The sequence below is a fragment of the Mytilus trossulus genome, chromosome 4 (assembly GCF_036588685.1).
Source record: "Mytilus trossulus isolate FHL-02 chromosome 4, PNRI_Mtr1.1.1.hap1, whole genome shotgun sequence".
Lineage (NCBI taxonomy): Eukaryota > Metazoa > Mollusca > Bivalvia > Mytilida > Mytilidae > Mytilus > Mytilus trossulus.
In genome coordinates this window covers 57,650,052-57,794,230 of record NC_086376.1, presented here as the reverse complement: position 1 = coordinate 57,794,230, position 144,179 = coordinate 57,650,052, and the positions used below count along the sequence as shown (strand labels likewise).

The window sequence follows — 144,179 nt, the reverse complement described above, 5'->3', positions numbered from 1 at the left end:
AAGAAAAAGGCATCATTAGACATACACAAAGGTCTTAACAGAAAACATACCTGCGATTCCATCAGCGACGCGCCCTGCCAGAAAAAAAGAAAAAGGCATCATTAGACGTTCACAAAGGTCTTAACAGAAAACATACCTGCGATTCCATCAGCGACGCGCCCTGCCAGAAAAAAAGAAAAAGGCATCATTAGACATACACAAAGGTCTTAACAGAAAACATACCTGCGATTCCATCAGCGACGCGCCCTGCCAGAAAAAAAAAAAAAGGCATCATTAGACATACACAAAGGTCTTAACAGAAAACATACCTGCGATTCCATCAGCGACGCGCCCTGCCAGAAAAAAAGAAAACATGACATTAGACATACACAAAGGTCTTAACAGAAAACATACCCTCAAATGTCCTGTAGGCCACACGACCTAAAGGAAAAAAAAGAAAAAGGCATCATTAGACATACACAAAGGTCTTAACAGAAAACATACCTGCGATTCCATCAGCGACGCGCCCTGCCAGAAAAAAAGAAAAAGGCATCATTAGACGTACACAAAGGTCTTAACAGAAAACATACCTGCGATTCCATCAGCGACGCGCCCTGCCAGAAAAAAAGAAAAAGGCATCATTAGACATACACAAAGGTCTTAACAGAAAACATACCTGCGATTCCATCAGCGACGCGCCCTGCCAGAAAAAAAGAAAAAGGCATCATTAGACGTACACAAAGGTCTTAACAGAAAACATACCTGCGATTCCATCAGCGACGCGCCCTGCCAGAAAAAAAGAAAAAGGCATCATTAGACATACACAAAGGTCTTAACAGAAAACATACCTGCGATTCCATCAGCGACGCGCCCTGCCAGAAAAAAAGAAAAAGGCATCATTAGACATACACAAAGGTCTTAACAGAAAACATACCCTCAAATGTCCTGTAGGCCACACGACCTAATGGAAAAAAAAGAAAAAGGCATCATTAGACATACACAAAGGTCTTAACAGAAAACATACCTGCGATTCCATCAGCGACGCGCCCTGCCAGAAAAAAAATAAAAGGCATCATTAGACATACACAAAGGTCTTAACAGAAAACATACCTGCGATTCCATCAGCGACGCGCCCTGCCAGAAAAAAAGAAAAAGGCATCATTAGACGTACACAAAGGTCTTAACAGAAAACATACCTGCGATTCCATCAGCGACGCGCCCTGCCAGAAAAAAAGAAAAAGGCATCATTAGACGTACACAAAGGTCTTAACAGAAAACATACCTGCGATTCCATCAGCGACGCGCCCTGCCAGAAAAAAAGAAAAAGGCATCATTAGACATACACAAAGGTCTTAACAGAAAACATACCTGCGATTCCATCAGCGACGCGCCCTGCCAGAAAAAAAGAAAAAGGCATCATTAGACATACACAAAGGTCTTAACAGAAAACATACCTGCGATTCCATCAGCGACGCGCCCTGCCAGAAAAAAAGAAAAAGGCATCATTAGACATACACAAAGGTCTTAACAGAAAACATACCTGCGATTCCATCAGCGACGCGCCCTGCCAGAAAAAAAGAAAAAGGCATCATTAGACGTTCACAAAGGTCTTAACAGAAAACATACCTGCGATTCCATCAGCGACGCGCCCTGCCAGAAAAAAAGAAAAAGGCATCATTAGACATACACAAAGGTCTTAACAGAAAACATACCTGCGATTCCATCAGCGACGCGCCCTGCCAGAAAAAAAAAAAAAGGCATCATTAGACATACACAAAGGTCTTAACAGAAAACATACCTGCGATTCCATCAGCGACGCGCCCTGCCAGAAAAAAAGAAAACATGACATTAGACATACACAAAGGTCTTAACAGAAAACATACCCTCAAATGTCCTGTAGGCCACACGACCTAAAGGAAAAAAAAGAAAAAGGCATCATTAGACATACACAAAGGTCTTAACAGAAAACATACCTGCGATTCCATCAGCGACGCGCCCTGCCAGAAAAAAAGAAAAAGGCATCATTAGACATACACAAAGGTCTTAACAGAAAACATACCTGCGCGAAAACATACTTGCGATTCCATCAGCGACGCGCCCTGCCAGAAAAAAAGAAAAAGTCATCATTAGACATACACAAAGGTCTTAACAGAAAACATACCTGCGATTCCATCAGCGACGCGCCCTGCCAGAAAAAAAGAAAAAGGCATCATTAGACATACACAAAGGTCTTAACAGAAAACATACCTGCGATTCCATCAGCGACGCGCCCTGCCAGAAAAAAAGAAAAAGGCATCATTAGACATACACAAAGGTCTGAACAGAAAACATACCTGCGATTCCATCAGCGACGTGCCCTGCCAGAAAAAAAGAAAAAGGCATCATTAGACATACACAAAGGTCTTAACAGAAAACATACCTGCGATTCCATCAGCGACGCGCCCTGCCAGAAAAAAAGAAAAAGGCATCATTAGACATACACAAAGGTCTTAACAGAAAACATACCTGCGATTCCATCAGCGACGCGCCCTGCCAGAAAAAAAGAAAAAGGCATCATTAGACATACACAAAGGTCTTAACAGAAAACATACCTGCGATTCCATCAGCGACGCGCCCTGCCAGAAAAAAAGAAAAAGGCATCATTAGACATACACAAAGGTCTTAACAGAAAACATACCTGCGATTCCATCAGCGACGCGCCCTGCCAGAAAAAAAGAAAAAGGCATCATTAGACATACACAAAGGTCTTAACAGAAAACATACCTGCGATTCCATCAGCGACGCGCCCTGCCAGAAAAAAAGAAAAAGGCATCATTAGACATACACAAAGGTCTTAACAGAAAACATACCTGCGATTCCATCAGCGACGCGCCCTGCCAGAAAAAAAGAAAAAGGCATCATTAGACGTACACAAAGGTCTTAACAGAAAACATACCTGCGATTCCATCAGCGACGCGCCCTGCCAGAAAAAAAGAAAAAGGCATCATTAGACATACACAAAGGTCTTAACAGAAAACATACCTGCGATTCCATCAGCGACGCGCCCTGCCAGAAAAAAAGAAAAAGGCATCATTAGACATACACAAAGGTCTTAACAGAAAACATACCCTCAAATGTCCTGTAGGCCACACGACCTAATGGAAAAAAAAGAAAAAGGCATCATTAGACATACACAAAGGTCTTAACAGAAAACATACCTGCGATTCCATCAGCGACGCGCCCTGCCAGAAAAAAAATAAAAGGCATCATTAGACATACACAAAGGTCTTAACAGAAAACATACCTGCGATTCCATCAGCGACGCGCCCTGCCAGAAAAAAAGAAAAAGGCATCATTAGACATACACAAAGGTCTTAACAGAAAACATACCTGCGATTCCATCAGCGACGCGCCCTGCCAGAAAAAAAGAAAAAGGCATCATTAGACGTTCACAAAGGTCTTAACAGAAAACATACCTGCGATTCCATCAGCGACGCGCCCTGCCAGAAAAAAAGAAAAAGGCATCATTAGACATACACAAAGGTCTTAACAGAAAACATACCTGCGATTCCATCAGCGACGCGCCCTGCCAGAAAAAAAGAAAAAGGCATCATTAGACATACACAAAGGTCTTAACAGAAAACATACCTGCGATTCCATCAGCGACGCGCCCTGCCAGAAAAAAAGAAAAAGGCATCATTAGACATACACAAAGGTCTTAACAGAAAACATACCTGCGATTCCATCAGCGACGCGCCCTGCCAGAAAAAAAGAAAAAGGCATCATTAGACATACACAAAGGTCTTAACAGAAAACATACCTGCGATTCCATCAGCGACGCGCCCTGCCAGAAAAAAAGAAAAAGGCATCATTAGACATACACAAAGGTCTTAACAGAAAACATACCTGCGATTCCATCAGCGACGCGCCCTGCCAGAAAAAAAGAAAAAGGCATCATTAGACATACACAAAGGTCTTAACAGAAAACATACCTGCGATTCCATCAGCGACGCGCCCTGCCAGAAAAAAAGAAAAAGGCATCATTAGACATACACAAAGGTCTTAACAGAAAACATACCTGCGATTCCATCAGTGACGCGCCCTGCCAGAAAAAAAGAAAAAGGCATCATTAGACATACACAAAGGTCTTAACAGAAAACATACCTGCGATTCCATCAGCGACGCGCCCTGCCAGAAAAAAAGAAAAAGGCATCATTAGACATACACAAAGGTCTTAACAGAAAACATACCTGCGATTCCATCAGCGACGCGCCCTGCCAGAAAAAAAGAAAAAGGCATCATTAGACATACACAAAGGTCTTAACAGAAAACATACCTGCGATTCCATCAGCGACGCGCCCTGCCAGAAAAAAAGAAAAAGGCATCATTAGACATACACAAAGGTCTTAACAGAAAACATACCTGCGCGAAAACATACTTGCGATTCCATCAGCGACGCGCCCTGCCAGAAAAAAAGAAAAAGTCATCATTAGACATACACAAAGGTCTTAACAGAAAACATACCTGCGATTCCATCAGCGACGCGCCCTGCCAGAAAAAAAGAAAAAGGCATCATTAGACATACACAAAGGTCTTAACAGAAAACATACCTGCGATTCCATCAGCGACGCGCCCTGCCAGAAAAAAAGAAAAAGGCATCATTAGACATACACAAAGGTCTTAACAGAAAACATACCTGCGATTCCATCAGCGACGCGCCCTGCCAGAAAAAAAGAAAAAGGCATCATTAGACATACACAAAGGTCTTAACAGAAAACATACCTGCGATTCCATCAGCGACGCGCCCTGCCAGAAAAAAAGAAAAAGGCATCATTAGACATACACAAAGGTCTTAACAGAAAACATACCTGCGATTCCATCAGCGACGCGCCCTGCCAGAAAAAAAGAAAAAGGCATCATTAGACATACACAAAGGTCTTAACAGAAAACATACCTGCGATTCCATCAGTGACGCGCCCTGCCAGAAAAAAAGAAAAAGGCATCATTAGACATACACAAAGGTCTTAACAGAAAACATACCTGCGATTCCATCAGCGACGCGCCCTGCCAGAAAAAAAGAAAAAGGCATCATTAGACATACACAAAGGTCTTAACAGAAAACATACCTGCGATTCCATCAGCGACGCGCCCTGCCAGAAAAAAAGAAAAAGGCATCATTAGACATACACAAAGGTCTTAACAGAAAACATACCTGCGATTCCATCAGCGACGCGCCCTGCCAGAAAAAAAGAAAAAGGCATCATTAGACATACACAAAGGTCTTAACAGAAAACATACTTGCGATTCCATCAGCGACGCGCCCTGCCAGAAAAAAAGAAAAAGGCATCATTAGACATACACAAAGGTCTTAACAGAAAACATACCTGCGATTCCATCAGCGACGCGCCCTGCCAGAAAAAAAGAAAACATGACATTAGACATACACAAAGGTCTTAACAGAAAACATACCCTCAAATGTCCTGTAGGCCACACGACCTAAAGGAAAAAAAAGAAAAAGGCATCATTAGACATACACAAAGGTCTTAACAGAAAACATACCTGCGATTCCATCAGCGACGCGCCCTGCCAGAAAAAAAGAAAAAGGCATCATTAGACATACACAAAGGTCTTAACAGAAAACATACCTGCGATTCCATCAGTGACGCGCCCTGCCAGAAAAAAAGAAAAAGGCATCATTAGACATACACAAAGGTCTTAACAGAAAACATACCTGCGATTCCATCAGCGACGCGCCCTGCCAGAAAAAAAGAAAAAGGCATCATTAGACATACACAAAGGTCTTAACAGAAAACATACCTGCGATTCCATCAGCGACGCGCCCTGCCAGAAAAAAAGAAAAAGGCATCATTAGACATACACAAAGGTCTTAACAGAAAACATACCTGCGATTCCATCAGCGACGCGCCCTGCCAGAAAAAAAGAAAAAGGCATCATTAGACATACACAAAGGTCTTAACAGAAAACATACCCTCAAATGTCCTGTAGGCCACACGACCTAATGGAAAAAAAAGAAAAAGGCATCATTAGACATACACAAAGGTCTTAACAGAAAACATACCTGCGATTCCATCAGCGACGCGCCCTGCCAGAAAAAAAGAAAAAGGCATCATTAGACATACACAAAGGTCTTAACAGAAAACATACCTGCGATTCCATCAGCGACGCGCCCTGCCAGAAAAAAAGAAAAAGGCATCATTAGACATACACAAAGGTCTTAACAGAAAACATACCTGCGATTCCATCAGCGACGCGCCCTGCCAGAAAAAAAGAAAAAGGCATCATTAGACGTACACAAAGGTCTTAACAGAAAACATACCTGCGATTCCATCAGCGACGCGCCCTGCCAGAAAAAAAGAAAAAGGCATCATTAGACATACACAAAGGTCTTAACAGAAAACATACCTGCGATTCCATCAGCGACGCGCCCTGCCAGAAAAAAAAAAAAGGCATCATTAGACGTACACAAAGGTCTTAACAGAAAACATACCTGCGATTCCATCAGCGACGCGCCCTGCCAGAAAAAAAGAAAAAGGCATCATTAGACATACACAAAGGTCTTAACAGAAAACATACCTGCGATTCCATCAGCGACGCGCCCTGCCAGAAAAAAAGAAAAAGGCATCATTAGACGTACACAAAGGTCTTAACAGAAAACATACCTGTGATTCCATCAGCGACACGCCCTGCCAGAAAAAAAGAAAAAGGTATCATTAGACGTACACAAAGGTCTTAACAGAAAACATACCTGCGATTCCATCAGCGACGCGCCCTGCCAGAAAAAAAGAAAAAGGCATCATTAGACATACACAAAGGTCTTAACAGAAAACATACCTGCGATTCCATCAGCGACGCGCCCTGCCAGAAAAAAAGAAAAAGGCATCATTAGACATACACAAAGGTCTTAACAGAAAATATACCCTCAAATGCCCTGTAGGCCACACGACCTAAAGGAAAAAAAAGAAAAAGGCATCATTAGACATACACAAAGGTCTTAACAGAAAACATACCTGCGATTCCATCAGCGACGCGCCCTGCCAGAAAAAAAGAAAAAGGCATCATTAGACATACACAAAGGTCTTAACAGAAAATATACCCTCAAATGCCCTGTAGGCCACACGACCTAAAGGAAAAAAAAGAAAAAGGCATCATTAGACATACACAAAGGTCTTAACAGAAAACATACCTGCGATTCCATCAGCGACGCGCCCTGCCAGAAAAAAAGAAAAAGGCATCATTAGACATACACAAAGGTCTTAACAGAAAACATACCTGCGATTCCATCAGTGACGCGCCCTGCCAGAAAAAAAGAAAAAGGCATCATTAGACATACACAAAGGTCTTAACAGAAAACATACCTGCGATTCCATCAGCGACGCGCCCTGCCAGAAAAAAAGAAAAAGGCATCATTAGACATACACAAAGGTCTTAAGAGAAAACATACCTGCGATTCCATCAGCGACGCGCCCTGCAAGAAAAAAAGAAAAAGGCATCATTAGACATACACAAAGGTCTTAACAGAAAACATACCTGCGATTCCATCAGCGACGCGCCCTGCCAGAAAAAAAGAAAAAGGCATCATTAGACATACACAAAGGTCTTAACAGAAAACATACCTGCGATTCCATCAGCGACGCGCCCTGCCAGAAAAAAAGAAAAAGGCATCATTAGACATACACAAAGGTCTTAACAGAAAACATACCTGCGATTCCATCAGCGACGCGCCCTGCCAGAAAAAAAGAAAAAGGCATCATTAGACGTACACAAAGGTCTTAACAGAAAACATACCTGCGATTCCATCAGCGACGCGCCCTGCCAGAAAAAAAGAAAAAGGCATCATTAGACATACACAAAGGTCTTAACAGAAAACATACCTGCGATTCCATCAGCGACGCGCCCTGCCAGAAAAAAAGAAAAAGGCATCATTAGACATACACAAAGGTCTTAACAGAAAACATACCCTCAAATGTCCTGTAGGCCACACGACCTAATGGAAAAAAAAGAAAAAGGCATCATTAGACATACACAAAGGTCTTAACAGAAAACATACCTGCGATTCCATCAGCGACGCGCCCTGCCAGAAAAAAAGAAAAAGGCATCATTAGACATACACAAAGGTCTTAACAGAAAACATACCTGTGATTCCATCAGCGACGCGCCCTGCCAGAAAAAAAGAAAAAGGCATCATTAGACATACACAAAGGTCTTAACAGAAAACATACCTGCGATTCCATCAGCGACGCGCCCTGCCAGAAAAAAAGAAAAAGGCATCATTAGACGTACACAAAGGTCTTAACAGAAAACATACCTGCGATTCCATCAGCGACGCGCCCTGCCAGAAAAAAAGAAAAAGGCATCATTAGACATACACAAAGGTCTTAACAGAAAACATACCTGCGATTCCATCAGCGACGCGCCCTGCCAGAAAAAAAGAAAAAGGCATCATTAGACATACACAAAGGTCTTAACAGAAAACATACCTGCGATTCCATCAGCGACGCGCCCTGCCAGAAAAAAAAAAAAAGGCATCATTAGACGTACACAAAGGTCTTAACAGAAAACATACCTGCGATTCCATCAGCGACGCGCCCTTCCAGAAAAAAAGAAAAAGGCATCATTAGACATACACAAAGGTCTTAACAGAAAACATACCTGCGATTCCATCAGCGACGCGCCCTGCCAGAAAAAAAGAAAAAGGCATCATTAGACGTACACAAAGGTCTTAACAGAAAACATACCTGTGATTCCATCAGCGACGCGCCCTGCCAGAAAAAAAGAAAAAGGCATCATTAGACGTACACAAAGGTCTTAACAGAAAACATACCTGCGATTCCATCAGCGACGCGCCCTGCCAGAAAAAAAGAAAAAGGCATCATTAGACATACACAAAGGTCTTAACAGAAAACATACCTGCGATTCCATCAGCGACGCGCCCTGCCAGAAAAAAAGAAAAAGGCATCATTAGACATACACAAAGGTCTTAACAGAAAACATACCTGCGATTCCATCAGCGACGCGCCCTGCCAGAAAAAAAGAAAACATGACATTAGACATACACAAAGGTCTTAACAGAAAACATACCCTCAAATGCCCTGTAGGCCACACGACCTAAAGGAAAAAAAAGAAAAAGGCATCATTAGACATACACAAAGGTCTTAACAGAAAACATACCTGCGATTCCATCAGCGACGCGCCCTGCCAGAAAAAAAGAAAAAGGCATCATTAGACATACACAAAGGTCTTAACAGAAAACATACCTGCGATTCCATCAGCGACGCGCCCTGCCAGAAAAAAAGAAAAAGGCATCATTAGACATACACAAAGGTCTTAACAGAAAAAATACCTGCGATTCCATCAGCGACGCGCCCTGCCAGAAAAAAAAGAAAAAGGCATCATTAGACATACACAAAGGTCTTAACAGAAAACATACCTGCGATTCCATCAGCGACGCGCCCTGCCAGAAAAAAAGAAAAAGGCATCATTAGACATACACAAAGGTCTTAACAGAAAACATACCTGCGATTCCATCAGCGACACGCCCTGCCAGAAAAAAAGAAAAAGGCATCATTAGACGTACACAAAGGTCTTAACAGAAAACATACCTGCGATTCCATCAGCGACGCGCCCTGCCAGAAAAAAAGAAAAAGGCATCATTAGACGTACACAAAGGTCTTAACAGAAAACATACCTGCGATTCCATCAGCGACGCGCCCTGCCAGAAAAAAAGAAAAAGGCATCATTAGACATACACAAAGGTCTTAACAGAAAACATACCTGCGATTCCATCAGCGACGCGCCCTGCCAGAAAAAAAAAAAAGGCATCATTAGACGTACACAAAGGTCTTAACAGAAAACATACCTGCGATTCCATCAGCGACGCGCCCTGCCAGAAAAAAAGAAAAAGGCATCATTAGACATACACAAAGGTCTTAACAGAAAACATACCTGCGATTCCATCAGCGACGCGCCCTGCCAGAAAAAAAGAAAAAGGCATCATTAGACATACACAAAGGTCTTAACAGAAAACATACCTGCGATTCCATCAGCGACGCGCCCTGCCAGAAAAAATGAAAAAGGCATCATTAGACATACACAAAGGTCTTAACAGAAAACATACCTGCGATTCCATCAGCGACGCGCCCTGCCAGAAAAAAAGAAAAAGGCATCATTAGACATACACAAAGGTCTTAACAGAAAACATACCTGCGATTTCATCAGCGACGCGCCCTGCCAGAAAAAAAGAAAAAGGCATCATTAGACATACACAAAGGTCTTAACAGAAAACATACCTGCGATTCCATCAGCGACGCGCCCTGCCAGAAAAAAAGAAAAAGGCATCATTAGACATACACAAAGGTCTTAACAGAAAACATACTTGCGATTCCATCAGCGACGCGCCCTGCCAGAAAAAAAGAAAAAGGCATCATTAGACATACACAAAGGTCTTAACAGAAAACATACCTGCGATTCCATCAGCGACGCGCCCTGCCAGAAAAAAAGAAAACATGACATTAGACATACACAAAGGTCTTAACAGAAAACATACCCTCAAATGTCCTGTAGGCCACACGACCTAAAGGAAAAAAAAGAAAAAGGCATCATTAGACATACACAAAGGTCTTAACAGAAAACATACCTGCGATTCCATCAGCGACGCGCCCTGCCAGAAAAAAAGAAAAAGGCATCATTAGACATACACAAAGGTCTTAACAGAAAACATACCTGCGATTCCATCAGTGACGCGCCCTGCCAGAAAAAAAGAAAAAGGCATCATTAGACATACACAAAGGTCTTAACAGAAAACATACCTGCGATTCCATCAGCGACGCGCCCTGCCAGAAAAAAAGAAAAAGGCATCATTAGACATACACAAAGGTCTTAACAGAAAACATACCTGCGATTCCATCAGCGACGCGCCCTGCCAGAAAAAAAGAAAAAGGCATCATTAGACATACACAAAGGTCTTAACAGAAAACATACCTGCGATTCCATCAGCGACGCGCCCTGCCAGAAAAAAAGAAAAAGGCATCATTAGACATACACAAAGGTCTTAACAGAAAACATACCTGCGATTCCATCAGCGACGCGCCCTGCCAGAAAAAAAGAAAAAGGCATCATTAGACGTACACAAAGGTCTTAACAGAAAACATACCTGCGATTCCATCAGCGACGCGCCCTGCCAGAAAAAAAGAAAAAGGCATCATTAGACGTACACAAAGGTCTTAACAGAAAACATACCTGCGATTCCATCAGCGACGCGCCCTGCCAGAAAAAAAGAAAAAGGCATCATTAGACATACACAAAGGTCTTAACAGAAAACATACCTGCGATTCCATCAGCGACGCGCCCTGCCAGAAAAAAAGAAAAAGGCATCATTAGACGTTCACAAAGGTCTTAACAGAAAACATACCTGCGATTCCATCAGCGACGCGCCCTGCCAGAAAAAAAGAAAAAGGCATCATTAGACATACACAAAGGTCTTAACAGAAAACATACCTGCGATTCCATCAGCGACGCGCCCTGCCAGAAAAAAAGAAAAAGGCATCATTAGACATACACAAAGGTCTTAACAGAAAACATACCTGCGATTCCATCAGCGACGCGCCCTGCCAGAAAAAAAGAAAAAGGCATCATTAGACATACACAAAGGTCTTAACAGAAAACATACCTGCGATTCCATCAGCGACGCGCCCTGCCAGAAAAAAAGAAAAAGGCATCATTAGCCATACACAAAGGTCTTAACAGAAAACATACCTGCGATTCCATCAGCGACGCGCCCTGCCAGAAAAAAAGAAAAAGGCCTCATTAGACATACACAAAGGTCTTAACAGAAAACATACCTGCGATTCCATCAGCAACGCGCCCTGCCAGAAAAAAAGAAAAAGGCATCATTAGACATACACAAAGGTCTTAACAGAAAACATACCCTCAAATGTCCTGTAGGCCACATGACCTAAAGGAAAAAAAAGAAAAAGGCATCATTAGACATACACAAAGGTCTTAACAGAAAACATACCTGCGATTCCATCAGCGACGCGCCCTGCCAGAAAAAAAGAAAAAGGCATCATTAGACGTACACAAAGGTCTTAACAGAAAACATACCTGCGATTCCATCAGCGACGCGCCCTGCCAGAAAAAAAGAAAAAGGCATCATTAGACGTACACAAAGGTCTTAACAGAAAACATACCTGCGATTCCATCAGCGACGCGCCCTGCCAGAAAAAAAGAAAAAGGCATCATTAGACATACACAAAGGTCTTAACAGAAAACATACCTGCGATTCCATCAGCGACGCGCCCTGCCAGAAAAAAAGAAAAAGGCATCATTAGACATACACAAAGGTCTTAACAGAAAACATACCTGCGAATCCATCAGCGACGCACCCTGCCAGAAAAAAAGAAAAAGGCATCATTAGACATACACAAAGGTCTTAACAGAAAACATACCTGCGATGGAAAAAGGCATCATTAGACATACACAAAGGTCTTAACAGAAAACATACCTGCGATTCCATCAGCAACGCGCCCTGCCAGAAAAAAAGAAAAAGGCATCATTAGACATACACAAAGGTCTTAACAGAAAACATACCTGCGATTCCATCAGCGACGCGCCCTGCCAGAAAAAAAGAAAACATGACATTAGACATACACAAAGGTCTTAACAGAAAACATACCCTCAAATGTCCTGTAGGCCACACGACCTAAAGGAAAAAAAAGAAAAAGGCATCATTAGACATACACAAAGGTCTTAACAGAAAACATACCTGCGATTCCATCAGCGACGCGCCCTGCCAGAAAAAAAGAAAAAGGCATCATTAGACGTACACAAAGGTCTTAACAGAAAACATACCTGCGATTCCATCAGCGACGCGCCCTGCCAGAAAAAAAGAAAAAGGCATCATTAGACATACACAAAGGTCTTAACAGAAAACATACCTGCGATTCCGTCAGCGACGCGCCCTGCCAGAAAAAAAAAAAAAGGCATCATTAGACATACACAAAGGTCTTAACAGAAAACATACCTGCGATTCCATCAGCGACGCGCCCTGCCAGAAAAAAAGAAAACATGACATTAGACATACACAAAGGTCTTAACAGAAAACATACCCTCAAATGTCCTGTAGGCCACACGACCTAAAGGAAAAAAAAGAAAAAGGCATCATTAGACATACACAAAGGTCTTAACAGAAAACATACCTGCGATTCCATCAGCGACGCGCCCTGCCAGAAAAAAAGAAAAAGGCATCATTAGACATACACAAAGGTCTTAACAGAAAACATACCTGCGCGAAAACATACTTGCGATTCCATCAGCGACGCGCCCTGCCAGAAAAAAAGAAAAAGTCATCATTAGACATACACAAAGGTCTTAACAGAAAACATACCTGCGATTCCATCAGCGACGCGCCCTGCCAGAAAAAAAGAAAAAGGCATCATTAGACATACACAAAGGTCTTAACAGAAAACATACCTGCGATTCCATCAGCGACGCGCCCTGCCAGAAAAAAAGAAAAAGGCATCATTAGACATACACAAAGGTCTGAACAGAAAACATACCTGCGATTCCATCAGCGACGTGCCCTGCCAGAAAAAAAGAAAAAGGCATCATTAGACATACACAAAGGTCTTAACAGAAAACATACCTGCGATTCCATCAGCGACGCGCCCTGCCAGAAAAAAAGAAAAAGGCATCATTAGACATACACAAAGGTCTTAACAGAAAACATACCTGCGATTCCATCAGCGACGCGCCCTGCCAGAAAAAAAGAAAAAGGCATCATTAGACATACACAAAGGTCTTAACAGAAAACATACCTGCGATTCCATCAGCGACGCGCCCTGCCAGAAAAAAAGAAAAAGGCATCATTAGACATACACAAAGGTCTTAACAGAAAACATACCTGCGATTCCATCAGCGACGCGCCCTGCCAGAAAAAAAGAAAAAGGCATCATTAGACATACACAAAGGTCTTAACAGAAAACATACCTGCGATTCCATCAGCGACGCGCCCTGCCAGAAAAAAAGAAAAAGGCATCATTAGACATACACAAAGGTCTTAACAGAAAACATACCTGCGATTCCATCAGCGACGCGCCCTGCCAGAAAAAAAGAAAAAGGCATCATTAGACGTACACAAAGGTCTTAACAGAAAACATACCTGCGATTCCATCAGCGACGCGCCCTGCCAGAAAAAAAGAAAAAGGCATCATTAGACATACACAAAGGTCTTAACAGAAAACATACCTGCGATTCCATCAGCGACGCGCCCTGCCAGAAAAAAAGAAAAAGGCATCATTAGACATACACAAAGGTCTTAACAGAAAACATACCCTCAAATGTCCTGTAGGCCACACGACCTAATGGAAAAAAAAGAAAAAGGCATCATTAGACATACACAAAGGTCTTAACAGAAAACATACCTGCGATTCCATCAGCGACGCGCCCTGCCAGAAAAAAAATAAAAGGCATCATTAGACATACACAAAGGTCTTAACAGAAAACATACCTGCGATTCCATCAGCGACGCGCCCTGCCAGAAAAAAAGAAAAAGGCATCATTAGACATACACAAAGGTCTTAACAGAAAACATACCTGCGATTCCATCAGCGACGCGCCCTGCCAGAAAAAAAGAAAAAGGCATCATTAGACGTTCACAAAGGTCTTAACAGAAAACATACCTGCGATTCCATCAGCGACGCGCCCTGCCAGAAAAAAAGAAAAAGGCATCATTAGACATACACAAAGGTCTTAACAGAAAACATACCTGCGATTCCATCAGCGACGCGCCCTGCCAGAAAAAAAGAAAAAGGCATCATTAGACATACACAAAGGTCTTAACAGAAAACATACCTGCGATTCCATCAGCGACGCGCCCTGCCAGAAAAAAAGAAAAAGGCATCATTAGACATACACAAAGGTCTTAACAGAAAACATACCTGCGATTCCATCAGCGACGCGCCCTGCCAGAAAAAAAGAAAACATGACATTAGACATACACAAAGGTCTTAACAGAAAACATACCCTCAAATGTCCTGTAGGCCACACGACCTAAAGGAAAAAAAAGAAAAAGGCATCATTAGACATACACAAAGGTCTTAACAGAAAACATACCTGCGATTCCATCAGCGACGCGCCCTGCCAGAAAAAAAGAAAAAGGCATCATTAGACATACACAAAGGTCTTAACAGAAAACATACCTGCGCGAAAACATACTTGCGATTCCATCAGCGACGCGCCCTGCCAGAAAAAAAGAAAAAGTCATCATTAGACATACACAAAGGTCTTAACAGAAAACATACCTGCGATTCCATCAGCGACGCGCCCTGCCAGAAAAAAAGAAAAAGGCATCATTAGACATACACAAAGGTCTTAACAGAAAACATACCTGCGATTCCATCAGCGACGCGCCCTGCCAGAAAAAAAGAAAAAGGCATCATTAGACATACACAAAGGTCTTAACAGAAAACATACCTGCGATTCCATCAGCGACGCGCCCTGCCAGAAAAAAAGAAAAAGGCATCATTAGACATACACAAAGGTCTTAACAGAAAACATACCTGCGATTCCATCAGCGACGCGCCCTGCCAGAAAAAAAGAAAAAGGCATCATTAGACATACACAAAGGTCTTAACAGAAAACATACCTGCGATTCAATCAGCGACGCGCCCTGCCAGAAAAAAAGAAAAAGGCATCATTAGACATACACAAAGGTCTTAACAGAAAACATACCTGCGATTCCATCAGCGACGCGCCCTGCCAGAAAAAAAGAAAAAGGCATCATTAGACATACACAAAGGTCTTAACAGAAAACATACCTGCGATTCCATCAGCGACGCGCCCTGCCAGAAAAAAAGAAAACATGACATTAGACATACACAAAGGTCTTAACAGAAAACATACCTGCGATTCCATCAGCGACGCGCCCTGCCAGAAAAAAAGAAAAAGGCATCATTAGACATACACAAATGTCTTAACAGAAAACATACCTGCGATTCCATCAGCGACGCGCCCTGCCAGAAAAAAAGAAAAAGGCATCATTAGACATACACAAAGGTCTTAACAGAAAACATACCTGCGATTCCATCAGCGACGCGCCCTGCCAGAAAAAAAGAAAAAGGCATCATTAGACGTACACAAAGGTCTTAACAGAAAACATACCTGCGATTCCATCAGCGACGCGCCCTGCCAGAAAAAAAGAAAAAGGCATCATTAGACATACACAAAGGTCTTAACAGAAAACATACCTGCGATTCCATCAGCGACGCGCCCTGCCAGAAAAAAAGAAAAAGGCATCATTAGACATACACAAAGGTCTTAACAGAAAACATACCTGCGATTCCATCAGCGACGCGCCCTGCCAGAAAAAAAGAAAAAGGCATCATTAGACATACACAAAGGTCTTAACAGAAAACATACCTGCGATTCCATCAGCGACGCGCCCTGCCAGAAAAAAAGAAAAAGGCATCATTAGACATACACAAAGGTCTTAACAGAAAACATACCTGCGATTCCATCAGCGACGCGCCCTGCCAGAAAAAAAGAAAAAGGCATCATTAGACATACACAAAGGTCTTAACAGAAAACATACCTGCGATTCCATCAGCGACGCGCCCTGCCAGAAAAAAAAGAAAACATGACATTAGAAATACACAAAGGTCTTAACAGAAAACATACCTGCGATTCCATCAGCGACGCGCCCTGCCAGAAAAAAAGAAAACATGACATTAGACATACACAAAGGTCTTAACAGAAAACATACCTGCGATTCCTTCAGCGACGCGCCCTGCCAGAAAAAAAGAAAACATGACATTAGACATACACAAAGGTCTTAACAGAAAACATACCCTCAAATGTCCTGTAGGCCACACGACCTAAAGGAAAAAAAAGAAAACATGACATGCGAGATACACAAAGGTCTTAACAGAAACAAAAAAAGCCCGTAATGACACCATTTTCGGAAGAAATTAAAAATTGGTTAACATTTCCGTAATTACACAACGATCCATAATTTCTACCGCGGAAGGTACGTGACCGGACTATCGAGGGCTACCGTTGAAAGCCAGTCATTGGACATTTTTCTTATTCCAGCCTAATATGCAGCCACCGAGTCAAACAAAATTCGACAAAAGAACGGCTTTAATTTAACCAAGAACTGACACACTTCGTTGCTTCTGCCAAGTTTCGGGAAGATCAGAGAAAAAGAAATAGGATCACTATACATAAGAGATAAAACAGTTGTTAAAAAATGTAACGTTGGACATCCGTTTTTTTCACATAGCTTTGTTCTTTTAATCCTCAAATATACCAGATATTACTAAGCATATGACCAAGAGCTATAAGAACATAAAGGAAAACATATACAATGTTCATTATCATTGTCCTGCTTTAGTGGAACGTCCCTTTGAGCAGATCGCTATTTTATATATTAGCAACCTTTACGACGGATGTTCAGATCAATAGGTTTAAGTATAGTTTTGAATGCTTCTTAAGTAATTTCGTAAGGTTGTCCGCGCTTCATACAAGATGTATTTCGGTCAACCTTAAGAATTTACAGAAAGAAGTATTCAATTCTTAAATAAAATAATCCTTGAACTTTTGGCTAAGGCCGAAACACGAATAGATATGCCAGTGACAAAAAAGTACGCACATGCAGCAAGAGAATCTGATTTCAGCTTTTAAAGTAATTCAATAAAGCATTTTTTTTAAGTTTTAAAAATATTCACTGGCTATAGTTCTTACTATAAACAAGAAATATAGGAAAGAGTCTTAACGGGCTATTCCTTAATTCTAGAAAAATGGCATCCAGGAAACTTACTTTCTATTTTAAAATGATACCAAAATCTACGTTCTATCATACATAATTCTATAGTTTTTATAAATATTTAGAGCCTTCTGTAATATCCATAGACAAATAAAGAACACACTGTCACAAAAAAAACAGAACCGAATGGAATATTTATTTCCTTGAAAATCGGCACAAGCAATAATACAGAATTTCAGCTTTAAAGCGAGAACAAGAGGTCGTAATCCTATATTACATAATTTTGAAGTTTTTAGCCGAACAGAATCCAGAAACATGGGAAAAAATAATATATCTCATAAGTGAAAAAGTTCGTGTAGGTTTTGTTATAATAAAACATTCATGCAACCACGCATCCCAAATTGCATGATACCAACCCCTAGATCCCCCCTTTTTTTGGATCTGCGCCTGGCGTAAGATGTTTAATAAATATAAGAAACTTTGACTGCAGTCGCCCTATATCATGACACCATATATCGAAACGTAGCATCACACAAAATAAGTCTTTTGATAATAGCAAACAAAAACAAAAAAAACTTTAAAAAAAAACAAATGATATTGTCATATAAACTATTTGCATCATGTAAGATTCATCAGTCTCTAATCGACGGCTCCTTTTAGATTTTTGATTTATAAAAATTGGCGGGAAAAGGCTGACTCGGACTTTTACCTTAACTTTGCATTGGTAATATTTGGGTCTCAAATCAAAAGAAAGAAATTCAAAAATCTGCTTAAATTTTGTTAAATGACCTTTTATGAATTATAAAGTCTTATGTTGAAATATAAATAGGTGCTATGGGGCAAAATATTTTACACTATATCGTATGAAAACACCGAGGGGTCCGAACATTTGAGACTTATTCCAAAACCTCACCTTAGTACATCCTTAACAGGATACATATGTTTTCCTTAGGTTACTATGTAATTTGTTATAGAAGTACCATCAAATTCCTTTTCTTCCGAGTGAATGTTTTCATGTGCACTATTTGAAAGCAAAAATAGAAAGTCAAACAGTTTTTCGTCTGAAACTGTTGACCAGGTCATATTGTTCAATAAGAAACAGTGAACCCTACGCAACTGATTAGAGACATTTGAACGGTGGTTATACACGGATCAACACTTTCATGGATTTTTAAAATAATTTAATCATTACGATGTGTAAAACGTGCCTTTGTTCGTTAATCAAGACTTCTATATAAACGTGATTGGTATGAGATGTATATCTTAATTAATTTAATTACTCTGTGTAGAAAGGCGAACGTACGAAATCAACTTTAAAACCAAAAAGTCGAAAATAAACTGACAATGTCATGGCTTAAAAAAAAGGGAAATAAGACAAACGATAGTGAAAAAAACACACACACACACAGAGAAAAATTAAGACTGAGCGACACGAAAAATCACGATTAATTTAAAGTCCAATGCTGTTGTTGACAAATTAATGGAAAAGTCGTATTCTAAAAAATTCCGACTCCTCATGCAGGAACAGATGATCAAAATGTAGTCTTCTTTGTCGGACTTTTTAAGAAAATATTTTTAATTTTATTGGAATTTTGTTCATTCATATTATTATTTTATATGTCTCTGGGTTCATGAACACGTAAACAAACAATAATTGCTTTTTATGATAGGTTATTTGTAGAAAAAGCGGTCGATAATTCATTGTTTAATTGACACAAAGTAAAATAATAATTTGTAATAAATGTGTCTTAATATGTTTATGAAAAGTTATAACAAAAACACTGCATTCCACGTAAAATCTAAACTTTTCAATAGACGTTTAAGATTCATCCGAGTACTCGAGTATCATTACCGAGTATCCGAGTATTAAATTTCAGATATTTTGACATCCCTATATTTTTTTTGTCAATTTATTTTAACACATTTTTGTCTATACATGTTCATCATTCTGTCTATGTGTCAACGAGTTTGTCTTTATTTTCACAAGTCTTTTATAATAGTCTCTACATTCTCAAGTCTGGGTATGTTTCCGCAAGTCTGTCTTTGTTCACTAGTACGTCTACATTTTCATCGGTCTGTCTATGTGTCCAATAGTCTGTCTTCAAGCCCAACAGTCTGTTGACATGGCTATCAGTCGGTCGGTCTATATGTCTACCTAGCTGTGTATATATGTCCAACTGTCTGTCGACATGGCTATCAGTAGGTCTATATGTCCACCAAGCTGTGTCTACATGTCCAACATTCCGTAGACATGACTATCAGTCGGTCTTTATATCTAACAAGCTGTGTGTTCATGTCCAACAGTCTGTCGACACGGCTATCAGTCAATCTATATGTCTACCGAGCTGTGTCTACATGTTCAACAGTCCGTCGACATGGCTATCAGTCAATTTATATGTCTACCAAGCTGTGTCTACATGTCTAACAGTCCGTCGACATGACTATAAGTCGGTATATATGTCTACCAAGCTGTGTCCACATGTCAAACAGTCTGTCGACATTGCTATCAGTCGGTCTATATGTCTAACAAGCTGTGTCTTCATGTCCAACAGTCTGTCAAAAATTAACATGGCTATTAGTCGATCTATTTGTTTGCCAAGCTGTGTGACTGTCTACATGTTCATCAGTCTGTCAACATGTTCACAAGCCTGTCTACATGCTTAACCGTATGTAATTGTATTTTGTTGGGTTGATTTGTCTGATCGTCCAAATCACCAATTTACTAACAGCTTCATGCATTTTTTTAACTGAAAAATCACTGTGTGTATTCTCCATACCAATACCCTTCACCACACCACCCTTTGTTTGCACCGAACTCCAAACCCCAGGGAAAATGCGTCTTTTACTTTCATTTAATTAGCACGATTTTTCACAATGAAATGTATGCAACGCTTTTCTCGGCGGGTATTTTTTCAGGTACTGTAAAATGCACTACTAATTTGTTCTCAATTTTTTTTTATCATATATTTTTTGTTTTCACATCGTAGGTGTCCGTAAATGACAAAGTCAGTCTTCGTGCTCATTTATGTGTGTGCACCCATCTTTAGCTTTGCGTTGTGCAACACAGGTCTGAAAATTGCAAATTTAGGGCCAGATACAGCCCGACTCCGGGTACGGGATTTTCTCCTTGTTTTGAAGACTCATAACTATGTAAATGTTGTAATATGCCGAGTGTGTTGAAAACGAATACAACTTTTTATTAGTATGCCCTGCCTATAGATCAATCAGGCCTATACATTTGCCAGAATTCTATTGTTCTTGGCCAAACCTTACTAAATTACAGTATCTATTTAAATTAAAGTCTATTTTACATACTAAAGAAATGTGTAACTACATCAAATCTGCGTGGTCAAATAAAGTTGACTTATTGCTTATTATTTAAGAAAAACAGACCAAAACACAAACACTTAACACTTAGCGATGGACCGTGAAAATGAGGCCAAGGTCAAACAAAACCTCCGTAACAGACATATAGATCATAAAATATTTTCATACACCACATATAGTTGACCTTATGCATAAAGTATTAGAAAAATATACCAATACTCAAAAACTTAACTTTGACCACCGAACCATGAAAATGAGTTCAAGGTCAGATAACACCTGTCAGCTAGACATGTACACCTTACAATCAGTTCGTACACCAAATATAGTAGACCTATTGCATATTGTATAAGAAAAACAGACCAAAACACAAAAACTTAACTATAACCACAGAACCATGAAAATGAGGTTAAGATCATATGACACCTGCCAGTTGGACATGTACACCGTACAGTCCTTCCATACACCGAATATACTAGACCTATTGCTTATAGTATCTGAGATATGGACTTGACCATCAAAACTTAACCTTGTTCACTGATCCTTGAAATGAGGTCATGGTCAAGTGAAAACTGTCTGACGGGCATGAGGACCTTGCAAAGAACGCACAAACCAAATATAGTTATCCAATTACTTATAATAAGGGAGAATATTTTTAGCTCTAAATTAACACATACTGAAAATTTTTCGTAATGCTGTACTAAATACTGTTGATCATTTAAAAAAAATATTTGCCGCGCACAATTTAATGACATGTTAATTAGCTTGAAACATGGCACGTTATTTACATACCAGCGTGCGGTGCCTTACAATATTGTCATTCTCGGTTGCTTTCAGGATTACGGAAATAAACGAAGAAATCGAAAGTTGTGATAAATTCTTAGGAAACAGCAATCGGCAAACCTCGGCAGATTCCGTTACCTTACATTTGCATATGTGTGCCGATTGAGTAATTGATGGATTAACGCGAATCATCATTAATTCTATACGCAAAAACATTGAAATTGGAAATTTGTACCAAATTTAATGAATAAATGCCCCATTTTTATTGATTTATTTTTCGGTAGAAATTGCACTATATATATCGCGAGTTGTGATTATATTTTAACAACTGTTTACTCCACTGAGTGGCACACATTTCCTGCATATTTTAGACGTTTGTAAATTATCGTTCTGATAAAATCAAAAGATCAAAGAGATTTTAGATAAATGTAGGAATTATTATTTTAAAGCTTCGTTCTAAATCCAGGATAAGATCATTGGTTGGTATATACGAATGTTCAGCTGAACCCCGCCGAAGCGTTGATTTGTTTTTAGTACTGCGACTCAATGATTTGTATAGTGACATTAAACAAATTCTTGTGCGACTGTTCAATAATATTTACCAGTATTATTTGAACGGTTTCTTTTTATTGTCGGATAGTGATATATTTTAGGGGACAGAAATGTATTATATAAATAGCTATACAGCGTTGTTAGATTTCTATTTTCTTATAGTCCATCAGCTAGTTCTCAAAAGCGCGCTAGTTAAGGAGTTTGTGTTACACCCCAGGGTACCGCGATTTTTTTTGATAGAATTCAACTTCATTATCTAATTGATAAAATACAAGGTGTTAGACTAAAAAAAAAGTGTCCAAAAAAGGATTAAAAACGTCCCTCCCAATGGTCCCCTCATTTAGCAATCACGACTAAGCAATTTTTAATTAAATTTTTTAATATAAAGCGATTAAAAAAAAATAAAGTATAGGTTTAAACAACTAAAGAGATACAAAACTTATCATATTAAATGTAACTCGGAAGATTTTTTGTTTAAAATGAAAGGTTTTTTACATTACCAACAATCCGATTTTTAGGGTTCAAATTAAGGCCTATTTTCACCTTTCATAAAGAAATTCGTTATACAATTACCCGTTTTAGCTAATTAAACTTGAGAATTAATCATTATGCAATGTTTAAATCATTTGTAGTATTTATATATCGTCTAAAATATGAATTATTTAATAAAATATATGTACGTGCAAATACTCGTGAAATACCGGAAATCATCAAATTAACGTCTTTGATTCAGTATACAACATGTACAATGTATTCCCACATAAGCATTATCATTTTGCAACTGAAAACAAACATTTAATTGTCGGTTTATGATGTTTTTGTGAGACAAATTATTTTATAAAGTGAATGTGTAACGAAATATTTATTAAAGAAATACAAATTAAGGTGATTTTGTTTGCGTTCAGAAAAGGTGCACTCTATTGAACTCAATAAAGGTGTGCTTGATAACATTTTGTGTTGTAGCTATGAAGTAATTGACTTACGATTGTTAAGTCATTTTATCGACAAACAACGCTTTGAACGAACGTCAAATAGTCAGTTGTGGGGTTTGGCCATACTTTTTACTCTCTAAGGTTTCTTAGAGATACAAAAAAAATCATCATATTTTTGTATGGTATTGAAAAAAAGCAAAGCATTCGGCTTTCTGACACGTTATGTGGAGTTTTCAGAAGGTCTATTCCATCTTGGTGAAACCTTGGAAGAGGTTGGCGAAGAGTTTTCAAAACACTCGAGAGGTTTTCGTGTTCTATATATGGCTACGAAATTAAAAATATCGATAAATAAAGATCAGAACGTTTTGAAATGCAAAAGATGCAATGTTAAAGCACATCAAACAAGCCAACTTTCAGACGAAGATTTGGAAATCTGCTCTTAAACACAACACTGGTATGTTGCCAAACAACTATGATTGGATTGTTTAGAGCGCTATGATCAGTATCAATTTGCTAGACCAACCACCAGCGTTAGATGGTTTGGTAATTCTGATGTGCTGGTCATGTAAAGTTGGTTGTGCCAAAAAAGATGTTCATGTGTCCAACAAGGTTTATCCTGAACAGATAGCTGTATGTTAATGCTCGAAAGCTTGTAGATATAAGCATTATCAAATCGTTGATATTGCTAACAATGACGATGAAGATGATGGAAAAGATGATAATTCGGTAGATGCAGGTGACCAAACTGATGATGATTCTATGGATTGACTTTCTGCGTGACCTTAAAATGTGGTGATGCGGTTGTTAAATAAAAAAAAAAAGAAACTTAGAAACCCTGACAGTTTTGTGTGTTTTAATATGTGAGTTAATTCATGAATGTGATGTATAAATTTGTCACAAAATAGTGCATTTCTTGTTACTTATGTTTGTGTTTTGTCGTTGATTCTCGTTGTTTTTGTTTCTTATCTTTATTTTTTTTAACAGCCTTTATATACTTTATGCTGTATATTTCAATGTAAAACAATATACCATTTTATCAAGAAAATTAGTACGTATTCTTCTTTTCATTCAAAATCATGTCTTTTGAAAATTGACCCTCCCCCTTTTTTTCTTGGTCCTCTACGATTTAAAAAATAATTAAAAATTAGACTGCGTTTTAATAAGATATGATGTGTTCCATTTAATAAAAAGTAAAGTACTGAATACTTGGTTATTTCTAAATTTTTCTGAAATAGTGTGCAAAACAAAATTTTTGATATACATGTACCCTGAAATAAGTCCCCTTTTAACCCCTTTGGACACTTTTTCAAAAGTCTAACACCTTTTAAAATATTCTTCAGATATTACTCTTTAAATTTATACAAAAAAATTGCGGTACCCTGGGGTTTAACACAGAACTGAATGTTTGCCCTACCAGCTGATGGACTACAACGAAGTGTAAGCAAAACAAACAGAAATTGACCCTCCCCCTTTTTTCTTGGTCCTCTACGATTTAAAAAATAGTTAAAAACTAGCCTGCGTTTTAATAAGATACGATGTGTTCCATTTAATAAAAAGTAAAGTACTGAATGCTTGGTTATTTTTAAATTTTTCTGTAATAGTGTGCAAAACAAAATGTTTGATATACCCTGAAATAAGTCCCCTTTTAACCCCTTTTGGACACTTTTTCAAAAGTCTAACACCTCTTAAAATATTCTTCAGATGTTACTCTTTTAATTTATACAAAAAAATTGCGGTACCCTGGGGTGTAACACAGAACTGAATTTTTGCCCTACCAGCTGATGGACTATTATGCTGTATTTTGTTGATTGGTACTTACTATATTAATTTTCGTATTGTAAACTCGAAGTTTCTACTTTCCAGGATTATCCAGTAATTAAACCATATATATTACTCTCAACTTCACAGTTTTAATATTTATCAAATATATTTATTTTTAACCGGCGGTGACCGGAACACACCTTAATCGCGATTTAAACTTCACCCACAAACTAATAAAATAATGTCGCTCACTATTTGAAATCGTTGTTGAATAATTAATTCTGGGCCGATTTTCATTTTTTATGCATCAGTCGATTTGTTTGAATAAGTTGTTCACGAATAAAGGTCTACCGACGCGATTGAGATATGTAAAGGTGTTTTCCGATAGGTAATATTGTTAAGCTGTCTCGATTAAAACCACGTGATTGATAAGAAGTATCTCTGGTCAATTGATGACCGCGGCATCGCAGATAGTCACGCAAGAAATTAACGACAGCGTACTTATTAGACAGTTTCCATATCTTTTCTACAGGGCTACCCGGGTTATAAATAAATGCTAATTAATCGTTGTAGTTCCTGTCAATATAATACTTCCATGGTCAGAAGGAAATCCGATTTGTATTTTTTTTTAGCAAATTGTCTGTTTAACATATTGTACGAAATAATTTATGAAATAATGACTATGTGGTATGTGCTTTACTCAGTGTTGAAGGCCTGAAATATATTGCTCAAACGGGTCATATATGAACTAAGTGTGGTTGCATGTAGTAAAACTGCATTGTCTTATTGGTTTCGTTTTTTCCAGTAATACATTGCTTAAATGTCTTCATATATGAAAATAAATTTTAAAAAGTGTACCGCAAGAAACAAACGAACATGTTTCAGCTCCAGACCAGACTATTCAAACGCATGTCCGTCGTCGCCTGTTATCACATTAAAGCAGTCGCTTACAAGAAACAATAAACTAGAGACACGGTTACAAAACACATTATAGCTTATGTGTCCTTCCACCTGAAAAATAAAATTGGTTCCAACGACAAAGAACGCTATGAAATATTAAATTATTTTTTTTGGTTTTACCGGACTTATCACAGCCGTAGATTAAGATGAGTTCAAAAAAAGCAACAAACATCTCTGTTGGTTATCCAAACTTTAACACATACTTTCAAAAGATATACATTTATTTATATGAACATAAAATAAAAATCCTACATTAAATATATTGCTCTGGAGACAAATTTATTATTTACCAGAAAAAATATAGTAATACATGTTCAACAACAATTAATTTATTAGTATCCAACTCTACCGAACTTGTAGATTAAACACAACAGATAGCAGGATTCCCGTGTAATCAGTTATGTAATTCGACATGATTTATGATTATTTTTCTATAAAATTTGAAATTTATGCATTAAATATTAATTTCTACCATTATATGAAAAGAATTTACATGTAACAGCACCCCATCTAGTCCTTAGTGGCATGCTATTAGTCCTTAGTGGCATGCTATTAGTCCTTATAGTGCACTAAGGACTCCTTAGCAGTGTTTATACGCACCCATTTAAAACGAAAAGTTATGTAGAGAATAATTTGCAAACAAGAAATACGAGGTAGCACGCGTTGTCGTTGAAAAAGAACAACAGGAAGGCGGGGTACAATGACTTATCATAAGTCCAATAAATAAATTCAACACCATAACAATAAAATAACTCAAGATACATAATTTAGATCATAAAAGTGTTTGATAATTTTGTTAATCTTTATTATTGTTACTTACATGTACACTTACACAATTAAATAATTAAAATTGTCACATGGTGTCTTCTTATGTCATATGAATTACAATGTATGTTATTATTCACAGTTCTGTAATTTATATTAAAAGATTGCCTGAAATTGTTAACTTGGCATGCCATACTTGATAGAAATGCGGACGTGAAAGAAAGCACCTATCCCAAAACCACAAAAGTGCTAACGGAGATTAAAACATTCCGATGCGACGATTTTGTCAATTATGAAACAAAATGCGTATAGGCAGCGTTTGAGTATGAACCAGTTATTAGTCTAAATTCATTTATAATTACGTTCCCAAAATTTTGTCTGAGGTTTGTCCCAGTTCCGTCTAATTTTGGGTCAAAATTCGACGGTCTGCTATAATGTCATAAATAGAGGAATATCCTGTTTTCCTGTCTTAAATATGTTTAATGTTCGTCCAAAAGAAACGAGCTATTATCGAGTAGCATGAATATAAGTATATGTCGTCGGATCCAGTGAATACCGGAAATCATCTCCGGTCCGCAGTTCGTTTAAAAATTCGATGATACTATGAGCGTACCTACGGCCCACTAAAATATTTGAACTGCATCAACATTTATGTTCAAGAAATGTCTGGTCAGGTATAAATATGATCGTGGGCCGTAGGTACGCTCATAGTTTAAAATTCAGAAAAAGGTTTTGAAACTGCATTTTTTTTCTGCCCTTTTCGCGAATCTTAAGGTGTTTACAGCAACAGAGCATGAAAAATATAAGTGTAAGTTGGAAAATCTATTGATGTTTACAAAAATACAGGATTTTTTGAAAAATATAATAGTATTAATTAATGGCAAGTCACTTTTAATTTAAACGAAATACGGGGGTGGTTCTTTGATGCTTATCGTACCTTGTCCTTTAATTTATGAGAACTGCATGACCAGTATTTCTGATTACTAGTATTCTATTGTGCTTTCCAAATCGCAGTTTTAAGATTTATAGTCCAGTCAAACTAAGATTTAACCTCAAACTAATTGCAACAGAAAATGTTTTAGTTCTAATCTATTGTATTATGCCCTGTATAAACACAGAAAAAAGTCCCATAAAATCTAACTTGAGGAAAACTCAAAATCAGCATTTTAAATTTCCTATGGGAATTAACATTGGGAGGGGAGATAACTCTTACAAAAATTAGTCTTTTTTGGTCAGTTTTGGTTGTTTTTCTTGAAATTTATGTATAGTATGATACTTTGATGGGGTTATAAGTTTGCATTTGACTAAATTATATAATCTTCTGCTCATGTAATGTACAAAACCGAAGTGTTATGAGTAGTTTTATTTTTTTCGTACATTTTTCATTAAAGAAATTGCAAATTTGAAGCTTTGCAAACATTTTGAAAAAATAATGTGAAAATTTGGTATTATTTATATCTGTATATTATATTTTTTCAGCAACTTACTTATCTAAAGAAACTTTAAACCACAAAAAGAAGAATACATGCTTAATTTTTTTTATTAAATTTGGGATTATTTACCTTGACATGTTGAAAAATTCAATAAATGGTCAACTAATAAATTACGAAATCTAGATTATAGCTTGATAAAATATATGAAAACACATTTAGAGTTGTTTGTTAAACTCTAAAGACCTCTAAACAATCAAGAATCGATACATTCTGATGAATAGAAGCGGTAAAGTTATAATTTTGTATCAATTTTTATTGATATTTCTGCCTTTTTTGCAAGAGTTATTTCCCTTTTCAATGCAAATCTCCATAGGAATTTTAAATGGTGATTTTTTTAGTCTTCCTCAAGTTAGATTTTATGGGATTTTTTTCTGTGTATATTTGGGGTATAATGCTAAAGATTAAAACTTAAAAATCTTCTGTTGCAATTACTTTCAGATTAGGGTCAAATTTATGCTAGATTGACTGGACTATTATGCGATAGGAAAAACAACTTGTATCGTCACATGATTGTTCATCAACAGGTGCGTTGGCCGAGCATCTCTTACGTCAGAACTTTTGTGACGTCATGTAATAACTTAATTTAAAAGTAAAAGGCGTTCTTAAAATTTGTCCGAACTGATTTTATTCCCACTTCAATATTACACAATAACAAGCAATGCAACTGTAAAAAAACATCTAAGAATAATCTTAATCTGTATGGCAACTGGAACGGCATAATTTCTCTGGGTAGGTCTTTTCAAATCATCATAAAGCAAAATGATTTAAACTTCTATGCTAGCTTCAGAAAATATAATATGGTTCACCGTGAAATTCAGTATTTATGCGTGGTTTATATGTCTACTACACATCATACAACACATGGGCAGCCATATTTAGCCTCTGGATAAGAACTTATCCGAACCCCCAGACACTGGACAAATTTTGTCCGTGGTTAAGGGGGCTCCTGGGTATAAATATTTTTTTTCCCCTAATATAGGATTTCCCTATATTTTTTCATAAATGAACTTTATCATATACTTAAAAGAAAAATGAAATAAAAAAATGGGGTCACCGTTCATTTAAGCTAAAATCTGCCTCTGGGAGAAGCATACATTTTTGTTAATGTCCTTTTTTTCTGTTGAACTAATAGGAGAAAAAGAGGAAATATCGAAATAACAAAAGAACCTAATATAAGAAATCGCTTAAATTTTACAATTATTTAGTTTATGTACAGCTTATTTGAAAACAATAATAAAAAATATAGGTCACCGATGAGTTAAAAAAGATATTTCAAATTTAAGGCAAAAAAATGGCATTTTTGCACCAAAGGGAGATAATTTAGAGCTTTTTCAATTTTTAAAGTCATCTGGGGCCAAACCAAATCAATTTTTTGGGTTGTTTTTTGTACCATATTATAAAGTAACAACTAATAGTGTATAAAAAATAAATTTGTACTGAAAAAATAAAGGTTTAATTTTTTGCTAAAATTTTTGTACCCATGAGCCACCTTAAGCTATTTTATCTACTGGACAATTTTTGAACAACCGGATTTGTCCAGTGGACAAAAGTTATCCAGTGGATACAGACTTTATCCTGTGGATAACTTTATCCAGCCTTTTGAACAACCGGGCCCAGATCACATATTGTTACTTAATGTTATTTGCTTTCTTTTAATGATTTAAATATGTATTAATCTCTGCTGTTTATCATTTGTCATGTAAATATGTTTTCCGTTGCTTTAGCATATACTAGTATATGGGTTGTTTTTGCAATAAAATATGCATTCAAACAGTTTTCATTGGGGTTCATTATAAACCAAGGAAAATTTTATTATGTATCGCCAAAACAGTTCAGGTTGCAATTTTACTTTTTTTCTGACAACAGGCTAGTATAACTAGTAGGGATGGCAACGAGTACTCGGATACTCAGCTGCTGTTATACATCTTGAGATATTTCTCTTCACATTTCCTCTCATTTTAGTTCCAATGAAATATTCCCTTCGTTATACTAATAAAAAAGAAGATGTGGTATAATTCCCAATGAGACAAATATCCACAAAAGACCAAAATGACAAAAACATAAACAACTATAGGTCAACGTACGGCCTTCAACAATGAGCAAATCCCATAACGCATAGTCAGTGATAGGTGATCTAAGGTAAAATTAAATAAATCATGCAAGAATTCAAAGTTGATACTTTAAGCTGGAAGGTATTGGAGAGGGATCAAACTAAGCTAAAAATATTGATAGGTCATGAAGCTCCTTGTCGAGATATTTAATTTATAAAATATGGCGGGAAAAGGCTGACTCGGACTTTTACCTTAATTTTGCATTGGTATTATTTGGGTCTCAAATCAAAAGAAAGAAAAATCAAGAATCTGCTTAAATTTTGTAAAATTACCTTTTATAAATTAAAGTCTTATGTTAAAAAGATAAAAAGATGTTATGGGGTAAAATATTTTTACATTGTATTTTATGAAAAACACCGAGGAGTCCGAACATTTGACACTTATTCCAAAACCTCACTTAAGTATATCCTTAACAGCATAAATATGTTTTCCTTAGGTTAACTTACTATTTGTTATAGTAGTACCATCGCATCCTTTTCTTCCGAGGGAATGTTTTCATATGGACTACTTGAAACAAAAAATAGAAAGTCCAGCAGTCTTTCGTCTGAAACTGTTGACCGATTAGAGACATTTGAACGGTGGTTATTCACGGATCAACACCTCCATGGATTAATAATTTTCTCATCACGAGTGTAAAACTTACCTTTGTTCGTTAATCAAGACTTCTATATAAACGTGATTGGTATGAGATGTATAAATTAATTTAATTACTCTGTGTTTAAGACTTAACTTAAGATAAGCAAAAGTACGAAATCAACTTCCAAACCCAAAAGTCGAAAATAAACTGACAATGTCATGGATAAAAAAAAAAGGAAGATAAGACAAACTTTAGTGCCAAAAAAACGAGGCAAATAAAGAACACAGAAAAAAAGTAAGACTGAAGCGACACGAGAAAGCACAAATAATTTGAAGTCCAATACTGGTGGACAAGTCGTAATATAGAAAATACCGACTATTTAGGAACAGATGATACAAATGTAGTCTTTTTTGTTAGACTTTCTATGCAAATATTTTTAATTTTATTGGATTTTTTTTGTTCATTCATAAAATTGTATACGGCGGTCGGTAATTCATTCTTTAATTGACACACAAAAAACATATCTAATTAAGACCAAGCTATGTTAGTGATAGATTTGTCTTATGTTTATGAAAGGTGATAACAAAAACACTGCATCCCACCTAAAATCTAAACTTTTCAATAGACGTTTAAGATTCATCTGAGTACTCGCGAGTACTCGAGTATCATGACCGAGTATCCGAGTACTTAATTGGACGATATCTTTTTGCGCCAAAAAGTAACTCATTTGCGCCACAACTTGATTGCGCCAATATTTCTTTTGCGCCACCTAATTTTCAAAACTATAGGTATCATTTGCGCCAACGAAAGAATCCTCTAATTGCACCAATTTTTTTATTTTTATATAACAACTAAATGATTGAATAGGTACTATCAGCAAAAAATTCCTCTGACATTGTAACTGACAGAAAATAGCCTCGCATCCTGATAAAATTATCCCGCTTTGTGGATCGTTACACAATACAAAGTCATCATCTTTGTTCGTAACAACACCAATATCTTCCCATATTCTGTAATTCTGCTTGATTTCTAGGTTAAGCCGGACACAGTTTTCTTCTCTCTCTATACATAGACTGAGGCACACATTTTAAATCTTTTTTTTATAAATTTTCTTCTTCAATTTTGAAGATCTCTGAATTTATTATTTTTGAAGGTCGCTCTGAAAACATATTGGTTGCTTTTCTTATGCTCGCACGGATCTCAAAACTTGACGTTCTAATTTCTGGAGACTGATAATGAAATAATTATATTTCTTTTTACAAATGAAAATGTGGTATTGCATACTGCCAAAATCTGCTGTGAAAAAAACGAAAACGTATTTTATACTCGTGATAGTTGACTTGTATTTGTATTATAATTTTAAGAAAAAAAAATTTATAGTCTCTTAAAACTCTTTATAGAGTGGTTCTTGTTGTTATCTTGTGTTTTAAAAAGCTGTATATTTTATATGTAACAAGTGGTGAGACTTTCATAAAGTATGTGTCTTGTCTTGTCTTGTATTGATGTAGGTAAAACATGTACAAGTATGATATAGGTAAAAAAAAAAATAACAGGTAAAAGTGGCGCAATTTCATTTCATTTATTGGCGCAATTCATACCATCAAATTAAAAGAGAGTGGCGCAATTAATACCTTTTCAAAACTGCAATTGGCGCAAATTGATTCTGCCCACTAAATTTCAGATCTTTTGACATCCCTCATAACTAGTAAACTTGTATTTCAATGATGCAAATAAAGCCTCAAATTAAAAAGCCTACTTATATCCGGTTGACAAACTGTCGTTTCACAACCTGATAAATATACATGTTTTCGCAGTTAATGTCTATCACTGAATGATGTGTGTCCTTTTTTATATGAAATGTAGCATTTGTGCACAGATCTTATCTCGTTAGTATAGTTGTTTCGTTATTAAAGAACAACCCGTCTAGAAGACTATAATCATATTTGTTGAAATTGGCTTTGTCATAGCTTTCTGTAAATGAGTGTGCTCCTATTTCGGTGCTTTTTTGTGTTAATTGTTTATTAAAAAAGACTTATATTCCCATAATATGTACCCATGATTTACAAACATTACACAGTCATGAAATACATATAATACAGTAAAGCATGCGCAATGAAGATGAACAATATTGTACATTGTAACCCGTACCTCTACAGTTTTAGTGAAGCAAATTGTAATTGATATTTTACATTTATTTCTTATTGTGTGCTGTCCTATGTAAGAGCTTTCTTGTGTGTGTGTTTGTTTTTTTTTGAGGGGGGGGGGGGGGTGTAGTGTCGGTTGTTTGTTGGTTCGTTTTGTTTTCTTAAACTATTTTGTTGTAACAATTAGGCCACTAGTTTTCTCGTTTGAATTGTTTCACATTCTTATTGCCGGGGCGTTTGATAGCCGACTATATATGATATAGGCTTTACTCATTGTTGAAAGCCGGATTTTTTCTGAAAGAAAGCTCTTACTTAGCCTGCGAGTTTTACTAAAATCCCTACAAAAATCGCCTATAGAGGTCCTGGTCACTCATTTTTTAAGTGGAAAGGGGTTAGAAATAACTCGGCACATACGACACAAAAACTATAATAGACCTACAATTCGGTTCTTTGGTTAGGTTGTTGTTTTTTCGACAGATTCTGCATTACCTTTCTAAATTTTATTCAGGATATCCTAAGTTTTGTTTTATATTTTGTAGGAGTAAACAAAATATATGTGTTCTGCTTCCATTCGAAAAACAATTCCTTTATTCTTAAATGTTCTGTGTAGTAGGCCATGAATAAACAAAACAACAAAGAAAGGAAGAAAAATCATCATTAATCATTAGGAGATAAAAGATGCTAGAGGCTTGAGCTAATTCAAAAAAGGATTAACAATTTTGGATGCATACACGAGATTGTTTAAGCTAGTTAATCACTGTTACAATGTTGTCAAATATATGTATACTATTTAGGGGTTATAGTTAAATTTGTTTTGTATTAATTTTCTTTAATTATGAATAAAATGAGATGCGGGATATTGTTTGACTTAAATTGAGATGTTAACTTTGATGAAATAAATATGCAACTCTAGTACGAAAGGTTATACAACGGCGGCAGACAATTTTTGAATTGATGTTTGTGACTTAATGCTCAGAAGTCACTGAATGTTTCACCCGTCGTGTAAATCTCTAAATTCACGGATAGATAAGGTTAACAATCCGATAATAAAATGTCAATGGTATTTTTTAACTCCATGTAAAATCAGAAACAGAAACAAAAGTAATTTATCAATGTTGCGTTACTTTTAAAAAAAAGGTGATGCTGGATGTAAATAAATGATCTTTAAATATGTGACAATGACTAATTGAGGCAGCACAAGCTTAACAAACATACAATCATACCACATCAAATAATATTGTTGTTCTTCATATTTGCTTCAAACTTGAAATGTCATACTTGAGATGTTAAAAAACAATCTATTTTACTTTTGCATAATTTTGACTTCGAATCAAATATCTGATTTTTTTTAAAGTAATACATAAATTAGCCGATATTTATGACGAACACGGACAGATTGAGATTTCACATTCGAGATATATTTTTAATGTTATTTAATAAAGTTGACGATTATGGTGTTTCTTTTAGAAAAAACACAAAAATCATTCGAGGACAGTACTTCAAATCAGACTTAAATAGATCAGAACTGTCATATAAATTAATTAGACGGAAAAAGGCAATTCTACCAGAGGCATCTGGAATTTATATTTCACAACAGTTAAGAGTGAATTCTCGATTTGCACTTACTCTTCCCGAAACCGTATATATACTATCTGTACTAGATGAAATGGAAAGTTGAGCTGTTATTTACCAGTTCTTCATATTTTTAGCAGTCCTTCAGCTATTATATACATTCAAATGCATTTTGACTCCAATTAAGCTGTGTGTTAAATACTTGCTAGTGAAAAACTGTATTTTTGTCAATTATAAAGTTAATTTAGGCTAAATGGAATACTTTCACACACCTGCAGTACAGTAAGTTGAAGTTATAGTTAATGCCTGGAATATTCTAACAAATCATACAGAAAACCCCCAAAAAGGGGGGGGGATTCAAATAGAATATCTGATATTGACAGGATTGTAATAAAATACTAGTATATACTTACAGTGCAAGATGTTATTTAAAAAAAAAAGGTATGTGATTTTGTAAAAAAAAAAAAAAAATCATATTCAAGAGTTGAAAAAAGAGGGAGTGAATATTAGGTAAACCTAGCCTGATTGTTTAATATTGACCAAACAATCCATTTGATGAAATTAACATATGTTACTTAAGTTTCTTTCAGAAAAAGGAAACCTAATATATTACATGTATCTGGGAACAGTATATCTAACATATATGTTCCTGCATGTATTAAGAATTTATTTGTTTATATACAATCCAAAAGAGAAAGAGGAGATAATCATGCACTTAGTCAAGGTCGTAAATAGTCTCTATAGTAACCACTCTAGCTTATTAAATAGACAATAGACAATATTTATTAGTTAATATTTATTAAATATTTAAAGTTGCTTTTTTTTAAAAGCCCCGATATTAAAAGCATATTTAACTGTTCCTATATATTATTACGGCCACTTACATAATTAGTAAGGGGTCTAAAGTCAGGTAATGGACTCACAATTTTTTTTTTATTCCCTTAACAAGTCTGTTATTAGATTGTATAGTTACTGCTCTAATTACAAATATAAATTAGTATTAAACAACTTTTTGAAATTTCACAAAGACTTACAGTTAAATATTAGAATTTATTTTTTCTTTTATATCTTGTACACTGAGTGTAACATTCGTGTGTATCTTTGTATAGCAACTTTTGACATATCAGATATCATTCCACTGCAGTTGTTAGCAGTTTAGAAAACCATATTAGGATGTATAACTTAGCAGTTTGCATGAATATTCATTTTTGATAGCTGTTATTATATCAAATCAATTCAAATCAAATACTTTAATTGCAATATAAATCAAATAAAATGCTTCGCTGAGCATAGCCTGATATGACCGCAGAGCTTGAACCCTGAACAGTTGGGGCAAATTTGGACACAATATTTAAGCTTGATACGTACATGTCTGAATTTGGATTGTGATCAAATTTTTGACATAATATAGGTTTCTGACACAAAACAAATGTCAAGGTCTTACAAATCTATTGGGCAATACTGAGCAATTAAAGATTTCTTCTTGAAACTTTTAAAAAATTTGAAATTAGAAAAATTTGGGAAAAAATAATTTAACCCCTTAACAAAATTGGAACCCCCCAAACTTTTTGACCCCCAACCCCTCACCCTTTTGGAAAAATTACCCCAACTCTCGATCCCAGCCTTTCCTTTGTAGTACAACTTCAGAAAAATCTATACACTTAAACACAAGTTATTGTCTGGAAACTAGAAAAATGCTTATTTTTAGCCCTTTTTATGGCCATTAATTCCTGGTGGCAATAACCCCCAAACTCAATCCCAGCCTTACTTTTGTGATATGGAACTTTGTGGTACAATGTCAGAGAGATCAATACTCTTACACACAAGTTATAGTTCAGAAACCACAAAAATGTTTGTTTCTGGTCCCTTTTGGGCCCTGAAATCCTAAACTGTTGACACCATAGACCCTTAAAATGAATCCAAACCTTTAACTTATGGTATTAAACATTGTGGTACAATTTCAGAGCAATTGAAATACTTATACACAAGTTATTATCCTGTAAGTAGAAAAATGCTTGTTTTGGGGCCCTTTTGGTCCCCTTTTTCCTAAACCAGTGGGACCATCATCCCCAAAATCAAACCCAACCATCCATTTGTGGTATTGAACCTTATTATTAAATTTCAAAGAGATCCATTCACTTAAACTCTATAAAGTTGTCTTCGGACGACGACAACATCCTACCATTATTATATGATCCAAAAAAAATATTTGCGGTTGTATAAAAACATGATCTGTGACAAACATAACATACATACAAAAATAAACAATACAATATTAAAATAGCAGTTCAAATTATTGATTTGGGTCTCCCGTCCTCAGTTCTTACAACTGTCTTATAAAGGAAACTATTTTTAATTTGTCTGTGAGATGTGAGGATTCTGAATTTTGTTAATAGTTTTCTGGAGTCAGAATGGTATTTTTTTGGTAAACTTCTTGTTTTAAGTTAATCTTTATTATTTTTGTAGAGGAAAATTTTATTACTTCCATTTATTGAAGTCAATTCTTCTTTTCCAATAGATTATTGAAAAAGACATTGCAATTAGATTTAATTTGCTTTTTTGTTTTGTTTGGGGGGTTCCAATTTTTTGGTTATTTATGGCTGTACCTGTGTCTTGTACAGTTGTAATTATTTCTGGATTAATATCTAATTCTGTTAAAATATCAGTAAGGTAAGTATACCAATATGTCCCAAGTCAGGAGCCTCTGGCCTTTGTTAGTCTTGTATTATTTTTAATTTTAGTTGTACAATTTGGAGTTTAGTATGGCGTTCATTATCACTGAACTAGAATATATATATGTTTAGGGGCCAGCTGAAGGACGCCTCTGGGTGCGGGAATTTCTCGCTGCATTGAAGACCTATTGGTGACCTTCTGCTGTTTTCTGCTTTGTGGTCGGGTTGTTGTCTCTTTTTGGGTATCTCATTTAAATTTTTCGTCAACAATAACTGTGAAGGCTAAATAAACTGCTAAGAAACAGCTATGGAATGCTATTTGAATACCTATATGCAAATTAATCATTGCCTTGAATTTGTAAACTGTGAATGCTAATGAACAGCTAAAGAACAGCTATCAAGTAAGAACTGTGAATGCTAATAAACTGCTCAAGAACTGCTGTCCACTTTCACTTGCCAAGCTGGGCTATATGTCACTGTACAGTCTTCAATAATGAGCAAAGACCATACCGCATAGACAGTTGTTGTCGTTTGTTGATGTGTCACATATTTGTTTTCCATTCATTATTTTGTAAATAGATTAGGCTGTTAGTTTTCTCATCTGAATTGTTTTATATTTGTCATTCCGGGGTCTTCTATAGCAAATTGCTTTGCTCTCTTTCAAGATAAACAACTTAACCCACTCAAACACAGTGGCCCAAAGATTAAGCAGAATCAACTAGATACCATTGAGATGGGAGCCATCTCTGTGGGCCCTGCTGTCAATAACATGGCGTTAATAAGTTGTATGGATAATCTGATATGAAGCATTATTTGAAGTTATTACATAGTCTCATGTGTGATTTTATTCTAAGATTTTAAGTTAAATTTGATAAATATTCTCAACTTACTTTCATAGTATAATAGTGATATGACTGCATGATGTGAACTCATTGTTGACTACTCTAAGGTGACTTCTGGATATATGGATTGATGTTTGAACAATATGTTTAAAGGTGCTATCCAATTGATATTTGTCACATATTTTTAGAATTATGCCTTCAATATATTATGACCCACCAAAAAAGAATGCTAATTAAATGTTAAATAAAGGGCTGGGCTTTAGCGCATGATACGCCCGTTGCTCTTTTAACTTGTCTTTTAATGAATTTATATGATCAACTAGAAATAGTGTGAGCCCTGACAAATACATCCCCCCCCCAAATAATAAATAAAAATGCACAAATAAATTGGCACTATTAAGGCTACCTCAAATTTAAGTAAGTTTGTTGTCTTCATTTTTCATCCATACATTCTATCTTGTTCACAACACACTTTCTGAGTACCAAGTACCTTTTATATTTATAAAATGGAAAGGGAGCTTATGTCAAGTGTGGACGACGGACGGACAGACAACGGTATACCATAATACGTCCCCTCTGAAAGACGACAGGCATATAAAAATGGCAAAAAAGACTATAATGACAATGAGGAGCAGCAAGAAGATAACAGGGAAAGTGAAGACGGTGAAAGTGACTCTACTGAAAGTTATGATCTAAATGAGGAAGTAGGTGATGAAAGTGAGGATTTCATTGATGATGAAGATAAAGATTACATTGATGATGGAGATGAGGATTTCATTGATGATGAGGAGGATTAAAATGGAGAAGACACTGATGATTAAACCTAGTTCAGCTTTTCAATATTTAGCATAAAAAACAAATATCATTAACATTGGCATATAACATAGAAGTCTTCAATGCAATATAAAGAAAGTGATATATGATTATGGGTTTTAGTAATTCTATGGCTGATTTCCAAATTTTATAGTAGTTTGAAAGAAGGTAATTTTTTTGGGGTATATTGATTGAACCTTTTTATTGTTTAGAATATTCACAAGATGATCATATTGATAAATGTTTAGGAGACTTGATTTCCTTATTTTTTTCATAAAATGACACCCTTTAACATTTAAGGAATATTTAGTCACATGTTAGGATCTTCATGTTGTCACTTGTTCACTTATTATGTGCTATTGTAGACTAGTTATGTTTTATTACATTTTTTATTGCGCTCAACCCTTCCACCGAAACCGAACTCTATAAAAAAGCTGCAATGCTAAGGTATCATTTGTAATTTCAATTGCAACCAATTTTAACAAGAGTAAAACATCCTTTATGCAAAAACAGTATTTGATTTTTATCCATAGCTTAGATAGTAAAAATGTTATCATAAAATGATATATGCCTCAGGGAACAGTTAGTATCTCAGGGACTGCTAATGTGCTTTCATCCTTGCAACCATTGTGCTTTCATCCTTGCAACCATTCAATAAAAGTACAAACACATGACATTCATGGAACCTATTTTTTACAAGAAATTTAATGTTTTAAATTGAACTAAAGATTTTACAAATTTTATGTTTTCATCAGATTTTATTAAGTATTATTTGTTACATCAATAGATATAAACAATTCACCAAAGTTTCATGGACATATTAGCGGTTCTCGAGAGGTAGAGCGGACAAAATTTGTTAAGAACAACAAACGAATGGACAGACCGACGGAAGGACCTTTGACACACACTTTGGTGTCATGTACAAACATACAGACAGACGGTCAAGTATAAAGTATACAATATTAACAGTTCTCGAGAGGTAGAGCGTACACAATTTGTCAAGAACAACGAGCAGATGGACAGACAGACGGACTAACCTTTGACCTAGGATGCATACATTATGACTCATTCTCTGGTGTTGGTTAATATATATGTTAAGTTGAAAATGTTTGTCAGGTATAAAGTATGAGATAATAACAGCTGTCCTCTCAAAATATAGTGTGGATCAAATTTGTTAGCAACGGACAGACAAACAGACAGACAAACCTTTGACCTAGGAAGTTGTACATACATCATGACACACCCTCTGGTGTTGGTTAAAATGGATGTCAAGTATAATATTTGAAATCATAACTGTTCTCAAGATATAGAGCAGACACGATCTTCACCACAGGACACGGGGTTGTCAACTGAAACCAAAGTTTCTTGACCTTTGACCTAGGAAGTTGTACAAACATCATGACACGCCCTCTGGTGGTGGTTAAAATGGATGTCAAGTATAAACTTTGAAATCATAACGGTTATCTAGATATGGAGTGGACACGATCTTCACCACAGGACACGGGGCTGTCAACTGAAACCAAAGTTTTTGACCTTGACCTAGGAAGTTGTACATACATCAAGACACACCCTCTGGTGTTAGTTAATAAACTTGTTAAGTATTAAGTATAAAATCATAACGGTTATCTAAATATGGAGTGGACACGATCTTCAACACAGGACACGGGGTTGTCAACTAAAACCAAAGTTTTTGACCTTGACCTTTGACCTAGGAAGTTGTACATACATGACACACCCTCTGGTGTTGGATGTCAAGCATATATTGAAAATCATAACGGTTCTCAGGATAAAGAGCGGACAAGATCTTCACCACAGGCACAGGACACTGGGTTGTCAACTGAAACCAAAGTTTTTTTACCTTGACCTTTGATCTAGGAAGTTGTACATACATCATGACACGCCCTCTGGTGGTGGTTAAGTATAAAGTATGAAATCATAATGGTTCTCTAGATATGGAGCTGACACAGTTAAAGTGTTACGGACGGACAGACTGACTGATCACTATAGGGCGACTTGCCTAAAGGAGGGGCCCTAATTATATAGAAATATAGAGTTAAGTGGACAAGATTGGTCATAAAAAGAAGAAAGATAAAAAGACAAGCAGAATGATATGCATGTTAGTAGAAAATTAGTACAAGGTTATACTTCTAAAAAGTTTTTATTCAGAAGAAATATTACACAAAATGTTATGTGTTAGAAAGATCTAAAAAAGTTAAAAATTAACGGCAAATTACAAGGCTTCATTTTAAATATACAAACTGAGACAGCTAATACTAACAACACAACACCATTTTTTATAAATAAGGACTTTGCTTTATTAAAAAACATAAAAACTGTATCAACGCAGCAATGAACAAATTAACTTTAAAAACTTCCCATATACAAAACACAACATGGATGACAATTTGGTCTCATCTACATTCTTCAAGAACACCATTTATTTCTGTTTTATTTTTTTATCAAATGACTTTAATAAAAAAATTAAGGAAAATTATTCTTTTGAAAAAGTAAAATCCAAATTTGATTTTAATTTGCAATATCTATATTTAAAAATAACCTTGAAAGGTTTCAGCTTTCTTTTCATCTGGGTTTTTATAGGAATATTATATATTTGCAGAAGTTGAAAGATTTTTTGTTGTAAAAATCTGCATCTCTTTATTTTTTTAAAAGTACATATATAAGTTTGCAATTTTTGTCATCTGCATAAACATGAACAAAAATTAACAACTTTTAATAAAATTCTGTATTAACTGTTTCAGTTTCATAATCATATCTATACACAATCCATAAAGGGAATTGTACTTGGCATACAACTTTTTTCTTTTAACTTTTACCTTTTCAGAAGGACATCTGATAAGGGAAGATAACAAGAGTATTACACATATGAATTGTAAATACAGAATTATCATTATAAGGAAATAAAAGGTGTTCTTTGAAAACATCTGATAGGTAGGTACTAATATGACGTGAAATGGCTAACAAGCATAAGAGCAAAAAAGTTCCAAAAATAATGTGAAAATTTATCTGATATATATACCATAATACTGAGTAACTACCATCACAATATTAACTCCTACAAATCTACCGGTAGTAAAATAACATGTGAAAATAGCTATTTGATTTTTTTTCTATACACGTGATAAATAACAAATGTGACATGATTTTGTAAAAATACATGTTTCAATCAAAATATGCTTTTTTATTTGAATATTGCACTTAGGAGAGATTACATTTGACAACTGAGCCGATTCTGTTTAAAACAATGTACAGCCGTGGAGATACTTGTATAAAACTACACAGATATTTTTCAGATTGCTTTTCATATATGAAAACACATATTGAGATCAAAATGTTCTTCCTCTTTGGGCTGACTTTTCATAAATTAATATAAATTTTTTACTCGTCATTTTCAATTTTCATTTTTTGAATACAATTTTTCTTCTTCTATTAATACTTTAATATTATTGAAATCTGAATATTTTGTATGAACTTTTCATCAGCCCAAATTTTTAACTATTTAAAAATTAAATCCACTTCTTTAGAAATTTGTTTGTGATGTATCATATTAGCTTTAAAATGAAAATTATCTATGTATTTTATCTACTGGCAAGCTGATTTTGGTAAACAACCAATATCAAAATAGACAAAAAAAACATACCACAACTATGTGACATAAACGGAAACTCTAAAATAAATGTTGAAAAATTGACTTTTGATATAATCAAACAAATTTCAAACTCCAAATAAGGTTAAATTTTAAAATTAGTATTTTCTTCATGTCAATTCTTTTGAAAGATGAAAGCTTCCAAAAAATGTTTAATTTTAATAACTGATTTTTTTAAAAACAAAACAAAACAAAACATTAATAACCAGTGACTAGAACTAGAGAAAGATCAACAAAAGAATATTTATTTTCTAAATGTGATCTGTTTGTTATTCTTACACTTAAAAGTAAATATCTGCTCATCCTCAGCTTTAAGAAATTCAAATCTCACAACTGTAGAGAATGACAATAAAAGTAAATGCCAGATATTCAATCAAATTATGCCTCTCCGAATTATATACTTCTTCAATTTCTTTCAAATGTAAGAATTCTTTAATCAAGTTAAAATTACCATCAAATTTGTCACATTCCATTTCATACAACCTTATTCTTAATTTTTTCATTTCTATTGTGATACTTGTCTTTGAAATTCCTCTAGATATTAACTTTTTCCAGATAACAAGTCTCAGCCAGCCTCAATTAATTCATACAATTAAGTTTCAAGTTGTCTGCTTTGGTAAACCAATTATAAGAATGTCAATAAAGATCATTCTCATTTTTACTATAAAAAAAATAGTAATCTAAGCTATTCTTACAGGAAAACTCTTAGTTATATGTACATTCTTGTATTGTCAAAGACAATTATTGAATATGTGACAATTTTGATGGTACTTTTAGCTATGTGTAGTTAAACATGCAGCTGCAGACAAAATAAACACTGTATACAAAAAAAAGTTAACTTCTATAGTATATAAATAAAATACAAAAATAAAGATATTAAAAATAAATGACTAAAACTGAAAATCTTCTGAAATGTTACAGTATCTGCTTATAATTGAAGTAGTAACAAATATCAAATAATTAAAAAGGAATATCACATTTATCAAATGAAAAGGTATAAAAATAACATTAAAAAAACCAAGGCAAGATTTACTATTAACTCTGTAACTAACAAAACATAACAAAATTATAATATATTCTACACTACTGAACATATAGACATACATATCTCCATCTGAGAAATTTTCAATTAAATAAATTAATCTGATATATAAATATCTGCTTTATAAATTTAAATAGTATTTTCTATTCTTGAATTCAAATTTCAGAAATGTATAAATCTTTGGAAAACCATTTGAATCTCTCTTCAGTAAAAACTGAATATAACAATGAAACTTATATGGTTATAAGTATATATTTTCTCCTTTTAATGTTTCATGTCTTTTTGCTTTAAATATATTCAGACAGTTGTTGGAGCTGGCCATTTAAACTTGTCAACATTTGCTCTTTTTGGCAATTGTATGCACAAACTACTTTTTATTTCAAATTCTTTTGTATGTGGTTAATTTAGAAGTTTAATGTTCAAAACTATTTCTCTTCCAATTAAATCACAAAATAAAAATTTCTGATAATTTGAACCATGTATTTTTCTGTAAAATGTGTAATTCTCATTATACTACATCTCAATTTATTCATCAGTTTCCATGGCACCAAGTAAGTCAATTGGAGGCGTTTTCCTTCCTTTACTTTAGACATTATGGAACCAAGGTGACTAAAAGGGGTCAGTAATATAATGAGTTTACATCATGCATAGACAAAACATTGACAAACATTTTAAGCTTTAAATAACACAGAGTTCACAGAGAAATATCTACTTAACAACTTTTAATAAATAGGAACAACAACCAGATATTTACATCAATAAACAATTAAAAAAACAGGAATCAACATCAGAATCAATATGAAAAAATAGCTTTTTTTGTTTGTTCAGTCATACAAAATCCTTGAAAGTATTTACAAGGAAGCACAGTCATTTTTTTGTCATTGGTATAGTAAGCCTTTTTTACAACAAATTGAGAATACAAGAAAAAACAAAGGCGATCTTTGCACAAATTTCTCCTATCTGAAATTTCTCTTGAAATTCCCACTAAAAAATAATTTATCTTGAAATGCTACATTAATTCAATATCATTACAGAATAAAATTGTATAAAATAAGGTTTGATGTTTATATATTTTGTGCATAGATTTTAATTTGAAGCATCAGTAACCCACATTCTTTGTTGACTAGTGTATGAAAAAAACATTTAACTTGTTTAATGAACCAAGTTTTAAAGCTGACTTCCCCAAATCTTTAAAAGGATCATGATTATTAAAGGAAAAAGGAGGAAATAAAAAGAAGTCAAAGATGAAACTGATTTTTTCCCCTAACAATTGCATAAACATTGTCTGAAATTTCTTCCATGAGCAAGTTTAAATTCACCAAAAGCAATTTAATTAGTCATAAATATTGTGCATCTTAGATACAAATAATATAAAAATAACAAAACAATTATGAAATGGAATTATCTCGAGTACAGTACAAAAGTTTAGAAAAAGTTTTTTTTTTCATGCTATATAAAAGATTGGGTGTCAACCTCTGTGAAAGGTCCTGTCCATTTCTTGCCCGTCTATAACTTACACTAAGCCATCATTTTTAACATACAGTGTATAAATATTACACACCATATGTAAACCATGAAACAACTATAATCACCATGACAACACTGTCATATGGTCACCATGGCAACACTTCCTTCACCATGACAACCATCACAGATAACAGTTCACCAGTATACAGTAACCAGAATGATCACAGTAATCATTGTTTTGAGAGGTGTCTGGTTAATATAAATAAATACATCAGTAACAAAGGAATAAAAAATATAAATTAGGCATCTTTATATAAAAACAATAGCACCGTAAACAAAATATATACTCTAACCTTTTATTGAAATTTCTGTGATCACAGAAATGGAATATGGAGCTACTAGAACACTAACAAAAACAATCCCTGCATAAAATCTGTCTGTTTAATCTTTTGTTGTTTCTCAATAATAAAAAAAAAAAAAAATCTCTTAAAGTTTCATTTTCAACAATGTGGCATCATTTACAGCTATTATATTTGAAAAATTAAATGAATACATATAGATATATATTAATATCAAAGTTTGAATTAAATATAATTTTTACATCCATTTTTTAAACTTAGGTTAAAAAAATTAAACTTAGGATAAAAATACATGCATGTATCAATAATACCATTAAACAAAAGCATCTGAAAAAGGATATGTAAGATGTTATATTTTGTATATTTTTCTACTAAGCTCTGATAATGTTTGAAATGAAAGATGTAAAATTTAAAAGATTCAGCAATGATTTTTCTCTAAATTAAGCTTTGCATATAAATCCGCTATTTTGACATAAATATTAAAAGTAATTACACCAAATGAATATTAAAAAGACAACAATAAGTTTGATTGCTGTTAAATGTATTCAAAATATACTTCTAAAACACTTTGGCCAGTTATGTTATGTCTTATAAAAATTCAATGAATAAAATATAAAAAGTCAAATTTCATTTTTGTACAAAAAGGCAATGATTAAGCTCATTTATAGCTAACAATCTAACCTGTATTTTCTTGCAAGCCAACCAATATTTAGTCACATTGTTGTAGTACTGTTAACATTACAAAAGTCTTTCCTCTTTTAAAAAAAAAAATTTAAAATGACTTTGAACACTTAACTGTTTAATCTCAGCTAAAAATACCATTATTTTATCCAGTAAGTTAAGGCCATAATAAATAATAGGTTTGTTTGCCCAAACGCTACCTACCCAGAAAAAAGCTGCCTACTCAAATTCTTTTATTGTCCTGATTTGAAGAAGTTTTTTTTTTAATCAAATAGGCATGAAGACTAATAAACATCTGATACTTCAATTTCTTTTTTTGAATAAAAAAAAGAAAATGCCTACCTACCTACCCAATGTTTCAACCTTGGGTAGGGTTTGGGCAAACCAAAATATTTTTAAGTGTGGCCTAAGTTTGAACAAATCTGATATTTTAAGATATCAGGTTTTTATTTTCAATAAGTATTATACAAAAATTGTATGGGTTTTATGAGGATAACAGCAAAACGGTGTGGTCTTTACTGCACAATTAGTTAAATGTCATTTTTGTAAAGTATTTGGAATCTTGTTTATGCTTAAAAAATAAAATCCAGAAAATGTGACCAAACTTTCCTTTTTCGCCCATTAAAAAATTACATCATTTAAATATATAAAAAGTCACAAACAGCTAAAAACCAATGCTGGCAAGGCAGGGTAAAATATGATATGTTTTAATCAATTCAGCATCTAAAGTAGTGTAAATTTTCTTTTTTTTGCTTTTTATATGCACTTCCTGCATAATATAAAGCCGCCACATTGAAAAAGTACATTTCATGAATGAAAAATCGGAAAATAAATATTAAATATTATCTTGTCAAAAGGTGAAAAATTGAATCTGAATTACTACTGGAAATAATAAAGTTGTATTTATTCAAAGTAATAATTAAATTTATATGTTTTTCTGAATTCTGCATTTCTAAAAATGAAGTGTACTTAAGAAATGTAAAACTTAAAAATTATTTCCTTTCCAACGAGAGAGGAATATAAAGTTTAGTACATATGATTATAGACTAGATTTAAATGTTCAATCGCGAGGTCAGGTTAATAAACATCAACATAAAGCACTGGAAACCATAAATATTAAAATATGAGGAAAATAAATTACCAGATAGAAGAAATATCAACAATTTTACTTCAGAAGCAATTTTTGTGCTTTGACATGGCTACCTAGATTTGTGTTTATACCATGAAAGTTACTGTCATATAATATGTAAATAATTTGTGGTTCCATGGAATAAGCCAAGTCTTTAAGATGTTGAGAAATTTTCTTCAATCCAACAAAAAACTCACTGAAGTAAACATTTGATATCGTCTTAAGGATATATAACAAGGGATACACAACCATATAGTTTCAGGCACAGAAATAGTACTATGTCTGTACCTTAAAAATCTTTTTTTCAATGATTTTACACCTTTTGTAAAAATATCTTATCTCTTCTGATTTATGTTAATATTAACAAGTGAAGTCTTGAACAAACCAAATACCTGAACACTTTTTTTCACAATTTTCCACAAATACAGCACAACAATTAATTTAGAAACAATAAATGACATTATTGCTAAATACTCAAAATAACTGAGTACAGGTTAAAAAAAAAAACAATCTAAAACTCTTGAGGAATTCAATAATAAATATAACATATTTACAGGAATAAGTTATAACAAGTAAAAAGTCTTTAGAGAAATTCTATCTTCCTTTTTTAATGAGCAATGAAGTAACAAAAAGTTTTGTTGACTAAATAAATAGCAATGAAAATTTTGAATTTTTTATACTCAAATCTAACTATTTTATTTTGCACCATATTTTATTAATTTGGCCAATAGTTTTAATCATTGAAAGGATGATGAAGATTTACACTCAAATGATTGGACAAACAGAAATATACAGTATACACAACAGCATATCTATACACTGGCCCTTTCTTAAAATCACAGTAAAAATTCATACAAAACAGCAAAGGTTATAAAATTTCTCTAATTACATCATTAACATCAGCATGCAATAACTTCAAAGTCGCAAAAAAGTATAAAATGCTTATAAACATCAAAATACAAAGTGAAAATGCTGAATAATTAAAAAAAACAATTCCCTCAACTTCAAAATATTTAAAGAAATCATTCAAAACAAATAATTATTAAAATATATTAATTTACTATATGTGACTAGATTGAACACTTAATTTCAATTCTTATTCTAAAAATGTAAGTCTTTTGAGAAAGTGAAAACCACTTGGCAAGACTGAGACAAACCCTTTTGTCACTGCTGCAATAATAAATGGACATACAAATAGCTTTCTAGAAAGTCTTCTGTGAAAAACTAGAAAAAAATTATTTCAGAAAAGTTTCTAAAAAGCTGTGAATATATTATGCCATGATCTACTTTAAAATTACAATAATATCATGGCTAGTCCATGTGTTGTTAAGTCCAAATGCAACAGCTAGCACTTTGTTCCTTCAGCACCAACGGAAGGGTACAGCTCTTGGTCTGTCTGCTCCTTCTTTGACAAGTGGTTTGTGAAACTCTCTCCCTGGTCTGGAATGGATCTGAGCCCAGCAATGCTCACAGTAGTACTGTAGACAAGTCACATTGGCACAGAAAAATGGAGCAAACTTTCCTCCACATCTTGCCCCGTGACATTCATCACACATCTGGTCATCTAAAACATACGGCTTTACTTCAACCTAAAATGAAAACTTTTTCTATAACACAAATTTTTTTTTAGATTGTACATGTGCTAACACTTGTTTGGAGATGTCAGTCAGATTTAATACAGTGTACGAGTTCAAAAATTCAAGTAATTCAACAAGTTAAAGAAAGAAATTACTAATGTGGCACCTTATTACTATGTTGTTTTTTGGTTTTTTTTAAACTAGAGGCTCTAAAGAGCCTGTGTCGCTCACCTTGGTCTATGTGCATATTAAACAAAGGACACAAATGGATTCATGACAAAATTGTATTTTGGTGATGGTGATGTGTTTGAAGTTCTTACTTTACTGAACGTTCTTGCTTCTTACAATTATATCTATAATGAACCTTGCCCATTAGTAACAGAGAAAAATATTTGGTAAAAATTTACATAAATTTACCGAATTAATGAAAATTGTTAAAAATTGACTATAAAGGGCAATAACTCCTTAAGGGGCCAATTGACCATTTAGGTCATGTTGACTTATTTGTAGATCTTACTTTGCTGAACATTATTGCTGTTTACAGTTTATCTCTATCTATAATAGTATTCAAGATAATAACCAAAAACGGCAAAATTTCTTTAAAAATTACCAATTGGAGGGCAGCAAGCCAACAACCAATTGTCCAATTCATCTGAAAATTTCAGGGCAGATAGATCTTGACCTGATAAACATTTTTACCCCATGTCAGATTTCCTCTAAATGCTTTGGTTTTTGAGTTATAAGCCAAAAACTGCATTTTACCCCTATGTTCTATTTTTAGCCGTGGCGGCCATCTTGGTTGGTTGACCGGGTCACGCCACACATTTTTTAAACAAGATACCCCAAAGATGATTGTGGCCAAGTTTGGATTAATTTGGCCCAGTAGTTTCAGAGGAGAAGATTTTTGTAAAAGATTACTTAGATTTATGAAAAATGGTTAAAAATTGACTATAAAGGTCAATAACTCCTAAAGGGGTCAACTGACCATTTCGGTCATGTTGACTTATTTGTAAATCTAACTTTGCTGAACATTATTACTGTTTACAGTTTATCTCTATCTATAATAATATTCAAGATAATAACCAAAACCAGCAAAATTTCCTCAAAATTACCAATTCAGGGGCAGCAACCCAACAACAGGTTAACCGATTCATCTGAAAATTTCAGGGCAGATAGATCTTGACCTGATAAACATTTTTACCCCATGTCAGATTTCCTCTAAATGCTTTGGTTTTTGAGTTATAAGCCAAAAACTGCATTTTACCCCTATGTTCTATTTTTAGCCGTGGCAGCCATCTTGGTTGGATGACCGGGTCACGCCACACATTTTTTAAACTAGATACCCCAATGATGATTGTGGCCAAGTTTGGTTTGATTTGGCCCAGTAGTTTCAGAGGAGAAGATTTTTGTAAAAGTTAACGACGACGACGACGGACGACGACGCTGGACGCCAAGTGATGAGAAAAGCTCACTTGGCCCTTCGGGCCAGGTGAGCTAATAAAAATGATAGTAAATAGATCTTTTTCTGTTGTTCAATTATTAAATTGCAAAAGTTTTTAATATTTTATCAATGCTTATTATAAAAATTATTTGTCTTATTCACCTTGGCATCAATATTATATGTTGAATAACTGTATCAATGCCGTTCAAGTATCTGTAGCTGGCAAGAACTAACTCATATCATTATAAATAAGAAAATAGTTCAAAGAATTTATTTTGCTGTATTAAATAACAAAAGAATAATATTTTACCCGTTTATCAATTTCTCCATGCTGTAACTGGACAAATCTAGCACTAATGGCAGCAATATAACTTTGCTGATTGGAGAAAGCAACTCTGCCTGCTCCTTTGGGATATTTCAGTTCTGGATCAGTATCAATTCCAGCATAGCAAACACCTCCATATAACCTATCCATTATCATTGCTAATTCAACTGAAATGAAATTTATTTCATCAATAAAATTGACCACCATTAACCTTTCAATGCTAAACGAAAAAAATAGAAAAATGGCTTGCTGCTGCATTTTTTTTGTGTTAATTCATTAGAACAGTATAATATTTTTATTAAAATTTCCATCAAGCTACCTACATTTTCAGGTAATTAACAGGTTAAAGGTGTAAATTATTGTAAATGTGTTGAATTTTGAATAAAAACAACATTTAGTCTTCATTTATTTTGTTATTTTGTTGTTTTATCTGCCATATAAATTAATGAAGACACCAGTTGCTCAATTCCATAGCGTATTTGTACCATACACAATGTTTAATGTAAACATGGCACAAATAAGTGGCCCAGTCCTCAAAATTTTCAAGCTCAAAGGGGACCTTGTATATCCTCATTTCATACAATGAAAAATTAGAGAGAACCTGAATGAAAACCGAATGGTAACGAGTCTGGATGAAAAATCCATTGTCAATGCGAAATATGTTGCGAACAGCAGTGGCGGAGGCGTATGTCATCGAGGCATATGCTGTGTATAGCATATAAAGGGTTAAAAGATTTCAAAGAATTTCAAACTATGCACACAGCTATCCTTAGCCATTTATAGCCATGACTTTTTCACAAACTGACCTTTAAATCAAAAGGCTTTCTCCCTGTCCTGCTTACAACAAATTGTATCAGTTTGATGTCCAAATTTTTTGGGCAGTATAATGATAAGGACAACAAATATAAATATGGTCCCTTTACTTTAATGATTTATTCTAAATAAATCAAGATACTTTAAATAAGATGCTATTCTTGTTATATTAAGTGAATTACCAGCTCTAAGTGGTCTTGGTACTCCACCAACAAAGATAGTTTTTCTTGGGTCCAAAGGTTGTGATCCATCCATAACAAAATCAGAATCGCTCAAAGTCCATGGCCTTATCTGTACCTGAATTGAAATAAAAAATTCAGAATCACTCAAAGTCCATGGCCTTATCTGTACCTGAATTGAAATTAAAAAAAATCACAATCATTCAAAAGTCTACAACACCTCTTGCAAATTCATAAATGCAAGTCCATTTTTTTTAAAAATATATCAGTATTTCTATAACCAAATGCAATTATAATAGTATTTTAACTCAACAGGATAATATATCATGCTGAATATTATAAACTGTATCGATGCAAGAAAAATCATTGTGACTGTGTCAGTATATTATAAATATCCTAAATCAGACTGTCAGATAATTCTTTTGTCCCTTCTGTAGACTAGTCCAGATTGACTGGAATTTATATCTTCTGTTAAAAAAGAATTTATCATGATTTACATGTTTCTTATTTCTTGCTTTTAGTACTGTACCTCTGTTTACAAAGCAAAGCTTGTTATAACTAAAAAATCGGGCGATTCTTCTTTCAACTTTATAAATCTAGATTGTGTTGAATAATACTGGGTTGGTTCAGTGGTTTGAACACATATCCCAGATTTTTTTTAGTGAGATATGATATTATCTCGCAGGTGAATCTAGTAGATACTTAATTTAAAAACAAGCTGAAAAATCCCAATTGCTATCTAATATATGTATACTTACTGGTTTATCTTTCATTGTTGGACTGGAAACACACCAATACAGTTTGTCATCGTCAAGAATACAAGATTCCACCAAAGCTTGAACAGACATCTCGTCTTGAAATAGCAGGAAACAGTAACCTGTTATAAACATAAAGTTAATTCAAGAAAAAATAATTCAATTCCCACTTAGATTGAATATTCAATATCATAGTAAATTTATAGCAATGTTTTAGTGTTTAAAAGGTATATTATGTGTCTGAAATTTTCTAGAAAATCTATCAGGTAAAACAGGTTTTATTTTGTAAAAATCTAAGCCCATTCTTTCAAAATATTCACTATAATTAAGTATCAACATGAAAAATGCAAGTTATTCAAAAAAGCAAATATCATAGAACATGTGATATTTTTTGTCCTATTATTGTAACTGATTTTTAACATGTATGTTGTGTGTGTCATGGATTGTTTAAGTGTGTGTATTGTATAAGATGTTGAACATGTGTTACAAGTGTGTTCCATGGAATGTACAAGATGTTGTAGCATGTATGTTGTGATTGTGTGGGTCATGGATTGTATAAGAATTTGTGTGCATTGAATAAGATGTTTAACATGTATATCCCTAGTGAGTGCCATAGATTGTATAAGATATTGTAGCATGTATTTCACAAAGTGTGTGTAATATTTTGCATATGATATTTGTAATATATGTTTATGGTGAGAGTGCCTTTTATTGTATAAGATGTTTGAGTATAACTATTGTGTGTGCAATATATTGGATGCGATACATTGTATAAAATGCTGTAGCATGTTCATTGTGCGTGTGCCATTATTGTTAAAAGTTTTGTTGTATGTTAATACTGTGTGTTTGTCATGTAATTAGATGTAAATCACAAGTGCAGGTATGCCATGCATTGCTTAAAATCTTGTGTTACAAGTGCATGATGCATGTGAACTGTTTCCCATCCTCATTATTGTGTATCGTGTTTCTTGTGATTAGTTAACTTCGCTGAAGGGTTAGTAATGAAAGGCGTTGTGTTCATATCAAATTGTATTAAAGTTATGTACAAGGCAACGTTACGTAAACAATAGGCAACGTAAAACAATAGGTAACATTAGTGACGTTAGTTACTTAGTAAATGTACAGCTGCTAATACTTGACACTCATCATTTATTCATATAAAAAGAAATGAGCCGTCAAAATTGACAATGAACCATGATTACTGTTTTTTTTTTTATTGTAACAGTTGTTGAATATAATTATAAAAGAGGACAGCTATGTACATGAACAAATGTATGATCCAACCTATCAAGAACCAAAACCTCTGAACAGCAAAAGTAAGTTGAAATAGTCGATGTCAAACTTGACCTTCCATTTTTTCATCAGTAACAACATATCAAAATAGCAATGGATGAACAGTTCACATGATATTACACTGAAATTACACAATTTCTCATTTATCAAGGACACTTACTCCTGTCATCAATAACAATTGAATTTGCACTTAAACTGCTGACCTAAAGCCCTCTGTCCTTCACCATATTTTTAATAATCATGATAATCACGATTTTCCCTCGATGCTCAATTTGTATAGCATACATTTTTTATTTTGTGTTCAATACTTCTATTCCCTTTGCTTATATGAAGCATGTCTGTTAAATCTCATCATCATTAACTATATGGTCTATTCCCAATACACTACGATAAACTCCATTATATATAACATGTAATATATTAAATATTCTCTGGAGGAATGAAATGACAAGTATCATATAATTTCACATATTTACAACATGCAATTCATTTCTTATACAATACTTCCACCCACAATCAATAAGTTAATGACATAGTGGTATAGTCTTATATCTTTGTAATTTCACCATCAATAAATTCTCTATTGCTGTTCTCCAGAGTTTGTTCTTAAATCATATCTTATTTGGACAATGTGCAATTCAAATGAAATACCATCTTTTATAAGAACTGGTGTTTTCATGCTTTCCTCTATAAACTTCTTTGCCTTGAAATGTGCTATTAATACATGTAAATGACTAAATCTTACAAAATCTGTCTCTTATATATTTTTTTAAGTGTTTTTTTGGTTATTCAGATAAAATTTACCTTTTGGTGGAAAATACGATTTACTTTCGGCTTTGTGGGGCCAGTCAACTACAAGAGGACCAAATCTTCTAAATGCTGCTGTAATCTCCTCTAGAAGAAAAGAAAACAGTTTGCTATATTAATAAAATTATAAATTACGTCAGATTCCTTTTTCATTACAGCTTATGTTATTTACTCTTTCATCTTAATCTTATCATAACACCAGTGATGTTTTCACTACAGTGCAATAGAAATATGTCAAGATTGTCTATTTGGATTGCTCATGATCAGTCAATCAATTTTGTAAATATTTCTACAAACAACTGTCATACAAGTGGGAGGTTTTGCTAGCAATCAAACTGAAAATATTTATTCAAGTAAAGAATAATCATATTATGAAAGTTAATTACAATTCATTCCAATTAAAATTGGGTGATATATGGAAGCGTTTGATTTTGTCAGGTTTGCTGGTATTCACCCTTTTTGAATTTGACCTTTGGAGTTTTTGTTTTGTTGATTCTTTGTTAACAGTAATTACCAGTCATACATATAATGACATGTACTTTTAAAAAAATACTCATCTACACACATAAATTACTATGATAGCATGTTATATTGAATCATTGTTATTGGCTTTAAAATGTCCAGTGGCCAAAGCCCGTTATTTATTACGAAAAATAATGTAAACAATCTTTTCTTTGCTTAATCCAAACTTCTGTTAACTTGTTTATGGATATCAAAATTGTTAAAAAGCTGAAAGCAAACAGCTGCTACCACAATCAATTATGAGAATACAATAAAACTATAATACCTTCATCAATATCTGGGGGAAGACCTCCAACAAATACTTTGCGTGAAAAGCGTTCAATTCTTTCCCCCTGTGGAGAACCCCTGGCAGTAAGGCTTGCCACTGTCTGGTCCAAAGAATCATCATCTAGCATTAGATTTCTGTCAGGGAAGCCATAAATCTGTTTACCTGAAATTAATCAAATATATTGATTACATTTAGCAAATAATTTAAAACCGATCCAAGTTTTATAAAAAAATCTGAAAATTACATGAAATATTAAAAAGTTCAATACAATCCATAGACCAATTACTTGGTTAATTATAATTACCTTGTATTTCAGTCAACATCAGATATTTGACAAATCTATCAATCTCAGTACTAGCTAGTCTAATCATAATACCTACAGATATACTTTGTATAAAAATATGATTGGGTGTTTATTTTTTTTATAATCAAATATATGAAAAGGGTTGATTACTGGATATCTCAGCTGCAGATCTCTCACCCCTAAGGCCCTGCAGCAACCTCAAAAAAAAACACACATAAAAAATGATACAGATCTGAAACCGAAATGAATCGAGCCTTTGATTCTTCAGAAATGTTTACCCCTCTTCTTTAGTGCAAGTTCAAAGATATGTTATCTGTAGCAAAGTTACATCATTTCAATCAAAGTTTAACAGATAAAATTTGTAAGAAATATATTGATATCATTGAAACTGTTTTTCATCAAACTGACAAATGTTGTTTTCTTTTCCCTACATTTCACCATGTTCTTTATCACAGAGCCTTTCCCAAAATCCAAAATTTTTTATTGTATGGTATTACATGTATTTGTTTTTATTGAAATCTATAATGCATCTCCCAGTTGAAATAACATATCCCCACATATTCATAAACTGGTATAATTTATAGTACAAAAACAGAGTTTGCGAAAAGTGGTGGTCCTCAAGATTTTACCAACAAAATTTGGCATAGGACTGACACAATTTTAGTATTTTTCAATAGAATTAATAGTGAGGACCTGCAGATTTTCTTTAAGGACCACCAGGGAAAAAAAGAACGCAGAAAAAAACCTAACATGATATTAAATCAACACCATCTAATCAATAATTCTGTTTTATGCAGCTTTTATTTCTAAATGAAATAAAAAATCATATTCATCAAGTTTCAGGTTTGGAGCAAAATGTGATGTACCACCATAGTGTCAGAGAAGAAATTACTTAAAAACCCTTTCCAGTTCATGATATACTCAAGTCTTTTACCACTATTACGTAAAAAGTAGCAAAATTAATCCATAAATGAATAGATTGAAGCTCATTATTTGAAACCTTGACAGAATAACCTTCGGCATGTATTTATCTAAAGGTGATGAATGCAGTCAATTATTTTCTGTAATATACATTTTGTCAAAGACTGAAAAGAATGTAAAGCTTAATAATGATGAAATTCCTGCATTTTTTCTTAATACAAGTAATTGTGTGAAAAAAACATTCCTGATGAATTAAAGTAATTATTGGCTGAAAATCACAAATAAAATCAAACTTTAGAACTGTTGATTAGATAAATTCCATTGATTTTAATTTTATAGCTTTGTTCAGTCCCAGTATAGAACACTTTATTTCCTCATATTCAGTCATTTGTAGCATTTAAAAGTGTATTGAACAATCCTTTACAATTGTACAATCTCAATAATGGTGAATAATCTGCCAATTTGTTTACTGTAATACAGTGTAATATATGATATACAGATATAACAAAACCAAGTCTGCTAAATGATTTTTGTCACAGATCTTTGGACTCTTATTTTCCAAATTTAAGAGCTACAACGAATCAATACAAAATTGTGTAGGAATATGTATTTTCGTTGGTATGGAAAGTGAAACAAATAACAGAAATAATGGCCATGGTAAAAGAGTTCTATTGCTTCATTCATTATATTATTTCAAAACGAATTTAAATATATACATGTCATGCGACTAAAAGAAATTGTCAGGTCTTAAATAATTGAAAGCGGCTGCACAGTAAATGACTGCCAAAATTGTGAACAACTTTATCAAGCTGCAGATAAAATATAAAATCTTTCCCTTCCAAAGAAGTAATTATAGTGGTTAGACACAAAATTTCCAGGTACAAGTGTTGTCAAATTAAACTATTGATGTTACTTCATGTAGGAAATTAACCAAACTCAAAAAGTTAGGGGAATGGACTAGTAGGCCTACTAGTATCGTCCTGTTTCTTATAACAATTTATGACTTAATAGTTTAAATATCGAGTGGCTTGACAGGCCTGAGGGGTCACCACACTTCTGAGTTTTAGGGAAAAAGACTTAAAGTGACTTCTATAATTATATTAATGACACAAAGAGCACTGGTTTAATTCCTTACCTTTAAGCATATCATTGTTGTCACCAGAAGATTTCATAATGTCTAACAGCTGACTTTCAAATGCAGAAAATTTCATGCTGTCTAGAGAACTGGTGCGATCCTGAAATCATACAAAAATAATAAATATAAACAATGTACAAGTAGCCAAATTTTGTAAACTTTTTTTATATAAGTTATTGAAACAATAAACTAGCCAATGAACGTACTGGTGTTGCCATTATTTTTCTTAAATGGTCAGATGTAATAGTAAAGGCATTTAGTATCTTCTATATGTTAAAGGATAGTTTCAACATAATTTTCATTGAAGACATACAGTATTTTTAGTCATCCTATTCCTAAAAAAATCAACACTTGAAAAACTTGCAATTTGATCACACTTATAAACAGAGGCAGATCCAGAACTTTTCAAAAGGTGACTGACCTAATGGGGCTCTAGTCATGCTTCAGTGATTCCCTATATAATCAACCAATTTTCTCCTGGATCCTTCTATGCTAAAATTCACTAAAGAATTAAGAGATCTGTGTCATGTGACTTCTGTGTTGATAAGAAATTAAAACTTATTTAAATATCAAAGCATAAAAATACATTTTCAACATAGCAATCCTGTTTTTTTATAAGGCAGGATCCTTTTCTGTCAGTTCTGAGAACTGGCAGAAAAGGTTGCATCCTGTCTTACTTCTGTTTAATGAGTTACAAGCTTAAGATATTTGGAATTTAGCAGATTCTAGTTAACTTGTCCTATTGACAATAGTACTGCATCTTCTAATTTTATATCAATGTTGGCCATATATAAGAGGCCATAAAAAAGAATAGCCATAGTTTGTTTGCCCTAACCCTACCTACCCAGAAAATAGCTGCCTACTCAAAATCTTATATTGACCTGATGTTATTTTTTTTTTTATTCAATAGACATGAAGACTTATAGACATCTGATACTTAAATTTCTCTTTGCCAAAAACGAAAAGAAAATGCGTACCTACCAACCCACTGTCTCAATGTTTGGTAGGGTTTGGGCAAACCAAAATAATTTTTTTGTGTGGCCTGAGCTTCCACTTGCCAAGATGTTATTTGTCTTTCCAGCTTGGTGAGTAATTTACTTTCACAGATCTTGTAGATAAATTTTAATTTTCAAAATAAGCTTGGTATCAGAAAACTTTTTAATAGAATTGCATTCATGAACCATTAATGGCATTTGAAGGTAAATTTAAACTAAGATGATTCATATCATTGTGTGACCCACTGATAGCAGTTACACCGTGACCCCCTTTCTTCTGCAAACGTAAAATATCATTGTTTAGTTACACTTCTCATTGTATTACTGTAAATTCAGAAATTATTAAGATTTTTTATTCATATTGCAAAAAATGCAAATAATTTAAACTCGAAATTCGAAATTTAACATATGAATTAAACAGGATTATTCTCAATATTGCAAAATTAAAATCAAATTTAAGTCTAAAATGACAAAATTGTAATAAAAAAAATGCACACAATAATTTCTGAATTTACAGTAACATAAACAGACTAACATTCATAAACTTTAAATAGGTGTATCATGCATATTGACAATTTAAGGTTGAGGACCATTAGTCCAAATTATTAGCATGATTAGAGAAGCTTTTATGCACTGCAATCTTTGAAATGTTTCCAAGGTGAAACTGTTCATAGGTTTTTGGTTAGGGTCAGTTAACGATTCACCACAGTCAACAGTGTTGAATAAGAAGAGCTGACATATATGATCAGAAAATGAGTGGTGCTATTCTACAAAATGTTATTCCAATTGAACAGATATTATTAAAGGTAATAGTTAAAACAGCTTGCTCTGCACGTCAGACAGAGGCCTGTGTCTGACAACCATCATCAGTGATATTGTTGGCTTTTTTCAAAACTACCTCTACCCTTTTTTATTGGGAAAATATGCATCATTTTCATCAAATTGGGAAATTTAAAATTAACCATGAATTTGACTGAAACTTCAATTTTCAGAGCCATTTTCAAGAGTCAAACCCTGCTTTAAAATAAGACCTCATTTTGTCAGTGATGATACATAAGTAGACCCTCAAATCTGCAAATATAGTCATTTTAGGCGTGAAAAATGTTTAAATGAGTTTTTCAGTTTATATTCATGCACAATTTCTACTGCATGACTGAGACAGCACTGTTTGGGTAAAAAATTGTCTGTTTGGGAATAATTTTAAGCCATTTTTTTCAAATTGGGATTCTTCTCCAGGGGAAAAAGCCTTTAATTCTCCACTAATTTAAGGCAAACAATATCACTGATCATGAATGACTAGTTTTTTTTTAGTATGTCCATTTTAAATCTGACAGGGAACCACTCAAGATCCATTGCATCCACTAATTTCCATGGGCCAATTGCTAGTGCTTTCAAAGAATTCTGTAAGTAAGAATATATGTCCTATGACACCCTCATGCCTAAATCATACTTTCATAATATCATGTTCATTGAACCACAATGTTGGTATAAACACCTTACATGCCTTACTTTCAGATGGACTGAGCAAATATCATTTAAAGGTAGAAATATCACCATATAAACTATAATAGATAGAGGAATACCTTTCTATAAATGAGTCAGGCCCGTAGCCAGGAATTTCCAAAGGGGGGTAGCCAGGAATTTCCAAAGGGGGGTTCGATTGACTCACAAACTCGACTTTAACAGTCACAATTCGAACAGAACATTGACTTTAACAGTGCTTATTTGTTTTCAAGGGGGGGTTCGTCCGAACCCCCCCTGGCTACGGGTATGTGAGTTGATAATATGTGTGCAGACCAGTCAGATACAATAAACAAATGGGGAAAAAAACAAGTCTCTCTTTTATGTTTATGATGCTTTCATTGTCTGGCAATTTCTTTATAAAATGTTTAAGTGTAAAAAGCTTAAATAATTTAGATTCAAACAAATTCTTAATCCTGAAACAAAACAGCTGGATGCCAGGGTAGGTCCAACAAATAAGACTCATTTCAAAAAGTCACCAAGACTCAGGGTGGGGATTCCTTTAAAAATATTTCAATCAGTGTATTTATATAGAGAGAGCTCGAAAGATAAAAAAAAAAAAACCAACAACATCATAATTCAATTGTAAGATGTACATGATGTATGTATTGGTTTTTTTCTCAGTTTGCTGCATTTGCATGTTTGTAAGCCACACCCCACCCCTCAAAAAACAAATATGGGTCTAACTTGTTTTTTCAATAAAGAAATTCAATGAACATGATATATCACAATAAACATATAAAGATAGAGCTTTAATTATGTCAAATTTTAAACAAGTCTTATTTTCAAATAATTTACTGTCAGTAGTTTAACATACAAAAAAAATATTCTAGAAAAAAAGTGTTTTGTTTGAATTTTTGAATTTTGGCAAAAAACGTTTTTACTGTCTGTAAACCCATGCAAAGGAAACCAATGTTCTATTTTCAACTGCCTTGAGGCCTATTTCGACCACTTCCCTGTCAAGTAGTGAACAAATTCACATGAGATTAGAGCAAAACTGGACCAAGTTCTGTTGCCTAAATACACCTTATCGCTATTTCCGCTTGACCCTAGAATCTGTTCCGCTTGAACTATTGGCGTCATACAACAATCACTTTTCCATTGTGGCGTCAGACATTTTGAATTATGACGTCAAAATTTTACGGGACCCTGTGTGATGTCCAGTAATGGCGGACAAATAGCGATAAGGTGTATTAGTTAGGGTGATGGACAGACAAATCCTGGAATAACAATTGTAATGTTTCCTTCATGTCAAATGATTCATGTAATCATTTATATATATATTATATATATAATCATTTATATCCAATCCTACATTGTCAATGATTGTAGTAGTCAAAAATAATTCTGACTTTTGAAAGGCTAGTATTTTAATTCTTTGCTGTGACGTACATGTAGGAAGGCATACCAGCATTACAAAGCAATATTGAAGTGAATCAAATAAGTTCCTATAATTTTTCATTATTGTAGTCGTAGGACAAAAGTGTCAGAGTTCTCACTCAAAAAATGTCCTATCATTTCAACTAAAATCGATATTTTCCAAAATAATATTACCAAGTGTTTATTTGGCCATAATTTTGGTGAGGTTCGTTTTCATTATCTAATGGGTCAAACACAAATGCACATTTGTACGATTTCAATTTTTGTTAGAATACATAGCAAACTTTTCAAGAAATATTTACCTGTGTTCCCCTCATCAGAAATTTAAAATAAGCATGAGAAATATGGCCAAATAAACAATAAAATTTCAGACATTTCTGCTTTTTATGGTATCTATTTTATAAAAATTGCTCATAGAGTCACTTGGTAATAATTTTTGAAAAAAATGTACATCATAATACACATGGTAACACATGTACATGTACCATGTGTACAAGTGGTAAATAAACCATTTTTTTTAAATGCTACAGCCTCTGGCCAGCTTCTATGGTTTCTTTTAATTATTAACAAAATTAACATACATGTTTCCCTCTTCATAACTTTTTTATATCAAAAATGAAATTATCTGACACAAAAGACTGTATATGGTATTTTGTCAAATTGTTAGTTAGATGCTGTTGGCCTGTAAATATGATTTTTACAGGCCCGAGAGCAATTTTACAAGCCTGGGCTGTCTGGGCTGCCATTCAGCGTGAAGACTGCCTTTCAGACAAAGTAGAACTTGAATCTTAGAATTTGAAAGAGGTGTTACCAGATATTGTTAGCCATGCATCATGCATGTTGGTTGAATATATTTTTAATAAAGATAAAATACATGTACATGTTATTATGTATATTGTATTGTATACTTGTACACTGTTGTATTAACTTATATTACTTTCTGTTTAACTTGAAATAATATCAAATAATTTGTTGAATACCCATTGGCATTGGTGGCCTTTGGCTGTGTTCTGCTCTTCGGTTAGCTATAGGCTGTTCACTGTCTCAGTCTTTGACACATTCCCCATTTTCATTCTTAATTTTATGTATATTTATTTATACAGCATTGCAGCAATCATGCATTGTCAGAAGTCTGCGTACAAATTACAATATAACATTTTTAATTTAGATTGTATTATTAATACCACTATGGTTCTGTTTAATAATAATTACCACTTTTATAGTGGTAGATTGTGATGTGTACATTCATGTATCTCAATTTAATACATGAATTATATATATGTATATGCATACATAGTATATTCAAGCACTGTCAGACTGTACATATTTTTGATAAGCCTGCAGAGATCTGTATAATTTACTGGCAATACAGAAACATCTGTGGAATGTGAAGATTATTTTGATATACAGCATATGGAGCAGATTACAACATAGAAAATATTACCTGGCACTACAAAACAACATACCTGGTAATTAAGTACGCTGTCTCTCTGAAGATCATCAATAGCAGACATGTGATCAAAGCTGCTAGGTTTCATCATCGTCGCTTGGTGCATCTGACCTGGGAATGAAGTGCTTCGACGGAACTTTGATGGGGCAAGAAAAGTTTGATTAGAAAATTGCTGTGAAATGCTGCTCTTTTTCAAAAATGGGTTCATATTTGGCATTGACCTTCTTTGACCTGGTTGGGTCATACTATTCCAAGATGCCATTGTTGGAGGCTGGTTCTGTGTTGACCACTGTTGCTGTTGTGTACTCCAATTACTTGAGAATGGTTTGGCATTACTATTTAATAACATGCTTGGTTGGGGTCTCTGATTCTGAAAGTTATGTTGAGCAGTAATGGCTCTCCTTTGGGGATTCTGTGGTAGATGATTTACTCCCATATGGGATGATATTCCACTACTGTAGATACTGTTTGGGGCTGGAGGAAACTGCTGAAAAGCAACAGTGCCATTCAACGATTGATATCCTTGTAAATAAGAGTCATCGGCAGTGGAGTTTGACCATAATCCCGTGTCAGTTGTGGAATGTGAAGTAATGACAGCTGTTGACGTAGATGGCTGGTCCAGCCCTTGAAGTGGGTTACTTAATCGTTTCTCGTCGATTAATGGGAAGTGTATATTCGAATTTTCACTCTTAGATACTCTATTTAAATCTCCATTTTGATTACTTGAATTATTATTAGACTTATCTGATTGCTGCAGCTGTTTATTCACTGATCTGTCATTTATCTCATCTTGCATCGTACGTGTTGATGGTGAAGATTCCGATGAAAACTGCAACTTGTTTTGGAGTTTAGCTTGTATTCCACTTAGATTCGAAGCCAGAGAAAGACCGTAATCCCCCATTGAAAATATATATATCACATTAATGAAGAAGGGGGAGTATCGTCTCCGTCCCTATATCCGCCACGTCTGCTATCTCTGGAGCTGCACTACACAATACTGCGTTTATGTTCAGTGATCTTCATTTCCGTTTTGTTTGACAGTCTCTAGATTCCCAATATGCAAATGAGATTGACCGCAATATCTGTACTTTTCTTCTTATTTAAATAAGATCTTGAATGAAACTTACATTATTTTTATTAAAAATGTGTTATGCTGCAAATCTGAAATTCTGTAACTCATCTATTGTTTTGTTTTAACAGGCAAATTATGTTAAGGGTCTGTGAAACGGTAATACGAATACATTACACCGGGCCAAATTCAAGGAGGAGCTAACGGTAAAATATGCAAATCAGATACATGTGGGTTCTTCATGGGGTAAATCAATATGCTTCAACAAGATCTTTAGAAAATCAGGTAATTGTTACAGTTAACAATCAACTTTTTTATGGCCCTGCAACGAAGTTGTCGGTGCCATATAGTTTTACCCTTGTCCGAAATTCCGTAATTCCGTCATTCCGCAACAAATCATTATACGGAAATGAGAAATTGTTGAAAATCCCAGTTATACAGACTTTTTTTCTAAATGCCTTCAGATATTGGGCTGATTTTTGGTATGTGAGTTAACCATGATGAGTTACAGATCAAGTTTAAGTTTCGTTCCGCTCCACTAATTTTTGCCAAAATTATGGGCTTTGGACTTTGAGAAATTGTTGAAAATCACAGTTATACAGACTTTTTTTCTAAATGCCTTCAGAAATTGGGCTGATTTTTGGTATGTTAGTTAACCATGATGAGTTACAGATCAAGATCCCTTATACGGAGCAACATCTATGGTAAATGCATAGTCTTTTGTCATGTCAAACACTTGGGGTTGCCTAGTTTCCCACCTTTCAAAATCCTGGATCCGCATCTTATCTGACAGTCGTCAAGTGACTCCCACAAAAATGATGCTTAAGCGTATAGCGATATTTTATGGCTATCTGAACTTTTTCTCATAAAATGGGGATGACAAAACGTGCTTTTGATATATACTATTTTTTTCAAAATGGAAAGACTAAAGCCAACTTTAGTTCAAGTTATGAAAATTCAAAACTGGATTAACGAAAATATATATTTCAACCTTCGAAACTGATAATGCAGTAAACGTCAGTAAACAAATATATGAGTTGTTGCACGTATAGTTCGAATTTTCCTATCTTGAAAGTGAATTAACTTTGCTGAATGGGCGTGCAGGACAGCCATAAAGTGAGCAACATAGTTACATATAATTTTATCTTTTCCAATTCGAACTTGCTGCATGCCAATTTTTCCCTCCGAAAATTAGCTGTGTGACTTTTTTTTAGTTCAACTTAATCTACAACTAAAATTTAGAAACATAATAATAAGTGAAACCATCTCAATTCAAAATCTTCTCGACATATTTTAATCCGATTATATTTCGGATCTGTCGTACATTTGAGAGGTTGAGCTAGCTATAAATCCAACATTTATGACATAAGGAAATACGTGTTCCAAGTCCTATATCTGACAGTTGTTTTCCATTCGTTTGATGTGTTTGGGCATTTGATTTTGCCATTTAATAAGGGTCTTTCCGTTTTGGGTTTGCCTTGGCCATCTTTTGGAGTTCGGTAATTTTAAAATTGAGAAAGGAAATGAGGAATGTTTCAAAGCGACAACAACCCGACCACAGAGCATACAACAGCCGAAGGCCATCAATGGGTCTTCAATGTAGCGAGAAATGTTTATTTTTATTTTCCATACTCGTGTGCTCGTTTCCATTGAGTGTCACGAAATCAGAAATCACAACATTATATAATAGATTAAAAAATACAAGACGTATACGGAAAAATCAATAATTAACAATAGTTTACCGAATTGAAGAATGTTCACAGTTAGGCTGAAAGTAAATTAAATGTCATAAATAGAGAGAAAAAAAACCACGATATTGTGCAATCATCGTCCAGAACAAACCTGTTTAGAATTTTCAAAGCATGAAAATAATCAAAGTACTGAAGTACTGAACATCGGATGACCACAAGTTCTTGTGGATGGCCAAAAGCACTTGTCTCAGAAAAAAAATTCACATATCTCTTTACTTGAAATTGAGGTTAATGTACAGAGAAATATTTTTTTCTGAGACAAGTTCGTGCGTGGATGATGAATAAATTACAAGAAGTTCGACTTCACCGTAATAACTATTCAATACGTTCTATTCTACTATTCTAATAAAAGTGCAATGCAAGTGCATGGTGGACACTTTTCTGTAAAAATTCTATTTTTCTAAAAGATTGGATACGAGTAGTCATTTAAATTTTCACGCAAAAACAATCACAGAGTTACCGGTCCTTGCCAGAAGTGTCGCAAAACGTTCTTTGAGATATTCTTTCGCATGCTTTAACACAATTTTTCGGAACATGTTCATTGATATTATCAATGATTTTTTTACTTACATATACTACAAAACATTTAATATTATTAATTTATGTTGTAAACAAAAATATTTTTATCAGTATTCGTTGAATACATGTATTTATATTAAACGACAAGGAATGTTATTTTGCACTAGTTTATGTGCGCGTATTTATCATGTTTATAGATCGGTTACAAACCCTAAACTAATTTACATCAGGTCATCGCGATGTAAAAATAAACATTTAAGAAATAGCCTGACTACAAATTTTTAATAAGCCATTTGATATTTCGCTCATAACCAATTCCGGACTCGACGATTCAGAATAACAGTAAAATCATTACATTTTTCAATAAGTCTATCAAGCCAAAAATAACGAATTAAATAAAAGGCAATTTCTGAAATTGCTATCCTTAACACATGACATGGGTAAAATCTCTATGTTCTTACTGTGCTATAATCTGGATAATGCACAGCAAAGGTGTGCAATAACTACCTGAGATATACTGCACAGTTCAAATCTATTTTTCCCTTTAGGGGCGGTTCATGGATTTTAAAAGGGGCGTTATTCTGTAAAATTAAAAAAAAATATCACCGAGCGTAGCGAAACTAAAAATAATATGGACGATTTTATGCAGTAAAACACGATAGTTTGTCCAATCCAATTAAGGGTGAACGACATATTCGCCCAACCCCGAATCCGCCACCTGCCTTAAAATTACGACAAAGTTGAACTTTGTACAAACATCGTAGTTTCAATTTTTTTTATCTAAGCTGTGACATAAAATATTTCATCATATTATGTATGCAATGTAAATCTTAAATCAGTGTTTTAAAGTCAGAAAGACTTGGTAATTTCTGCCAAAAAAGAAATCTAAGAAAATCCGAATAACAGAAATCTGATTTGGATTAGTTTTAGACTCAATGGAATTTATAACGACTTTTTGAATATCTATTCCTATATAAAGTAACTATTTTTGGATCGAATTTAATGATGATCATATTTAAGTTTGTTTCAAAACAAGGGGGGAAGCTGGAGATCAGCCAGGTTTCATTTAGTGGACGTGTCTTAAAGATTAATACAGTAGATAAAGAGAAATGCGGGATTGGGTGAGTAAAAGATTGGAAAGAGAAACGTATGTTCTGTTAGTTTAACGTTTTAAATCTAGGTAATATAATATCTTCCTCCTCAGTTTCATATTCTCTAAGCATATCATTGAGGGAAAGAAATTCAAAAGCAATTAATCCAAACTCAATAACCCTTTTAGTTAAGATTTTTTTCATACACCGATTTGAAAGTACACAATTTGTAAATGTCTTAATTGTCAATATAACTTAAATAAAAATTGGGAATAAAACAGAAACGATAAAAAAATCTACCATTGAATCGCAATTTTAGAATAAGACTAAATATAAAAAAAATTATTATAAACTTACCAAAGTCATATCCCCCCCCTTTCTTTACCCTACAAGAAACTTTTCTAGGATCCGTGGTTTGCGGCAATCGTTCACATTTCTAAAACGTTCACTTATATTTGATTGCGTCATGTGTTAAAACAGTAATTGGCCAACCAAATCGGTATATTGGATTTAATCTGCACGGGTCGTGTGACCCTTTAACCCAAACTCCTGCGTCTTTCGGGTTAATTAGGGTCACACAAGCCGTGTAGATCTAAATCAAATATACCGACTTGCTTGGTCAATAACTATAACTTATAAATGAAATCACAGTATAGTTCTACAAAAAAATCGTGATTTATCACTTTCTATACAGAAATCATGCCTGTTGGATTAAATTCCAAAAGGAGTCAGCGATGCAATGCATTTAATAAAAGTTTGGCCATGCAATTTATAACATTTATAAAAGGTGTTTTTTTAATTCAAATTTAACTTTTCTTGAAATTTTAGATGTCGCTGCTAAAAAGCAAATCAAACAAAATCAGTCATATGTAGTATAACGTGATCAGAGATCAATATTTTAATTAGATTGAAACAAAATAAGAAATGTACTATTTATTAATTTAGATGTGTTCAACAGAACATCATTGTCAGCTAGAAAACTGATGTAAATCGAATAAAAGGATATCAGTCCCTTTTGAAGTTTGCCCGGATTCATGAAGGCTAATGAAGATATGGGTAAAAAAAAAACTTTGGATTGTATGCTCAGAACAGTACAGAAAAGGTATCTTCTAGATATATCTGCATGTATTTTTAAAATTTTTAAATATACCATGTTGTGATTTATTTAGTCTATAGCCTCAACTGATACTCATAACTGTAAAGAAATAGAGGGACACAGTCAGTAGTAACCTTCGTTATTTCAAACACTTGACCGTGATCGGAACTTATGACTTTTGTCATAAATCATTTTTTTGCAACCCCAATGAGTGTATATTCATCAATTCATCAATTCTTTATTAACCAAATGTTTTACAATATATAGGTACATGTATAATCAATATATACTAAATATAGATTACAAAAATATACGATCATGACAAAACAGACAGAAGTATTAAAAATACACAAAAAAAAATACATATAAATATGATCCAAATAGCAAATGATATGTAACAAATGAATTACAAAAAAATCATCTTACTGAAAACAGCCATTTCTGAGCTTCAGTGCTCTAAATGTATATTTTCCTAAGTTGCACAAGTCTTTTACATAAGTGCTTAATAATTGTAAAAGTTTATAAACAGATGGCTTACGCCCATTATATGGTTTATCAAACATTCACGCAAACTTGAACATAAAGGACATGATGAAATAAAATGCATTTCATCCTCAATATCATCAATACACAATGTACAGGTTCTAAGGTTTCTATTTACATTAGAATACCTTAATCCCTTCTCTATATATAGCTAGATTATGTGGTGTCATATTAATGGGAATCATGGAACCTGAGACTACTATAACACATAGTTAGTCTGTGTTATAGTAGTCTCAGATGGAACCGACTACAACAATTAAAGTTACACCAAGCTTTGTATATATCATTCAATTTATTCTGGAATCACCTCAGGTATCACCTAAGTTGAACAAAAGTATACAGGAAAACATATTTTAATTTACATTACATTGCGTTGTACATTTGTTGAGGAAGCATTATATATGAGTTATTTTACAACGGTATTGTCAAATTAATGTATTTCTACTTTCTAGGAATATTTTTGTTTGATAAGATTTACAATCTGTATAAAATTACAGATCCTCGTGTCCAAGGCTTGAAAACGCCCTTCTACCTTCTGCTGTTAGTACCCTTTCGATATCCTCTGGTTTATTGGATTATAACACCTTCAAACTTTTGAAAGCAGAACATAGAACGAGAGGTCTAGTAGTCAGTCAGTAAGGTCATTGGCGATTCGAGCAATTATTGGCGAATAAGAGTACGGGAAGACAACAATTCAGTAGATTTTAGCAGTACCGTAACACTATGAAGATTTTAATACTTTGAAGAATTTTCTTTTTACACTAGTGAAAGCAATCTAATTAACGTAAGCTTGTCACAGTTTCTAGTAAAACTTATCCATCATCAAGTTTATCAAACATTTTTCAACTTTTTTTAGATTTGAAATTTCATATCATTTTAAAAACCACTATTAATATAGTTAACATTAAAACATATTAATACATATGTCTCTGCTATTAGCAAGAAATCTGGAAGAAATATTTAAATGTATTTTGGCAGTCTGGAGCATAATGGTGTATTTTTTTGTTTGGGAGGACCTGGGAACAGTATACCTTGTCAATACATATGTTCCAGGGAGGAGTAGCCAGTATGGAAAATAGAGATATCATAACCGTTAACAATATCAGTCACACATACCAATTACGGAACGAAGGTTATCAAAACAGGTGATACCAAAGACTTAAACCGATGAGTATAATTTTAGAATAAAGTTTGAAACTAGATAAAGTGCATGAAATGCCCGGATGAAATGCAGGCGCGGGCACTTGTCTTTGGTTTTGAAAGCGGGTGACCGTGAGGGCATTCCGGTGTATTGTTGCCTCAGACATTTCTTCTGACTTGCGTTTTTGACTGATAACCCAACGTATTTCGTATAATTACGCGGATAGTATCGAGTGCGAAAGAACATTCCTTATCGCTTGTTATACATTTATTTCATCAATAAATATTCATCAAATTTTTTTTAAGAACATGTATAGATAAATAATATGAAATGTTTTGGCATAAATATGTATATCAATAACAAATCAAGAATAACGAAAAATTGTGGTAATACGCATTCGGAAGAATATCTCAAGAACGTTTTTCGAGAAAAAATGAAAGTCTACTCAAACATTTGTGTCAAATTCAATCTATCAGAAAAACGCATTAATTTATTACAGATGAGTGTCCACCCTATGCACTTGCACTGCACTAACTATACTAGAATAGTAGAATATAGATATAGAATATATACAAATGGATGAAATTATATATAACTGTTATATAGATGAAGAAGAACTGTAAAACTGTGGAAAGTTTTAAGGCAGTTATATCGCGCGACTAGATTCATCAGTGGCGCACACACATTCCTGGATAAGTTTTACTCAGCCGGTATTTTGAGTTCATTATACAGATACAGATACAGAACAGAGAAGATGCTTTATTTCCATAAAATGGGCTCACAAGGAGCATACTATAATATCATTATATAATATTAATTTATTATTTTACAAACATAATAAACAATACAGTATACATAGTTACAAACACAAATAAGAACAACAGTTTTCACATATTAGTATATATATAAAACCTTCGTCTCAGGCACACCTCTAGAAAGTAACAAAAGTAGGCTAAATATATCTAGCTGAACTGCAGGAGGCACCAAGGGACGGTGCTATATGGCATGGTGGGTGCATATTAAAATGTGCATCGGGAAATTAATAATATGGTAAGATATTGTAAGAAGTTGCACATAACTGGTATGTCATCCTCGTGCCTGGTGCAGAGGAGTCGATCAGTACTATTTAAAGTGACACAACTGCACGAGGCACCAAGGGACAATGCTAATTGACATGTCAAAGTGCACATATTACGAAAAAGATTAAATCACAAACATAAAGGTAATAGAACTTATACGATGTACATATAAGGTATATCTATGTACCTTAATTAACCTCACTTTCAGCTAGGTCAGTATAGCCTGAGATATTTTTTTCTGAGAAAAGTTTGCAGAGACAAGTGCCTGTGAATACCGGCATAATTTTTTTTCACAAAACGCCATTTAATGGCATTAATTGCTATTTAAAGGAATGTTAAAGAAAACCTCAGAAAATACCAAGTTTCATTCAAATTGGACTGGTGAGTTTAGACTCGGTTATCAGTGTCCGAAAAACTGGAAAATCCCTCTTTTTTAAAATAGGATAAGACCCCATAACTCGGAAACGTAAAATCTTAGATCAGGAAAATCTAAAATTAAACCGAAAGCTTTTAAGTGTGTTATATTAAAATGGACTATTGATATAGAGGTTTCGTCTTTAATATTAAAATAGTTGAACATGTTAAACGACGGTGCTCCCAAAAGCAGAGGAGGGAGACACATAAGAACTGAACCCAGTGTTGCTACGGACTTCCGGTTCATTTTTTCTGAAAATATTCTGCGTGCCACTGTCTTTCTTACCTGCATATTGCAGTCAAACACTTAAAATAAGAAACATTAGGAAACGAGAGGAAACACATTTTGGTTTCAGAATTCCATAAATTTGCGTAGAAATAATGTCATAAGCCGATAAGGGGAAGAAAGATTGAACTTCTTCCATCTGCAGTGTCAGAGACTTAACATACGATTGTAGTTTTTCACTGATGTTGATCATGTTATGTCATAAATATCTCTGAATTGTGACTGAAACTTACTGACTTTTGATTTATAAAACCATTCAAACTTATGTTCCTGTGATTAAAAATGCCTTGACTCTGATCTGATTATGTCGTCTGTTGCTAAACTATACCACAGATTGTCTGAGGAAGACAGGTAATGTTCTGAATAAAATGAAACCTTACTCTTTACAGGGTGTCTCATTGAGGGGAAATGATCCAGGATTCCACTTATTATTTTGTCAGATTTCTGAATTGCACCTTGATTTCTAATGCCTGACTTTGTTTCCTTTTTGTATAAATGCACAACAATAGTAGTTGAAATTTGACTAATACTAATTTCAACTACCTGAAAGTGCAATCCAAGCCCCACAACAGACACCTTCTGGGTCTGTGTGTGGCAGTTCCTGGCGTAACTATTGATACCTGATTTTAAACCTGTACAGTTGCTACACACATCACATAATTTTATTTGTTTTTGTTCCTGTAAATACACAAGGTTTTGTTTATTTTAACTTGGCGTGTACTGGGAATCTGGGTCCGTTCACGCCCATTCACGTTTGCACCCACTCATGTCCTCCCTCTTTCACTTCTGTCGCACCCAAAATCCGTTTCACCCTACATGTTCGCGCCCAATTTTAATTGGTTTTGTGTTGAATAACTTTGTAAACAAGTTTTGGCAAGTGTATTCTTATAAGTATAATTGTTGTCATTGTCTCAAAATAAAGTGAGAAAGGATATTTTTTTGTGTTGAATAAATCTTAATCATATTTTGGATAGTGTATTGTTAAAAAAAACCCAATCCTTTCTAAATAAAATGGAATGATTCTGTCAATGTTTTATTTTGTGTTGAATAACTCTTTGTCATGTTTTGGTTAGTGTATTGCTATAACTTTTTTGTTTTATTGACTTGTTTCAAAATGAAGTGAGATTCTGCGGACTACTTTTTTTGTGTCTGTTGAATTTATTACCAGACTGGATCGCATGTCAATAAGTGGGGGAACTAGCTGACATTCTGCGACCCAGTTCTGATCATATTATTTTGTAGGGGAACTAACATGTTTTGGTCATATTCTTGTTTAGCTATATTTCATTGTTTCATTGTTTCAGATCAAAGGGACCAAGCTGTTAAAAACAATTATCTTTTGTGTTTTTCATTAACAAAATCTTCAATGTTTTTCTCATACCAAACTATAAATACATTCAGTATTTACATCAAAGCAATTTAAAACAACAATCATGATTTTCATATTATTCAACTGGAATTTGAACCGTGTACTGGTTGACACATGCGCACAATATATCTGCGTTATGGAAATTTCGACTGCAGATTAACCACATAGAAGTACACATGTAACATTTACATTAAATCTGCCAATCCCCTGTCACACTGAGATCAACATTATATGTAATGTATGGCCTTATACTTCAAACAAGGGGACTGTAGTTTAAGGTAACATTATTATATCAGGGTGTTAGATTCTAGGTGGGGACATTTGCATTGTGATTCTATTATGAAAATTATGTTAAAAGTTTAAAACCGGAAGTCTTGTCTATGACCTAAAAGTCGGTCTGATGACAGAAAAAATACTTAACACTTTTTTTTTGTTTTTCTCCCAAAATAACCCAAACTGAATAATCATAAGAATGGATGAGAAATGCGACTATGCATGGTACCTATAGGACACAGAGGCATGATGATTAATATATTGCTGAAGGAAGAGAAGCGACACACAAAATGAGGTCTTCTCGTTTAATAGTATATATAACTAATGGCAGTTGCTATTTGTCCGGCTAGCCGGACGAATAGTACCAAGACTATTTGTCCGGCCAATACAATGCGCATGTCACTATAATATTTGTGTGTGCGTGTAATATTATCTTCAGAAGCACCAGGGGGTAACACATGTTTGTAATCTTTAGTGTTAGGGCCTAATCTTGTTACTAGTAATTGAAAAAGTTGTTTTCTTCATACTAGTATATAGTCCAATGTGGGTAACGAATAATTAGAAAAAAAATAATATACATCCCATATGTTTTATATAAGAAGAGAGAAGAAATTACTTGTAAGCAAACTTGGGTTGTGTTTTACTCGTGCATTTTAAGTTAAAGTAAAGGATTTTGTCCAGATAAAAAAGTTTAAAAATCATTATGTCTGTAGCTGTTAAAGAGAAATAGACCCCTTGACATAAAGTTATCCATGTTTTGAGTAAATTTAAAGGTGAGACATTTGTCTATACCCCCCCCCCCCCCCCCCCCCCATTTAAAAAAAAAATCTATTTATGTGAGGGGGTCGGGCTGACACGGTGTGCTTCTTTTCCCAAACTTCTCTTCTTTTTTTTTCACCTGATCCCATCTTTGCTGTCCCATGTATTTCATTACCCCACTTCATATATATAATCCTTCTTCCAACATCCCCACTTCAAGCCAGTTTGTAGCCTCCATCCCCCTCCCTGCCGATATACCCCTTCGAGGACTACTTGCAAGATTCATTTTTGGAATATAACTGAGCTAATTTTCATTCAGTTAGACATGCAATTGTAAAGGCCTTTCTCAACTACTCTTGCTTTAAAAATGCAATTGTAAAGGCCTTTCTCGACTACTCTTGCTTTAAAAATATTTTCCACCATTTACACACGGCTGTAGCGAGTCGAATAATTTTGTAAAACCGATCAGTTTATATCCGATTTTATTTCCCTTTTTCCTTGTGATTTCATTTTTTTAAGAGTTCCTTTTATAAGATTATATCATTCTTAGAACTTCATTGAATCATGTTCCATTGTCAAATTCCGAATACTGCAAATTTTATCACAAATATTGATATCACCGTTTTCAGCCTTGATCTTAAAATTGAAAATCAGTGATCAGATTACACGCTTCTGAAGATTATATTACACACACTTCCGAATGCACATCCTATGACATGCGCATTACAATGGCCGGACAAATAGCCCTGGCACTATTCGTCCGGCTAGCCGGACAAATAGCCACTCCGATAACTAATTCCTAGTTCTTTAACTACAATTATTCTGTGTCAGACTTGTATCAAGCACTTATATTGTGTCCATTGTTGCCTCAACTGTTTAGGGTTGTACTTTTGCAGTCGTATCTAGCTGCTGTCAGTGAGGCAATCTATTTTTAATTTGTATTTTTTAAAGTAAATTATTACATCTGTATTATGTATATGACAGGAGATCATGCTGGGTGTGTTTTGCTACAGATGAAGATGACATGGAGGCAGGTTGGGTCCAGCCATGTATGTGCAAAGGAACAACAAAATGGGTCCACCAATACTGTCTTCAGAGATGGATAGATGAGAAGCAAAAGGGAAACAGTACTGCCAAAGTAGCTTGTCCACAGTGTAATATGGAATATATCATTATATTCCCTAAAGTTGGTTAGTATAGAAGAATACACTCATTTGCCTGTTTAATGTGAAAAAGATTTATGGAAATTCAAGTATGTTAAAAAGAGTTACCCTGTTATAAATTTAGTCCTTGTTGTCCCCTTTTCTGTCTCTCAGTTCTTCCATCCATCAACAAAGTTTTAAAAATAAAAGGAAAATTTCCATTGTTTGTTTTGCTGTAAGTTTTTGAAAGTTTGAAGGGTTAGAGTAAAAGGGTGCCTCAAAAGTGTTCAGCACATGATTTTATCTATTGACAACCAGTTTTGGAGTTATTAACCTCTTTTTTTTCCTAATTTGTCTATTTTCTTAACATTACTGGATCAAGGTTATACATTTTTTTAGCAAAAAGGATCAGTTGAACAATGATTAACTATAAAAGTATGTTCATGTAAATATCCTAATCTGGCAATTTTTTCAATACAGACACAGATGTGTCCTCTTGATTCGCTAAAGTGCATTGCCAACACATGTTAAAGTGCGATGGTTTGCTAAAGTATAGACATGATAAACATACTATGGATTTTGACGTGAACAGTCGTTTATACAAAAAAAAATGAACATACCGAAAGCTAAATGTAGAATATTTGATTAACAATTTAAAACCAAATGTCCATGACTTACTTAATGTAAACCTTACTGTGCTTTGATGGTTGAGGCAAATGTTGGTTTTTTTCTGAGTGCTGGAAGAAGCACTTGTGTCCTGCAGTCGACCATTTTACTATACAGATACAAAAGTATACGCATAAGTATCCTTTATCTTGTTTCTATTAGAAGCTAATGGATATATTGAAATCATTGTTTATGTTGCAGTTTACTTTGCGGTCCCCGTTACAATATTGTTGATTTTATTTGAAAATTAAAGTTGGTTAAAGAAAGGTACATGTTTTCGTGCGTAAATCATAAATTGTCCGCCAAAACATTATTTTGTATATTGTAGGAAAATACAACCTGTACTTGCTGCGAAAAAGGAGAAAGCTTGAATAACATAGCATTTCTCTCTCATTTAGATTAAGATTTTGATAAATGAATGTTACACAATGAACGAATTTTGTATTTGGGTGGAATCAGAAAAAATGGAGATTTTAACATATTGGGGCATATTGTTTCCCCCATTATATTTAGGAAAGTAAATTAAATGTCAAACCAACAAGTTCAATACCAGCTAACTTGCAGCCAAATTTCATTTAGATATCTTGTACCAGCCAAAAGTTTTATTAAAAAAACATGTCAAATTTGTCAGGAGTGTGACGCTTTTTGTGTGACAGGATTTTTTTTTAATAATTTACATGTTGAGTAAAAATTATTATGATGATTGCATGTATATGAAGATGGTTTATAATCATTCTTCAATACTAGGTTTTGTAGATTATAGATTGGTGTTATCATTGCACAAATATTATGTAAATAAATATACATTGTGAAAAGGTATGTACCAAAAATTAATATTGGCAAAATTTGATAATTTCTAAATTAAAGTGTTATGGTTGTATTTTAAAGGAGTATTTGTGTGTAAAACTGGTAAGTATTTATTGTATACATGTATAAGCTATCCATAAAAGGCTATACAGACATCCTGAGGTGCATAATTCACATATTGGATTAACTTCTATACAAGCACCCAAAAATGTCAGGAGTGTGACAACTGTCTTTAAACATGTACCAAAGAATACATAGGACTTAAATATGTTCTTCTTCTTTATTTTTCAGTAGTGGCTATTCCAAAGAGAAGAAAAAAATTTATCACAACTGTGATATGTTTATATCATAGATGTGGGAGTGCATTATATATGTCAGGAGTGTGACGCTTTTTTTAAGGCATTTTCTGTCAATTCATAATTTCACAAGGACAAGTTCAACAGGTTTCTTTGTGTTAGAAATGTTAAAACAAAGTTATATTCCTATCATTTACCTCTTAAATGTGTTATTTATCATGATTGTTTTGACACAATAAGTTTTAATTAGTCATTTTTCTATTTTTTGTGCACAGTAATGCAAATTTATCAAAGGAAATAAGTGTGTACAACTATAAAATCATATAGGAAAGTGAGGAAATGAATTTTGTACAAAATAGAACAATCATTTTGAATTTGAATGGTAAAGATGTTTCAAGGATTAACCATTCAGATGTAATTCGTCACACTCCTGACATGAATTTAACAATTTAAGAAAAATATGAAAATTAGCTTTATTTTTAGGACAGATAGTTGAAAGACAGCTAGTAATTTAGAAACTTTTGGTAAATCTTCCATTCCTTAAAACATCCACTAGACCTGCTGACATAAGCCAGGAAAAATTATCTGGAAGAAATGATTCAAAGAAAGAGACTTGGAAAGAGAAAACCCGCAAATATTGGCTGAATATAAAATTAAAAAATTATCAGAGGAAGTTGGACAATCTTAAACAAAATAAAAAAATACAAAACCATGCTAACAAAAAAAGGCTTAAAGAAAGAAGAACTTTGAATTCCAAATTTTATAAACAATATAAAGAAAAACAAAGGCAGTAGCAGAAAAACAGTAGAAAAAAAGGAAGAAAGATAAAAAAGAAGTTGGGTTGAATAAGGACTTAGAATCGAACAAAAACAGCTCAAAAATTCAAATGAGAACAGATCTGTAACTGTGTCAGATTCCAGATGTACAGTGAGAAAACCTGCACAACACACAAGAAAACAACTGCCACAAAACAAAAATGCTTGGACGAGTTCTTTGAAACACATCATAAAAAATGCTACACCCAGAAGGGCCTTCTAGAAGGGATCATTTATAAGCATTTTTGTTTTGTGGCAATTGTTTTCTTGTTTGTTGTGCAGGTTTTCTCACTGTAGATCTGGAATCTGAAACAGTCACAGATCTGTTCTCATTTTAATTTTTGAGCTGTTTTTGTTCGATTCTAAGTCCTTATTCAACCCAACTTCTTTTTTATCTTTCTTCCTTTTTTTCTACTGTTTCTCTGCCACTGCCTTTGTTTTTCTTTATATTGTTTATAAAATTTGGAATTTGAAGTTTTTCTTTCTTTAAGCTTTTTTTTGTTAGCTTGGTTTTATAGGTTTTTATTTTAAGATGGTCCAACTTCCGCTGAGCAATTTTTAATTTCAGATTCAGCCAGTATTTGCGAGTTCTCTCATTCGAAGTCTCTTTCTTTGAATCATTTCTTCTAGAAAATTTTGCCCTGCTTATTTCAGCAAATCTGGTAGATGTTTTAAGGAATGGAAGGTTTACCAAAAGTTTCTTCATTTTACTAGCTGTCTTTCAATTATCTGTCCTAAAAATAAAGCTAATTTTCATATTTTTCTTAAATTGTTAAATTCATGTCAGGAGTGTGACGAATTACATCTGAATGGTTAATCCTTGAAACATCTTTAAATATACCATTTTAAATCAAAATAATTGTTCTATTTTGTACAAAATTCATTTCCTCACATTCCTATATGATATTATAGTTGTACACACTTATTTCCTTTGATAAATTTGCATTACTCAATGACTCAGTGCACAAAAAATAGAAAAATGACTTATTGTGCCAAAACAATCATGATAAATAACACATTTAAGAGGTAAATGATATGAATATTACTTGGTTTTAACATTTCTTACACAAAGAAACTTGTGGAACTTGTTCTTGTGAAATTATGAATTGACAGAAAATGCCTTAAAAAAGCGTCACACTCCTGACATATATAATGCACTCCCACATCTATGATATAAACATATCACAGTGGTAATGATTTTTTTCTTCTCTTTGAAATAGCCACTTCTGAAAAATAAAAAAAATAAAACATTTAAGTCCTTTGTATTCTTTGGTAGATGTTTAAAGACAGTTGTCACACTCCTGACATTTTGGGGTGCCTCTCTTTGTGTTTTTTTTAAATGGTCCTAAAAAGAAAGTCCTGTTCTATGGGTAAAGATATCAGAAATTGAAATCAATGATATAGCAATGTGTTTAGTGATTTTTTGTGAAAGTTTAAAGCATTTTTCAATCTTTATAAAATATGTCAGGAGTGTGACAAAATACTGAAAATAGAAGGCTTTTTCTACATACAATTACATTAAAACGGTACAATGAAATGACATTTTGTTTTTTGCAAATGATCACAAAATCTCAGGGCTTTCAAAGTTTACTATTGTAACTGAAATATATTAAGATTCTTTTTATTGGCAAAAACTTCAATCACTAGTTACTATTATTTTTATCAAATTAAGCTATTCAATTTGATTGTTATTGTATGATTTAGCAGAAAAGATGGAAATTTTGGTTTTAAAATTTTCCTTTTTATATTGACTTTCATTTGGAAAAGGTCTGAGCAATGTTTTCTTGACTGTTTTATTACCAAACTTGTTTTTAAGTAGTATGGTTTCTGTTAAATATTTTTGAGATGTATGCTATTAAAATTTAAGATTATTCAATGTGTCTGTTTCGTTCAGCCTGAAACTTTGGAATTATAAAATTTAAAGTATTGGTAATAGGGCAAGACAAAAAGAAATACAAAATATTAAGTTTGAAATTGGAACCCCCATGTCACACTTTTGCTTCATTTTTTCTGATTACACCCATTTGTAATTTAGGATGAGGACTTTAAGGGGAGATGTTCACATAAGAGATAGACTACATGTGAACTGCAAGCAACGCTAATTATCAAAAAATTTGATACGACTGAATTTAAAAAAAATCATACACCAGATACATAGATTTTTGTCACACCTACATTACCATTTTAACAATTATCACATGGTCGGTCTTTAAATTGTCGATTTTAAATTCAGAAACAATCACTTAAGTCTACCGATACATTATAAAGCCTATCCCATATGTTATAAAACTTAGCATACTAGCTTTTGCAAAAAAGACTATTTATAAACATCCGTGTTCTTTAAAGTTTTAAGCCCTTTAACATTCATTACCCTTTTGGTCCATCACACTTTAGCGTGATATTCCATCATACTTAAGCAAACAAACAACCATCGCACTTTAGCGTGAGACACCATTATACTTTAGCGTAGACCATCCCACTTTAGCGTGACCATTGCACTTTAGAGAACCATCGCACTTTTGAGTCCTACATATATAATAGAGAAATGTATTTATATTACAGGCCCTGTTGTATATATATTAGAGAAATGTGATAAAATAGCTAACATGATTTGCCCATTCCTGGCTGGTAGTGTTATTGTTGGTTCTTTATGGTGGACAGCTGTTACTTATGGTGCCATAACAGTCATGCAGGTATGTTATCAAGTTCTCCTAAAAGTTTTTAATAGTTTTCTTCTGTTTTTAATATAAACGTCAATAATAAAGTGTACCATACAAATGTTGAATAAAATCCTTATTAATCTATAATCCTTTTGACCAATTTTATACCCTAGCTGTGAAAAAGTGGGGGTATACTGTTTTACCTCTGTCTGTCCATTCGTTCATCCGTCCCATGATTATTTTTTGTCACAATTTTCTCAGGAACTACATTACAAGGAAGTCTGAAATTTGGTTTCAGGGTTCATATAAGTCAGCTACATTTGTATACTGTGTGATGCGTTTTCAGATTCATCACTCAACAACTTCCTGTTTACCAAACACCTACATCATATTACACATGACATCCAAGTTGAAAATTTTCGTCAAAATTTTCTCAGGAACTATATTACAAGGATTTCTGAATTTGGTTTCCTGGTTTATATCAGTCAGCTATACTGTGTGATGGGTTTTCAGATTCATCACATAACAACTTCTATGAAGGAAGCTATACTCAAGATTCTGAAAATAACAGGTTTTTATATATATGTGTCATAGCATAAAATTTGACTGCTGCTGGTTACCAATTTGATTGATAGATTGTTCGTGCTTAACATTCTGTGGCTATTATTGAGGACAACTTGGACATGAAACTATTAAAAATTTTACATGATAGCTAGGTTCTACAAGGTCTGATGGATAGCAGGGCAAAATGGTGTAAAATCTTGACTGCCACTAGAAACCCATGGCATGGATAGAAGTCGAAATTGTGCCTTGAAACAGGCTACCTAAAGATTCTCACCTCATTGTTTATAACAACTTCCTGTTTACTGCCCAGTATTTGGGCGGCAGTATCATCAGTGAGCGTTGTTTGGCCTGTTCTTTATTTTGAATTGGAAATTTTTCTAGGCATTGCAATACCTCTTTAGAACAAAATAAGAAAGATTAATTGCTTTTACGATTTCCGATTTATGTTGTTTTGTTCTTTATGAAAGGTCAAATTTATAAGCGTCAAGAGGCCAAATATGGTCAAAATGTTAAATATTTCAAATATATGTTTCAAACATTGAAACAAGCTTATGGAGGTTCTGAATAAATTTTTTTTTTTTTGGTTATGTGCATGACCAATTCAATGAGGTGAGAATCTTAAGGTAGCCTGTTTCAAGGCACAATTTCAACTTCTATCCATGCCATGGGTTTCTAGTGGCAGTCAAGATTTTACACCATTTTGCCCTGCTATCCATCAGACCTTGTAGAACCTAGCTATCATGTAAAATTTTTAATAGTTTCATGTCCAAGTTGTCCTCAATAATAGCCACAGAATGTTAAGCACGAACAATCTATCAATCAAATTGGTAACCAGCAGCAGTCAAAGTTTATGCTATAATACATTGTACATATACATACCTGTTATTTTTAGACTCTTGATTATAGCTATGAGCTACTGCAGAGTTAATTCAAAAACTATTACAGTCTTTCTTTTTGAAAAGGAGGTAATTGGCAATTTGATAAAAAGTTAATTGAGGAAGAAATATTTTGTTATCTCACTCACAGACCTCTTGAATCATCTAATATATATAAAAAATAAAGAAGATTGTGGTATGATTGACAATGAGAAAACTCTCCACAAGAGGCCAAATGATACAGAAATTACCAACTACAGGTCACCGTATAGCCTTCAACAATGAGCATAGCCCATACCACATGGTCAGCAATAAAAGGCCTCGAAATGACAATGTAAAACAACTCAAACGAGAAAACTAACAGCCTGATTTATGGGAAAAAATGAACAAAAACAAATATGTAACACATAAACAAACAATAACTACTGATTTACAGGCTCCTAACCTGGGACTGTTACGGACAAGCACATACGTAACATACAGATTGTGGCGGGGTTAAACATGTTAGCAGGATCCCAACCCTCCCCTAACCTGGGACAGTGGTGTAACAGTACAACATAAGAACAAACTATAAAAATCAGTTGAAAAAGGCTTAACTTATCAGATGGATAAAAATACAAATATGTTCATTCTCTCTCAAGCTATTAAGGAGTAGTTTTCCCTTGTGAGGAATAAAGGCTGATAGTAGTTTCTTATTGATTACATCAATGTATCGCCTTTAATTACCAAGATTTAATATTATGTATTAGTTATAAAAGAATAGGAAAAATACATCAATGAAGTGACTGAACTACCAAAAATTAGGTTATAGCCAATCAACATAGAATAGAAATTTTCAATTTGAATAGCATTTCTAATGACTGAATAAAAACAACTGTGTACAATTGCTAGACAGTACAGAAGAGTTGTTGAAAAATTTATGTATGAATTATATCAATTCTACTAATAGTTGCTTTCAGTTTATTATGTATATGTAACATTAACTCTTACTGCACTGAACTCCTTTCAGTAAATGTCAATGTTTTCTTGGTCCACTATATTTTTTGTGTTGAATGATTGTAAGGTGGGTCTCATTGGGGTCTAAACGTGACGCGGGATTGCTGATATTTTGTAAGCGTGACACGTGAAAGTCAAATTATTATGTCGTGAAAACGGGAAATGAGGTCTTGCGGCACCCGGGAAATGACAAAACAATGAGAATTGCTTACGTACATAGTGTAAGCGGGATACGGGAATCCGACAAAAAAGTAAGCGGGATCCGGGATCGGAACCCCCCAATGAGACCCCCTGTAAGGTGGACATGTATTTCTTGTTATCTTATCTTCCTGGATCAAGAAGCCTTGCTTCAGTATAGGCTTCTTTGATCACTATTTGGCCTGCATTTCTCAAAAACTATCTTATAACTTAAATTGGTTGTAAGTCATGAACAAATCTATATTCCTACAAGTAACTTGCATTATTAGAGCCTGAAGTTTTACTTTAAAAGTATGGAAACAGTTGGGAGCAAAAATGACAGTATTTGATTTTTTCCACCTAAAGTTAAACTTACAGAATGCATGCTTTGCAAATGATTTAATTGTACAGATTTTGCACAAACATGCAAATAATTTATGCACATTTAACGATTTGACAAATTTAAATCTGATCTCCCACTTATAAATGTTAGAAATAATTGTAAGAGAAATTCTGTCAGGACATAAATAATCCTTTTAATGAAAGTTTTAGCAATTAGTTTCTGATTGAAAATGGTATTAGATAAAGTCATGACTGTTATGCTGGACAACTTTAAAATGTACCAGAAATATCTTTTAAGTTGATATAAAACTTTCATTAAGTGTATGTTTGAAATTAACTGTTATTCAAAGAATTATAATTTAAATGGAATGGACTACATTCATCGATCATTCTTCATATGATATATTTCTTGATATTTGAGGAAAATCACTCTGGATCACACACACAATTTAAACTAAGATTTTGCTCACATCTTTTTTTTATTGGGCTCAAAACTAAGTATGATTTTAAAAAAAACATGCATAGGAGCATAAAAGAAGAATGGCTGAATGATAAAATCCTTTTTGTGGATGAGTTTTATTTACCATTTCAGTTGCGAATATTTGAATTAATTTATGTTATTGAGTGAAAGAAAAAGAAAATGCTTAAAGACCTAAAAACAATTAAAAAGATAACCAGCAATACAAGTTTATCAAAAAAAGATATCTGAAAATTACATTGCAACCTTGTCCTTCATCAATAGATCAACCGACACACCTTAAAATCAAGTAGAAAAAGGGGGGTCACAATTATACAAACAGTGTTTCTGTATAACATCCCAAGATTTCCAACTATGAATTACATTTTTCCTAATATGATTTTTTGATTTCTGTGGAGATTTATGATTAATGATACCAAAATGATTGTTAATGGTTGAACTGTAGATTGCTAACTTTCTTATATTCTTCAAACCTGAGGGAAACAAGACCAAAACTGAAACTTGAAGTAGTTGAGGAATACCCAGGATCCTTTGCTGCTCTCAATTCCTTAAATTTTGTTTTTAATAAATAATTATTTTATTATAGTGTCACATATTGATCAGACAATATATATATATATATACCGGTATATATTCAACAATTCATAATACAAACAGAGGTCAAATATCCAGCCTTAGAATAGACTTTATGAGACACTTTAAAACACATCAGACAATTGTACATTTATATAGAAAATAAAGTGAGGCTTTATTTAAAGTAGAGACTCAATAACATCTACAAATTGAGCATTCTAGTTAAATATACAATTGAAAAATTACAAGTAATGGTAACCAATTATACAAGTACTTAGATTGCATAAGGAAATGATTATGTTTAAATATTTGCAATTATTGCAGTAGCCAAAATTAACCTGAAGGGTTATGATTTATTAGTTTTTCATTTAACTTTATCTTTAAGATATTTCAGAAAAATTCTCTCTGAATAGTGTGATCCCAAAAATATCAAACTCAAATTTGTCAAAGCATTATCTTTGGTTAGACTCAACTCTGGTTTAGATAAATATTCAAAATTGGAGCATGAAAAATAATGCTTGAATAAGAAATGACGTGTGTCAAATTTTATTTATGAATTTTTGAGAAAATGTCAAAATTATGAAAAAATTGATACGCTGAAAGAAGCGTAAAATTAGTCAGACCATAGCAGTTTTTAAACAATTGTGAAAAAAAAATGAATTATTTAACAGTTCATTGAACCTACACTTGTTTGATATCAGATTCACTGCTATAATCATATGAAAAAAACTACAAAATGTTATAAAATTTATTGAAGCCCTGATAGTGGAGAAGGCATATACAATATTTAATGTATACAAACATAACTAGCTTTCCTGTTTCACTACAATATATTATTTGATTGGACAGATATACAGGAAAATCCTAGAGCAATTACAGTATTGATTTGGTACCAGATGTTGTGTGTTAAGAGACATCTGTGGGACCCTTGTTTTATTTACCATATAGAACTGCCATTTACATATGCAATCAATACTCATTTGCATATAGATTTTATACATGGTTCAGGGCTGTCCATCAGATCCAGTGAGATAACCTTACCTAACATTAATCAAGCTGATTGTTCTGCAGTGATGAAATTGATTTCAGGTGTGACATTAATCAATAACAACATATTGTTCAATTAAACATGTACAAATTATCAGCTGATCATTTCTTAAAAGTGGAAGCTTACCAAATAAAACCATGTTTAAATAGCTTTGTACCAAACATATCGATTTTTAAAGCATTTGTTAATCCCCAAAAATACATCAATGTGTATAAAAATCAAATAAATTTATGTTTGCTTTTGGTTTTGGAAAATAAATGTTATATTAATAAAATAGGATTTATTGATAAGAAGAAATCCCATTTGATTAATATTTTTTTTGGTCACAAATGAGTAATTTTTTCACAAATCTAAAGCTCCATATTCCATGCATTTTTAATGTTAAATAGCAAAAGGGAGGTTAAGCATTTTCATTTGTAAGCTATAGCTTATTATATTGAATGAATAAAACAATCAGTTAGGATGGTACCATGAATAATTTAAATTTCAACTGTAAATATGTAATATAAAAGTAGTTAAACAGTTTTCTCTACATGACCTTGAAAAATTAGACTATATATATATGTTATGAATTAAAGAAAAACAGTAATTTTGAATTTTTTCAGTTTGATAAAATATGATGTATAATATAATAAACATGTGCAGGTACATGACAGATACAATGTTGAGACTAGTGCATGCTTTACTTGTAAAGGCCTTCAAAAATGGAAGACTGATTTATGATGGGTTTGTTTTTTTAATTTTTCTGGTGTCACTTTCAACTGATTCCATATGTACTTCTCATTTTCAGGTGTTAGGTAGCGAAGAAGGGGTACATGTCATGCAGGTGGCTGATCCACTTTTTCTCCTGATTACATTGCCAACTATTCCCATAATGATGATTCTGTGTAAAATGGTACGATGGGAAGACTATGTACTGCGATTGTGGAGAAAACATTCTGCCAAACTTCCATTTTATACTAACTTGTTTCCTGATGGTGAGCTATAATTACTAGCATTTGTACATGTATCCCCCATCAATGAAAGGAGGTAGCATTCTGTTTTCAAGTTTTTCTATCCATCCAACCATTCATCTTTCCCAAATCAAATTAAAGATTTTAGGCAGTAAACCAAGAATTTATGGTCACATCTTTATGAAAATATATGACAAATTAGGGTTTTGACCCAGGTTTCGCATTTCACTAAAAATGTTAAAGTTTTGTTTATGGTTGTTATCAATGAAATTGTGGACACATCAACTTATTACTTTAAACTTAATGATAAACGGTATTCATCAATAACAAAATCAGTACATGCACAGCAAAAAACACACAAAAAGCAAATGAACAGCCCAATTTTTCTGTTGTTCTTCATGTCACAGCGAGGCCTTCAACACAGAACAAATAAAAATCTTACCTCACTGCGAGTTTAAGATGGCCCCTACTATTACACATTGTTCATTATGATGTAGACTTTTGAGATATGACCTTAAATCTCATGAAATAATTAAGCCACAGGTTCAATATCTGTTGAGAAAAACTTGCAACGGGAGTCTAAGGTATTATTTTTTTTAAAAATGATAATGTATCATAAACAATTAAAAAAACTTCATTCCTACTTTCACTTTGTGACATGGTTACCCCAAAATTGTATGGAGGATGCTTATGATAAAACTTGCCCTTATTTTTAGGCTTCATTAATCAGGTTTTGTACAATGTATTAGGATTTCACTTTATACAATGTAAGCACATGTTGAATACAATCAGAATGATAAAAAAGAAAAAAAAATAGTAAAATAGCTATAGGCTTTGAAGAGTTCCTGGAAATCCTATTTTAAAACTACTCCCAGAATGTATATAAAACAGAAGTCCATTGCTGGTTTGTTAGGATTACAAATGTATAGTAATGTATTTCTGAAAATAATCATATACAGAAAGAATTAAAGCTATGCATTTTGTAATGCAATATTGGTTGTGTTGACTTATAAAAATATTTGATTAATCCCTAATTGATAATTTGAATGTGAGGTTGTTAAACTGCATTGACTTTGTTGCACTATTTGCCTGTCAGTTAGTCTTTAAAGGGGATACACTATGCACAACAATGTGTGCAAATTTGTTTATGCAAAAGCTAAATAAGAGAGTCTATGTCCTAAGTTTTGGCAATTTATAGTGAAATTTTTCAATCTGAAGTGTTCAGTATTGAGCCAAGTAGAGCTGTGAATACACAGATAAAGGATGTTTATTAATGCGAATTCTAATTAGGAATGTTGATTGCATTGATGAAAAACTAATACAAAAATATATATAGAGAGATGCCAAATGAGAAATTAATCAAGGATGAAGCAATAAGATCCATTGAAAACTTTTGGTTTATTTTATCTTGTCTGCAAGAATAAGTTCTATGCATTTTTCAACATTAAATGTTTTAGTTTCATAGAATTTCTGGAAATTCAGTTTGTTTAAAACTGTCAATTGGTCTAATTTATCAGTAGAAACATCCTCTGAAAATCTGTCTAAAACTATAAAGAAAAAGCTGACAGAAAATATTTGTTCATTAAAATTTTTGGAAAAATTATGTTTAATAATTAAGGCACATCCTTTCACTTGGATATGAATCATGAGTTTGATTATTGAAAAGCATTAAATCAACAATTTTGAGGATTTTAATTGAATAATGATGATAAATGCAAATAGGTGGAATAAAATCAATTGTCACAGGTATTATATTGATTGAAAATAAAAGGTTGTTTAAATTGGAATATTAAAGGTGATGGGAATTGGGACACAGTTGAGAAAATTGTGTTTTGAGTCTTAAATATTTTAGCTACAAACGAGAATTCAATAAAAAAACAAAACTGTTTTACCACATCTAAGAAGACATAATTAAGAAAAGAACTGAACACATGTGACATTTTAAATTGATAATTTTTTTTTCTAAACTAGTAAGATAGCTGCTATAAGAATAGATACACATACATGTTATTGAAAAGGATAAATATATGGTAAAAGTCGATAGATTTCTTAACACAACAACACATCAACAATATGTACAAAACTGAATGGTTGGCAACGCTCTGGCCTGAATGTTGAAATATTGGTGATCATGACAATAGTCCTCATAGCTTGTGTTTTACAATATAATCATCTTTCCCTGAAAACAAAGCTAGAAAATCAGAAACAAAATGTTAATACCGGAAAGTTTCCTTTTCTTGCTAGAATTTATTTTCCTCCCATGTACTTCTCCCCCCTTTTCCCATAAGTTTTGATTTTACCCTTATATCGAAAGACAGGGTTTTATTACACAACCATCAATGATCAGAATATGTATGATTTATTACAAACTAGATTGAGTGCTACCCATCATAAAAGGACAAAAAACAGAACATATCTTATTGATTTGAGACATATGGACTCTAAAACAGTAATTTAATCAACTTCTACCACTGTTGTTCTCCCTGGAATAATCAATTTGTCAATTAAATTAACACAAATCTAAACTTATTTGCAAATGACATTTTGATGATTTTTATGTGAAATTGACCACTATTTTTTCAATAAATGACTGACATGTGCTATTTTTATGGATAATAATATACTGTTTGTTATCCAGGTATTATTGTAAATTGGAAGCATGTAATTAATATAAAACCTTTGATTTTTTTTTCTCACTTTCTTGCATTAGTGATTTTAGCATGTTTTCTGCAATTAAGTGGGTAGTAAATCACTGTTGTGAAGATTTAAAGTGAAATTTCAACAACATTATTAGATTTGAATTAGGAATCACAAAGACTTGCTGAAATGGAAATGTATGTGTTGTAGAACTGTACAGCTAGATGCTGATAATGGATAGTTTCATTATTTGAAAGTAATTTGAATTTTTTCCTATCACAGCTAGTCAACCAAATAGGACCAAACTCTTTTTATAGATAGTGCTGTTTTGTAAAACATGTCAGATTAAGATATTGTTTACAGGACTTCTATTTTAGGTCGAATGTAGATATATTTTACAGGACTACTATTTGAGGACTATAGAAAATATATTTTACAGGACTTCTATATGAGGACACTAGAAAATATATTTTACAGGACTTCTATATGAGGACTATAGAAAATATATTTTACAGGACTTCTATTTTTAACCTACATTCATACAGGGGTCAACATAAGCACTTTCTTACAAGCTTTAAGCAAGCAAATGACGGTAGTTATCTTCTTCCATTTTGAGGAAGAAAATGACACAAAAACATACAATACAAACTTACCCAGGAATAGCACTTATAGAATTGGTACTATAGACAGATAGATAACAAAAAACGCTACTTTATAATACTTTATTAATGTAACTGACAGCTAACTCTTAAAATCAACCACTGTACTTCCATCTGTCGTACAGCAACAACTTAAATAATGTAATAATCATAACAACTCTCTCACATTATTGACAAAATTTAGATATTTCTGAATTTACAGTACATGCATAAGATAGACACAAGTTATATTCCAGTGTTCATATATTAAAATAAAGAGATATGGATTGTTTGACAATGAGACAACTCCATATGTTTAGCTGCAAATTAGTTTTTCTGTCACCAAAATAACAATATAAAAAACTCTAACAACAAGTCTATTAAACTTATAAGATATCTTTTTTCAATATAAATGTCAAAAGGATAGTTCAAATGTAAAAAAAAAACCAACAACAACAAGATGGGAAATTAAACAACCACTGATGAAGGTCATGATTTAGAACTGGCGTAGGTTCACAACTTAGTTCTATAAGGTCAACCAAGAATTCTCCCTTTTTTCTCTCGATTACTAGACTAGCCTCTAACAGTATACAACATGTTCACTTTTCAAGGAAAACTGTTTTATTGTTTTCACAAGAATCAATAAGATTCTTTTAGATTAACCATTCATGGTCTGTGATATAATCAAATCTGTAACTAACTTTAAACATGCTTCATTGTTTACATCTATGACATAAACGGCAGTTTATATATAATGTCACTAGTAACAGCTGTCAATAGGATTTTCCTCCTTGTTGATCAATTGCTTGACAAAAGAATTGAAAGTCGGGAATGAATATTTAACGCTATTGGTACTTATAGGAATTTTGACGTATTTTTTTACGATTCTGGGATGGTATTAAACAATATTGATGAATTTCTATGGTGTATGGAGAACAATTGCTACAGGTCTCTGTAGAGTTGATTATCTGATAATTAATTGTGATTAGGTTAACAATATGTCCTGTTGACTGAGTTCTTTACTACTAGACACTATCCATTAAAGTGTATGATTACCCCAATCCAAATGTCAAAGCTTTATTAGGAATAACAGAATTAACTGTGAAGTTTGTTTACCTCTAGAGAATGTTTTTAATTTTACTTGGTAGAAAACGGTTTTTATCCAAGGCTGTGTTTTTTTTTTTAAATTTCTTTTTATAACTAATGTTTTTTTTTCATATTTATACCTTTTAAACAGGATGGGTTGATTTTGGACAGGTACACCATTTAAGTTTGTCAAAAATGCCCTAAACAAAGCTCTATATATGTTTTAGAACTTTTAGTATTACTAGTGTATTGAATTTGCTTAGTTTTTGTGAGCTGAACCACTCCAAAAACATGAAAGATGAAGCAACATTTGGCTGTCCCCTTTAAAAAATGAATTTCTATTTCACATAAAAGAAGTGAACAGTCTTTTACAAAAGACAAATGTCTATACAATGGCTTCAGATTATCTTCCTTTACCAGATGTTGATATACCACAGCTTTAACCATTATCTTTTAATTGTTGGGTTGTATTAAATTTTGACAAGATCCAATTACAAAAATCAATACAGTACAGGTGAAACAGCTTGATTCAGGTAACTGGACCATACTTTTACATTAGTTTCACCAGAACAACTTTTTTCTCAACACCTTACATTTTTGAAATGGAAAATGAAATAGTATTGAAGTCTTCCCAGAAAATTAGTGAACACCTAGGGCCACAATTAAAAATATTTTGGTTTGTCCAAACCCTACCCAAAGGTTGAGACAGTGGGTAGGTAGGTAGGCATTTTCATTTTTTTTTCAAAGAGAGAAATTGAAGTATCGATTGTTTATTAGTCTACACGCCTAAGTGATTAAAAAAAAACTTCTTCAAATCAGGACAATAAAAGAATTTGAGTAGGCAGCTTTTTTTGGGTAGGTAGCGTTTGGGCAAACACACCTATTCTTTTTTATGGCCCAGCCAGACTGGTATTGTGTATGCTGTAAATCACCTTTTAATATATTCACTCCATAGCACTATTTACAAATGATTGGAATTTCTGATTAAATTATACTAAATAGGAATTGGAGATGTGGGTAAATTCAATGAGACAGTAACTCCCCAACACAAGTTTACCTCAAAATAAGATATCAAGTGAGCACCATTCAGTCTTCAACAAGTGTCAGGATTCAGGAAATAGCATAAATTCCACATAGACAAAATATTATTGTTATTATAGGACAAGCACATTTACAAAATTGTATATGTGGCAGGGTTTCTCGAGATGAAGAACAGCTATAAAGAAAAGGTATTCATATTTTATTTTCAAAATACTGAGAAAAAGTAATAAATTTGAGATCTGTCATTAAACTTAGTTGAATTTTGTCACATTATACAATTCTTCAGATTCAGACAAAAACCCAAGGCCAGATACATTTTACTGTAACACTTGATATACATTCATTTGATTACAGTGTAAAATGATCAGTAAATTAGAACTGAAATGATCGACTTGAGTTATTAACTGTAACTGAATCTTTTTGCATTTCCTGGTGTAGAAAGAATGAATTGTTTCTTGGCATGTCATGGGAAGGTCCTTAAATTGTTATTACTATATATTTCCTCACCAGACTTGGAGGATTACAGTAATTTAATGTAGTTCTAGTTCCTTGTTCTGTTTCAAATAAATTGAAGAAAAAAAATTGGAGTTAAATTTTCAAATGTCATTAGTTACAAGGGAATTAATTGACTTGCATTAGATTGGCAGCATTAATGTATTTGAAAACATTTGGTTACAAGTGTTTTTAATGTTAGAAATGAGTTCATGACATAATTTGTTTACTACACCCACAAGGCCACAACTACCTTGTATATCAGAACAATAGTTCCAGGGAAGATGTTATTGCAGAATTTGATTTAAGTGGCATACACACATTCTTATGGTTAATTCTGTTGAAAACCATCTCAATTATGATGTCTTATGTTTATTTATTCGTTTCGTTTGGTGATCTTGGTCAAATAAATAGATGCTAACTGCCCCCCCCCCTCTTTTCTGGGAAAAATTTGGTTGATTATATAGGGAATCACAGAAGCATGACTGGAGCAGGCCCCCTCTAAGGCTGTCAGTGGGCCCCCACTTATGAATTTCTGAATCCGCCACTGGTAAAGTCCATCCACACCCTCAGCTATGACAAAAATTAATAGAGAAAACAACTGACAGCAATTCTTAACATGATAGAGACAACCATCAAGGTTATTCCACAAAATCATCATATGATGGGGTTAACCTTTTTTTTTTAACACCCTAACCTCCTATTCTAACCTTAGTCAAATTATTCTGTTTAAAAGCACTTTATAAAAAAAATATTGGTATTGCAGATGACAAAAAAGCTACTACTGGTACATTGATTTCTTTGTTGATATTTTAATGCTTTTATTACATAAATACATTAACATTAAAGTTAAGTTGAATGCAAATATATATGAATCAAATTACACCCAGATTTGATCAAAGGCAAGCTTTTAAAGGATTTTTTTTAAAAATTAAATCTTAATGTATATTATAATTTCGTTTGTCAACAATTCTTCACCATACAAAATGTTTTGGATTGTTAACCACTATATCGTGATAGTAAGGAGGGATGCTTTTAATTTTTGTATAACTGCTTGAAATGGTTGTCGTATCAACGGTTGATACAAATTTTAGTTAGCGTCAGAAATGTCATATTAACACAGATTATTTTTTAACCATATATCAACACCCACTCGCAGATCTTCAGTTTATGATAAAAGCAATCAAACATTCTGAAGCTTTATGGATTAACTCCCTTTGTTTTCACGAGGAAGCATTTACTGAAGATAAGCTATTATTGGTTAGAGTCGAGGTCTTCTCCAAATAGACAGAATCTATCAAATATGAGATAATTGTTCTATTGTAAATAGGATATTGATGTAACGTCAATATTTGGCATCAGAGTGCAATACGAGGCAATTGTTAACGATATTTAAAACAGAGTATTATTGATTATCTATACAGTGGTTCAGCGTACAAGTTATTTTCACAGGGGAAATTAGGCTGAACTATGGACTTGCTAAACCACTGTTGCTTTACTCTATAAAGTAAAAAATGACAAAACATCAAACTTTCACTTCATGATTCCTTTGTGTATTTTCTTAGAAGAGTAGCCTAGCCTTTACGTACTGACAGACTGTCGCCTAGGAATATCTTATTCCTCTTGGCTTGTTTTTATAGCATTAGATCTGTCTTTATTGATGTAACAAATAGGATTATTAATAATAAATGCAAATTATTTTGTTTTATGTATTAAATGGTCTAGCATTGACACTTAAATTATAAAGTCTGGTGATTTATTTTTGAATATATTTTTTTTTAAAGAAGACAAAAAAAAATATTATTTGGTTATTGAATAAAACAGAGAAAACAGTAGAAAATATCAATAATGGTCAGTTTGTACTTAATAGCAATCTTTATGATAAGCATTCGAATCCAGAGGCATTGAGCTCAATTTAACAAATATTTTACATGAAAACCAAGCATGTTTGGAAATTCAAAAAAATGACATGTATTTGCTTATTTATCATTTTGTTTAAAACAAATGTTCAAATCACACAATTTAATAACAGGAAATTTGTTGAGAACTCAGACAACAGGAAATTGTATATGCAGAGTATGCATATATTGTTGTTAAGTTATTTTGAACAGAAACATTTTGTGATGAAAGTATCCAACAGTTTAATAACCTTATACCCTTTATAGATTTGTATTGCCAATGAATATAATCAAAGCTTCAATTGTTTGCAACTATTGTTATTAACCGTATTATCAATATTATAAATTTTTTCCCTGTAAGTCATTTCCATATAAATTGATGTCAGTATAGAGTTTTGTATTGCATCTTGGTCCATTACCGTTTGAAGAATTACTTAATTTGTCGATTGTTCAACAACTTGTCATATAAAACAACTTGAAATACAATCATTTTCTGCATTATTAAACAAATAAAAACAGAAACTGTTCACTTTGATATGAAATCTACATTGATGAAAGTTTAGTACAATGCTTTGCCTCTAGATGCATAATCAACTTTTCATTTTAAGACCAAGTTCAATAACGGTTTGCTACAATGCAATATTTAGGTAGCAGGGAAAAAATGAAATGGCCAATTGATAAGTTAAGTGCACTGGCCCAGTTTATAAAGATTATCTTTTTAATGTGTTTTATGAATTGGCAAAGTAATGTATATTTTGTCCTCTTATTAACATGCTTGGATTTCTAGTGGGTTTTTAACCTTTGAATGTACAGAAGATGTATTGTTGATAAATTTTGTGGAAAAAGTAAACAAAAACAACGTACAAAGTATCATCGACTTTGGGTAATGTGAACTATTTGTTAAATTCTGACTTGTCATATAAATAGAACTTTATATAACTTTCACAAGACAATACCTTTTTTATTTAAAATTAGATTTTAGATTCATGAATTGATTTGGTTGATATGAAATTAATGGTCTTATAACAATCAGAGTTGAGTTTGTAATTATTTGAAGATAACTATTTGACGGTTATCTAGATATAATTACCCTGTAATTACTTTCAAATGGTATTGATCATTACAGGACTGGGTCAGTACAAAACAATGGAGGGTTGGATATTATATAACATTATACTATGCATCACACATCACTGGCTCAGTTAATATGTACCAGTAGATAGAGGCAAATTGCTGATCAAATATAGTTTACATGTTACTCCTCCAGACCATGTCTGCTGGCCATATGCCATTAAAAAGGACATTGGTATTACGCTTTTTGTTTGTTTTTTGCAAAGGAAAAATTTAGCAATTGATACATTCTTTTATGAAAATAAATTAAGGAGAATGGATGATGTTGTTAGTTGTAGGGATAAGAAAAATTTCTTAAAGCATGGGTGATATGTTTGTATAATGAACCAATCACTTGTATGTTAATTCTTTAGTAATCATAGGTACATTTGAGTGTTACAGTAATGATTTATCATAAACCATTACTGTTTGGTATGTTATTGCAATATAAACCATATTTAAGAATTGAATGCTTCTTTTTGTAAATTTATTGGGGTGTAAAAGCGTTGACCGAAGTACATTTTGTATGAAGCGCGGAATCGCTTCATTCTAAAAATGTACGCACGGTCAACGCTTTTACAACCCTATAAAGTTACAAAAAGAAGCATTCAATACTTATAATTACATTTTTTAGCTAGGATTATAAAAGCACGATTTTCATGAAGTTAAATTTTTAAATTCACCTGTGCACTTTATTGTGGGACCTCGTGTCATCATGAATGAAATGTTATTGTCTCATGCAACTGCTTACGGAATAACATAATAATAACATGTGATGTGCAATTAGCCAATCAGAATAACGTATTATAATGAAACATACATCTAATGTAATTATTAAATAATATGAACATGATAAATAATACTAGGCAATGATTCCTAGAAGCATTGTACTCTTAATGTCTTAAAAAAGAAATTTGTGTTCTTGAGGATATTTAATATACCATTGTTTTATGTTTCTTTGTCTATTTACAATTATTTATAGATATTTGTTTCTGAGAAGATTTAAACAGCTGGAACAGACTTGAACAAACATCTGCTCCAGCTTTAAAATCTTCCAGCTTGATTTAAAAGATTCCTGAAATACTCTTAAAATATAAGCCTCAAGATAAGAGTATTAATATGGTTCAAAGAGAGATAACTCACGCATATATCATGAAGTTTTGCAAAGCTCTGGGTTCATTATAAGATTCCATGCAGAAAAGTCATAGATAAAATTTGAAATTTTTATTGGAACGAATGTAGTATTAAACAAGATTCTTTTATTCGGTTAAGAAAGAGTGGGGATGTAAAAAAATATTACTAAATTTGTTCATACTATTCAGAATTGGAAGTTCCAAAAATATGATATTTATATAAATCATAAGTCACTTAATCTTGTGTTCAAGCTGTAGATTGTAAAAGATGGCATATTTTATAAGGATTACTCAGGAGAAAAGCAATATCATGTGAATTGAAGGAAAATAATCACATAGTTTTCGTCATTATAATAAGATTACAACACACACCTTTTGGTCCTCAATGCTCTTTAACTTCATACTTTATTTGGCTATTTTAACATTTTAAAGAAAATCTGCATTTCTTATTTGTTATTAATAAATGTCTTATTATACATAAGAACATCCAATTGCATTGATTATAGATATTTTTATATTTTAGCGTTTAGAAATTCCAGAATACCTGCAGAAACAGCTCCTTTGTCTGACCCTATTTCTATTCTTCGAGTGATGTGTGGTGCTCTGATCATGCCAACTATTGCTACTATTGCAGGCAAAGTCATGTTTGGAACTGTCAGATCTAACTTTCAAAGAACTCTGTTGGTAGGTCTTGATAAATAATGGAATATATTTCGGGAGGGCATTGTTTATATCAACTGTATATTTATATCAAAAGTTTTAGTATATATACAAACAAAAAATTAATTGATTTAAATATTCATCTCTTAATATAAATTTTTCAATATTCAGAAGCAGTTTTATAAATCCTTTATGCATACAAAATTTTATTCAAATCTTAAGTATGGCTGAATACTGTAGACCTCACTTAATTTGTCTATCAATTGAAAGCAATGGTTCCTGTCTAATTAGTGATAAAATGAGTTTGCTTTTATTTTCATATTTCACACCATCAGTATCACTGTGCTTAGGTCTTTTTGAAAAAAATATTTTTACTCTTAGAATATTATGTTTTTATCTTACATTATCAGGTTTGATCCAGAGATACAATTACACATTTGAATGAATCAAGCACAAATCAGTTAAATGAGTTTTTTTGTACATAGATATTGCACAGGCTTGAGTAGACATATACTTCGCTTTTTGACAGAAAAATATTAAGACAACTATTTAAAGTGATATAAACTCCATCAGCTATGCTACATAAAAGAAAATAGAGTTCAAAGTCTGAAAGGACATCTGTCACATATTTGTCATTTAATGAGCTGCTGGTATCACTCATGAAACAGTGCTTTAACACTTCCAAAAAGTACCATTTGCCAGTGAGTAACCTTATAAAAACGAATGAAGAAAAAAAACAAACTAAAAATGTTATTCATTAGCAGTCTCGATGCAAAGGTAAAATATGTGTGAAAATGTTTTTTCTTTTCTTTTCAGGGTGGTATTGGATTCATAGCAATCAAAGGTGTACTAAAGATTTACTACAAACAACAGCAGTATTTACGTCAAGCTAACCGAGTTATAATGGACTATAAACCACCAGATCGTATACCCTCACCTCCATAATGTCATATCAATAGAACTTTGTATCTAAATCTTATGTATATAAATGAACCATTTGAACTTGAGGGAAGTGTTATAATAAGTCACAAATGTCTGTGTTTTTATTTCTTTCACTTTAGTTTTCATTGGGAAATATAGATATATGTTCATTTCTACTCAGATTTTTATCATTGAAAAAGTGATATAAGAGACATTTGCTTCACTTAGAATTCTTAGATAAAGCAAACTTGAATCAGTTGCTATTAAATACACCATATCGCTATTAAGTCCATTCCTGAAAAAAAAAATATTCATTAAGACAACTTCCTGTTTGGGTCAAGTATGGCAACAACAACAATCAGTACAATGAAAAGGTTTAGCAAGTGAACATTTTAAAATTTTGATACTTTTAATGCTTCAATTTTTGTCAAAAGCTGGACATAGGGATAGTGATCCGGTGGCTGTGGCGGCAACTTTAGCTAACTTCTTGAAAGCTTAATATTTAGAAGGTGGAAGACCTGGATGCTTCATACTTTGTATGTGGATGCCTCATGTTACGAAGTTTTCCCCAGTCACATGTCCAATGTCCTTGACCTCATTTTCATGGTTCAGTGACTACTTGAAAAAAAAGTTAAAATTTTTTGTAATGTTAAATTTAAGAAATAATTCATGGGGGCTTGAATATATCGTGATTTTACCACGGGTTGGCCCTTTATGACAAATATTTTACCCTGAGCGATAGCGAGGGGTAAAATATCGGCATAAAAGGACAACCCGTGGTAAAATTTAGATATATTCAAGCCCCCATGAATTATTTCGATTCTAATAGGTCAAATACGGCAATTCTTTTGGATCGAAGCGCTCTAGGTGGAGGCAAATATTTGCCATTCCCATAAATAAACGCACTATCAAATTGGCGTCAAAGAACGGAGCAAACTGAATTAGTGACATGCTTAAACTATTTAAAATAATGCATATAGATAGTTTTGAATTATTTTAAATGATAATTTACTTATATGTCTTAAATGTTTAAACAAATATGGCTTATAACACATTTTAGCATTGTTTGTTTACGTTGCCATGTTGTGATGATTTTCGGTTTTTCAAGCGTGTATTTTCCCGTAAAATGCTCATATTCTAACGTCATCGTATTATGACGTCGCGAAACTCATTCATAAAAAAACATATGACGTGGGAGTACGATCGGAACAGCCCATGCAATATATTCAAATTTTACCACGGGTGTGTACTCAAAGCGTTTGAAGGACGTCATATTAGAATCTCTCTTATTATAAGTACATGTAATAGGATAACTATATTTGGTATGTGCGTACCTTGTAAGGTCCTCATGCCCATCTGACAGTTTTCACTTGAAAGTGACCTCGACCTCACTTCATGGCTCAGTGAACAAGGTTATGTTTTGGTGGTCAAGTCCATATCTCAGATACTATAAGCAATACACCTTATCGCTATTTATCCGCCATTGCTGGATTTCACACAGGTTCCCGTAAAATGTTGACGTCATAAATCAAAATATCTGACGCCACAATGGAAAAGTGATTGTTGTTGACGTCAAAAGTTCAAGCGGCAGGGTCAGCCGGGAATAGCGATAAGGTGTACACCTTACAATCATTCCATACACCAAATATAGTAGATCTATTGCATACAGTATAAGAAAAACAGACCAAAACACAAAAACTTAACTGGTCAGATGAACACCTTACAGTGCTTCCATACACCGAATCTAGTATATTCGGTGTATGGAAGCACTGTAAGGTGTTCATCTGACCAGTTAAGTTTTTGTGTTTTGGTCTGTTTTTCTTATACTGTATGCAATAGATCTACTATATTTGGTGTATGGAATGATTGTAAGGTGTACATGTACAAATTCAGAGCTGTATCAATCTTGAATGTTGTGTCCATACTTGCCCAAACTGTTCAGGGTTCGACTTCTGAGGTTGTATAAAGCTCCACCCTGACGTGCTCCTGGTTGTGTTTTAGTCTGGTTTTTTTAAACTTTAAGCAAAAGGTCAACTAAATTTGTTGTATGGAAGAATTGTTAGCTGTACATACCTGCCTGGCATGGTTCATCTGACCTTGACATCATTTTTATGGTTCAAAGGTCAATGTTTAGTTTTCTTGGTTTATGTTAATTTATGTGATAGTTGTTATATAGCTTTATATTTAGGACTATCAATATAATATCAATGATTAGTAAAGAAGGCGAGACATTTCAGTGTGTGCACTCTTGTTTAAAAACAAACTAAAGTTTTAAAAATACTTTGTTTTATGTGTTTTACTGTTAAACTAGTTTCTTTGAATATTTTTGTGCACAAAATATTGTTGAAAAACACAAATTCTTAATCCATGAAACAAAAGATATCGCCATGCATTAAATAAACTCTTTATATGTCTACTTAAAATATGACAAAGTCAAGATACACAAATGTTTACTTCAAATATGAAGAAACACTAGGCTGTTATACAGCATACAAACAAAATATAACGATGTTTGTTAATTATTTAACATTGTCAAGATTGGTCACAGTCTTTGAACCATTCTACCAATGTTTCACTGCCACTATATTAGGTTGTTAAAAAGTATTGAGGTTAGAAATTTCAATAGATTGCTTATAAACAAATTTGTGTACCATTCTCGCTCTGTGTTTATGGTGTCATACTATGCAGATAACTACCAGAGTTTTGGGAAGGAGTTTTGTATTCATTGATGCAAACAATGAAAAGAAAAAGAATGTTTCTGGTAAAATAATCTTAACCTTAATTCTAATTGTCACAAATTATAACATTAGTGTCATTTCAATTTTTATTCCACCCCTTTGCGATTTACCCGACGCTGACTATTAGAAATTTTGAAATGACAGTAGTTCCACTGTATCAAAATATTTCTTAATTTATTGGCAACAATTCTTATATTTCTCTATTGTTACACACGGACTGTGGTATGAATATTCCACAACTTTGCAATGAAAAGTATTGTTTAAATATGTATATATTTTTGATTTTTCTAAAATAAGGAGCATATCTACAGCGGATAAGTGATGATATTACCAATTCAGAATTTTAATAAGCTTTCAAATGCATTATGTATGGCTGTATTCCTTTTCAGTTTTGCTTTGTTATATTTGAAAACAATTTGGTACATTTACATGTTGTTTTCTGATTATTTAGATTAGTCATTGCAATGCAAAGAATATCCAAAGAAACCTTTTATTGACTTTTCTGATGTATATGTATTATATATATATACTTTTCCTCTCAATTATAATATATATATATTTATTTATATATGAAAAAGAGATAAAGGTTGATTGTCATTGAAATGATTTGTTATGCAAATATCATTAATAAATGTTCTTTTTCTCACAGATTTTGATGGCACAATGTTCTTTACTCAATATGATGCATGTACTAAATTCAAAACAACCTTTTGTCACTGGTGATTCTTAAATTGATGACTTCTATAATAAAGTTTTCATTGCCAATATTTCTTATTTTATTATTGCCAATTTGTCTTTTGAAATTTAGGTAGGACTTTAAGCTACAGACAAACTAGAACCAAGACAAGAAAGATATTAGAAAATGATAGCATCTATACTTTTAATTGAGAAGACCTCATTTTGTGTGTTTCTTCTCTTCCTTCCACAATAAATTAATCATCATGCCTCTGTGTTCTTTAGGTACCATGCATAGTCGCATTTGTCATCTATTTGTATGACTACTCAGTTTGGGTTATTTTGGGAGAAAAATGAAAATAAAGACATCCAGATATTGTTTCCTTCATCTGACCAATTGTTTTACATTGTCTTATCAGGGCCTTTTATAGCTGACTATATACGGTATGGGCTTTGCTCATTGTTGAAGGCCGTACGGTGTCCTTTAATTGTTAATGTTTGTGCCATTTTGATCTTTTGTGGATAGTTGTCTCATTGGCAATCAAACCACATCTTTTTTTTTTATATTTTAAGTCATACAAGACTTCCGGTTTTAAACTTGCACATAATTTTCACTCGGGGACAACAATAATTTGTGCCTTGATAGAGACTCTCTAATATAGCAGTGATCACATGGAGAATTAACTTGAAAATGATAGTTAATATCAAATACACTTTATTTATAGTATATGTATGAAGTTCATAGTTTACAATATCTTTATTCTCATAACCATTGCAGATACATAGGTACAGAGAGAGTGCAAAATATGTACATGAATGTGCATCTATTTACAAAACATATATAAAATACAGTGGTTTCAAAATAATATACATTTTAGCCAGGAGGACCCACATGTTTATTTATACACTTTATAAGCTTACATAATCTTTTTAACTCTGACTTTTTGTTTACTTTGCTCATCAGTTTTCCAAATTTTAGTGTATTAACACGAGCCAAATAATATTTATCAAGGTATAATTTTCTGCTGTCGTTAAAAAATGGACATTCTAGCAGATAATGTAATTCGTCCCCAATACTACCAATATTACAAAGATGACATTTTCTATCATTTCTATTAACATTATTCCACCCCCCTGTCTCTATTGGGAGTCTGTGGTTTGTGGTTCTATATCTACATAAAATAATACTTTCGTGCATATCCAAGATATCAAAATATTTTTCAAAATTCAATTCTAACTTAAAAATTCTATAATTTACTGCTTTTGTAGACTCTTGTAATTGTGTATTCCACAACTGTTTATAATGGTCTTGTAATCGCAACTTAAGTGCATTTTTTAACCATATATCATTACCAAAACATTGAGAAATCCAAATATTTGAAAAACCACATTCATCCAAAATATTTTTACAGAATTTACAGAAACGCGAAAATAAAGGAAATTAACAGAAAACAAAAAAATCATGAACGGTCTTTGGAAAAAAGAGAGAGGGCTTAAAAAAATTGTCCAGTCTCCAAGTACCTATGAATTTTGATACCTTTTCTGAATTTCTCCAGACATAAAATCTTTTACAAAAATTCTCCCTACAACAGTTTACATACTTTCAACCAACCTCTAAATGCCCGCGATTTCCCAGGTGAGTTCTAGTTGTACTAATACTAGCATCCACTTGCTATGTAGTATGGATTTTGCTCAATGTTGAAGGCTGTACAGTGACCTAAAGTTAATAACCTCATACATCATTTGGTCTCTGATGGAGTGTTGTCTCATAGGCATCCATAACACATGTTCATATACGACTTCAAAAAAAATTCTGGTCATATATTGGTATCATGTCATTGTCAGCTTTGTCCAAAGACATTTGGTGTTCACACAATTTCTTTAGTATGAATAAATAGAAATCTTATGAAATTTAAACACAAGGTTTATGACCACAAAAGGAAGATTTGGATTAATTTTGAGGTTATAGTTATAAATTTGTAAAGGGACATAACTCAAGATCAGTAAAAGTGATTCTCCCAAATGTGTACTTGATCTGAATTTTGTAGTAATATGCATTTTTAAAGGTTTCAAAACATTTGGTGGAGGCAAACTTAAATAAGGAGATGAAAACTTCAGCAATTTTTATACAATCGCAAAAAAAAATTGGTATCACATCGTCGTCTGAAGACATTTGGTTTTTGTACAATAACTTTAGTATAAGTAAACAGAAATCTATGAAATTTAAACACAAGGTTTATGACCACAAAAGGAAGGTTGGAATTGATTTTTGGGGTTATGGTCCAAACAGTTTAAGAATAATGGCATTGATCTAGTCACACAATAACCTGTGGAATGGTGTATGGATCTCTCTGAAATTATACCACAAGTTTCCATACCACAAAGGGATGGTAAGAATTGGCTTTGGGGGTTATGGCTCAAACTGTTTAGGAATTAGGGGGGGGAAGAAAGGTGTCGTGGTTTATGTACAATTACTTAAAAGTACAAAACATAATTTAAAAGCTGTGTAAGGGAGGTAATTCAAACACAACCAGGTTTGAATAACTTCCCTTTCACTGCTTTTAAATTATGTATAAAGAAATGTTATAGTGTAACGTTTTTAGGTGATTAGCTGTCAATTTAGGTTTATTTTTTTAGAAGTTAAAGTCATATGAAACGAGTGAGTGGTGAAACATAATGTTTATCCAATTCTTGAACCAATGCATGTATATATCATAAACTTAGTCCTCTATGCATGAATTTCTCATTTTTTACGCAAATATATCGTTTAATCGTCAATTATTTTTCTCTCTGTCTGTTATGATTCAACAAATATGACTGCTCATTAAATGCCATGTTTTGAAGCAGTAGTTTACCGATTGTCACCTTATAGTAAACAAATAATAAAAAGCATGGGTATTGTGCACGTGTTTCACATGTACAATCAGATAATTGTATATTTTAATGACAGATTCATTCGTATTGAGATCACCAGATTTTTACGAGGAGGGTTACGCTCAGGTCACTATGCATACAGAAAATATGTCTGCAAATTGCTTCCTTTCCAGGTAGCAATTAAAAATAAGTGAACTTCTTCTAAATGTGGACAAATTAAAGAATTTTCCTCAGAAAAAAGTATAAGTTGTATAATGAAAACTATCCATTTAGCTATAAAAAAAACATATGCATATTTTTTTTAATTTGAGGTTTCTTGACTTTAAGTTACTTTGTTAAAAATACTGATGAAGGTAATTTACTTTTAGCCATTATTATGTATGTCATTTTGTTTTTTAAGACTTTTATGGTGTATTTGAATGGGTTATTGTGGTTGCAAACTTAATTGGACATTTGAAGTGAGATTATGACCATATCTTTTTAAAAAGGAGTGGGAGGGGGGGGTAAATAAAATTTGGGGTCAATTCGCAACAAAAGCAAAACAACAGGCTCTCCAGAACTTAAATCGCTCACCTGTTATTTTTTTGCATAAGTCTTTCATCAATGATTATTTTTGCTTTTCAATATATATTTTATATATATACTAAAATGAGTGGCTTAAAAGGGCCATTCAAATGTTTATTGTATGTGTCATATTTTCTTCAAAAGCAAATAAATGCATTTAACCCATATGTTCCATTTTAGCCATAGTGTCTTTGTTTCTTGACATACAATACAAAATTTATACGAGATTCAAAAATCATTTGAGAAGATTTTTAAAATTAAAAAACTTGTGTAAATTGTCCTTTATAAAGGACAATAACTCCTTAAGGGGTCAATTGACATTTTTTGTCATATAAAACTTTTTTGTAGATCTTTCTTTGCTGAATATGTTTGCTGTTTACAGTTTATCTTTATCTTCAATAATATTCAAGAAAGTAACCAAAAACTTTTCCTTAAACTATCAAGTTAGTGGCAGCAACCAAACAATGGGTTGTTTGATTTGTTTGAAAATTTCAGGGCTGATAGGTCTTGACCAATTGAACAATTTACCATGTCAGATTTGCTCTTTTAAAGACTTAGTTTTTGAGATATAAGCCAAAAACTGTATTTGACCACTATGTTCTATTTATATCCATGGTGGCCATGTTTGTCGATGGATCAAAACTTCAGATACAATTTAAAAACTAGATACCCTAAGGAACATTTAGTTAAAGTTTGAAGATATTTGGCCCAGTAGTTTCAGAAGAGAATTTTTTTTAATAGTTTATATGAAGGACGATGAGTGATGGCATAAGCTCACATGGGGCTCTTTGGGCCCTGTTGAGCTCAAAATGAATATAAATTCAAATCACATAACCAATTCAAATTCTTTGTCTTCAGTTATTCTGTGTCAGAAACCTATTATGTGTTAAATGTTTAATTACAATTCAAATTCATACCTGTATCATGTGCAATATTGTGTCCATTTTTGCCCCAACTGTTCAGGGTTGGACCTCTGTTGCCGTATCCAGCTGCGCTCGGCGAAGCAATTTATTCCATTTGTAAGGGGACATTACTCTTAATACAGTTAAAGTGTTCCCATCAAAATTCAAACTTGATCTGCATTTTGTAGTAATAAGCACTGTATATAAGATTCATGACATTTGTTTTAGGCAAACTAAAGCTAGAGAACAGAAACCTAAAATTCATAATTTTTTCCATTTGTAAAAGGGGCAGAACTCTAGAAAGGTAAAAGTGACACCACCAAAATTCAAACTTGATCTGTGTCTTTTGATAATAAGCATTGTGTGTAAGTTTCATAACATTTGGTTGAGGCAAACTAAAGTTAGAGAATGGAAAAAACAATTTCTGGATGTAGATGGTCAAGGGTAAAACTTAATGCTACAATCTGTGATAAGTGCCTGAGGTTCCAATGTACCCACATACAAAAGGCATACAACTCAGATCAATGTACCGTAATGAAATATGATGACAAAAAACAAACAAATATTGCAAACACTATCACACATAAGGAAGCAAAAAAAAAAAGATTTGTATAAAGACCAATCCAATAAAAAATGTCCAACAATTACCAGTAAGTACCATAACCTAAAACAGTAACAAAATCGTCTCCGAGTTTCTAATGGAGAGTTGCCTCATTGGCAATCATACCACATCTTTATTTATATTTACAAAATTTAGTCCATAAAAAACTGATTAAAGTTATCTGTGATGGATCCAGGGAAGTGGGGGTTGTGTTCCAGAACCCCCTCTTTTTTTAAATGATGAATACATTTGAATAGGAACATATAGTTGGAACTCCTTTGTCCTGGGTTGGGACCCCCTCCTTCCTTTTTAACAACAGTGCACACACTGAAATGTCTCGCCTTCTTTACTTATCATTGATATTATGTTGATAGTCTTAAATATAAAGCTTTATTACAACTGTCACATAAATTTAACATTAACCAAGACAACTAAACATTGACCAAATTCCAATGAACCATATAAAAATGAGGTCAAGGTCAGATGGACAATGCCAGGCAGACATGTACAGCTAACAATTCTTCCATACAACAAATATAGTTGACCTATTGCTTTTAGATTGAGAAAAACAGACCAAAACACAAAAACTTAACACTGAGCAATACACCGTAAAAATAAGTTCAAGGTCAGATGACACCTGCCAGCTAGACGTGTACACCTTACACCAAATATAGTAGACCTTTTGCATACAGTATAAGAAAAACAGACCAAAACACAAAAACTTAACTATAACCACTGAACCATGAAAATGAGGTCAGTTTCAGATGACACCTGCCAGTTGGACATGTACACCTTACAGTCCTTCTATACACCAAATATACAAGACCTATTGCTTATAGTATCTGAGTTATGGACTTGACCATCAAAACTTAACCTTGTTCACTGTTCCATGAAATGAGGTCGAGGTAAAGTGAAAACTGTCTGATGGGCATGAACCTTGCAAAGTACGCCCATACCAAATATAGTTATCCTACTACTTATAATAAGAGAGAATTTAACATTACAAAAAATCTTAACTTTTTTTTCAAGTAGTCACTGAACCATGAAAATGGGGTCAAGGACATTGGACATGTGACTGACGGAAACTTTGTAACATGAGGCATCTATATACAAAGTATGAAGCATCAGGTCATCCAACTTCTAAAATATAAAGCTTTTAAGAAGTGAGCTAACACCGCCGCCGCTGCCGCCAGATCACTATCCCTATGTTGAGCTTTCTGCAACTAAAGTTGTAGGCTCGACAAAAATTATTGCATCTGCCCCTCAGTATCCAACCATACATGTCCATATTCCATTAATTAGGTGGTAAATGAGGAGGAAAACCCTGTAGTAGTATAATTAAACAACAAAATAAGCCAAAGTTAGAACCACACTATAATAAATAGCTCCGTCTTCAAAGGGTAAATATTAATATTGATGGAATAGATGCACAAGACTTAAAATACAAAGTGCAACATGAAACTAAGCAAATTTATGGGTTTTTCTACTTGTTGAAGGATGCATGGTGTGCAAAAGTTGCTTTTATCTTCGTCTTTTGAATTCTGTTAGATAGAAGCTATCTTATTGGCAATCAGACCACATATCTCCTTGTTTTTACAGTTATAAGTAAACTTGTACCATACAGAATTATTATCTGATCTGACCAGGTTCAAGACAATAAGTTTTCACAGGTCCAGAGATTAGTTTGTGTATAAAAATCCATCAACTTGAAAACAAGGTAGAAAACCATTATCTTTTTGGTGCAAGTGTTTATTTAAATGGTTCTTTCATGCATATTGTTTAGACACAAGAAGACTTTTTAAGTAATTAAAGAACCTTAGTGAGCGCTCTCACATACCTCACATCCCCATATTGTCACTAGAGAAATAAAATAACTGCAAGAAAAAAAAATTGTACAAGAAAAAAAAAATTGAATCATATTTACCTGTCGATATGCACATCTTTATAGTATGTCCTTATTATCTACAAAGTTGCATGAAATTCTGTTGTGTGGTTTGAGAGGAGTTGATGACAAACTGTTGCAGTAGTATATCGAAGCAAATAAGTTCAAAGGGGTGCAACTCCTAGAAAAAAATTGAATTGTAATTACCTGTTGATATGCACATCTTCATAGTATGTCCTTATTATTTAAAAAAGTTTCATGAAATACTGTTGTGTGGTTTGACAGGAGTTGTGATGACAAGAAACAGGACTGACGGACGGACAAGTCAAAAACTTTATACCCTCCGCAACTTCATTGCGTGGAGTATAGTAAGAGAGTTGTTGCAAATTTTTTTGTATTATTTTAATATAAATAAAAGCATGTCTTTTACACATGAAAACAATCAAAATATTCAACAACCAAACAAACAACAAATGTCATTTTGATTTAAAAAAAAATACCAACTAGCATCTAGATCTATAATATGACATATATTTATATACCTAACAAACATTAATGAGACTTAATCTTTCAATTTATATATACGCAATAAAACAGAAGACTATGGAAAACTATCATTACATGATCCAATTAAAGTTTACAAAGCTAACACAAGATATATAAAATTGCACACAATTCAGTCAATTTTGCATCAACTTCATAATACTAAGAACATATCCACTTAGGTAAAAGTTACATGTATAGTAATACACCAAGGTTTATAATCAGTGTTTATTCTGAAATGGTATAAGTCATCAACTTATCATTAATGTCCTTCAGTTCTGCATTCTTTTATTTTTTATTCTATATAATTTTTGTCCATTATTCTCTATTTTATTTTTTTAATAGTAGCATCCCATTTTTTTCTATTCTTAACTATTTTGCCTATTGTTCCCCATTCTTTATTTTTTGGGACCAATTTTTGATACATTTGGCACTTTATTCTTTATTCTGTTAATCCCTTCTAGACCCTCACTAATTGTTGATGACTGGTGTGAATGCAAGTATTACTACGCATTTTTATTACTAAAAAATGCAGATGAGACAAAAAAAAGTCAAAATCATAGAAGGAACCAGCCCTTGCTTTATTTAATTATTCTTCTCAATATCTAAGGATTTGCAGCATTAACATATTTATTTTAAAATCATTACTTTTCCCCCCAAGGACACAAAAATAACCTTCTTTTGATTTAAAAGGAATTACAAAGATTTTTAATTTTAAAAGATAAAACATTTAAAAAAATGTAACTTCAAAGTTCTAAGATTTAAGCAAATTATGAACAGTATAAAATATGTCCTTTATTGATATCTTTGTAAATTTCTTTGTACAAACAAGTTTACATCAAAATGAGATTATTATTTTTGTCTAGATAAAAACAATACCATATTTGACTTTTGATAAATTATAGAAACTTTTAAACATGCACATACAACTGTGAATAAAAAGGTTAAAATAATTTTTCCATTTATCAGCAGATAAAATGAGAATCAACATATCTCTCATAAAATTTCTCAAAAAAATTCTCATATGTCAATATAAAAGTTACATACATTATTGTGTACATACTCAATGTACCAAACTAGATTTATTATCATTTAAAAAAATCCTACTGAATCAACATGATCAAATTTGATGCCAAATCAATCTGACTGGTGAGGTTTCTACATATAAAATACCAGCCTTGAAGTGGAAACCTCATAATTTGAAATGGTCATATTGCTGAAAATAATAACTTGGGTAAATTCATTATGTACATTTAAACTTCTACTGAAAATACATGCAATTTTAAAAAAAATACATATAAACTTTATCTCCAGTTTCCTGGAAGTATGCTACAAGTTTGAATTTTACCACAAAAATAAGGTCTACACTAGAACTTCAAATTTCTTATAAATCATCAATAAAAACTGTAGTATTTTTGGGGGGTTAATTTAAAAAAACAAACTATTAGACCGTTGGTTTTCCCGTTTGAATGGTTTTACACTAGTAATTTTGGGGCCCTTTATAGCTTGTTGTTCGGTGTGAGCCAAGGCTCCGTGTTGAAGGCCGTATTTTAACCTATAATGGTTTACTTTTTAAATTGTTATTTGGATGGAGAGTTGTCTCATTGGCACTCACACCACATCTTCCTATATCTATATGCACTTGCAAGAATTCTTTTTCCCCATGACTGTAAAAAATAAATTTAATTGGAGATAGTCCAAATATTCCATGTTTCGTGTATTAAATTGTCATAACTTATTTTAGCATGATATCTTGATAATAATTTTTTTTTCTTATTTCTCATTAAATTGATGTTTTATATGAACGAACTCATCATAATCAAACAATGATACATGTATACAGTGTACATAATTAGCAAACTGCACATGATTCTTGAATACACTTTAAATGGTACTTTGGATTCATTTATTCTCTTTGGTACCAATTTTCATGGATTGGGGAAAACTTGCACCTTCATGGATATTTGATTTCATAGTTATGAATACAAACGTTTAGAAAATTTGTACTTCATTGAACATTCAATTAAGTGGTTTAGCAATTCCTACTAATTCAAAAAAAAGGTTTCCCACAAATAACAATGAATCCACATTATGCTTTTACATAATATTTCAAAATTTTCTGATATTCAGTTGACAAGAAAAAGTTTTACCAGCATCAGAATCATGGATAAATAATATAATGATAAATCCTGCTCAACTTGAGGTGGTACCTAACACTACAGGGAGATAACTCTGTAAAATTAGCTGAATGTTTTAATTACATTGCATTGTTAAGGAAATATTAAGCTTCTGAATGATCAAAATTAGTGTTTGTCAAAATGCTGTATATCCAAACAAGTGATTGGGTGAAGTTTTTTGAAATTTTAATATTTTTATCAAAGGGTCAAAGTAAATATTTTGTCAAAATTTTATGAAAATTAAACGAGCCAAATTAATTTTAGTCAAGGTATTGGGTACCACCTTAATAAGCTTAAATGCCAAAAGCATGAAAAAAAGCAGAACTAAGATTAGTATGATATACTGTGTATAAAAACAGGTATTCATGGTGTATATGCTGGTGGTGGGGGGATGTTGGACATAGGAGAACTCTGTGCCTCAGGGGGAGAGACGGGAAATGCCCCTTCAAGTCCATCATAATCCTCTAATAAGGCTTCTGTCATATGATCATGTGTTGGAAATCTCTTCAAACAGTTCATGGCTGTTGCTATGACACCCATGGCACCTGCAGCAGTGATCAGATAAAAACTAATGTCAAAGGTCACTTCTACTTTACTTCCAACATGGACTTTTGTAAGTCGTTGTAATCCAGAAACTTCCACGGTTAACCAGTAACAAAACAAATTGATAATCACACACAAGATAACTGAAAAATAAAAATTTCCTTTAAATATAGATGTTTAAATGTTGTGATAAGCAATTCAACTATTTTAAACATGAGGATGCCATCAGGGATATTTTCAAAATGCAATTTCATGTAAAATCCAATTTATAACAATACATTGTATACAACTTTCAACACAGAAATATGTTTCATCTGCTACAACAAAACCAAAAGCAACAATTTAAATGGTCATATTATACTATACATCTAAACAACCTACCAAGGTATCTTATATATTAATTAATAATAATCAGGACGCGTCCTAGGGACTCACGGGTTTAAAAAATGACGCCTCCAGCTCGATTTCCATGCGTCAAGGACGTGTATATATGCGTCTTAACGAGAACCCTGTATTATATCATAAATCTTAAGAGGGAAAAAGGGAAACAAAGAATTTCTACATAAAGTGGTGAAGTTGAAATCATCCCTTCATAAATTTTACAGACGACATCATAATTGGTTGACTGATATTGAATATCCATTTTACAGATGATAGCATACATGTATATATCCAGATTATCATAACTACAATCTGATCCCCTTTTGCCCTAATGTCACCTTACAAATTAGACTTATTACCTGATCTCTACTAACATGAGCAAAATAACAGCTAGACAGGTCCCAAAAGTGGAGCAGGATCCTTACCCTTCCCATGAACCTGAGATCATCTCATTTTTTTGGTCGGTTTGGGTTTCTCAGTCTTCAGATTTTTATGCTATTATTTTATGTACTTTTGCCTGTCTGTTGTTGGTTTTTTTTCTTTTTTAGCCATGGCTTTGTTAACTTATTTTCGACTTATGAATTTGAATGTCACTATGGATTCTATTGCCTCTTTTTAACATAGTAAATTAAAGCCTTTATATCAATAAAATTCTTATTACTATTGTATGTATATGACTTCAAAGAAATGTGTTTTGGATAAAAAATCATCCGAACAGTGGACTTACCAGACACAATATTAAATATTGCATTTCTCCTCAATATTTTTAAAGCTCTGTGCTGTGGTCCAATCAGATCTAATAAGAAAGCTATAAGTGTACAGCACATGGCTATAAATGTAAATGCAATGATTGTCTTCATCAGTATCACAGCTTTGTTTGTAACACAGTTTTCCATTCCTTAAAATACAAAAACATGTTTATACTTCATGTAACTCAATTTTACATTCCTAAAAATTACAAAACATTTATCATGTTTATCTACAAGAGAAATGTCATCACAATAAGCCTTTCCTAAGTTAATCTGTTCATATTAAAATCTAAGATTCTTTCTTAATGGCAAAGAACTTGTAGCTAGACATGTGTATACATAGTTTGAACTTCTCTTTAACATGTTTAATGTAATATTAACAGTGGTCAGAGAAGATAGGACCATCCAAGAAATAGCCACTCCAAATTGGGTTCAATTAAATATTGGTTCTAGTCAAAAAAAATAATTGAAACAAGTATCTGGCAAATTCTTTTTTATAACCTTCCCAACAGTTAACATGGTTGAAATTTCAAGTTTTAGAGGAAATCCAAGACAGTTGACTGTTTAACATGTTTAATGTCTTTATTTTTTTACTTTGAATAAAAATGTAATTTCAATGTCCCCAATATACACTTCCATAAACCCACATAAAAAAATGTGCATTATATATAAAAAAATATTTAAATGAAAAATGGTTACATTATCACTATTCAATTTTTGTATCTAATAAATAATTATCACAAAGGTAAAATGTATATAATTTCAATAATGTGTTGCCGTAACTGTACGTTGTACACTGTATGTTCTTGAAAGTTAAGAAATAATATGTTAGATCTGCTTCATCCTTCTGGACAACCTGAGATAACCCATGGTTTGTTTGGGGTTCATTTTGCTCAGTCTTGAGTTAACTTTGTTGTGTTTCGTGACATGTTGGGTTGTTTTTTCTTTGGGGGGGGGGGGGGGGGGGGGGGGGAGGTATTTTTTGCTTTTTTCTACATGTACATGTATATGGCATTGTCAAGTTCGTTTCCCACTTATGAGTTTCAATATCCCTTTGGTACCTTTCGTCTCTTCAAAGATTCAGGTGATGGAATAGGTTGTAGTTTAGTGTGCACGCAGGCGCATGACCCCTATACCTGGAAAATATTATTATCTGGATAAAGGAAATGTTAACGAATGAACAAAAACAACAATAATACTATCTCCTGCATTACAGTTTTTATGTTCTCTGATCATTATAATGTAGTCATTTTCTGGTTAATAAAAGATGGTATCTGGTCCGTTCGCCCTAATAACATGTTCGCCCTGGGTCCGTTCGCCCTGAGTTCATTTCGCCCATAGAGTCTGTTCACCCTACTAAAAAAATAGTATTATTCAGGGCATTGGAAGTTGAATAAACTTATTCAGATATTTCTATTGAAATTCTTGAAATTTATGGAAACATGAAAATATTTAAAAGTTTATGGCTTGTTCCGAATCATTAATAATTGTTCAATGACAAAATAATTCAGATCACTGATTATTGTGATACTTGTCTTTTGATGAATTAATAATAAAAACAAATGTTTTGTTTTGATAAAATAATTTTGCGGAGCGAACAGGTATCAGGGTGAACTGACCGGGAATCATAAAAAGACGCTCACAGTTTTACTTTCATTTTGTGGTACTAGGAATTATCTCATGATAAAATGGATCATTATTTTTATGTTCCATGTTATAATGCTTATTAAAGATTACATACTATCTAAATCATTTGGTCCAAACTTGTAAACAATGTCAACTTTTTTGTTGTTCGGTCCCTGAATAAACTGTTCCAAAAACTTTCCTGGATAGAAAAATTGGAATGCCCCTAAATGATCAAGTCCAACACCATTTACAACACATCCACCGCCTTGTAAAGATACCCAGTTTGGTTCCGCTAAAGACGTTGACATAATAACAATTGTTATCATGCTACAAAACGCTGCTCCTAAATTTCTTTCTTTTGGTTTATGTCTCCCCCTTTCTCGTCTGTGTGAGTGGTGACGTCTGTCACGATGTCGACTTCTTGATCTACTTCTGGACGAACGGCTGCGTCTAGAACTACTATCACGCCCATTGTTTGACCTGGGCATTGCATAAATATTCTGTTCAACTAAATTTGGATTGGAAAGGTTGTCAAACCATTTTGCAAATATTTACATCCTCTTTCTTCGAAGTCGTAACTAATTTTGAACCAAACTCGGTTAGGATATCTGCAGGATCAAGTCCGGATATTTTTAACTGTTCTTTCATTTCCACTGGTTTTGTTTTGTGTGAGAAAGACAAGTGGCGAGAATGTTTGAATCATTTTTTGTTAACAAAATTACGCAAAGGAATAAGTTAGTACACTTATTAGGATATCTTATAATGAACCTTAAATAATTAAGTCCGGAATTCCGTTCTTGTTTTAAGGTTTATAATTTTACTGGTTTCCGAAATATGTTTGCAACGAAGAATAGACAATAGATATTTATACTGGTAGGAAGAAAATACAATGAACCCAGAAAATTTGAAACCCAATTTTCATTTAATTGATGAGCTTGAGTCTTCTTTTCAGGTAATTTTACATTCAAAATAACTTCTATGAAATAATGTTTTATTTTATTTAATTCAAAATTATATATTGTCATGAAATAGAACTTCTTTGTCTTTGAAAACATACCAAATCAAATTGTAGTATACATATATAAGCCAAAGAATATAAATAAAGGCAACAGTAGTATACCGCTGTTCAAAACTCATAAATCCATGGACAAGAAACAAAATCGGGGTAACAAACTAAAACCGAGGGAAACGCATCATATATAAGAGGAGAACAATGACACAACACCGAAACGCAACACACACAGAAACGGACCAAGCAACAGACAAAACACCACGAGAATAACAAATATAACATGAAAACCAAATACATGAATTTGGGATAAACAAGTACCGTGCCACGTCTTAACTCAATATCTCAAAAATAAGAGAAAACACAAACGACTCAACGTTAAAATGCAACACACACAGAAACGAACAATATTATAACAATGGCCATCTTCCTGACTTGGTACAGGACACTTTTAAAGGGGAATAAAAGTGAATTAAAATGTGTTCATTTCCATACAAAATATATATTGTGACTTTTTTCCAGTGACTTTTTCCTGTGACCTTTGTTCCTGTGCCTTTTTTTCCATGACTTTTTTCCTGTGCCTTTTTGTCCATCTATTGTCCATGTCACTCAATACAGCTCACTTCAATTATTACCTGGGGGAAGTACTCAAATCTCTTCCCCTTTCCAAACATGTTTATTTTGGCACCTTCTGGAGGAATGAAAAAGTGCACCACAAAATCCTGTAAAGTTTTTATTTTTCTTAAACATAAAACATATTTGAAATTTATTTATCTAGGGGATGCTATGCCTTAAATCTTTCCCAGATGTACAGATTTGTCTGTACTCAGAGTAAATTTTGAGGTGAAAAATCATCCATTTAAACCATAGGGTCTGATGAACCGTTCATCATAAAAAATGGACAAATATCATGACTATGACTGTATTTATTCCTCAAAAACTACACTATGACTGTATTTATTCCTCAAAAACTACACTATGACTGTATTTATTCCTCAAAAACTACACTATGACTGTATTTATTCCTCAAAAACTACACTATGTACAGACTTACATGTACAGTTTTAAAAGTCGCAAGGCCTGGCATCCTCTACATTTTTGTGTAGATATATAAAAATGCAATTTGCAATTGTGTTTCAGAAAGATAAAATCATTTTTGGATTTTGATGGACATTTTTTTCTGTTTTCTGTTTCTGCAGAAGGATTTAGGCTTTTTAGCCATTATAATTATTATTTTATTGAATTGAATTATTTAAAGAATGGATCAAATCAAACTGCAACTTGAGAAGTGCTTAGTCTTTTGGTAATTTGAAAAGCAAAAGCCTCTTTCATTAACATTTCAGAATTGCACAGCAGCTGTAACCAGTCAGGAACACTTTAACACCCAAGACACAGACGAGTTGAAACCAGGTAAATTATCTGACTAATTAATCTATGATCATTAGGTAGGAAGAAGAGGTTCAAAATAGAATATTGATTATAATACAACACTTGCACATTTATGCATATTTCCATACATTTCCTATAATGTCACAATATACATGATATATAAGTAATGTTATTATGTCAGAGAGTCTGAAAGTCTCTTTTTTGCACCTGGCCTAATCACTCGTTTAATAACGTCATTCATATCGATTGACCTCAGTGTCAGCTGGTGTAGCTCATTCTGAATTTTATTTTGAGATTGGACTATTAAGAAATTTGATGAAAAAACAGCAGATTAATCAGTAAACAAATAGATTTGATCGTCTGAGGGGTCACTTCAGTTCTTAACGTAACAGTAAGAGGTGAGCAGACGAGACAATACAAAATTCAACCCTTTCATATATTTTGAATAGCAAAAATATAAATTATTTCATATATGTGTTAACAATAATCTACCTATAGCGAAAAAATAAGTGACATTAAAAATTTTGTATTGTGACCAGTATGACTCGAGTAATCTGATGTATTCATCCTTTAATATGACATAATGTGTAGACTTATTTTCACATTTATGTTTTGTAAATTTTCAGGAGCAGAACAAACTTTCCAAAAGTTCCTAGATTTATGTAGACAGACAGAGGCATTCTTCCTCAACAAAAGGCTGGTGTTGTCAAAGCAGAAACCTGAACAAGTCATTAAAGATGTAAGTCTTAATCATCTCTTAAAGATCTTTATCATGTGTATCATTATATGAAGAAACAAGAATGTGTGCCCCAGTACACAGATGCCCCATCCGCACTATCATTTTCTTTGTTCAGTGGACAATGAAAATGGGGTAAAATCTCTAATTTGGCATTAAAATTAGAAAGATCATACCATAAAGAACATGTGTACTAAGTTTCAAGTTGATTGGACTTAAACTTTATCAAAAACTACCTCGACCAAAAACTTTAACCTGAGGTAGCAATACACAGTTAGGAAAAAAACTTAAAATTGACACTCATAATTTTTAAACACCCTCTTTCCCCTCCTGTCTAACAAAGAAGGCTTTATATGTGTGTATATACTTTTAGAAAGAGAATCTTCCATAGATTTGATTTCTAATGGTCATAAGGGTGAAATATAATCCCTTTTGGGTGTAACCATGGCAACAATCTGCATTTCTTAGATACAAAATATAGCAAAAAAGGGGGGTGAACATGTCAAAAAAGTCTCCAAAATTTGGTCTAAAGGAAAATTTCAATCAGTTACAGTGATACCTTTCCTGAATCCATAGGTTTATATCTATCAAGTGGTTCAAAAAAAATCATATGCCTTCCTGCTCGTTTTTCCATAAAATTGAATTGAAAAGATCGAGCGCAAAATCTTTGTTGATAAACACTACCATAATTTATGGACCTATGGACGGTACGGATAGGAAAATACGGACTGTCAATCATATAAATGGCCTATAAAACATGTTAAAAACAATCTAAATATTCATATAAACACACTAAGAAGGCTATATTATTCCTCAATTATCTAAAAATCAATTTTATTGTACAAAAACTTTCACATTTAAAAAATTCACAGGGGCCATAATGCGAAACTAAACTTCTAACTGTGTATTGCTACCTTAAGGATTAACATTTTTTTTTCCAATTCCACTTTAAATGGATTTCTGTTTTCTACTAGTTAAAACGAGCATTTTCGCCTGCTCGTTTTGAAAATCGGTTCAGAAATAAAGATTTTATGAAGGTTAGCAATTGACACTGAAATGCATCAAAAAAGTGATTTTATGAAACATGCCATGCCAAAGGGCATTTTCTCCTTTTTTAGTCAAATTTCTCAAACTATACCTTCTAAGCCTGTCTTTTCTTGTTTAAAAACTTAAATCAACCTTTACAGTAGACAAAGGTTACAAGTTAAAGCTATTTTGAAGCTTAAGAATGTCAATTGTGTTGTGTATTACCATACCATATCCTTGGTTAAAATTTAGTAGATACTGAATTTTAATTTATTTATAACAGCGGGAAAAAATTTAGGCATAATTCATGCTTAATTGTGACTTTATACTTGCTAAAATAATAAATTTGATTTAGTCGCATGAAAAAATATAAAGCGTTCCCTTCTAAGGTTTCTACATAACGCGCAACCTTCTTTTCCAAGGCGTAGCCAATAAAGTATCAATTTATGACGGAACCAAGTCTTTGTGTCAAAATGTCTATATTGGTTGCTAAGGACAATAAACAACAAAACTAACATATATTGTCAAACTAAAGGTTGTTTCTCCCTGAGAAATGTATCTATAACCTAAATATCAATAGATTTGTGGTATGATTTGTCTAAAAAAAGGAATTCTTAGCTTTGTCAAATGCCATAAGGTAGCAATACACAGTTAGGAAAAAAACTTAAAATTGACACTCATAATTTTTAAACACCCTCTTTCCCCTCCTGTCTAACAAAGAAGGCTTTATATGTGTGTTATGCATGTATATACTTTTAGAAAGAGAATCTTCCATAGATTTGATTTCTAATGGTCATAAGGGTGAAATATAATCCCTTTTGGGTGTAACCATGGCAACAATCTGCATTTCTTAGATACAAAATATAGCAAAAAAGGGGGGTGAACATGTCAAAAAAGTCTCCAAAATTTGGTCTAAAGGAAAATTTCAATCAGTTACAGTGATACCTTTCCTGAATCCATAGGTTTATATCTATCAAGTGGTTCAAAAAAAATCATATGCCTTCCTGCTCGTTTTTCCATAAAATTGAATTGAAAAGATCGAGCGCAAAATCTTTGTTGATAAACACTACCATAATTTATGGACCTATGGACGGTACGGATAGGAAAATACGGACTGTCAATCATATAAATGGCCTATAAAACATGTTAAAAACAATCTAAATATTCATATAAACACACTAAGAAGGCTATATTATTCCTCAATTATCTAAAAATCAATTTTATTGTACAAAAACTTTCACATTTAAAAAATTCACAGGGGCCATAATGCGAAACTAAACTTCTAACTGTGTATTGCTACCTGAAGCAGGACAGACGGACGGACGAACCTTCCTTAACAAATACATTGTGATAAAAACAATATTTAATTTGTCAAGAATGATGATATATATATTTCTATGATTACAGGAAACTGAGGATCTGAGAGCAGAACTTGAGAGGAAAGATGCTTTAATCAAACGCAATCAAGAAAAATTACAGCAATGGCAGACATTATTAAATAATATTCAGAGGGGACCAGGTGGGAGCTTGCCTGGGTCACATGGTGCTCAGAGCCACCAACCCCATCAGTCACAACAGATGCATCCACCTCATGGTTATAATGTTCAAGGAGGGACACAGATGGCACCAATGGGAGGAAGTCAAATGTATCATCCCCACCATAATCAAGGCCCCCCTCAGACTGTAGGGATGATGATGCCACCTCAGGGGCCTGGTCCTGGACATCAGCCACCACCAGCATACTCATCACAAGTGCCATCAGCATTGGCCAGTCTGGAGACAATGTCCAGTTTGGGGATGCAGGAACGAAGATAGTGCAAATTGTATTTGATATTGTTCATCATGGCAGCTTTTCTAAATTGTTTTGAACTAAGGGCTATTCCAGAAATTAGTTAAGTTTGGAGTCACTTATATTAAGATATACTTGTTATGTTATGTGTTTTTGATTTTAGATCAGAAAAAGGTACACACAGTCAATTAAAATTTCATGCATGTAGAGGGTATACAAAATGTGCTCCCCACACCCAAGTGCAATTATTTCTGGAATAGTGCTGAGTCATTTGTATCATAAATTGCAGTATCTGAAAAATAAATGTTGTATGGAATGCAGACATAGAAGAAATATACAAAATTGCTGAATTTTATCAGCATTTAGTGTGGATTTTATAAAGATTTTCAATAAAAGTGTATGATGTTTAAAAGTGTAGAGGAATTATCTATTATAAGTTAAAGGTATGGGAGTGTTGGTATTTTGTTTAATAAGACTGCACCCAGACAACTTTAAAAAAAAAAATAAGGCATTTGAGTTGTCAATTTGGTTTTTAGCTCACCTGGCCTAAAAGGCCATGTGAGCTTTTCTCATCACTTGGTGTCCGTCGTCGTCTGTCGTCGTTAACAATTTTTCAAACATCTTCTCCTCTGAAACTACTGAATGGATTTGAATGAAACTTAACATGATTGTTCCTTAGTATATCCTGCACAAAATGTGCGCTTCGATTTTTGATCTGTCAAAAAACATGGCCGCTGTTACTTAAAATAGAACATAGGGGTCAAATGCAGTTTTTGGCTTATATCTCAAAAACGAAAGCATTTAGAGCAAAATTGACATGGGGTTAAAATGTTCATTAGGTCAAGATCTATCAGCCCTGAAATTTTCAGATGAATCAAACAAACCATTGTTGGGTTGCTGCCACTTAATTGGTAATTTTAAGGAAATTTTGCAGTTTTTGGTCATTATCTTGAATATTATTATAGATAAAGATAAACTGTAAACAGCAAATAAGATCAGCAAAGTAAGATCTACAAATAAGTTAATATGACCAAAATTGTCAATTGACCCCTTAAGGGGTTATTGTCCTTTAATGACAATTTTTCACAATTTGTTCATCATATTTGCTAACTTTAAAAAATCTTCTCCTCTGAAACTACTGAATGGATTTGGTTAAAACTAAGCATGATTGTTCCTTAGATTATCCTGCACAAAGCGTGTGCTTTGATTTTTGATCCGTCAAAAAACATGGCCGCCGTTACTTAAAATAGAACATAGGGGTCAAATGCAGTTTTTGGCTTATATCTCAAAAACGAAAGCATTAAGAGCAAATCTGACATGGAGTAAAAATATTCATTAGGTCAATATCTATCAGCCCTGAAATTTTCAGATGAATCAAACATCCAATTGTTGGGTTGCTGCCACTTAAATGGTAATTTTAAGGAAATTTTGCAGTTTTTGGTCATTATCTTGAATATTATTATAGATAAAGATAAACTGTAAACAGCAAAAATGATCAGTAAAATAAGATCTACAAATAAGTCAGTTTGACCAAAATTGTCAATTGACCCCTTTAGGAGTTATTGCCCTTTAAAGACTTTTTTCACAATTTGTTCATCATGTTGACTTACTTTAAAAAATCTTCTCTTTTGAAACTGCTGTATCAATTTCAGCCGAACTTAGGCTAAATGAGTTTCAGAGTTTCAGAGTATCTAGTATAAATTTTATATTTCATTTCCTTGTATGTCAAGAAACATAGCTCCTATGGCTAAAATAGAACATAGGAGAAAATGATTTTTTTTTGCTTTTGAAGAAAATAGGACGATTCAAAGAACATTTAAATAAATTGAAAAGCCAAAATAATCATTGATGAGAGATTAAACCAAAAAAATTCAGGTGAGCGATTCAGGCTCTTGAGAGCCTCTTGTTTCAACAATAGTGTCACATGTCAATCTGACCGTTTCTCTGAGTCAAGACTAGAGAATTAATTTAACATGAACTTATTTTACTCAGCATTAGAAATGTTTGCAAGAGTATGTTTTTGCCCCACCCCCTTGTGCACACTCTTGCTGAAGAAGCAAAGTATGCCTGTCCTTCCATACTTCCTTCCAAATCACAACAATGCTTAGAGAATGTTTGAATTTTTTTTTTCATGTTTTACATATAAACCAAATATGAGAATTTGGGTCAAATCTATGAATAGCTATTATAGTTTTCTCAGATATAAGTAATAGGTCAACTATATGTGGTGTATGACATGATTGTAAGAGGAAAGTGACCCTTTGAAGGGGTTGGTTTGACCTTGACTTCATTTTCATTGATCATTGGTCAACAAAGGTTTTGGGGCTAGGTCCTTTTCTCAGATACTACCGGTATAAACACTAGAAACCGCCGCATTTTTGCACCTGTCCCAAGTCAGGAGCCTCTGGCCTTTGTTAGTCTTGTATTATTTTAATTTTAGTTTCTTGTGTACAATTTAGTAATTAGTATGGCGTTCATTATCACTGAACTAGTATATATTTGTTTAGGGGCCAGCTGAAGGACGCCTCTGGGTGCTGGAATTTCTCGCTACATTGAAGACCTGTTTGTGATCTTCTGCTGTTGCTTTTTTTTTGTTTTTTTTTATTTGGTCGGGTTGTTGTCTCTTTGACACATTCCCCATTTCCATTCTCAATTTTACACTAGATAAACTATATATGATTTGTAAGAAATGATTCTTAGGTGAATATGTTTTTTTTTGGCACAGTTCACCTAACCTTGACTGCATTTTCAAAGTTATTAAAAAGTTTTCTGTGGTTAGGTCTATTCATCAAATACTTTATACACCACTAGTGACTGGAGTATAGAAACATGGTCACCTTTGGTCTTCCTTCAAGAGACAGTAAAACACTTTCTGAGGTAGGGTGTCCATTTGGTTGTGCAGGATGTATGAATTTACAGCCACTTCTTGTAAAAATGCAGGGGAGTTCAAATTCAATGCCTTGACCTGTGTAGAGTGAACAGGTGCAGTCTTGTTAATAGAAGGGGGAAACAGGGTTCAAATAACAGCAAAACAGCAAATTTATTTGACTTATAACAGATAACAAGGAATTGAAAATGGATAAAAACAGATAGCAGTAAATGCAGTTTACAAAAATGAACAGCAGAACCAGAACTATTAAGTCAACATTGCTAGAAAATGACAGTCAACTCCTTTTACAATTTTTTGCTCCTGTTTGACTATTTTTTACCCAATTTGTTATTGTGGAAACTATGTCTAGATAGTTGTTGTGTTCATGGCTTTAAGCTAAAGGTGGAAATTTCTGTTTCAGAAATTGTTGTCTAGTCCTGGACATGTATGAAATGTTTGCCACTGAACAAACAACAATCAATCAATTAAAAATGGATAGTGTATAAGAAGACTTCTATGAACTTACGACCACTACTGAGGACTGTTGTAATAGTCTCAGTCTAAATATGTTAATGTAGGGGAAAAGAGGGACCAATTCAAACAAATGATCCTCTTCGTGGACTTTAAACTTCATGCTGTTTAAGGACATCACTATGATCAGATTTTGTAAAATCTATAAAGGAATCATGACTTTAGAAAGGCACTGAAACTCGTGGAAACCTTAGTGTGTGCATGGCCGTGATAGTTTGTGACAACAGTTTGTTTTGAAGCAAAGAAATTGAATATATCTGATCAAGAAGTCACTTCAAATGTGAAAGACGTCAGGGCCTAAAACATGGGGGAAACATAACACACACGTATCGCTTTCAAAATTTATAACAGGACCTTTTATAACTTTATTTTGATACTAGGTTAATTTACTTTTTATTTTGGTTAACTTAAAAGTCAATATTATTAAACTTTTAAAAGATAAGTTTATATTCTTATCTCAAATCAATACATGTAAAGTCGTGCACGTATAGGTTTTAGCGTAATACAGTAATTAATTTATTTTTTGATTACAGAAAAATATCGATTTACAAAGATGATGAAACTATATACGACTCCCTTCAATGCATTTTTCATTTAAGAAGTAATTCAACAGTATATTACTTTTTTGGTGTCACGCATAAAAACAATAAAAATCATTAAAATTCTTTAACAAAATGTTCGATCGTCACGATCGACTCACCGATTTCCTTGAACTTGGTCAGAAATATATATAAAGAACGTAGTTTCATTTGCCATTTAAATCTTAGCTCACGGTCTAAAGAAGAAAAAAATCTGTTGACTGTTGTTCATTATCGAAAGGTAAGATACATATCTACATTTTACATTTGTTTAGCCGTTGTTTTTTTCTTTATTTGTTTTAAAAGTAAGTTGAAAAGTGGAGTATAGATATTTTACAAAGTTAGCCTAGGCCGACATATGATACGAAATCAAACATTTTAACTTGTATAATATTAAGGAAACTGAATAACATTGGAAATATTTTAAAACTGGTATTGGTAAGTTAGCGTTTGTATAACTATGGATCAACACAGGCACTAGCCTCTGCTTTTTTCTCTTTGTATCTATATATATACTTTAATATAGTGCCTGTGAGAAACAATGTCATGTTAATTATTGGGTTCGTGGTAAAAGTCATTCGAAAACAAAGTAAAGGGAAATCAGTGCAGAAAACCCGAAGAAAGATACAGAACTTGCAATTAATCACAGACATGCATTTTTTTTTACTGTAACACCACTGTCCCGGGGTAAACATATGGTTGGTGCCTTCAACCAAGTTCAATCCCGCATCATTCTACTGGTGCCTGTCCTGTCCCATGTCAGGAGCTTGTAGTTCAGTCATTGATTGCCGTTGGTTCATGTCTGTCATGTTTGTTTTTCGTAAATTGTTTTCATAAAAATAAGGCCTTTAGTTATCTCAATTGAATTGTTTCATATTTTTCATGTCTGAGCATTTTCTAGCTAACTTTGCCGAATGGGGTTTTCTCATTGTTGAAGGCTGAATGGTTGCCTAAAGTTTTGCACATTCACTTCATTTATGTGGTGGGTATAGTTGTCAAGTTGTCACATTGATAATATCGCATCATAGGCGGGATTTTTATGAAGTATATTTAAACGACAGACTAATAAATATCTAACGGGACAACCATTTTCTCGGGTGAAAAGGGGGGGGGTGCAGATTTTGTTGTTGTTTGTAGATTGACTAATAATTAAATCTGTTGCTACACGTTCTGGTTTTTCCCCGCAGTATTGCCTCTCGAAAAATATATTTTTGATACAACTATATCCTGCATTTTACCTGTGTTGCAGTGTTTTCATTTTCATTAAGTTGGCTTGGGCAAGTTTTACCAGGCAAGGATATTCGTTTTCAAAATCATTCTGTCACTATCACAGAAAATCGAATTGTTGGCCTCTAAATCTAACTTCGTTGAATTTGAAAAGTGGGAATATAAAAGCTTTATTGGATTCGAAAATAATTTTCATTACTTGCTTCTTTCACATATTTTGTTTTATTTACGACAGGTAGCTCACGGATTTTCAACATAAATCCTCAGTCAAAATGAGTGAAGATCATTCAGTAAAAGGAGTAAAAGAATCGGAAAACGAAGATAGTCTTTTAAAAGAAAAGGAGACACTACAGGATGGAAACACTACACAGATATCTGCTGCAACAGATAAAATTAATCCTTTAGACGAAAAAGATTTGACAAAAGAATCTCCTCAATCCGAAGACACGACAAAAGATCACCACGCCAAGAAGGGTCATCCGTCCAAGACAACCCATCCTACACCAAAGGCTCATCCCCCTAAAGAAGGAACCCACCATGCCAAGCAACCCCATCACGCTAAAGATACGCACCATAAAAAAGAAGAGGGCCACTCGAAAGATACGCAACATAAAAAAGAAGAGGATCGCCAGAAAGAAACGCATATTTCGAAAGGAGATAAACCCCATTCAACTAAAGAAAATCATCATTTGAGTAAGACACATCCTGTCAAAGGGCACAAAGAAGACCACCACACTAAAGAAACGCTTAGGACGAAGGAACATCCAACTAAGGAAACGCATGGTTCGAAGGAACATTCCACTATGGAAACGCATGGTTCGAAGGAACATCCCACTAAGGAAACGCATGGTTCGAAAGAACATCCAACTAAGGAAACGCATGGCTCGACAGTACATCCCTCTAAAGAAACACACCATGCGAAAGCAGCTCACCACCCAGCAAAACAAAAGCATGACCAAAAGGAGAAGGACTCGAAAGCAATTACAGAACAGTCAAAGGATGAGCATGATAAAACACATCATGATAAGGATATCCCGAAAGACGCCCATCATGAAAAAGAAAAACCGAAAGGAGTCCATCATGCTAAAGCTGCACATCCTTCAAAAGATGTTCATCATAAAGATAAAGAATCAAACCACCCAAAAGAAGCGCACCATCCTAAGGCAGCTCACAACCCCAAAGCAGCAGACAAATCAACAGAGAAACATCATACAAATGGTGCACATCACCCAAAACATCCCGTTAAACAGGATAAAGACATATCAAAAGCATCATAATGATTCGTTTATTGATTTATTTATGACTAGCATCACTTACGTTTTTTTTATTTATTTTAATACTAGTAAGTCAATTGTATAGCTACATTGTTTGCCTTTTATGTCATACTTGAACGATATATGTATGAACGCCATTGCTTAAGATTGGTAGAGCAACTGGATTTTTTAATTTTGTTTAATTACAGAATTATAATATTATTGTTTTATCGGAAAGAGGTAGGGCCAATTTGTCGGGAATTTTTTTCATTCGATAAGATAGGTAAATCATGTTTTAAATAGCTTGATAGATGCTCATAATAGTACATGAAAATACCTCACATCATCTATTTTCATACCTTGAACAGGTATTCCTACAAACACAAGGCCAAGACTATTGATTTTTTTAATATTGATTCTATTTAAGGAATAACAGTACTGTAGTTGAAGAGTTGCCACCGTCAATTGTAGATTTGACGGTCGCAAATGCAGTTTTACTGGCGACGCGTAGCGGAGACAGTAAAACGGAGATTTGCGACCGTCAAATCAAAATTCTAATGCAACAAAGTTTGTAACGTTCATTTTGATTGGATAACGTCACTTTCTTACATGGCATCAATTGACAATTGATGCTATGGGACGTACGCGCAAGCGCAGACGGCATATGACAGATTTTAAATACATGTTTTAACGTTGTTTTCTCTCAGTTTCATTAGAATGGAGATAACAATATTGTATTTTAAGCTCCGAAGGCATCAATTGGGGATTTGATGGTCGCAAATACCCGTTTACTGTCTCCGCTAACGCGTCGCCAGTAAACTTAATTTGCGACCATCAAATCCCCAATTGATGCCGTCGGAGCTTAAAATACAATACAGTTATCTCCTAATTGACGGTGGCAACTCTTCAACTACAGTACTGTTATTCCGATTCTAATGCATTACAAAAATAAAAAGTGTGATAAAACTTGAAAAAATGTCTAAATTTGTCAAATAAAAAAAAATCCGCGAAACTTCATGAATGATTTTGGCACAAAGACGTCATGGCTAAACGTGACGTCATACAAATGAAACTTACAATTTGGAGGATATTACGTTAGCTGTACGCTTTAAATTCGGATAGAATTACATTAAAACGTCGAATTCGAGGTAGGTGTTGTTTCATTTTCGATTATATTGTAGTAATCGAACATTTATTGATTCATCAATTCAAAATGGCGGGTCCCTCCTTAGTTACGCCTGGTCAACTGTGGATTTGACGGCAACTTTTAGCCAATGAAAAAAATTGTTACATCCAAGTTGCATTAAAATTTATTATTAACATCCTTTATGCAAGGTACCTAGTCCAGCCCTGGCCTCAGTGACTCTTTTTTTGTTTTTTTTTGTTGTTGTTGTCACTGATTCATGACGAAGAAGTTATCATTGACTCTTTGCCCTTATCAGATCTAGATGATGATGAGGATGTAGACAATGATCGGCAAAGGAGGTTTAGAAAACCTCCATCGTGGATGAAGGACTACCAACGGTAAATTGTTTGTTTTGAGATGTAAATAGACAGTGTAAATATGTATTTTTAATAGAAAATATCTGTTTTATAATTGTAGATCTAAATATGGTAAAAGATACCCGATATTATTATTGTGTTTTAGTTTTAATTTTATGGTATGACCGTCCGGTCGGACTGGGGACGTTAAATCCAATGCCCCGTGTACAGGAAATGTCACATTCTGTGTACGTTAAAGATCCTTTTGTACAGTTCGTTAAGAGTAGGCTCCTAGGGGCCGCTACATAGGCTAAATTTTGCAGCTTGATTATTTCGGAAGATTAAGTTTCCAGTGACAGTTTAAATTGATACATGATTTTGGTATTTAGATTTCATATAGTAAAGGTATTAAGTTAAGTAGTTTTGGTAGGAATCCATTACCCATTGGTAGTAGTATTGGTTTGAGCTGGTTGAAATCTGAGCATATGGTAGATGTATTGTCTACGAGCTGATAAGGTGAACATTTATTTTGTTCGGTTAATTTTGTCTAGTACCATGGAGAGTACTTTGCATTTTGAGAACATGCTCAGTGGTTACTGTCGAATATATAGTTGATAGAGTTTGGGTCTGAAAAAGGGCCACATGATTTAGCTCGAGTATTGTAAATGCGGGGCGCATTTCTGTTGAGGCGTGGGTAATGTGACGAATATTATTCAGTTACCTTTATTATGTTAAGAAGTTCTAAGTTTATCTGTTAGGAAATCGGCAAATGTTAAAATCCTTTCACTTTCGTTTCTTAATGAAGTACGTTATTACGGTTGTATTACGGAAAACAATTTCCGAAGTTTTGGTACTGGTTCCGATCCTTTCAAGATGGAAAGTAAGTGCTTGATATTGAATTACTATAGGCGTTATATTAAAACGTAACAGTAATACGAAATATATTTATTTCTGTTTAGAGATTATGTGCATTTTGGTTAGAGATTATTCTAGTATATAAGTAGGGTTTCTCGCAAAGTTAAGGTAGCACTCCACAGTTAGAAAATAAAATTAAAAATGAGCCCCAAAATGTTTTATCATCTCCTATTCCTGGATTTCTAATACATTAACCTAACTGTTTGTGTTGTACATGTACATATGTATGTAATCAGTATCTTCCATAGATTCAATTTTCCAAAGTTAAAAGGGTGAAAATTAATTCCTTTTATGTGTATCCATGGCAACATTCAGCATTTATTTACCATAAAATATTGCAAAAAGGGGGGTGAACATGTCATATATCCCCCCAAAATTTGGATCAAACTAGAATTTCAATGCCTTTGAGTGATACCTTTTTAGAAACTGTTTCCTTAAATCTTCCTAATGATCAAATAAAAAATGGGTGTCTTTCGCCTCATTTTTTCGTAAAATCCAATCACAAAGTTCGTGCGATAAAAAGTTGGAAAAAAACATTACAAAAATTGCCGGACCAATGTATGGTATGGACATGCAAATACGGACTGTCATACAGAAAACAGCCTATATTACATACATTACATAACCTTGATGTTCATATAAACCCAATACAAAGGCTATTTTAATACTCAGCTATCCAAAAATTAATTTTATTGCACACTAGCTCTCATATTTAAAAAATCCACAGGGGCCAAAATGCGAAACTACACACCTAACTGTGGAGTGCTACCTTAAGGTGAAATTTTTCCCCTCCTGCCTCAACTTTTTTTATGTTTTCTGTGTTCTACTAGTTGTTACAATGAAAATGGTATGCTAGTTTTTAAAATTGGTTCAGTAATAAAGATTTTATGAAGGTTAGCAGTTGGTGTTGAAACGCGACAAAAAGTGATTTTAAAATAAATGCTGGATCATAGTGAAAAACTTCAAGGCTGTCTCATTTTTGGGGTAAATTTCTAAAACTTTTCCCTTTTTTTTATTTCAAATTATAAAATTACCTTAAAAGAGGACAAATTATACAAGTTTTAGGTGTTTGAAAGCACTTATAGGTAATTTTTGCTGTAAATAGCATACCTAACCTTGGTTTAGAAGCTCTCAAGCAGGGTATAAATTTCTTACAGTACTGGCATCATTAAATTTATTTAATGCCAAATTATGATATAAAATCCTGCTAAAAATGTTTATTTGACTTATTCACATTCAAAAATATAAAGCGATACATTCTGAGATTATCATATAAAGCGCAATCTTTGGTTACAAGGGCAAAGCTAACGGGGTACAAATTTAAGACCGCAACATGTCTAAGTGTCAAAATTTGTATATTTGGTTGCTAAGGACAGTAAACAATAAAATTAACATAAATTGCATTCCTAGCAGTTTTTTTACCTTCAGAACTAAAACAAGAACATAAAAGACTAAAGATTTGTGGTCAATTTTAACTTTAAAAGTGCATTTCTGTGCTTTCTGATGTGCCATAAGGTAGCACTCCACAGTTAGAAAATAAAATTAAAAATGAGCCCCAAAATGTTTTATCATCTCCTATTCCTGGATTTCTAATACATTAACCTAACTGTTTGTGTTGTACATGTACATATGTATGTAATCAGTATCTTCCATAGATTCAATTTTCCAAAGTTAAAAGGGTGAAAATTAATTCCTTTTATGTGTATCCATGGCAACATTCAGCATTTATTTACCATAAAATATTGCAAAAAGGGGGGTGAACATGTCATATATCCCCCCAAAATTTGGATCAAACTAGAATTTCAATGCCTTTGAGTGATACCTTTTTAGAAACTGTTTCCTTAAATCTTCCTAATGATCAAATAAAAAATGGGTGTCTTTCGCCTCATTTTTTCGTAAAATCCAATCACAAAGTTCGTGCGATAAAAAGTTGGAAAAAAACATTACAAAAATTGCCGGACCAATGTATGGTATGGACATGCAAATACGGACTGTCATACAGAAAACAGCCTATATTACATACATTACATAACCTTGATGTTCATATAAACCCAATACAAAGGCTATTTTAATACTCAGCTATCCAAAAATTAATTTTATTGCACACTAGCTCTCATATTTAAAAAATCCACAGGGGCCAAAATGCGAAACTACACACCTAACTGTGGAGTGCTACCTAAGCAGTTCGGTCGTCAGAGCTCCCAGAGTGAAGACTAAAGAAAAGGTAATTATAACTATTTCTGAATAAGAAGTAGCTTACCAAAGACCTTTGGTTAAACTTTTATAAGCAAGAGCCAATTGTACTATCTGAATAAGGTGGTGACATATTGTCCTGTGGTATATAATTAAGGGGACAACGTGATACTGTCCCTTTGGACCAGTGATACCTTGGCCCTGAATAAGGACCAGGGGCGCACTGGAAACCATAATTTCATATTACCTTTCAATCAACGAACTAAGGTACTGTAAGACAAATAAGTTTATAGTCATATATCAACTTTTGAAGTAAGGTTAAGTCATAGCTCCAATTAATCGTCCCTTGTGTCGTACTCCATTGTTAGGTTAAGGGTTCCATTTTGTATACCTACCGGAAGTAATCTTTTGTTAATTGTTATTCGGCTTTTATATCTAAAGTTGAATTAGTTCAGGAAACACGTTACCATTTGTAATGGTTAGCCAACGATACACAACAAATCCAGGGAAGTAACCCTGGTACGGATCTACGGGTACACAAAGTACCATCTGGCGTGAAGGACCCCCTGCACGTTACACTACGATTAAATTTGCCTGATGAAATTAAAACCTTATTTTCTTTCTTTTTTTAAAGATTATAGAAGGGCAGATTCTTAGAAAAAAGGAAAAAATCACAAAAATACTGAACTCCGAGGAAATTTCAAAACGGAAAGTCCCTAATCAAATGGCAAAATCAAAAACTCAAACACATCAAACGAATGGATAACAACTGCCATATTCCTGATTTGGTACAGGCATTTTCTTGTGTATACAATGGTAGATTAAACCTGGTTTTAAGGCTAGCTAAAGCTCTCAATTATATGACAGTCGCATCAAATTTCATTATATTGACAACGATGTGTGAAAAAAACCCAGACATGATAGGTAAAAAGGTTTAAAAAAAATTAGAGATATAGCAGTTAGCATTGTGTTATAATCTAAATCACTATATATAAAAAAAAATATGTTACAAAGAAGCACAAGAAGGCATATAGACAAAGCTCATTAGCAAACATGAGACAAGAATAAAAAAAAAATTACAATAGCACAATAAAATAATGACTGGATGTACGGATGTACGTCATATGTACCAAAGAAACACAACAAAGACATAAGCAAAAATGAAAGACAAGAATACAGAAATTATCATAGAACAATTTCACAATGACGGGATGTATACGTAAAATATGTTATAAATCATGTATGTACCGAAGTACTGACTACTGAGCTGTCGATACCCTCGGGGACTGATAGCCTAACCACAGAGGTATCGATCCGGTGCAGGAAATTGAAAACGACTCATTATGAATTTTATACGTCCGAAGAAACGTTGGATTATCCTTCTTTGTTCCGAATTTCCCGAATGATCTGTTAATGATTTCAATTCCATAGAATAGCTTTTCCAATTTACACTTATAATTGCAACGTACATGTACATAAAAGATTTTTTAACTTAGAAATACATACCCAAATTTGGATTTAAATGTAAAACTTTTTAACTTCGATAATATGTCATTAAATGTTGTTTTCAGAAAAAAGAGACTGGTCGTTTAACCAGACACCGTATTCTGGAACAAATATATTGAACAACATATAATTTATTATGTGTTTTATCAATGGTAGCATCACGTTTCATTCGATCACAAGCTTAATTAAATTTTAGCATACTGTATACCTTAAGTATAGTAATAGGGTTGCAAAATAATTTCCTATCTAAATAAATCTTTTGGGTAAAAAGCTTTAATGAAAGAAAAAAGAAAAAAAATATGGAACTCGAAGGAAAATTCAAAACGGAAAGTCCCTCTACAAATGGCATAATCAAATTTTTAAAGTTCAAACACTTCAAATAAATGGAACACAAGCGTTGTCTTGTATGATAGTTGCGTAAAATTTCATTATATTGAAATAACTAATTTCATTTCAGTTTTGAAAATCATTGCATCTACAAATTGAACTTAAAATAAAACTGTTTTTAATGAATGAACAATTTAAACGGTCACGTTTTGAGTAATTGTCATTCATATTAATAAAATAAGATATGATACGAGCAAACATATATTGGTACAAGATGTTTGCATGGTTCATATACATTTAATGAATATCAATGACAAGATGTTTGTCTTCGTCTTTTTAATGCAAATAAAAAGAAAAAATTGCAATAAAGATATTGTTACGTTGGAAAAAAAAGAAAAAAAAAAAAAGTTATATATGATAGAAATAGATATTAATGGTTTCAGATAAACCTGGTGTATAGACTTATATATTTTCTGTACAGCTATCTCTAACACTTAAGAGAAAAAGTGGTGAAAGTCAAAATGTGAAGAAAAAACCAGTTTGAAAACATTTATTGAAAACAATATAAATATATAAATATATGATATTTTTGGCGACAGTTCGATATATTTGTTCCTATAAAGCTCATTGCAAATGCACGTTTTTCTGCTCTGATGCTTATTTGATATAGAGATATGAAATATCCCCGACTAAATGGAAGTTATTACCTTACAATCAGTGCACACTCAAAGTGAAAAATAGTTTTGGTGAATAAAAGATAAATGTTCTCTTATATATATTTGTATGCGTATTAACAACATAACAGGATGAACTTGGTGTTTTGAAGAATTTTTCTAGGTTAAATGTTTGAACAAAGAGTCCATAAATCATAAACACGTTTCATAATTTGTTTGTATGGTTTTTTTTTATTATGACAGTATATAAATAGAAACCATACTCTTGTTTCAAGTTCTAAGCAAACGGGAATTGAACAAATTTTTAGTTCAGTAGTTTTTTCAATATTTATTGGGATAAACCATAGACTCATATATCTTAAGTATCTTACATTTCTATGCTATTTGTCTCGGTATTTAGACTTTATAGTTCTGATGTTTATTTTGTGGCTTCGGTTGGATAATGCGTTATATATAAAGGCAACTGTATTATATCGGTGTTCAAAAGTCATAAATTGATTGAGAGAAAACAAATCCGGGTACAAACATAAACCGAGGGAAACACCTCAACCATATGAGGAAAACAATGGAAAAAACAGGATTAATGTAGAGCAACAAAAAACGTACACCAACACACATAGAATCAAACTATTTGATAAAAACTGCAATATTCCTGACTTGGTACATGACATTTTATGTCTTCTAATTTGTGTTTTGAATTCTTTATTTTCGATTTTCACATATGTCTTATTTGTCGGTATAGTCAAATTAATTTCCAAATCTTTGAATAAAGTATAATATTAGTCAAAAATAATTATAAAGTCGTCAAAGCATTAATGCAAAATAGCATTTCAATGCCGTCATATTCAAGGTAATTGTTTTGACTAGCTTTGAGAAAATAATTGTATTTTTTTGGATTTCGTTCCTTATAATTGTATGAATTTCAAGTTTATATAAGTCACAAAAATACGTCACTGTTTGTGTTTTCCTGTGCTCTCGTTAATAAAAGATGTTCGTTGTTTCAATGTACTACTAGTATCACATTATTTATTTGTGAATTTCACTGTGAATAGTGTTCTTATGTTTGTTTGTACTGTATTCCTGTCACATAGCGAGAGGTTTTGGGTAGTCATAATACCAGGTTCAACTCCCAATTTGTTCTTAAAATGCCATATACCAAGTCAGGAATATGGCAAATGTTATCAAATAGTCCGTTTATATATATATATATATGTTAGCGTTTGGTTTTGTTGTACTTCAGTTTTTCTGTTGTTCCGATGATTTCCTCTTATAGTTGATGTGTTTCGATTGATGACTTTTGAACATGCATGAAATATTTGCTGCTGGACGTTCAACAACCAACAATCAATCCATTATGCTTTGACCCAAACATCTAATGAGAAATATGAAAGTGAGAAATCGATAAAGACCCGTCGAAATTGCATTTAATTGATAGATTCAACAACACTTACTGTTATCTTGATGATATTTTTTCTTTAAATAATCAAAAAATTTCTCAATATACTGCTGAAATTTACCATAAGGAAGTTACTTTAAATAAATCAAATTTAAACGACAATAACTGCCCTAACCCAGATTTAGTTATTTCGTTTTTAAACGGGAACTCCACTCTTAAATTTTCGACAAAAGGGACGATTTTTTGTTCCCTATTGTTTATTTTCCATTTTCCGATGGTGATGTACCCTTGGCACCATCTTACGGTGTTTATATTTCACCGCTCGTTCGCTATACCCGTGTGTGTTGTGACGTTTTTTTTATTTTAACGAACGTAATCTATGTATTACTGGTAAATTATTAATCCAGGTATTTCGTTACAATAAATTTTTTAAAACTATACTAATTTTTTCATAGATATAAAGATTTGGTTTTAAAGTTTGGTTGTACCTGTAGAAAACTTATTTCATCCTCATTTTTACGGAAATGTTTTTAACCGTGCCCAGAAATTTAGAAGTGATCCTGGTAAACTTATCGCTCCTTTAAGTAAACTTATTCAAAAAGATTACCAATTCCAACACTGTAATAAGATCATTGAATATTAGTTTTTTATTGGTATGAATATATTTTTTTTAAAGGTAAATTAAAAGCAAACTAAATATTACTAGTATGTTATATACATATACACATTCATGGATCTACAATCTGTCGATACTTGTATCTTGGCATTGCACAAGATCATGTTTTTCTCTGACTGTTTATGACGAATTTACACTTAATCCCTTGGATGTTGGATGGGTACGGATTGATGATTTAGTCTTAGATGCATGATTTGTTTTATGAGTTGTATACAGGTCAGTGGTTTTCGTTCGTTTGTGTGTTACTTATTTGTTTTTTCTTTCATTTTATGTTTATAAATTAGGCCGTTAGTTTTCTCGTTTGAATTGTTTAACATTGTCATTTCGGGGCCTTTTATAGCTGACTATGCGGTATGGGTTTTGCTCATTGTTGAAGGCCGTACGATGACCTATAGATGTTAATTTCTGTGTCATTTGGTCTCTTGTGAGAGTTGTCTAATTTGCAATCATACCACCTCGTCTTTTTTTTTTTATATTTATCGGGAACGTTATATGATCATAAATCTAGTAATCTTTGATACCGAAAGACAACAAATTACATCTACAATTTTAAATACACACATGTGTTACGGGCCTTGTTCCCTGTTCATAAAAAATCCGGCTTCCCACTTTAAAACTGTTGACCTGACATTGTGTAACTGCGAAATGTGCAATCCAAAAAATGGAATTATCATGATCCTAGACCGATAAGTTAGAAACACAAATTCCAAATATTGATGTATTCAGTCAAGGTAATGGGCAATACGCAGACATAAAGAGGTAGACACTACATAAATTGCTTGATAAAGAATTAGGTATAAAGAATTCACTTGGAAACCCTGACATATAACCTCATGACAATTAGTATTAAAGCAGCACCTGATTTTGGAGTATATGTCACCTATTGGCTACGACATTCCAGAACTTGTATTCCTATTATAATTTCCTTGATGGAGAGTTATTGTTTACAGTAGACGAAACGCACGTCTGTCGTAAATACAAAATTTAATCCTGGTATATATGATGAGTTTATTTACAACCACTGAGTCGATGCCACTGCTGGTGGAGTTTGAATTCCCCGAGGGTATAACCAGCCCAGTAGTCAGCACTTCTGTGCTGACATGAATTATCATTGATATGGTCTATTTTTTACTGTTTACAAAACTTTTGAATTTTTGAAATACTAAGGCTTTTCTACCTCATGTATATATTACCGTAGCTAAATTTTTAAACATTTTGGTCCTCAATGCTCTTCAACTTCGTACTTTATTTGGCCTTGTTAACTTTTTTGGATTCGAGCGTCACTGATGAGTCTTTTGTAGACAAAACGCGCGTCTGGTGTAAATACAGATTTTAATCCTGATATCTATGATGAGTTTATTTACAAGGAAGATATTAACCAAAGATTTCCCAAAAAGTTACCTTGAAATCATATCTTAAAAACTTTTATGGATGCCATCACGAATTTGTTGACTGTTACGATTGTGACCTACTTTAAGAGACTTATCACCACTTTTTGGAGTTTGCGTTCCTCATTCTTTTGTTTTCTGTGTTAATTTATTGGTGTCCTGTTGTATGTCTTTTGATCGTTTATGTTTGTTGCCATGCATTTGCAGCGTGTTTTCGAATCGGCAGTTTATATATCGCTTTGACATCTTTTGAATCTCTTTTGTTATGTTTCCAAACGAAATCGAGAAACCTTAGTTTCATTTGTTATAGTCAAAATATTTATAACAGATTAAAAAAGTAGAAACTAAGTCTCCTTACAATTCTCGTTTGTTTAATACTATACTTGAATTATAGAATAAATGTGATAGCGACTTGCTTTGAATCGTAAAAACGCAAATCGTGATACAGGTCAAAATGACCTCCTTTTTGTGGGATGTTACGTAAACCGTTAAAACCAAAGAAGCTTTGATGCCGACATAGATGCCAAGGTTTCGCTTTGTTTGATCAAATTGCCTAAGGCCACATTGAAAGCTGATATCATTATATATAATTAGGGGCTGATCATCATGCATGTAAACAATAGACAGTTAAAAGTAGCTTCTATTCATTTATTGTATTTTATCTCATTTCAATTACAATTCTATGTCTATAAATCATTTTTGAGTCCATAAGTTATCGTTCGCCTCTAGATGGATAAATATTATTTACAAACTATCATATGTATTCCTAAATATTCCATGTCCATTTGAACTTGGTATTATTTATCTATTACTCCTGATATACATGGTTATCTCCTCAATTTCCAGCACTTGTTTCTACCTTTATCTTGTTTACTTTGTTTGATTCGGCTTTTCTGCTGTAACAAATTACTATAATCTGAACAAGCTGAAATGATAAAAGGCGTCATCTTGCAGTCTTTTACAACAGACATATTTCTTCACAATATATCAATCTAGTTGTCTCCCAAAATACCTAGTTCTTAATAATAACAATCATAAATAGGGTTTCAAATCAAAATTATCTTTGAATATTTGAAAACAATATCATTTTAATTTGTCAGTCAAATAGTTTTTCATTTCTTATATAAACACCACATATTATTCAATTTATTGTTTTACAAACAACAACAATAGATGAATTATTCATTAAAATCAAATATAAAACCAGATACCGTAAGGGTTTTTTAAACTTTTAAAAATCACAAAAATACTGAAATCCGAGGATAATTCAAAAAGGAAAATCCCTTATCAAATGGCAAAATCAAAAGCACAAACACATCATACGAATGGACAACAACTGTCATATTCCCGACTTGGTACAGACATATTTCTTATGTAGAAAATGATGATTTGAACCTGGTTTTATAGCACTAAAACTCTTACATGTATGCCAGTCGTATCAAATTCCATTATATTGACAACGATGCGTGAATAAAACAAACACACATGATATGTAAAAATTTCAAAATAGGTGTTCAGCAGTCAACACCATGTCACAATCTTAATCATAACAAAAACAAACAATTGTTAAACAAAGAAGCACAAAAAGCATATATAACATTTAACAACTTCATTCATTGCTTACTTATATATGTATTTTATTCATGTGTGCCAAATCAACCCATAGAGGATCGTGAGACTTTGAACAATGGGACCGAATCGTTATTTTAACATTAACTCTGGTGTAGAATCGCGTGTCTGACGTCAGAATGTAAACGTCACACAGATAGAGATATACAATAATTTTGTCGTTTAAAGTTTGGAAAAATTATAATAAAACAATAACACAACGGCGGGATGTTTATAGTACAGAGACACGTCATATGTATCAAAGAAACATAAAAATCACACGGACAAAGCACAGAAATAAAGAGGAAAAATAATACAAACCACACAATGACGGGATGCAGTACAGTGCTACGTCAAATGCATATCAGCAAAAACTTTACATAAAGACAATTACCTGAATCAGACAGGCGATTGTCACAAGAGTTACGACAAGAGATTTGTATTTGTCTGTCTCGTCCCAGAACGCTTCAATGCAACCCTGTAATTTAAAAAGATACATTTTTGTGCGAATGTCATACAAGTGTGAGGTTTCGCTAACTAATAAACTAGGTTTTATCCAATAATTTCTATATAAGGAAATGCCGGTACAAAGTCATGAACATGACATTTGTGTATTTAGGTCTTTCCCATAGGTAAATTGACTTTTCGATTTGAGTTTAGTACTTTTGTTAATCTATTTGTTTTGTAAATACAATGTAGGAATTGATCAAGAAATAGAACACTGCAGTGTTTCTGCGATGGAGGAAACTTAAGAAGTTTCCATAGTTATACAAACGTACCCATCTGTTTTATAACAATACACCCGCTAGAAATATTCGTGGTTAAAAGAGGGTACATGTTGGCTGTGTGGGATAAATAAACGTATATCATCGGTCGCTTAGCAAGTAGCAATCTATTAGCCCTTCAACCAGGTGTTTGGAGAGTTGTCTCATTGGCACTCACACCACATCTTCCTATATCTGTTTAATCACCGAATTCCTCTTTTACGGAATTCAGTTAATTCCTCAATCACAGAATTTAGTTATAAAATGATTTGACATGTCTTAAAATTATTGTCTAAAGAAACAAGGGTAAGAGAACTCTATGATCGGGTTGTTGTCTCTTTGACACATTCCTCATTTCCATTTCGATTTTGTAGTCCTGTCATGTACATGTAATGTTGTCATTTTAATTTTATATTTAACATTTCCATATAAGCAGGAGGTTTGGCATGCCACAAAACCAGGTTCAAGCCACCATTTTTTTCTTGTACAAGAAAAATGTCCTGTACAAGGTTCGGAAAGTGGCCATTGTTATATTATAGTTCGTTTCTGTGTGTGTTACATTTTAATGATGTGTTACTGTTGTGTCGTTGTTCTCCTCTTATATTTAATGTGCTTCCCTCAGTTTTAGTTTGTAACCTGGATTTGCTTTTTTCTCAATCGATTTATGAATTTCGAACAGCGGTATACTACTGTTGCCTTTAGTAACATTGAATTCTACAGTCTTAAAAATTGAGAAGGGATGCCAAGTTGAGACATGTGTCCTTTTGTAATACAGTATCTGTTCGTACCAAACAAATCATTATTTCTTGCAGCAGTTAAATGTATTCCATCATTTTCTTAACCCCACCCAACATTACCGATCCTTCAAATGGATATTAAAGTATGTTGGTTTGCCATTTTGTCTTCAATACGCATGACTCTTTTTGCTGCTCACACGGAAGCTATTAAACCAAGAGTTCCAAATGGTAAAGTTGAAATCATCCCTTCGTAAATTTTACGGACGCCATCACGAGTTGGTTGACCGTTATGAAATAACTGTTTCACAAATGATATCGGATATGTTCCTTATGTCGTAACTACAATACCCTTTCCCTGTTCACGAATGTGACCTACCGAATTAGACTATTTACCGGATTTGTAATAACCTAAGCAACACGACTGGTGTAAAATGTGGAGTAGAATCTTCTTACCCTTCCGGAGCACCTGAGATCACCACAAGTTGTTGGTGGGGTTCGTGTTGCTTAGTCTTTAGTTTTCTTTTGTGTGTGAAGCACATTCTATGAGTTTGACTCCCCCTCTGGTATCTTTCGTCCCTCTTTATTAACAAAGTAACCTTCTAAATAATTAACCTGATATTGAACCTTTTTGTGTAAGCCTGAATATACTATTACCATACTGACCCTCTTATGAATATAATCCTTTGATCTACACGGTCCCTGAAACATTGGATGGATTTCGATTTTATTACAGCAGGCTATAGAAAAGTTCATCGCAAACTCCGTGATAACAGAGTGGAGCGGTTCTCTCCATTTCTCATGAAAAGAATGAGACAACATGAAATCTGTGTATCCATATATACCACAACAGTTGAACTGAAATATCAAACAATGCTCCTACATTCGATGAAGTCTTGATTCTTTTTGTTTGGTGAAAATTTGAAAAAAAAACAATTTAATGTCTTCTTAAAAGTACTAGTCAGGTACGAATTGAGTTGTGGCAAAAAAAAAATCCTTTATAATGAAATTACTAAACAAGAAAGTTTTATTTCTACAAATTCAATTTGAATGTGTTGAGACTTATATCAGCCAATTAACTTTACAGTTCTGTGTTAGTAAAAATTGATTCATTAGATCATCTTAAGCTTAGAAAATGATATCTTCCCCCATGGCCACATGGTTATGTTTTTTGTTAGCTTAGATATATCTGTATTTTTTAAAAAGCTCAACCAGAATAAAAGTTTGCTTCTTACGGCCACGTTTTCTATTCAGTCAGAACTAAAAGCCGTTTCGTTGTAGAATTTTCAGACCAAAACTAATCCAAGTAGTTTCTGAAAAGCAGTTTTATTGGGAGCAACTTGCGCTTATTCTATCAATGTAAACCGATCGGCATTGAATGAGTTTTGTGAAAAATTGGAACTTTCAGAACATTTCCCATCGTAGTTTTAGAAAAAAACAAAAATTAAAATAATTGCAAATCATATTCGCCTCTTCAGTCTATTTCATCCGTTCATAACAAAATGTAAGTTGTTAGCAATAGACAGCCCATACATCTGATCAAATTGGCTAAGTGGTTCCAGTAAAAAGGATGAACATGTAAAAGTTAACTAACAATAGCTGTGTGTTTTCTTTCTTTTTTCATTTTTTTAATATATTTGTATTGCCCATTATCAGCGCGCGCATGGCAGAAGACATCAAAAAATGCTTTGACATAGCATTACATGATAGGTTCGAATAAGACAATAAATTCATAAATATCTCGTAACAATATTATACAAATACAGCCTTTGTATGAGGTCGATACAAGGATATATTGACCTGAAAGAAGTATATTGACTGAGGACGAAGTCCGAGGTCGATATACTTCTTTGGGTCGATATATCCTGTATTGACCCCATACAAAGGCTATATTTGTTATATTATTAATTTCCGACCATATTTGTATCAAAATCATCATTTAGGATTATTGGAATTTTATAGATATTACATTGTCTCCTTGACAGTAACAATATATTAGTTGTTATTTTATTTACTTTTTTTTTTTTTTTTTTTTTTTTTTACATCTTCTGTATTTAAAGATTGTTTGTCAAATAATCGATGACAGATATCATGTGTTATAAAACGTTAAACAATATCTTGAAATTCATTACATGACGTCACAAAGTATATCGGATTTTAGATATTCTAAAAATAACCGTGCGATATGCTTTTTGCCGGTCAATATGCTTTTTGCTATCCACCGTTTTCTCTCTACCTTCGAAAATATAGTTTAACATGTGACTATCTCTAAACGAATCAAATTTGTTAAAATATACGAATTAATAATATTATCTAATATAAGAAAGAAGATGTGGTATGAATGCCATTGAGACAATTGCCCACAAGAGACCAAAATGACACAGACATTAATAACTATAGGTCACCGTACGGCTTCAACCGCTTAAACCGGCTTTGTAATGTTATGTTTATCCCTATGAGTTTAAAATATATCCGAATATGTCTCGACTTGGATGTACCGATAAAAGACGCATCAGTCACACGCGTTTTGTGAAGGTATAAAGTGTGTTTTTTCTGGGGTTTTTTTAACAAAGACTCTTTATGCATTGTGTTGACTATGAACCGTGTTTTTTGATAATCTGGTCATCAGATAATCACCTTACAACTTCCAAGGCAAGCATACTTATTTATATATATGCGGTTTTTGATCGTTATGTAGTTTTATAACATTGAGGCGACATATTTAAACGCATGACATTATGATGCACAAACTAAAATAAACTTTGACGAATCGGATCAAGCGTCCGATAATGCGTAGAGGTTTTAATTATTTGGCGGTGTAAATATATTCTGATATTATTACCATAAAATGATTATTGCAGACACATTAAATTAATTATGTAATACATCACATCGAAACTGAAAAATTTCTGACGTAACTATACCTGTTGCATGACAAGGTTCCATCCAATGCTGACCGAATCACGGTACTTAAATCCTCCATAGGATTTATCTAAACTTTTGAAAAAGTGTGGATAAATAAGTTTATTTGCCTGAAAGTAAAGCGAGGTAAGTTCTAGACCATATAAATATAGATCATAGAAAACAAATGATAATCGAACTACTCACATATATATATATAAATATTTTCGAAAAACATTTATTTAGTTTTCTATTCTAGTAATGCCTATCCAATTTCTGTTGGTGTTCACAAAAGGTAATTCTATTATTTCAGTTAATATTAAGCGGGGAAATGTGTACTTGTTTAAACAAAATGTGCGTTACAACAGTTGGAGCAAATTGGGACAAAATTGAGTGAGGTTTTTATTCAGTTCCAAATATCAAAGAGAGAATGAACAAAAGTCAGATAATTAAAACATATACTACTTTGTCATGTGATCACGTCATCCT

General features: G+C 33.1%; 5 protein-coding genes across 8 annotated transcripts; 3 read left to right on the top strand and 2 right to left on the bottom strand.

Moving 5' to 3' along the window:
• Positions 1–46,707: 46,707 nt before the first annotated feature.
• LOC134715616 (cytoplasmic polyadenylation element-binding protein 2-like) lies at positions 46,708–64,105 on the bottom strand. 2 transcript variants are annotated; one of them, XM_063577911.1, is made up of 8 exons: positions 63,083–64,105; positions 57,721–57,820; positions 55,358–55,522; positions 54,568–54,657; positions 52,474–52,592; positions 51,719–51,887; positions 50,709–50,890; positions 46,708–48,969 (listed from the first exon to the last, which is right to left on the bottom strand). In XM_063577911.1, the coding sequence occupies exons 1-8, from the start codon at positions 63,965–63,967 to the stop codon at positions 48,742–48,744; spliced, it is 1,938 nt and encodes a 645-aa protein (XP_063433981.1). In that variant the 5' UTR covers positions 63,968–64,105; the 3' UTR covers positions 46,708–48,741. The 2 variants fall into 2 exon arrangements, with proteins under 2 accessions (XP_063433981.1, XP_063433982.1); XM_063577912.1 differs by having other exon boundaries at positions 51,719–51,833.
• Positions 64,106–71,983: 7,878 nt separating this feature from the next.
• LOC134715615 (E3 ubiquitin-protein ligase MARCHF5-like) lies at positions 71,984–101,967 on the top strand. The gene is made up of 6 exons (XM_063577910.1): positions 71,984–72,406; positions 75,441–75,646; positions 80,745–80,875; positions 86,686–86,872; positions 97,407–97,567; positions 98,360–101,967. The coding sequence occupies exons 1-6, from the start codon at positions 72,360–72,362 to the stop codon at positions 98,486–98,488; spliced, it is 861 nt and encodes a 286-aa protein (XP_063433980.1). The 5' UTR covers positions 71,984–72,359; the 3' UTR covers positions 98,489–101,967.
• A 7,135-nt stretch (positions 101,968–109,102) lies between these two features.
• On the bottom strand, positions 109,103–115,301 carry LOC134715613 (transmembrane protein 127-like). Its single transcript, XM_063577908.1, has 3 exons — positions 114,835–115,301; positions 113,072–113,242; positions 109,103–112,106 (listed from the first exon to the last, which is right to left on the bottom strand). The coding sequence occupies exons 1-3, from the start codon at positions 115,205–115,207 to the stop codon at positions 111,784–111,786; spliced, it is 867 nt and encodes a 288-aa protein (XP_063433978.1). The 5' UTR covers positions 115,208–115,301; the 3' UTR covers positions 109,103–111,783.
• Positions 115,302–115,529: 228 nt separating this feature from the next.
• Positions 115,530–121,074, top strand: LOC134715614 (mediator of RNA polymerase II transcription subunit 28-like). Its single transcript, XM_063577909.1, has 4 exons — positions 115,530–115,671; positions 117,072–117,138; positions 117,744–117,856; positions 120,287–121,074. Exons 1-4 carry the CDS (start codon positions 115,609–115,611, stop codon positions 120,692–120,694), a joined length of 651 nt encoding a protein of 216 aa, XP_063433979.1. The 5' UTR covers positions 115,530–115,608; the 3' UTR covers positions 120,695–121,074.
• Positions 121,075–124,766: 3,692 nt separating this feature from the next.
• Positions 124,767–127,451, top strand: LOC134715612 (histidine-rich protein PFHRP-II-like). Of its 3 annotated transcripts, none has more exons than XM_063577904.1 (2): positions 124,767–124,887; positions 126,109–127,449. In XM_063577904.1, the coding sequence occupies exon 2, from the start codon at positions 126,146–126,148 to the stop codon at positions 127,148–127,150; it is 1,005 nt and encodes a 334-aa protein (XP_063433974.1). In that variant the 5' UTR covers positions 124,767–124,887; positions 126,109–126,145; the 3' UTR covers positions 127,151–127,449. The 3 variants fall into 3 exon arrangements, with proteins under 3 accessions (XP_063433974.1, XP_063433977.1, XP_063433976.1); XM_063577907.1 differs by lacking the exon at positions 124,767–124,887 and adding an exon at positions 124,898–124,951 and having other exon boundaries at positions 126,109–127,451; XM_063577906.1 differs by lacking the exon at positions 124,767–124,887 and adding an exon at positions 124,945–125,084 and having other exon boundaries at positions 126,109–127,451.
• The last annotated feature ends 16,728 nt before the right edge of the window (positions 127,452–144,179 follow it).

Bases quoted from the DNA above. Each gene is read 5' to 3' on its own strand.
- LOC134715616 (XM_063577911.1), bottom strand. From the start codon at position 63,967: ATGGGGGATTACGGTCTTTCTCTGGCTTCGAATCTAAGTGGAATACAA. The intron at 51,888-52,473 runs GTAAGTATACAT...ATTTCAATTCAG, and splicing joins CAACAATGAAAGATAAACCA to GTACAGATAAGGCCATGGAC. The intron at 50,891-51,718 runs GTAATTCACTTA...ATTTCATTTCAG, and splicing joins ACCAAGACCACTTAGAGCTG to TTGAATTAGCAATGATAATG.
- LOC134715615 (XM_063577910.1), top strand. From the start codon at position 72,360: ATGTCGTCTGTTGCTAAACTATACCACAGATTGTCTGAGGAAGACAG. The intron at 86,873-97,406 runs GTGAGCTATAAT...TTTATATTTTAG, and splicing joins TACTAACTTGTTTCCTGATG to CGTTTAGAAATTCCAGAATA. The intron at 97,568-98,359 runs GTAGGTCTTGAT...TTTTCTTTTCAG, and splicing joins ACTTTCAAAGAACTCTGTTG to GGTGGTATTGGATTCATAGC.
- LOC134715613 (XM_063577908.1), bottom strand. From the start codon at position 115,207: ATGCCCAGGTCAAACAATGGGCGTGATAGTAGTTCTAGACGCAGCCGT. The intron at 113,243-114,834 runs GTATGTAATCTT...TTGTATTTTAAG, and splicing joins TGGACCAAATGATTTAGATA to GAATGGAAAACTGTGTTACA. The intron at 112,107-113,071 runs GTAAGTCCACTG...TTTATTTTTCAG, and splicing joins AATATTTAATATTGTGTCTG to TTATCTTGTGTGTGATTATC.
- LOC134715614 (XM_063577909.1), top strand. From the start codon at position 115,609: ATGAACCCAGAAAATTTGAAACCCAATTTTCATTTAATTGATGAGCTT. The intron at 115,672-117,071 runs GTAATTTTACAT...TTAACATTTCAG, and splicing joins AGCTTGAGTCTTCTTTTCAG to AATTGCACAGCAGCTGTAAC. The intron at 117,139-117,743 runs GTAAATTATCTG...GTAAATTTTCAG, and splicing joins CACAGACGAGTTGAAACCAG to GAGCAGAACAAACTTTCCAA.
- LOC134715612 (XM_063577907.1), top strand. From the start codon at position 126,146: ATGAGTGAAGATCATTCAGTAAAAGGAGTAAAAGAATCGGAAAACGAA.